We start from the raw sequence: 144,179 nt of genomic DNA on the forward strand, positions 1-144,179 counted from the left end.
GCCGTTCTGAGAGATTTTATCTCTTCATGGTTATGCTTGCCGGATGGTACGAATGGAGCATTCGCATTTTTAGGTCCTTGCAAGAAACGGTTAGGTTTAAGTGCTGTCAAATATTCTGCGTTGTCACTTACTGCTGTCAGGTGTCCTGCGTTGTGAGTTTGCTCTACAAGACACATTATTGTACTGAGTACCTCGTCAGTGAGGCTTTGCTCTTCCAAAATTGCAATCATGACTTTTTTGCAACTTTGAACAAGCCTTTCATTGATTCCACCGAAGAGTAGGGCTCCTGGAGGATTATACTTCCAAACGCTCCTTTTCTGATTTAAGTCACTTTCAGTGTTAGCTTTGTCTCATTCTTCCAGGAGTTCCTTCAGTACCTTGGCTCCTCCATTGAATTTTGTGCCGTTTTCGCTTAATGTGGTGCTTGGATAGCCACGTCTTGAAAAGAATATTGTAAGTGCAGCTAGATCTGACTCGGTGTCCAATGACTGTGCAACTTCGATGTGCACTGATCTTGTTGTTAGACAAGTGAGAAGGCAGCACCGTCTCATCAAACTGCGTCGTAGGTACTTCACTTCGCTGGGTCCGAAGTTGTCGACTCCAGTATGATTGAATGGGAAAATATATTTATCAAGTCGTTCTCGTGGTAAGTCTGCTATCGTGTGTGGTTTGGGCTGGCGTTCATGTGTCTGCATTTGATATATCACGTCTTCATTTTTCGTAATGCATTACGCAATCGAACAATCCAGAATTTCTATCGTTGAATGTTTCTCAAATAATCTGTGCTTTCACTTAGTTTGTAGCGATGTGCTCTCTCCGACAGAAGTTGTACAACTGGATGCTTCGTTGTTAACAATATTGGGTGGTCGGCGTTGTAATCAAAGTTCGAAGGCTTCAGTCGAGTTTTCACTAAATTTGTTCCTTATTCCGCAATGAAGAAGAACAATTTGGCAATGTTCAATTTTTTGTTGAAAAGTTTAAGGACATAACGAAATGGTTCTGACAGTTCTTTTATCCCAAATTTAAAACTCTTTTCAGTAAATTTGCATTTGTTTTAAAATTTGTAATAGCCATCGTCAACCTATCGGCGGCTATTAGTCAGTCGCTCTCGTTTTTAAAATTTGATTTACTTTCTGATCAAGTTTTTCGTTTCACATAAGTCAATTTTGAGTTGTGACTTACTTTACTCACTTTTTACTTTACGCTTAGTTAAAGATTCTTCTTTCATTCATTGGATTACGCAATGTTTTGGATACGGTTAATGTTCGAAGAACGAAAACAAAAAGAAAATGGGGCAAACTTATAAAGCCCAGTCATTATTCATAGTGCATTAGGTTATCAAATTATTTAGAAACCCGCTGGCTAAGATAAGTGTTAAGCTTGATAATTTTCCGTTTCAAAGCTGAATTCAGGACAGTTCTATCTAAATCAAACGCCAAACAAATCAAAATTTTTTGACACTAAGAAAAATTTAAGCCAAATTATTGCGTTTTCCAACCCCAATGTGATGTTTAGGTCTTGCATTTGAGCTACTTGAGAAGTTCTTGAGAATATTGAAAAAGTTGGATGATTGAAATTTTATTTTTATTCTATAATGTAAACAGAAACGACAATCCGTTTTGCTTATGAAATCATGATGACTACTTCCAGAATTTTTAGGTGTAAATTAATTGTAAATTAAGTGTAATTTAACATTCTAACCAAAAATGCAAAACTTCGGCACCAAATAAGAATGTTTTGACACTTTGAAAAATACTGCAGTACAAATCAGAACTTTTTGACAACTTCTGTCAATTTTTGTCTCTTTTTTTTTCTGTCCCAATCCTAATGCGCTTTTTAGGTCTTGCAGATGATTTTCTCGACGGGTTCTTGAGAATGCTCAAAATGATTAATAAATATTTTTTCCTAAATGCAATAAGAAACGACAATCCGTTTCCCTACCGACATCAATATGATTACCTTCATAATTTTTAAATGTAAACTAATTGTAAATTAAGTGCAATTAGAAAATCTAACCAAATAAGCAAAACTTGCACACCAAATGAGAACATTTTCACAATTACAAAAATACTGTAGTACAAATCAGAAGTTGTTTTCACTCAGAAAAATTTTCGGTCAATTTTTATCTCTTTTTTAATTTTGTGTTCCAATCCCAATGTGCTTTTTAGGTATGGCAGATGAGTTACTCGACAGGTTCTTGTGAATGGTGAGAGTTTTGAATGATTATTATTTTGTTTTTTTTTCTTCTAAATATGCATACAGAAGAGATGATCCTGTTTGCTAACGACATCAGTTTGAATATTTTCATACTTTTTAATGAAACAGACGTCATCAATTTAACTTTACAGACCAGGCTTATTGAGTCGACTGCTCAAAAATCTCAGCAGAACCGTAATGTCACAGAGCATGGTTCTCAAGCATTACGCCAGACTGGTTCTTCTCTCGGATCCAGTCTCGTGCTGAAATTTATCAGGCTTCAAGCAATAGCTAGTTTGGTTTTTAATTTTTTCAAGAAAGCTCAACTAAATTAGAACACTAAAAATCTTAAGATCTAGAAAAATTTAGCATTAAAATCTAGAGGTGATGAATAATCAAATTATAGTTTATCCTGAGTGCGAAATATTCTTTGCAACATTCTCTAAGTAAAAAACGGTTCCTCTATTCAATCCTTTTTATTAAAGTAAATATTCAGCTAAATATCATATACAACATCATTGCTACTCGTTTATGATTGCTTTATCAAGTGATATAGGTCAATATTTACATGGTAAATGTCAAACGTTTGCAATTTTTTCCTTTGCGGACATAAGCAAGGTTGATACGTACGTAACTCTAAATGCCTAAAATATATGACTTGCGATGGTATATAAATAACTAGAGGTTCATAAAAATAACAACTTAAAAATTTTAACAATAAATAAAAAATTTCAAAAAGCTTTTTTTTCGCACCATATAACTGCCAATAGCCACTCTTGTGGGTATAACGTTCGTTGGGTCCATGGATAAATTAGAAGTTTTTCTAACCGTGTGCTATAACCTCGGATTGCTCAGAGTTTCCCCTCCCAAATCAGGAAGGGGTTTTACAAATTTTCAGTCCTCTTGTAAAATTTTCCAGCTTTTACATTTTTTTGTATTTTGACAAAATTTCAAATTTTAGAGTTTTCTTTTTTATCTCTGTTGGTCTGAAGGCTCATGTTTTTGTCCAATAGTTTTATTCCAACATTGCCAGCTTTGTTTTCAATCTCGAAAACTTCATCATAGAATATTCCAGCCAATTTCACTGCCGGTCTTTTGATTTTGTCATGTGTAATTTTGTCTTTGGTGCGAGGCCATTGTTGTCTTTGAACACTTGGTTGACTCAGCCCTATTTGTATTCACACCGTTTCAATGAGTTGTCGAAACGAATTCTCCGTCTTTCAGTTTTTCCTTACGTTCTTTTGACCTCTTTGGTTCCATTGGGAAAGATTTTCTTGAGTGCATTTTTCCAGATCAAGTCGGCATTTGCTTGAGCCGTTCTGAGAGATTTTATCTCTTCATGGTTATGCTTGCTGGATGGTACGAATGGAGCATTCGCATTTTCAGGTCCTTGCAAGAACTGGTTAGGTTTGAGTGCTGTCAAATATACCGCGTCGTCACTTACTGCTGTCAGGGGTCCTACGTTGAGAGTTTGCCCTACAAGACAAATTGTTGTACTGAGTACCTTTTCAATGAGGCTTTGCTCATCCAAGATTGCAATCATGATTTTTTGCAAATGTGAACAAGCCTTTCCTTGATTCCACCAAAATGTGGGGCTCCTGGAGGATTATACTTCCAAACGTTCTTTTTCTGTGTTAAGTCACTTTCAATCTTAGCTTTGTCCCATTCTTCCAGGAGTTCCTTCGGTACCTTGGCTGCTCTACGGAAGTTAGTGCCGTTGTCGCTTAATGTGCTGCGTGGATAGCCACTCCTTGAAAAGAATCTTGTAAGTGCAGCTAGACCTGACGCGGTGTCCAATGACTGTGCAAAAATGATGTGCACTGGTCTTGTTGTTAGACAAGTGACGAGGCAGCACCGTCTCATCAAACTGCGTCGTAGGAACTTCACTTCGCTGGGTCCAAAGTTGTCGACTCCAGTATGGGTGAATGGGAAAATATATTCATCAAGTCGTTCTCGTGGTAAGTCTGCCATCGTGCGTTGTTTGGGCTGGCGTTCATGTGTCTGCATTTGATATATCACGTCTTCATTTTTCGTAATGCATTACGCAATCCATTAATCCAGAATTTCTATCGATGACTGTTACTCAAATAATCTGTGCTTTCATTTAGTTTGTAGCGATGTGCTCTGTCCGACAGAAGTTGTACAACAGGATGCTTCGTTGTTAACAATATTGGGTGGTCGGCGTTGTAATCAAGGTTCGAATGCTTCAGTCGAGTTTTCACTAAAATTGTTTTATCGTCCTCAATGATGAGTGATAATTTGGTATCGTTCAATTTTTTCCAAATTTCTTCGCTGCTTGCTGTCGACTTTGAAAATCAAAACAATATTTGCTCTGCTTTATGGATCTTGTCGGCATTGAGAGGTCCCTTCTACCTCGTTTTGATTATCATGCAGTAGGCAACAACGTTTCTGTTTCTGCTGAAACTGCTGCAGCGGTTCCAGTCAAATGGTTGCTTAGCTTGTTTTTATTCTGCTACATCACTGATAACTTGCTCTGATGCAACTTCATTCTCTTGACACCAAGGCTTCTGCCACGTATCTTTGTGCTTTCTAGCCATTAATTAACCCAGCCCAATTAACCACACGGATTCCCGGATTCCTGCAATATACTTTTCTTGGGTTCCGATGTTGGCAGCAATTTTGACATCTTGACCTGTCTTCATTGGTCCATCGATAGGTTTTCCAGTATCTCCACTGCTCTATTTTTAACGAGCACTTGTTGTTTCCTGTGTGCTGCTCATAGCCTCTGTAAGTCCGTTAATGAGATGGTCCAATTATAGATTTTCTCAATTTTGGCATCATGTTAGCTGTGTATCTGCTTTCTGAGACGAACTCTTTAAACTGCTTCCTGGAATTCTAAATTCGGTTTTGTCATGTGTCTGATTGTTGCTACACAACATTTTTCTATTGAAAAGTCAATCTTAACGTTGTTTACTCTTGAAAATATGCCACAATGCATATTGATTCTTCTGATACATCTGTAAAGATATGAAGTCACAACTTTGTGAATCCGTGCTGCACAAATGCTTCTAATTGAAATGGCATTCGTATGTTGAAGGGCGAATATATCCCAAGCTGGTCGAACACTGCTGAGACAAACGATAGAACAATTCTCTGAGTTATTCTTGCTGGAACTTCTGGCTCATTTCTTACGACAGACACTGACACTATCTCTTTCGACGTTCCAGTTTAGTCTAAAGATTGAATATGGTTGTGTTTCAGCTTTAAAGTTTTTACAATTTTCTTTTACCTATCTCTCTGTGAAAGTTGTGATTTGACTTCAGCGTCACTTGTTATCCACTTTGATCAATTTAAATCCACCTTTGTTGAGAACGTCTCTGTTTTTCTGGTCCTTTTCGATTGCTTCTTGATGGGTTCTGACTGACATAGGGAAGTTGTTCATGTAGAAATTTCGTTGTACCGTTTTGACGGGACTTTTGTTGCTGACTGCACTATCTTTCCCCACTTGGTGCAAAGCGTAAATGACACAAGTCAGTGAGATTTTGCCAATAAAACCTGTCGTGGGTACACGTATACTTCCATCTTCTGCTCAAATTCGGCTTGCCAGAGAAATTGTTAACATTGGTTGTCATCGCTTGGGACATCAATTTGAAGAAACATTGCTTCTATCTCGGCTGATTAACCTATTTGCTTTTCTGGGAAGCGAAAAATAATTCCAATTAGGTTCTGCTGCAAATGTGGTCCTGATAGAAGTTTGTCATTGAGGGCTATATTTTTGATATAGCACTCTTCTGAATTTCTCGGGCTTATGTCGGTTGATGAATGGATGACGTGGCCAATACCATTGTAGATTGTATCGGGTTTTATTCAATTCCGTTTGATCAACTATCTGACGCTGACATTCAAGTCAATTGTTTCCTGATAGTTCTCAATTAGCATTTTGTCTTTCAGCAGGCGCCGTTCATGAGACTTGAGTTTCCCATTGCAAAAAAGAAGTTTCTCGGCAACTTCACTTCGTCCTCTTGCGACAGAAGTACAATTTCGTATGTTTTAATGTTGAATCGAATAGTTTGCTCCAAAGTCTTGAATGCTCGTTGTTCCTCTTTTGAATGACCACTGACATTGCAGTTTGGGACGTAGGACTCGGTATCCCACAATTTACTCAACTGTTTTGCTAGTTTATTTTCTGCGATTAATGTTGCTGTTGTGACAAGTGTTGCTGCTTGCATCGCTGGCAACGGACTAATTAAAGCTAGCAATTCTTTGATTTCACGGCCCATGGTGCTGTTTTGTTTTGTGGCTTCTTGAATTCTTCCTCAATTGTAGTTCAAGGTCTCTCAACTCATGCAGCTCCACAATCTGGTCACCCAGCTTCAGTTTCTCTTGTACATAATGTTGCACTGTTGTCAATGGTCTAGACTTCTCATGGGCTGAAAGATTTATCTGCACTATTTCAGTCTTCACATCCTGTGAGCAATAGATATCTGCTACTGATAAAGACGCATTGCGGCCTTGAATTTGGACATTGGACACCCCTGACTTGTCTACAAATGAAGTTGAGGATCCGATTCACACATTGCTATCACATTCAGGCCTAAATCTCTGTTCGTGAGTTTGTTTCGGATAATTGGGAGTCGTCCTTGGGTGATGTTATTTTCTACTGCCACTGTAGCATCTGAGACACTTGCTGTGGCTTCCTTCCTTGAGATGTCACAATGCAATTTTATTTCTGTCAAACGACGAGTCTAAAATTTGTCTGTCCGGTTGAAATAGCGGGTTGGTTTTCAGATAGGCGCTGAAACATTTGTCATGTATGGCTTGTGTGATGATATTGGGAGCGTTGGTAAAACAGTCTTGATACAGTGGTCGTCTAGGGCTAGACTATTGAGTGAATGATTTAGCCTACCCTGCTGTTGTTTTTTGGTTGCGCCTTGATCCAGAACTTTCTATCTCATCTGCCACTGATCCAGTTGCTCTTGAGCGTCTTTTGATCAGTTTAAGTTTTAGAAGTCTTGGTTCTTCGTCTGTCTCTGCTTTTTTGCATTTTCGAGCTCTCGCTCATTCACTTGTAGAATTTTTTTATCCTCTTGTTGTTGCAGCTGAAATTTTTCCGTTCGTCGGCGCAGGTTAATTTTTTCACGTTCATTTTCCATTTGAAATTGCCAGTCTTGGAGCTGTTGCTCTGCTTTTTGTTGAGCCATCAAGTTTTCAAGTTCAATTGCTTGACTTCACGACGTCTTGACGAGCGGGACTTCGCTGCACTGAGTTCTTTACTAGTCCTGTTGGTAGGAGACTTCTGAGGAAAAAATATCAAAAATATCTTTTGAGATTGAAGCGTCTTTGTTGTTGTCAATTACCGTCTGGTTTGAATCACTCTTGCTATTTGTTTTCGTATCCTTTGTTGTTGAAATGTTGTTGTTGCAGTCGCAATTCTTCCGTTCGTCCGCGTAATTTAATTTTTTCACGTTTATTTTTCATATGAGTTTGCCGGTCTCGCAGCTGTTGCTCCGCTTCTTGCTGAACCATCAAGTGTTCAAGTTCATTTGGTCGACTTCACGACGTCTTGATGAGCGGGACTTCGCTGCACTGAGTTGTTTTCTCTTTTTGTTGGTAGCAAACTACTGGAAAAAAACATCAAAACAATGTCTTTTTGAGATTGAGGCGTCTTTATTGTATTCACTCAACGTCCGGATTGCATCATTCTCGCTACATTTTGTGCATGCCACTATGGATGTTTGATTTCCACAATCCTTGCTGTTGCCGTACTGCTTGATCAGTTCTCGGAGGTAACTCTTACTATCATTGAGATCCACTAATCTTTAAGTGCAGCCTACTGAATGTATTATTCGAATCCATTCGGTGTAAATTTTATCTAGCTTTCCTTCTAGCTCCTGTACTATGTCGGCTTCTCGAGTCGCTTATATTTCCTTCTTTAAACATTTTCAAATGTTGACAAATTGTTCATATTTTGAAAAGCAATTTCCTCTAATTTTTAGGCTTGCAATGTGTCCTTCCAACAATCGACGACTTATTTGACATTCAATGTCTCGGCGCAATGGCACTTTATCAACTACCCATTGCAAAACCACTTTTTTCCTCTAACAATGACTTGGCGTCATTATCGAAATTTTCAAAATACTTCTGTTTTAGCAGTAACCTCTGGTGCTGTCTGTTGTCTTCTAAATTGTCGTATGTCTCGAAGAAGCATCAAAAAGCTTTTTCTGCTGTCATAGACCTGTTTTGTGTCAGGTAGCCTTCTACCTCGCTGAGGTGTCTGGGGGATAACTTGAGTGAGTCAGCTTGCCCTTTCTCTAATGTGTTAAGTTGACCACTCGCTTTCCCCTCAACTGTTTTCCAGTGCCTGTTGGGACTTTTGCTGCCCTCGTGGCTGGTGATGTTTTGGTCCACCTAATTGAATTGAAATCTCAATGCTGTTTGTGTCACTGTTGTTAATGTCCGGGTCAGCTGATAAAACGTTGCGGCTCCTCAGGAACCTCAGTGGAACTGAAATATCACAATCTAGCTCTCGAGCTTGAAGCCGGCTTGGTTCTTCATTTGGTTCCAACTGACTAACAATCTGGTCAAAACTATTAATCGCTCAGTTGTGTTAAGGGACTGTAATTTCATTTTTGACTGAAGTTATGAATATGCTTAGCGATGAACTATGTTCATTCCGCGTGCTGAACTTTGTAATGCTTCATCAAATAACTAGTATTGTTGCGAACTTCTTGTCAAGAAAGCTCAACTAAATTAGAACTCCAAAGATCTCAAGATCTAACAAAAGTTAGCATAAAAGACTAAAGTTGATGAAGAATCAAATTATAGTTCTATATGAGAGCCAACTGCTCTTCGTAACAGATTCTAATGGTTCTAAATACAATCAATAATTAAATAGTAATTGTCAAACTACTGCATTTATTGCTTTTGTTGACACAAGCAAGGTGGATACGTACGTAATGGTACGATGATGCCATAACGTTTGGGGTCCATGGACAGCTTAGAGGTTATCTTGAGCTATAAGCTCGGATTGCTCAGGGTTTCCCTTCCCAAAATCAGGGTGGGTTTGTACAAATTTCCGGTCCCAACTTGTAAAATTTTTCAGTTTAGACCTTTGTTTGAGTTTTGACAACTTTTCAATTTCTGATTCCCTTTCTGCTGGTCTGGTGGTTCATGCATTTGTTCAATAGTGACGCCAACACGAAGTACAACTCATTACCATTCCGATGAACGCGAAATGAAAATATTTTGCTCGTTTTTTCGGCATCAGTAACTTTGAGTATAACGATTCAAGCCTTTTGAGAGTAAGATTCAATTTTTGTTTGATCGTTTTATGACTTGCAAGAAATCATGCAAGTCGTACATGACCGAGTGCGAAACCTAGTACGAAATTAAAGAAATTTGTATTATGGGTCACCATGGTTGTGTTAGGACTGCAAACAAAATTGATTACTTTGAGAATTTTTGTTATACATGAGATGATATCAAAGTTGGGGCCCCAAGAAACTTCAACTCGCTTGCCGGACTGAATTCATCTGTTGACCCAACCAGAGAATTAACCATTCGAAAATTCAAAAGTCTGACAAAAAGGATCTCCACTTATCAAACATCCCAGTCGGTGTGAATTGATGAGTGCAAGTGAGAGCAATTTTTAAACAACGGTTCTCCAGATAAGTTAGAACAAAAATCTTAATTCCCCCTTGGGTGGTTTACCACGCATTTTTGCACCCCAAAACTTATGTACCAAGTCTCGTGGTCGAGCTAGATTTATTTTGTAACACTTATTTAGTTGCTGGTTAGCTGTTGGCGAAAATATTCTTGATGTAACAGCGCCATAATGAATTTTAACTAAATCCAACATCTAGCTATTGTAAAATTTGTTCACCTTGTTCAACTGACAATGATAGCTCTCTTATTTCTCTGTCTTTCTTTCTCTTCCAGTCGAGATTTTTAGAAGTGATTGATGAAGCGCGTGGTAATGGACATAACAGGATAAGTACAGGTGCAAAATTTTCTCTCTCTCGGGAAACAAATCATCAATCAAATTTAAACCCCCCCCCCCCCTATCCTTATTGAATCCTCGCCTTTGTTCTCGCTGATTTCAATCGCTTGACCCCCCTCTTAACCCCTCTCTCTTAAAAGTCCTCAATAACTCGCTTCCTCTGCCAACACCCCCCCCCCCCCCCTCCTGCGACAGGATAGGGTAACAAGCCGTGATGACTGGCTCCCAGCTTGGCTCTCCTCAATCACCCCCATTGTTTGTGTCCTATTGTCCTTTTGTTCACACCGGCTCAGACCCAATTCACTCCCCAATATAATCATCATCACAATCCCCATCATTCCATCCCTCTTTACATCAAACGGGCCTCGTAGCCGATTGGTCGATTGGACTGTTAAGTACTGTTGAACAGATCAAGCTTCTCTTCAGAGGACCTACAGCATAGTTAGTACGTAGAAACTAAAAATATGTTGCTTTCCGAAATTAAAGCTCAAATAGCCTGATCTGCCTGATTGTTCAATCACAAAGCGTTTTGTTTGTCTAAAACATTGAGTTTCAAAAAGATTGTTGACCGATATCCAGCATTTACTATGCTCGTTCAAGTGTCTCGAGCATTCGGAAATAACGCCCTTAGGGTCTATGATTTCGAATATAAAACAACAATAAATAGCAATTTCAAATTCTCACAGTAACTGAAAACTAGATTTTCATATTGTTTGACTTGTGTAGAAATATGTGCCAACTTATTTTCGGCTCTGTATGTATTCGAGCAAATTATTAAGATAATTGAGTTAAATGTTTTTACTTTCACTTCAAATAACGAACCTAAACATCACCCGTCATTGTTCGCTGGAACCAAATTTAATTTTCCGTTCCCTACTGGCCGAAATTGAGATGATATCTACTGTCTACTGATGAACCGGAGCGGGGGGGGGGGGGCGTAGGAGTATGGAGTGCAGTCGATAGTGAAAACTGAAAATTATATGAAGAGAAATTTGGTCCAGTAATCAACATCAGCTGAACAAAACAAACAATTCCCTTGACCTGTGTTACCTGTGAACAAATTGAATTTTGCGCGACCAAGTTTCTCAATTTCACAATTTTTCATTTGAATTTCTAAGTAAATAATGCTTTGGACGCGCGTCTTTTTATTTGCTGTTTGTGAACAAACAAATATTATTTGTCTGGTAGACTAGAGTTTTGTGTATTGCAATTTTACCACTATATCATTCAACGCCTTTCGGTAAAAACTATTCATATTCTCAACATGGTTGCAAAATGGTGACGTTAGTTACTTCTTCTAGTTATGCCACATTTTTATTGTTATTAAATTAATCATTATCCCAGTTTTGAGCTGGATAAAACCGCGCTTTCTCCTGTCATAATACCTGGTTACATAAATTTGATTTGTGCACGCTTTATTAGCCTACCAAATGATACCAAATAAAAACACCCACAGAAAACAACCTTTGGTGTCACATTCTTTTGTTCTTTTGGAAAACCGGTGAAAAAGTGAGAGTATTGAAATTTTGTCACTTATTTATTCGTCAAGCGCGGCAGTTTTTGGCCGGAAAATAATTGTGGCCTTTTGCATTTTGTCCTCGACGAGTATTGAGTTATTTTTCCGACGTAAACAACAAAAACATTTCAATAAAATAATAATTTTCCCTTTCCATTACGAGTGACATATTGGCCATACCTGGTAATCAGTTCATAAAAATTGAATCTTCGGTTTATTAAAAAAAAAATTGCTGAAGACATGGCTTCTTACAAACCGCATAAAATCAACGAATACTTGTAAGTAAATAATTTCTGCGTTTTTACTTCAAAATTTGTTAGATGCCCTACTTCTGCATATCAAAAAGTCTAGTCTTATCTGGATTAAATATAAAACCAACAAAGGTTTGCTTAATTTAATCCCAATTTTCTTCGAAGTATCTGCTAACTTCACTGAAATGCACATTTGACATAGAGCCTTTTCTTTTGGAAAAACAAGTTGTATTTCTAAAACCCCCTGGATATCTGAATCCTTGATAGAAGAGACGTTTTTATTTTTTTTCGATTTAACTAAACCCGTTTCAAAGTTCTCATCACAAAATTTATTTCCATTAATCAAAAGAAAACTTATAGTTCTATAATAATTCTTGAATAAGATGAGTGAGATAGTAAATCAATGTGGACATTTTGATGTCTCTGTACACAAGATAGGAATGATGCCTTCAACAGCAATGTAAGCTCTCCTAAAAGACAGCCTTATTTCATTAAAAACTATTAAAATTTGTAGATGTTTCTAATGAGTCGACTACCAAAATTTCACAAACGATATTGAAATAGCATCTACAAAATCTGAGTATGCTGGCGCTAAAATAGCCCGGGTCGACATCAAATGGTTATCATGCAAGATTCTGGCAGAATCTTGCAAGATAACCATCCGGTCTCACCTGGGAAGGTCATTTTTGTTCCTTGCCATTTTTAAGTCATTATCAGTTAATTGTTCAGCAGGTAAAAACCGTTTTCTTTACCATGTCTTGAGAACCTTTGCACTACCAGCAAAACCACTCCAACCTTCTGATCAAATATTAAAAAACATATGAAACAATGAAAAGATTTTTTCCGTTTTCGTGCAATTTTTTCTATCTGCTAAATCATCGAATGTTTTTCAATGCTTCATTTAGATTTTAATCGGTTCACAGGGTTCGCAATATTTACATTTTAAAGTCAAGTTGCATAAGAAATTATGAAATTTAAAAAATTCAAATGGCTTCAGAACAACAAGATGCTGTTTTTCATATAAAGTCTGTGATACGGTACTACGACGCTATCTGTTACTTTGTTCCAGTAATTGACAAGCCTAGCGAATCGGTGTTTTGTGACTAGGTTCAGTTGTGCAATTCACTCTAAAATTGTTTAGTTGTAGTCTAAACGGTGTCCTGTTTTTTCACCCCTATTCTTTTAACCCTCTATATTTTAACCCCGATTTTTTAACCCCTATATCATTTAACCCCTCAATTATTTAACCCCTATATTGTTTCACCCCGATTTTAAGCTTCCTATAATTGAGGATAATTAAGCCTCAATTAATTCTTCTTTAATTAATGGAGATTAAAATCGGGGTGAAATGACTGATGTGTGAACATACTTTTCACACCTCAATCATTTCACCCCAATTTTAATCTGTAAATTCATGGATCATTATTGTCAGGGACATAGAGCTAACGACACAATAGTTTAATGTAAAACTATAGCAATTAGCGAATTAGTTATCTCATCTAATCCTTAATGGGGCAATTAAAAGCAATTGAAAAGTGCATGTAAATCAAGAACATTTCTTGTTTTATTGCATTTTGAATTCAGCATGATAACTGTCGACTTTGAGTTTACTATTTCTTCAAAAACAAAGAAATATTGGTTGTAGAAGGCCATGAGTTTTATGTTAAAAGATTAAATAAGTTTAGAACTGCCTGGAAATGCTCAAAATATCAAAGTTACAAGTGCCGCGTTTCCTCTTTAACACAAGATGGCCAACTTATTTGCGTGAACGGTGAACACAATCATAATGCTTCGATTGGGAAGCCCTGAGTGAAAACCTAACGCCCGCAGCAGCCGTAGGTTCCGCAATTTTACCAGTAACTGACGTTCTTTTGACCCAGTATGCGTTGCCGTCAAAACCAAATTTAGTACAAACCTCGCAGCACTTGAGAAAGGTTTTACAAACAGCGTCTATTCATGAGCCATCGACCGGCATTTTGATATACCTGATAATTTTCAAGAGTTTTTGCGGTATGACAGCGGAAAAGATGACCACGAGCGTATTTTAATTTTTGGTGCTCCCTATATGACATCGGTTCTCGAAAGCTCCAAGTTTTGGCTTGGAGATGGAACGTTTAAACTATCGAACCAAAAACTTCTATCAAATATACACCCTTCATGTATATGTTCTCGGCATTGCCCCTGTTTGTTTATATGCCCTCCTTCCCAACAAAACGGAAAAACCGTACAGCCGATTACTTGATACCTTAGAAGCCTTTGCCCCAGATTTTATGCCGGATAAGGTTCTGTTGGATTTTGAAATTGCCCTTATTAACGCCTTTCAAAAGCATCATTCAGGTTCAATGTTGTCGGGCGCCCTCCTTGCGTCCTCACGGAGTTACGTCGAAGCCTCATATCGTTACTCTTTAGGGAATTTGATCCCGGGCGTTAACCCTATGATGTGACCCCTAATTGGGAACACAGTTTTGCAACATTTAGATATGAAGCTTGCACAGCGTAGCTGCTAGCAAAAATATCAATCTGGATTTCATTGGAAATTCTTTTAAATGCACGGTTGAATTTAGTTTTGATTTGCTATTTTATGCCTGCTCGGAAAGTAGGTTTTAAACTTTAGCTTACATCCTTCGATTTGAAAAGTACCGGTTCTTCCGTCTTCTAGACTAGGACAATTTTTGAACTTTTTTGATTCAAATCAAAGTGCAACATAAAAGAGCTCAGAATTGTCAAGTGTTCTTTTTCGATCAAAGTCATTGTTCTAAAAAGCAGTTTCATCATTATTCTTTGGTTTTTAACAAACGCAAGCTGTTCAATGCCGCAATCTTGAAGGTCAGTTGTTTCGTGTTATTTAAGTTCTTTGAACTTTAGCTTTGCTAATTGTTCTTTTGGATGCCGAAATAGATAAAAGGTTTCGGTGTTAAACCGATTTCGAGGTGAATAAATTGCGGGGTTAAGTGATTGAGGGGTGATTATATACGGGGTTAAATTATAGGGGGTTAAAAGGGGGTGAAAAGAAGTAGAACCAGTCTAAACAATCAGTTGAGTTACCAGTGATCTCATCTCAGTCAAAGTAGCGAAACAAAGAAAACGCAACGTGCATCGAATTAACAAAGAAATACACCTGAAAAAAATGTTATTTGTCGCATTTTGTTCAAAACTATGGTAACCAACTCACAGAAAAATTTGTCCTGCAGAAAGAAAAATTCAACAATTAAAAAAAATCAGAATCGTTTCAAGAATGCTTGCCGAAATGCAGAGAACCAACGTTCAACCAACGTTCTGATCTTTAAAAATTGTCAGCAACGTTGATAATGAAGAATATAAACAGTTCGGAAGAAATTAAAAATATCAATGTATTAGTAGCCTTAGTTGTCGTTTGAGCCATTGAATATTTCAAGTGTTATCTAAAACAATCACTGTCGCAACCCGTCATTGAACTCTGCCCTAATTTGTGAAAGGGCTTCACACTAATAAACAATCAAACAGTCGCTTCCTAGAAATGATTGGTCAATTTGTACATTGTGCTTTTTCAATAGAACACCTTCCAAGATCAAAGATTGGTCTAGTCGAATGTTTATCTCAAATTCCGTATCAAAAAGTATCAAAAAGCAGAGCAGTCTTCTTCGTATAAGGAAAATGTTTTCATAGCAACCTTCTTTACTAAAGGCACCTCAATTTACTCAAAAGCAAAAATGATTTTTCCCGCCATGATTTTTACAATCCTTAACTGCAAGTCAGTTCGCAGCTCAAATTCATACATCTGTTAACAGCATTTTACAGCCTAATTCAAATCAGACCCATTTTCCCCTTGAAAGCTATGTTTAACGTAAGTCATTAACTCCAACCGCATTCACAGCTCGATGAATTCGATGCACTGCCAGTAACATTCGCCTCCCAAATACAAAAATCGAAGCAATGTAGTTCCACTCGTAAATTTTTGCCAATTCGCAGAGCAAAACTCGAACTCAAAATTAGTAATCAATTTCAGCGGTCCCACAATCCGCAAATAGTTGCCTTTCCCGAAAAACAAAATTGAGCAATAGCTCGCTTGTCCCTCAATTTCAACTTCAAAATCAGAGAGTCAGCTCAAATTATAAGTCACACTCAAATCTGAAACTATTCAAATCAATAAAAAGGTCTCGGTGCTCTAAGACCAAATGTAGTGTAACCTTTTCAACATCCTCGACTAGCGAAGCACCAACTACTCCATCTACGTTTTACACCTTATGGGAATCCCCACACTCAACATCAAGACCAGATTACGCATCAGGGGGCCCCTCATTGACAATTTGAACGTTAGTCTTCAAAAGAAAATTTGTAGCTCCAATGACCAGCAGAAACGCCGTGTTTAAAGAATCACGTAGTTTCATTCATCTTGACAGGAAAAGAGTCCCTTTCAGGATAAATCAAATCATATATACACTCACATCGGCAGAACTTAAATTTTAAAAGTGGATATGTATGTGTTTGGATGAGCGAATCGATCTACCTGACGAAGGATCTCTCGAATATATACCTGGTCAATATACCCCAACAGTTTGAGAATGCACTGTAGTGCCCACAATGCTTTGTGGCCTTACATGTTTAGCAAAATTTTTATTCACTCATTCGAATGTACTCAATTAACAAGATTGGCGTTGGTTTCAAACCGATCATATCGCATCGCATAAAAACTTCATTCCATTGGAAAAATGAGCTTCTGGAATGTGATATATCGAGAAGTAGCGAACTTAGCAACTTAAGTTAAAACTTCGATATATAAAGGAAACTTTCTTACCTGATGTTTGGTGAAGTGAAATTGAATAATGGCTTCTAATTTGAACCGAATCGTCGATTCAAATATGTTCATACCCCAAGTTTATCAATGTACATAAACCATAAATTTGTGAGATAGATTTGACCTTCCCACCACCAAACACGATCAGTAACCAACTCTCCGACCCTCCCAGTAGATAGCAATGACATGTTCTCAGGTAGGGAGAACAATGTGTTAAGTGCAAAAACTGCACCAGTACTTGCCATATACGGCAAGGGGAAAAACTTGTTCACAATTAAAGTGTAAATTAACACATATCAGTTTATCGATATCTAGACGGATCTGTAAGTTTTCATACTGATACGGATTATAAATACCTGTGAAATTTTGTACATTTAGGCCATTTTGAATTCAATTATTAAAATAATGAAATTCTTGTTATTCGTGCTCGAGACCAAGACAATGGTGTCCAGACCACCAAACGACCGACAAACCTTGGATCTGCAGAATACTGAATCGTGTACTGCGTGGATCATGTCTTTTGTGGCGAAATGTCGCGCAGAGAAGAAAGAAGATAAAGTCAACAACGACGGCACGATCGTGGACCTACAGGTAACAAATCATTTTCTTATAATATGCGGCCAGGACGCACTTCTTAAACTTAGGAGCCTTATGAGCCCTAAAAAATTGTTAGACACTCCTTTTAAAGAGATCAGACTAGCTATTCAAAACTATATTTCACCTAAGGAGAGAGTAGTAACGGCAGAAAGGGCTAAATTTCTGTCCGTTGTCCAAGGCGTTGGAGAATCTGACGACGATTTTCTAGCGCGCCTCAGAGAAGAAGCACGTTATTGTTACTTCGAAAAACTTAAAACAGTAACCAACCCTGAGGAAGAGTTGGTGAAAATAAAATTTATCTCAGGTTTGAGAGACCCTGAGGCCAAATTAAGACTATTAGACGGCATTAAAACTAAGCCAACGATGTCTCTGTCTGAAATGACAGAAAGCTTACAGTTCAGAAGTCAAGCAATGGCTTTTGCGAGTTCCTCAGCAGGTAATAGACCATTTGTAATAGAAGAAGAAGTGGGCTACAATTTCAAAAAGACCTTCAGAAAACCTAGTGAAAGGTTCACTGGTAATAAAGGCAATGGTAACTTGTGTAATAGATGTGGAGGTAAGCCACACAGCAGCAAGCCGTGTCCGGCCTTGAACAAGAAATGTAACACCTGTGAAAAGGTGGGGCACTTTTCAAAAATGTGCAGAAGTAAATCCCAGCATAAGTCAGGTAAGTCTGACCAGCACAACTTCTGCGAGGAAGAGGGTTAGTTGCCTGATCAAACACCATCCGAAATGGGATGGGAACTTACTATACACGGGAAAACGTGTTTGACATGTCGGTGACATGGGAGTACATTACAGTAAAAGACCATAAAATAAAAATGCAAGTTGATACCGGTGCTGATAGCACCGTGATATCATCCTTAATCTGAACTGAGTTTGGTAAACCTCAGTTAAATGGGAAAGTCAGACATCTTGAGGCCTATTATGGTCATCAACTGACGCTTCTGGGATCAATAACATGTGATGTTGAGTGGAACGGAAGCAAGTATAGGCAACAACAACTAGCAGTTGTGCAATGCGACAAAAAATTTGGTCTACTTGGGAGAGACATACTACCCCAAGAAGGCATCGATGCAGTTAGTGATGAAAGACTACCTGCAGTCAAAGGATACAAAGCGCATGTGAAACTCATACCGGGATCACAGCCAATGCTCTGCAAAGTCAGAAAGATACCTCTACCTCTCCAAGACAGGGTCAAAGAGAAGCTTGAGACAATGGTACGACAGGGCATCCTGGAGCCAGTACAACCTGGTGGGGTCACAAATGCATCACCAGTAGTGTGGCAGCGGAAGAAAAATGGAGCTCTGAGACTATGCGTGGACCTCAAAGTTCACATCAATGGCCAAGTTATGGACAAGGACTATCCAATCCCAGACATGGAGACCATTTTCCATAATCTCCATGGGGCCTCTTACTTTGGAAAAATTGACTTATCAGATGCATATTATCAAATTGAGCTGGACGAGGATGCAAAAGAAACATGCACAATCAACACATCGCAAGGATTGTTCAAGATATGCAGGCTTCCTCAGGGCCTAAAGAACTCTTCATCAATCTTCCAGAATTGCATTGAGTCAACTCTCAAAGGAATCAAGGGAGTGGTCATATTCCAAGACGACGTTCTGGTATATGGAACAACAAAGGATCAATACGAGAAACGAATGCTTGCGGTCAAGAGTCGGCTACGTGAAAAAATTTTCACCATCAATGAGAAGAAATCCAACTCAAAACCAGTTTCAAGCGTAAGTTTTCTTGGTTACACTGTTTCCAAAGAAGGAATAGCACCCAATCCTAAACATGTTGCGAAAATCAAAAATGCAATACCGCCATCAAATATCAAACAACTCGAGTCTTTTGTCGGCTTAGCAAATTTTATGGTCGAATGGTACCGGATTTTGCAACCAAAATGCTACCCCTAAACAAAATTCGAAAAGAAGAATTCAGATTGGACAAGGAAGAGCAAAATGCTTTTGAAAACATCAAAAACGAGTTATGTGCTAACCCTCTTGTACAGCCTTACAGCTTGACGAAGGAAGCAACCGTGACAACAGACGCCTCAGAGAAAGCTATAGGCGGGTCACTCTCACAAGAAGGTCATCCTGTGATCTACGTATCGAGGAAGTTGTCACAAGCCGAACAAAATTACTCCAATATTGAGCGAGAGGCGCTTGCAATCGTCTTTGTGGTGACAAGATTGAAACAATTCCTACTCGGAAGAAGGTTCACTCTACAGACTGACCACAAACATCTCAAATATCTCTTCGACCAGACAAAGAAATTCCGAAAACAGCATCAGCAAGAATTACAAGATGGGCGATAGCGCTGATGGGATTTGACTTCGAATTGAAGTGTACATCCGGAGAACAGATCCCCCACGCTGATGCTCTGAGCAGACTAGACTTTGATGATGACGATGACAATGATTGAGTCTGCTTTGCTCTTGACAATATCTACTTCGTCCAATCCGACCCGGTGACCCAGTCAAACATCAAAACTGAGCTGGGATCGAATGGACTCTTTCAAGATGTCATCAAACGAATAAAAAGCGGCATCTGGAAACAGTGCTCAGAAGCAGAGAAAGGATTTGAACAACAGAAAGACGCCTTGACCATTCAAAATGGAATCATCTTTCGAGGAGTTGTGCCTTTCATTCCATCTAAGATGAGACCTATGTTGATGGCCAAAGTTCATGAGACTCACCCAGACAAAAGTGCAACTGAAACATCAGTTCGAATGATGGCTTGGTGGCCCGGCATCAGTCATGATGTTCTTCGATATGTTAGTAAATGTAAGGAATGCCAAGAAAACAGGCCTAGCCTGGGGAAAACAGTATCTACCTGGCCGGAAGTTGAAGTTTGAGAAAGACTCCACATGGACTGGGGCTAGGTTAAGGATCAAGGTAATATCTTAGTGATAGTAGACGCGGGATCAGGTTGGATAGAAGCCCTCCCTGCGGGAAATAGAACCTCACAAACAGTGAAGGTGTACTTGAGTAAAATTTTTGCAAGATTTGGGATACCAAGAACATTAGTATCAGACAATGGTCCTGAGTTTGTGAACAGTGACCTAAAGCAATGGTGTGAATCACTTTGGATTAAAAGATGGAATCTCCCATCTACCATCCAGGAGCAAATGGGATTGCTGAACGAGCCGTCCAAACAGTGAAACGGGCTATTCAAGCCTGGAGTCCAAATCTGAATGTGTCATTTGGCGCTTTCCTACAGCGGGCTTTGATGACACATCGGAACACTTCCAAGACGCGGGGCAAAACTCCTGTAGAACTGCTACTGGGATGCAAAGTAAGACTTCCAGCAGTCACTGATTTTGATCTGTGTGAACGAGTCCTCTTCAAACCGACGAACAGTTCACCAACGGTTGCAGCTACTTTCATTATCCGTAAAGGAATGAACACTTCGTTCATCCAGCCGGAGAATTCAAACAAGACAGTTCTTGTTAGTGACAACCAAATTGCACGGTTGGAACCTGACGACATCAAGACTGAATCTACTGACTCACAGTCTGAGAGCAGTAGGGACGACATGGACGTGGCATCACCCAACTCTACTGAAGAAACCTCAATAGTTGAAGGGGAACAACCTTCAGTGGCCACGAGAACTTCAAGCAGAAATAAAAAACAACCAGAAAGATTTGGAGAAGCTATTCCTACAAACTTGCTTAAAAAAGGAGGGAGGATGTGATATATCGAGAAGTAGCGAACTCAGCAACTTAAGTTAAAACTTCGATATAGAAAAAAAAACTTTCTTACCTGATGTTTGTTGAAGTGAAATTGAATAATGGCTTCTAATTTGAACCGAATCGTCGATTCAAATTTGATCATACCACAAGTTTATCAATGTACATAAACCATAAATTTGTGAGATAGATTTGACCTTCCCACCACCAGACACGATCAGTAACCAACTCTCCGACCCTCCCAGTAGATAGCAATGACATGTTCTCAGGTAGGGAGAACAATGTGTTAAGTGCAAAAACTGCACCAGTACTTGCCATATACGGCAAGGGGAAAAACTTGTTCACAATTAAGGTGTAAATTAACACATATCAGTTTATCTATATCTAGACGGATCTGTAAGTTTTCATACTGATACGGATTATAAATACCTGTGAAATTTTGTATATTTAGGCCATTTTGAATTCAATTATTAAAATAATGAAATTCTTGTTATTCGTGCTCGAGACCACGACATGGAAATCAAAAAGTTCAGACTGCCTTTGGAGGACCGTTATATAAAAATTAGTGATTCCTGGCCTGCATCAATAGATTTTCTAATTATCTATCAGATTTTTGTGACAAAACACATGGCAAAAATATGTTTAAGTTCTAGAAAACTATTCAAATACCCATCGAGTACCTAGACCAGTTCCCCTATATCTATTAATGAGCCTAATTGAAAAAAAGCAACTGTATTCTGTAATAAAAAACATAGATGACTTTTGAAGCTCCTGCAGATGACCATAGATGAATTAGTCTAATTGGAAGATTACTTCAAACAATCAAAGGACGATGAGTTTGCACGAGTGAAGGAAGCAAATTTCAACTGAAGCATAGCTTATCTGCTGTTGTATATGAACTATGAATTCCTAATGGAGGAATCTTTAGAGTTTCGCCCTTCGAAGCACAATTTGTTTCAAAACCTTCAATAAGTTTTTCTTATCAAGTATACAGTTGAACCACATATCGCTCTCAGCGAGAGAGCCATTCTAGTCACAATTACCGGCAAAACATAGGAAAGCGGCGAAATTGATTATAGAAGAACATGACTCCGTACGTCTCCCAGTTTCATTAATTTATCAACTATCGCCTTCAACATCTGTCATTCGGGATCCAGGAAAACAAAGCGTCCGTGTTAGAAATTCTGACATTGGCGAATGCGGCACATGTCGAGAATGTAAAACTCCCATACGACTCACGAAGATAAAAAAGAATCACAGAACGTTCCATCGAATCCATGTTCTGCTATCAAAAACGTGATGACGAAAAAGAGGTTAATTTTGGAAAAAAGAACCACACTGGTGCTGTTTCAGTAACATATTCAACCACCCGGGTTGAGGTTTTTGGGTAAATTATTGTTAGAAATCCGGTGAATGCGATGAATTTTTGTAAGAAATGCGGTGAAAATAAATATTTTACCTCATTTCACCGCATTTCTTACAAAAATTCACTGCATCTACTTTTCTGGCAAATTAATGTAAGAAATGCGGTAAAAGTGGCGAATGCGTTGAAAAAAAATTCACCACATTTCACCGCATTTCTTACAAAATTCACCGCTAAATTCACCGCATTTCATATCATTAGAATATCGATCAAACTATAGTCTTAAACTTAGTGAGAATTAGAAAGAAAGTTTAACTTACCAGATTAGAAAGACAAAGCAAATTGATTTTGATCCGAGAATTTATATAAATGAATCGTCAAGAAATAGTGCTTAGAATCAATATTCGGTTCAAATTGGTGAATCTAGATAACTAATATTAGAGTGAGATTATTTGATGTAAAATCTTCGCAGCATGTATTGAATGATTATGATACCACCGGAAATGTGAACGAATTCTTAGAAAAGTGTAAATGCATACCATCTATGGTATCCCCAGCGACTGATTTCTGGGAAATTTGCAGAAGCAAACCATATTGGGTAACCCTAGCGACCCCCACTGTAAATCATGGTGCTAAGATTAGTTTTGTATCTTGACTTTCTCGCACTGATAATGGGTAAATATACAGCTAATATTTGAGTCTTTTTTCATCCCCAAAATCAAATCACCATCTTGATCTAAAAATCAGATCTCTCTTGTAGATCTCTAATTTCTACTGTAAAATATCATTCTTGTTATTCTCTCATTTTGAGAATTTATTTTTTCTACTTAGTTAAAAACGCTTGTTCTTCCGCTTGCGAAAACCCATAAACAATCTTTTATAAAAAAAATACTGCATTTGCTTTCCAACGTTTACTCAATTTGGTTTAAATTCACAATAAAATATAAAGGACGTAAGTGACAGTTAGCGAAGTGGAATAAGAAGTTGAGTGCATTCATGAGGTGCAGTTTTCTAAGTCATAAAACTAATTTCTAAAACAAAAATAATTTCTTGTTGACAGTCATAGCCGTTTTATGCTCAGTAACTTTTCTTTTCACAACTGTTTAGCGTGCTCAAACTACGATGCATGAACAGACAGTGAAGCTGCTGACCTACACAGGAAAGGCACAGGACATTCCAATCTGGAAAACAAGATTTTTGGCAACGATGCAGACGAAGGGACTCTGCAAATCACTACTTGGGACAGAGGAACAACCCAATGAGCCTGCACCACTAGCCAATGGGGCGAGCAATGATGACAAGAAGAACCACAAGGCGCTGAAGGATGCATATGAGAAGGAAGTAGTTGCAGACATCAAGGAGAAACGGAACAATGTGTGGTGCCTTCTGGCACTGACTCTAGATGCAACAACCCTTATGCTGATGAGACATGACTGTGTGGGAGAGAACGGCATCGGAGATGGAGCAAAGGCTTGGAAGCTTTTGCAAGAGATTTCAGAGTATGGAGACGCCGACAGTGGTTACTTTGGTGGCAGAGCTTGCTCGACTGCAGCTCGAGGATTCCGAGGATCTGGATAGCTTCCTCATCAGAGGACAGGAGTTGCTCACAAGGCTACAAGAAGGAGGGGAAGCAATCTCAGAGACCCTCTTCAACGCCTTGGTCCTCAATGGGCTGCCAATGAGGTGTGAAAGTTTTGTTATACAGGAAAGCTTTAACCTGGCAACGAACTTCACAGAGTTGAGGAAAAGGTTGCTGAACTTCTATGAGAGCACAGCACAGAGGTGCAAAGGACCAAGTGGTTCAGTGGCAGTGAAGCGTGACTTCAAGAAGGGAAGGACTTCAACAAAGGACCTTGTTTTGTGTGTGGGATCCCTGGACACTTTGCCAAGGACTGCAGGAGGAAGGAGACAGCACAATGCAGCAAGTGTGGTGAGAAGGGTCACCTAGACAGGGCATGCAAGAGACAAAGAGATGGAGGCAAACATGAGTCAGTGGCAATGGGTCCAACATTGGCTTCACCAGACTAGGAATAATAGGCAGCTCTCACCCAGTGGAAGACAGCAGGCATGTTGGTGGACAGTGGCTGTACAGATCACATAGTGACGAACATCGATGCGTTTCTGGACTCTGTGCCCATTCAATCAGTAGTCAGAAATCCCTATGGAGAGGCTTCCGGAGTGGTGGGCAGAGGCTGTGTGAGGATCAGCATACACTCAAATAAAGGGGAATTCCAATGCGAACTCACAAATTTTTTGTGTGTGCCGGACTATTCTTCAAACCTCTTATCAGTCTCAAGATGCACGGAGTGGGGACATAGCTTCACTTTCGAGAAAACAAATAGCTGCATGAAACTCCAGAAAGGAGCTCGGATAAAACTAACACAAGAAAATAATTTGTTTCACTTACCCTACAGCATTCTAGAATTCAAGATGAGTTCCAACAGCGTGGAACTTGACAGTGCAAGGAAGTGGCACAGACGATTGGGTCAATTGAAACAAGCGGATGTGGCCAGGAATGCACCAGAGACAGTGGGGGAACTCGATGATGTATGCAATGCGTGCGCATTGGCCAAGATCACAAAGACTCCAGTACCAATAGTGGCAGAAACCCAAGCAGAAGAGAAGCTGGAAAGGGTGTTCACAGACGTGATGGGACCTTTCAGATTAGAGTCACTCTGGGGGTTCCGGTTCTGCATTGTGTTTGGAGACCAGTACACGAAGTTTGTGTTTGTGGACTTGCTTAAGGCAAAGAGTGAAGCACTGGCCAGCCTGAAGAAGTTTGTTTTCAGTGTGGGGAGGCCCAAGAAGCTGAGACAAGAGAATGCGAAGGAGTACAGCAATTCAGAAATGATGTGGGGAGCAGCAATTCTCCATGTAACAAGGATCAGGAACTTGGTTGTCATACGAGGAGAAGAAAAATGCCCAGCGAGCTAATGCGAGTTATAAAACCTAAGCTTTCAATTAGTAAACTATTTATTTTTGGTTGCACAGTTTTCATGAGGAAGCGGGACAGAGAAGTCAGCAAACTTGAACCCAAGGCACTGGAAGGAAAGTTTATGGATTATACTGAAGGAGACAACGGATACCTGGTGTACGTACCCAACACACGCCAAGGAGTCCGAAGTGATCACCAAGGAGTAAATGCATACCGTCTATGGTATCCCTTGCGACTGATTTCTGGGAAATTTGCAGAAGCAAACCATATTGTGTAACCCTAGCGACCCCCACTGTAAATCATGGTGCTAAGATTAGTTTTGTATCTTGATTTTCTCGCACTGATAATGGGTATATATACAGCTGATTTTTGAGCTTTTTGTTCATCCCCAAAATCAAATCACCATCTTGATCTAATAATCAGATCTCTCCTGTAGATCTCTAAATTGTACTGTATAATATCATTCTTGTTATTCTCTCATTTTGAGAAATTATTTTTTCTACTTTGTTAAAAACGCTTTTTATTCCGCTTGCGAAAACCCTTTACAAACAAACTTTTGTAATAAATTCACCGCATTTGCTTTCCAACGTTTACTCAGTCTGGTTTAAATTCACAGTAAAATATCAAAGACGTAAGTGACAGTTGGCGAAGTGGAATAAGAAGTTGAGGACATGCATGAGGTCATAGTTTCGCACCCGTGGGGAGAATTCTTTTTTGTAAGAATACTGAGAACGCGGTGAAAATAAATAATTCGCCGAGATTCACCCCATTCACTGCAAAAAGATGTAAGGAATAAGCGATGAAAATTATTTTTTTCCACTGCATTTCACCGCAATTCTCACGAAATTTCACCGTCAAACCTCGACCCGGGCAGTCATTCACTCATCCGTTTATCGCCCGGGCTATAAGAGTAAAAATTCCCTTAAGGACCAGAGAATTACCCTCAAGTAAAAGCTTCATTCATTGTCTCTAATTCTTGCCAGGATTCAGCTCCTCGAGCAGAAATACCAGGTCGTTCTCAAGCAAAAGGTTCTCAACAAGCGGCAACAAATATCAAGACCCGAGAAATTTGAAAAATGGACCCGGCTAAAGCGCAATCACCTTCTACTTCAGAAAAACAAACGGTCTTATAAATCCCCTAAGATTTGTTTGCGCTTTTGAACGAATTTCATCAGATGAATATACAGTATCTGCACCACATGGACCCTTTGCATGGCTTGATCTGTAAATGCAACCTCAAAAAATATTTTAACACTAGGATTGGAACTAACAACAGTTTTTGCATTATAGAAACATCAAAATCGGCGATATTTTAATAACAATTAGCACCTATGTGCACCAAATTACATCTCCAACTGAATAAATTGTTCTAGTAGTGGAAATTGGAGTCCTGGAAGATCGAATTGCTTAAAAACTACGTAGTTTTTGAGACAATAAAGTAACAAAACAGTAAAATTTGTTTTCGAAACTCAATATAAACGATTAATTATGTCTACTTATGATAACCAGCTAATATATTTATTATTTAACTGTTGAAGACTAACTGCTTTTTTTATAAATAACTTTTTAACTAATTTTATGGCACAGAAAAGTTCATCTCGTGGGAGAATTACACGGCAAAACGATCAACATATTTGATTATCAATTTAGTTTATTTTGCCCTTCCGCAAGCCAATTTTTTGTTCAATATGTAAATTGCCTCGCAAACCACTGTTTCACCGATATTCGAATTATCGCAGTGTCATTTTTTATTTCACTTTTTCTTATCATAACAAATTCAATCTCTGAAGTTTTTGTACAGTCATGCAATTAACGCTTGGTATGTTTAGTGTGAGTCTAGTTTATCAAAAGAATGACCAGTAAACTCATACAGTCTAAGTAGCGATACGCCTGGCGAATGAAGACAGTAAAATGAAATTCAGTATTTAATTAGGCAAAAAACTAGGAGAGTCTTTCTTGGAGAGTGTTACAAGTTGTACGCCTGCTATAGAATGATCATTCAAATAAAGTGTCTTGGGTGCACTGTCCATTGGTTAAAGGCGAACACAAGATTCTTTTCGTTAGCAGAGATATCACCCCAATTTGTGAATTAAACAAACACCTTAAACCTAAAAACAAATTAAAATTTTTGGGATTAATTCTTGACGGAATATGCAAACAAACTATTCGAAACTGGACATTAAAAACTTGAACTGTTACCAACCCAAAAGAGAGCGTTGACTAGAAAAGTTACATTTAGCTTATAAATTTTGTACGTACAATTATCTTAATACAGTTTTAGCGGCGGCTGAGTATCTGAAATTGTTTTTTTTTGCCTGATCAAAAACAGTACCCAAATAAATTTTTATTATACACTTAGCACATAAAGTGTTGTGGCAGGAAACCATCAGGCTTAGGTTTCGACAATCTAAATTACTGGACCTGACTTTTCAGACTAATCTATTTACATTTTAAAGGGATTCCAGTTGGTGTCGCATGAGCCCATCTTCAGATCGTAGTGATGAGCTTTTTTTGATGTAAGGAAAAGTTCTGGAAGAAATTTCCTTGCAAAGTTTAAGTGCTTTTGTTTTTGAAGAGACCTTCCACCACAGACTAGTGTTTTTTTGTTTGGTCAAACAGAGAAAATGCGAGAAACTAAAGAGCTTTTGCTTTCTATTTGGGCGCGTGTGGTACTTTACTGTTCATAACAATAGGACCAATGAATTTCGCAACAAACTTGGTATAACAGAGACTGCACAATTATGGCAAGCTTGCTGAAACGCCAACTATGAGAACAGTAACGGTTTAAAAAAACTCAGATAAAAAAATATAACAAAAAGAATAAAGAAATAAACAATACGATTTCCTAAACATTATTGCGTATTAGATATTAACATTGGGGGCATGTTTTGACTAGCTATATTTTTTGACGAATAATTTTATAATAACGAAAATAAATTGGCTGAGGATCCGCATATTTAAAAGATTACTCAAATTGTTTATAATATTTTTAGTATGACTTTTTAGTCATTCAAAAGCCTTCCGAAAGGACATCAATCAGCCCTACAGATTGGTCTCAGATACATGTTTGGGAAGCTATATAATCCTGGAATTCGTTTTCCGGCTGGGAAACGATAATAGAGCTTATCGTACTGAAACTATGAAGCTCATTTATCTACAAATGAACCTTTATAACTGACAAACCATTAATTTAACTTTTCCGAAAATCCTGGGCAACTTTTTTTTCTTCTTTGGTGCTTCTGTTGTTACATTTGTAAATTAAATGCTATTCAAAGCCATGAAGCAGTTGAACAAATCCCTCGACCTAACTGTGATTGTGGCTTCATTGAGCTCAAGGAAGCAATTACTGAGATGATTTTTGCCTTGTGCATCCTTGTACAGACACTTCAAAGTAGTTTTCCAGTAATTTCGTAAGCTTATATGTAGATTCTTTGAGTAATATAGAATTCATTGTTAGTGTAAGTTTGAAAATGAGTAAATTGTTTAGTATTATATTTCCTAGAAATCTTTTTAATTTGTAACCAATGGCTTTGTAGATATTTTTTTGTCACTCTAAAAACTGAGAGGCCAAATTGACTTACTGGCTGCTCATACGTCATAGAGATTCTAAACATCTGAGCATTTCTGTGAAACTTTCTTGAGCGGCAAACCAAACCAGTAGATTGATTTGATTATTTGCACATAAAAGCACTGTTCTCTGAAGTTTAGCTGATGAAACAACGGCAACGTTATTTGAATTCAATTTCTTTCACTGCTTCAAATTTTTCAAGAAGCTGCTGTAACTCGTGCCTTAACCACGTTGTACCCTTATAAAAGCCCGTTATCGGTTGCTATCTGTTTTTTTTGTGCCTTTGGCTGCCATAATTGTATCATCAGCAGAAAAATATCCATATAGGTTTTTTTGTTGTTGCCAAAATTGTTATGGTTAGAGGAGAAGTTATATGGTTATGGTTTGTAATATTAATTGTTGTGTATGATTCGCTCGTCAAATAATGGTTTATTAACAATTTTGTTGCGTTTGAAAAATTCCGTGCTCAAAGCAACTGTTGAAAAGCCAGGGCGAAATGGTATAATGTTTTTGATAATGATTTAAAGAAGACGCTATTTAATTTGAGGCAATCTCTTTGGCATTTTTCCTCTGCAATTCTGATTAGTTCAACAGCATTTTCCTCCCTCAAACTCTTTGAAATACGTTGCATAGACTGAGTACTAAGAATGTCTGTCTTCTACTCAGGAAATTAATTTTCCATTGTTTTTTCGATCGACACTTCAAAGCATTTTCGCCAGTAAATTCTTTAAGTGATCATCCCCCGTAATCTGTTTTAAAATAATCTCCAGTAATCTGCCCAATTTGTCACTAGTAAACCTGTAAAAACTTTTCTTCTTCATTCTGTAATTTGAGAGGCCATTTTGACTCACTGGATGCTCATACGTGTTAGTGACCTTGACCATCTGCGCCTTTCTTAGAAACCTTTTGGAGCAAAAAATCAAATCAGTACTCTGATTTAGTTGCTTGTATATGAGAGCACTGTTCAGCGAAGTTTAGCTGGCGATTAGCCCTGGCAACTATATATTTGGATTCAATTTATTTTCACTGCTTCAGTTTTCATCAGCAAACTCCTGTAACTCAAGCCTCATTTTTCGCCGCTTTTACTTTTGCGAAAAAAAGCATTGTCATTTGACTTTTGATTTATAACATCAGTGACAAACTCTTCTGTTCTTATGAGTTTTTCTGTTCTGATGGTTTTTTAAATTGTTTTCTGATTCACCTTTACAATTTTGATCGTCTTTTTCCTGTCTGATGGGGTTTTACAGATGAAAAATCTCAAAACTTTTCAATCTGGCACAGAGTTTTCAAACGTGTGTGTCCATCCGGTCATTTTTTTGTTCTTCTGTTTGATAATTTCAATGGGAGAAAACTTATGATTAACTCAGTTAGTACTTCGGGCAGCATCCCAATTAGTTTGTTAGCTTTATGAGTGTCAACACTTCAGCTGAGGCACTTCATTCTCTTAGGAACAGAGTTGTTCTTTTCTCTACAAAAATGCTCAACTCTTTTTTGTCCAGGTTCAATAAAAAATGGGATGTTTATTTATTGAGATGTTTCTTTCTGACATCAACATTTTCCTACACTGATTGCAGTTTGTTTCACAAAACTGCTAGATTTGAAACTTGTGACAAAAACTTTCTGCTTTACACGTTGCCGTTTTCTGTTTTCACTTCCTAACAAAACTTTTCACCTCTATAGTATTATTTATTGTACCTGACTTTGTTGATGGACTTGAGATACCTGTACATTCATCATTAATTATTCATTTTTTTAGTGCAGTACAAGTTAATACGATGTTATAAATTGGCTCATATTTCAGTTTACATTTTTGGGGAAGCTGTTTAATCTTGGAATTCGTTTTCCGGCTAGGACAGGATAATAGAGTTTATCGAGCTGAAACTATGAGGCTCATTTATCTACGAATGAACCTTTATAACTGATAAACCATTAATTGAACTTTTCCAAAAATCCCGGGCAATTTTGTTTTTGCTTTTTGGTTGTTTTTTTTGTTCAATAAAAAATTAAAAGCTATTCAACGCCTTGTTATCAAGCAGTTGATCAAATCCTTCAACCTAACTGTAATTGTGGCTTCACTGAGCTCATGGAAGCAATTACTGAGAAGATTTGTGCCTTGTGCATCCTTGCGCAGACACTTCGAAGTAGTTTTCCAGTAATTTCGTAAGCTTTTATGTACATTCCTTGAGTAATATAGGATTCATTTTTAGTGTAAGTTAGAAAATAAGTAAATTGTTTAGTATTATATTTCCTAGAAATCTTTTTAATTTGTAACCAATGGCTTTGTAGATAGTTTTTTGTCACTCTAAAAACTGAGAGGCCAAATTGACTTACTGGCTGCTCATACGTCATAGAGATTCTAAACATCTGAGCATTTCTGTGAAACTTTCTTGAGCGGCAAACCAAACCAGTAGATTGATTTGATTATTTGCACATAAAAGCACTGTTCTCTGAAGTTTAGCTGATGAAACAAAGACAACTAGTTAGTTGAAGTCAGTTTCATTCACTGTTTCAATTTTCATCAAGAAGCTGCCCTAACTTATGCCATGCTTTTTTAGTCTACATGGTCTCTGTTACTTTAACATGCAGTGTAACATTTTCCGGCCTAACCACGTTGTAACCTTATAAAAGCCAGTTATCGGTCGCTATTTGGTTTTTTTTGTGCCTTTGGCTTTCATAATTGTATCATCAGCAAAAATATAACCAGATAGGTTTTTATGTTGTTGCCCAAATTGATATGGTTACAGTAGAAGTTACATTGGTGTGTAATATTTAGGGTTGTCTATGATTTTCCCGTTAAATATTGGTTTATTGGCAACATTTTTAATGCGTTCGAGTGTTTTCGTGCTCAAAGCAATTGTTGAAAAGCGAGGGCGAAATGGTTTTTTGGTTTTTGACAAGGATTTAAAGAAGACTCTATTTAAATTGAGGCGGCCTCTGCTGCATTTTTTCTCTGCGTTTCTGATTACTTCAACACCATCGTCTTCCCCCAAACTCTTTGAAATACGCTGCAAAGACTAAGTACTGGAACTATCTGTCTTCTACTCAGGAAATTAGTTCTCGGCTGTTTTTTCGTTTGACACTTCAGAGCGTTTTTTCAGTATTTTTTTTTGAAAAGTAATCCCCAGTAATCTGTTTAACAAAAATCTCCAGTAATCTGCCTAATTTGTCACTAACAAATCTGTAAAGTATTTTTTGTCATTCTATAAGTTGAGAGGCCTTTTTAACACACTGGATGCTCATGCGTGTTGGTGACTTTGACGATCTGCGCTTTTCTTAGATACCTTTTGGAGCAAAAAATCAAATCAGTACTCTGATTTAGTTGCTTCTATATGAGAAAACTGCTCAGCGAAGATTAGCTGGCGATTAACATTGGCAACTATATATTTGACTTCAATTTATTTTCACTGCTTCAGTTTTCATCAGAGAACTGCTGTAACTCAAGCCTCATTTTTTTTCAGTTTTTAGGATCGGGAAAAAAGCATTGTCATTTGACTTTTGATAAACAACATCAGTGTCAAACTCTAAAGATTTTCCGTTCTGATGGTTTTTTAATTTGTTTTCTGATTCACCCTATACAATTTTGATTGCCTTTTTCCGGTCTGATGTGGTTTCACAGATGAGAATGTCTCAAAACTTTTCAAATTAGTAAAAATTTACAAAAGTCTATGTCCATTCGGTTCTTCTTTGTTCTTTTGTTTGATGATTTCAGTGGGAGAAAACTTATGAATAACTCAGTTAGTACTTTGGGCAGCATCCCAACCAGTTTGTTAGCATTATGAGTGTCAACACATTAGCTGAAAGACTCGGTTTTCTCCGCAACAGAGTTGTTCTTTTCCCCACAAAATTGTTCAACTCTTTTTTGTCTGGTTCAAGGAAAATTGGGATATTTTATTGTTGAGATGTTTCCTTCTGACATCAACTTTTCCCAACACTTTTTGGATCACTAACTGCGGTTTGTTTCACAAAACGGTTAGATTTGAAATTTGCGACGAAACCGTTAATGCTTTACACGTTGACGTTTTCTGTGTTCACTTCCTGACGAAACCATTCACCTCCATATAATTAATGATTGTACTTGATTTTGTTCATCGACTTGAGATGCTTATACTTTTATCAAAAATTACTCTTTTTAATTAGTACAGTAAAATTTAATACGATGTTAAAATTTAGATCTTACTTCATTTTACTGGTCATTCTTATTTCACCTCCAGGCAGTATTTTTACGTTTCCTGCTTCAAGTTACTTTTATTTAGTTGATTGTTATTTCCCGCCTCGTAATTAGACACGTATGTTCACCTGATTTCAGTTGTTCGAAACCAATTCACTATTATTCCTCTTATTTCCTTATTCAAATCAGTATAATCTCTTCAATCTCTTTGATACTGCGCCGCAAAATCAAGTATAGAAATTTGTACTTATTTTGCCTTGCGGAATCCAACTACACTTAAATGTGTGTTTTCGCGTGGCAAAGCCGAAGATAATTAGGTAAAGTACAACATGGCGCAGTCAGCCAACAAAAGAACCCCACGAAAAATCAACGCCTTCTGGGACAAGCCTACACCCGACCCACCTCTACGATGGGAAAAGAGGAGGGTACAGTATAAAATAGCCTGACCAGCAAAGGAGAACGTAATCCTTGATACACTTCTTGGCCCAAAACCCGAAATGGTGGAGCTTCCACTGAACCGATATAAAAAGAAACGATCGTTGGATCTTCAGTGCAATCCGAACGGGAACGCAATGCTCGAAGTGCACAACAGAAGATGAATTGGCAGAGCAAATGCCAAAGACTCAGCGAAATCGGAATAATTTGTGGAGATAAACCTTGGCCATTTGCTGACCGAATGACGGTATCCATTCTATATCAGAGCATTGTTGTAGAGGGACCCAGAATTCTCAACGGCAAAAATCCTCACATAATGATCGGCACATAATGATCCTCACATAAAGCACACACGTTTTTCTCATCACAAAGCAACTCCAGGGAGAAACTGTTGAGCATTTTTATGGAAAATTAAAGGAACTCGCCGAAAATTGCGATTTCGAGAACAAAGAAGAAACCTTGGTCACAGACGTTTTCATACTAATTTAATATATCTCGAAACACAAAAGCCACTTCTCAAATATACAGTACAGCCAAGGAAAGCGCTAGAGCTAGCAATAAACTTGGAACTAGGGGTGCGAAATCAGCACCATATTCAAGCACACAACAGGACTCTCATTCCGGCCACCGTAAATGCAATTAATTATTCACCCGGTACCCGCTCTTCAAATTGGTCCCTCTCGAACAGTTTTCATAAGCAAGGCAACCGTCCACGCAAAAGATAAAACCTGCAATTAGTGTAGTTTGTTACACCATTTTGCTAAAGTATTTTGTAAACAAAAGAATCAGAAACCTGAGAACCCAAAGAAAAGATCGGTCAACATCGTAGATGAATAACCTCAGTCCGCGGACTCTGTAAACTTTTTAAAATCATCAACAAACTTTACGAATCTGATTACAGTAGCGGTGATTACAACTTGATGGCTACAATTCATATCGATCTCAAGAAAATAGAACCCCTGAAAATGCCTGTCAAAATTGGTAATTTTTCGACGACTCGTTGATTTCGGAAGTTGTTGTAGCATTTTAAATCAGCCACTCGCAAAGCGAGTGGTCAACAGTAACCCAGATGCAATTTGAGTACGTGAAACTACCAAACCACAAATGCGGACATTCTCAAATGAACCGATCCAAATTGAGGGTAAAATACAAACAACCGTAACTAGCAACGGCTGGCATACTTCAGCTGCCACTTTCATAGTTGTAGCCGATGGCCTCAAAGGACTCATCGGTTTTGACCTCTCTGATCAGTTAAGAGTTGCAGTTACACAATCATCTTCACAAAAATGTAACAAAATAAACAATAACGACTTTATAAGCTAACTTAATAACTCGAATTGGACGATCAAAAAATAACGAAGCAAAATTTAAATTTTACAAAAAATTTTAACCTCGACATCAAAAAAGAGAGACGCATACCCGGTAATTTTCAAGATAAAATAAAAAGAACTTAAAAAATTGCTTGATGAAAAACACATGAGGAAACTAACAAATTGTCCCGCAAATAATTCATTTCACCAATTGTAGCCACTGTTAGAAAAGACCAGTCTATAAAGCTTGCATTGGATTCTAAACAAACTCAATAAAGCGATTCAAAAAAACAAGTACCAAGTGCCGAACATCGATACGCTAATAAAATCAATATCTCAACAAATTAGTGGTCCCACGTCGCAAATCAACACATATGTTACAACATTAGATCTTAAATACGCGTACAGTCAGTTATATTAGACAATGATGCAGCTAATCATTGTAATAATAATCATTCAAAATAATAAATGGTGATATGACCGACACGTATAGATTCCAAACTGGATTTTATGGTCTCACAGATATGCCAGCGGAGTTTTGAAACGCCATGGATTACACCTTAATAGGACTAAAAAATACATATTGCTTTCTCAACGATTCTCTAATTGTTAGCAAAAGATCAGAGGAAGACCATAAACAACACGTATTAAACCGTCTCAAAAGACTGGATGAAGAAGACCTTAGAATTAATCTTCCGAAATTTTATTTCGCTAAACTAGAAATTGACTGGCTTGGTTATCATATTCCACAATCGGTTATTTTTAGTCTATTGAATAGTTTAAAAACTGTTTGTACGGTAAGCACTTTAAAGTTATCACAGATCACAGAGCTGTTCACTCAATCTTAAAAAAAATGTTGGAATTAGTCATAAAATAGCTGCCTCACTAGTTGTGTAGATAGACTTCTACCTTATCAACTTGAAATTGAACATATACCAGGTGCCAAAATTGGGCCTGGTCCATTACAAATCTCGACACCCCCGAAACAAAAAGCTAAAAATTTTCCGATTATAATGAGAAATTTTTTTATTACAAAGCTTGAATTAGTTTCCCGCTTCCTCAAACTCCCTAAAATAAACGGCTAGTCAATCTTCACCTCACTTACACAATTTGCTCATAACATATAATCCCGCACCGAGAATAACAACTGATAGTGAATCTATCACGAATTCAATAAACACAACTAGCACACTTGACACTCAATTAAACACACGTATGAATTTCACTCATCACTCGCAAATCGAAATCTATTAGTAAATGCCAGCTACAATGCAAACAATTTCTAAAAATGTTATCGCTAAGCGAATCCCGTCTCATTTTATGCATTCTTTCCGAATTCAGAATTTAAAATATTCCGCGGCGCGAGAAACGCAATTTTTTAAGCCTAATTTCTTGCTAATTAATAGTTATTCCAAGCATTTTTTCAAAAGTCAATCACCAAGAATAAAGTTTTCTCGCCCAAACCCACTCTTGAAACTGGTCGACTAAATTTATCTGAAGATCACATTGCAACTCTCATCCAAATATTGATCAAATTAGTTTAAATTCAATAAACAGAATCGATACTCCCCCCAAGAAGCGAATTACTAGATTTCGATTCAGTGACTCCTCCCGCACAGCGAATCCACCCTCTACATCTATCACGTCAACATCACCAGCAGCGTCCTGAAACATCAACACACCACTGAAATCCGTCCGCAAATACCCACCTTCCACAATATAATAAAGAAAGTATTTAGCAAATCTCCGATAGCGTCTCTAACAAGCAGAGATGTGGTCCTCAAAGAGATGCGTGACTGCATCTTTTCTAATATTGAGGCAGACTGAAAGAACTAAACCTGTATGTTCATTCCTATTGGCGGGACCTTCATGTTTGTTCTGGTTGCGTCTAACTGAACAAAAAGATAGCAAACCTAATTTCCTGCTGGAAGCGCTTATTGATGATCTACACGCGAGCCACTCAGGTACCTGGGGAACGATTTGTATGGCTACACAATGCTGGTGGCCATACATGAATAGGGAACAGATCGTCAACTGAATGTAAACCCTGCACAGCAATCGCTCAGAATCCTAAATCAGTAATTCTCGCTAAGCATTTCCAGCTTATATACCGTGTGCTGAACCAGACCAGGAAACACAAAATGATTTTGTTTGACCAGTTTTTAACAAAAAAGGGAACGAAATTTCTATTCTTGGAGCCATAGATCGTTTTTCTAATTTTCCTACTTAATGTATATTTGATAAAGCTAATGACTCTAATTTACTAAAATTTTTGGACGTTAATATTAAAAATCATGGAATACCACCTTCAATTCGTTTTGATCAAGCAAAATGTCTTGTGAGACGTCAAGTAAAATTTTCTCTAGTAAGAATATTATTGAAAATTTTGAAGCCCTTGTCAACAATTAGCGAGCTATTGGACTGGTAGAAAGTCTAATACACACAATTCAGAATGAACTTGCATGCATCAAAGAAGATATATCGGCTACTAGTTGGTTCTACAAAAAGCATGGACTAAAGACCATTATCCATCAACTGGAAAAATGTAAACAGAAACCAACAAAGATTTCGTCCTACGAAGCAAGCTTTGGTAGAAAACCTAATGCCCCACTGAGCGTAATCTTTACCAAACCAAAATTGTCTAATCTTTCTTACGAGAGTATTATGAATCATTATTTAGATAAGACACAGTCTTCCCTGAAGACATCCTACCTGATGACAATTGGGAAAATGGCTACAGAAGCGATAACGAAATTGAAAATGGGATGGCAAGAACGACCAAAGACGCAAATGATTGGGAGAGGAACAGTACCGATGGTGAACCACTTCTCCTAAGCACCTCGTTCTGCAGATCCATACCGTTATCAAAACGCGCCGTGCAAGTGAACATAGCCCGTAAAGTGCATGGGCAACAAGGATCAAAGGAGAATTTTGAAGGATTGTACGAGTTTCTCGCACCTGGATCTCATATTCTGAAAGTCAGTCCGGCAATGTCCACAAACTAAAAAGAACCGGGGAAGGCAATTATGACTGTCCTTAACAGTGGTATTACAAAATTTTGGACACAACAAAAACGCCAGATACCTTTAAAAGTGTATGTTGACCGACGTGGACCGCGTAGCAGCAAAAAGCTAATCAAAGAATGCATTCAAAGTCATATTATTTAACAAACACAAAAACTGAAGGGGATAATAAGATGAAAACAACCGACGAGACCCAAGGCAGGGGACTATCCTCCTCAAGATCCAACATCGCAAACGCAATGCAGGGTCGCGTCCCCAAGCTCCCAGAATTCCCTGCACCACATAACCAACAAGAATTGGCCAACTCTCATTCGCCAAGCGAACTCGTCATCCCCTCTCCAACCTCAGCGCTGCAACAAGTTCCGACGTCCACTTCAAAGTCAATTACCAAAGATAAGCGCTCTTCCGTTTAAAACCGTCGAAGTTCGTCAAACTATGGTTTCAAGGACTCCTTGCCAGACTCGGAAAATTTGGCACCACCAAAGATACCACGTAGAGCAGGTGATGTGGAAAATGTTCAGCCAACAGACGTTTCCGTGGTGGAAACCGTTCAATCAACTGCTGAGCAAGTTCCAGTTGAAACAAGCATCTCTCCAGTCGCCGGAAATATCTCGCCACCTGATCCGCGAGTACGTGCTTTAGCAGACCATTGAACCCTGATCCTCGAAGAAGAGGTCATCCCAATGACTGTTCATGAGGTTGAGAATCAGATCTCTGAGTAATTAAATCCTAACTCATTGAAACTCGAATTAAATTATAATGCTAATTACTAGCTATGATAACCAGCAATTATATTGTTGCTACCTATTTAACCGGGGACAAAGTACTAATTCTGTAATTTTTATTAATATTATTATTATTATTATTATTATTATTATTATTAATATTGTTATTTTTACTATTATTTATTATTAATATTTTTTTTCTTATTATTATTATTATTATTTTTACTTTTTATTATTATTATTATTGTTATTATTGTTATTATTATTATTATTATTATTATTTCCGTATTTCACCACCAAAGATACCACGTAGAGCAGGTGATGTGGAAAATGTTCAGCCAACAGACGTTTCCGTGGTGGAAACCGTTCAATCAACTGCTGAGCAAGTTCCAGTTGAAACAAGCATCTCTCCAGTCGCCGGAAATATCTCGCCACCTGATCCGCGAGTACGTGCTTTAGCAGACCATTGAACCCTGATCCTCGAAGAAGAGGTCATCCCAATGACTGTTCATGAGGTTGAGAATCAGATATCTGAGTAATTAAATCCTAACTCATTGAAACTCGAATTAAATTATAATGCTAATTACTAGCTATGATAACCAGCAATTATATTGTTGCTACCTATTTAACCGGGGACAAAGTACTAATTCTGTAATTTTTATTAATATTATTATTATTATTATTATTATTATTATTTTTATTATTATTATTAATTAATATTGTTATTATTACTATTATTTATTATTAATATTTTTTTTCTTATTATTATTATTATTATTTTTACTTTTTATTATTATTATTATTGTTATTATTGTTATTATTATTATTATTATTATTATTATTATTATTTTTACTTTTTATTATTATTATTATTATTGTTATTATTGTTATTATTATTATTATCATTATTATTTTCATTGTTATTATTATTTTAATTATTATCATTATTATTATTTTACTTATTATTTTTTTATTGTTATTATTTTTTTTATTGTTAAAAATTGTCCTAATCGTACAATTTTTTCTCACTCAAGGGGGTATGTGGTACCTGTACATTCATAATTATTTGTTCTTTTTACTTAGTGAAAAAAAATAAATTCACTTCATATTTGGGTTTACCTGTGACTCTTATTTCACCTCTAGTCAGTATTTCACGTTTCCCGCTTCAAGTTGCTCTTGATCAGTTGATTGTTATATCCCGCCACGTGATCAGACACGTCTGTTCACCTGATTTCAATTGTTGACAACCACTTCACTTTTATTGCTCTTATTTCTTTATTCAAAGTCAGTTGCTTCATTCTCATTGATTCCGCGCCGCAAAATCAAGTATAGAATTTGGTACGAATTTCGCTTCGCGAAATCCAACTGTAGTTGAAAGTGTGTCTTCTTGCGGCAAAGCCGATGGTAATTAAGTAAAGTACGACAGATCTCATAATGTTGACGTTGCAATCACAACAAACTTTATGTAAGGTGTCAAGGATTACGGATAGTTCGACCATGTACAGAAAGCTTCTGAAATGTTTCCGTATTTGCGGAATTTGTAGGAACATAATCGCACGTATTTAGGCCGTTTTTAGCATCAAAAGAGTTTTAAACTAATGGCTTACAAATATTTTGATCCAATTCAAGCAATTTCTTTCTTCGCTACACTTTTGTGAACAACAATTACAACTCCACGTACATTTTTTTATTCGGTGTCCTGTTTTCAAAGTAGTTTTCTAAGCCAGAATATTATTGTTCAGCTTTTCTTCCTCCTGCTTGGTGCATTACGCTTTATTTCTACGACCAGTTGTGCTTTTTGTTCTCCAGGTTAATTATAAAACACTGCAGGTTAGCTGGAAATAGTTTACGTGAGAAATCTGACAACTTTTAACTGTAGTTCTGTCTCTGTTTTTCCTACTGTATCACATCATTTCACTTGATTGGGACCCGCAGTTGCGTGATATATAACTTAACATTGAATCAGTTGAGTTTTATTTCTATTACCCACTTCTACGCCTCTGCAATGCCATGCTGTTTGTGGTTCTCCTAATCTTTTCTCTTTAAGTATTGATTGTCAAGCCCGAAGAGCCATATGAGAGCAACATGGAGAAGACATGGTTCAGGGATCTTTTCAACAATCGCCTCCCTCTTTCGCAAAAGTGGAGGTCTTCTTGAATAGAGTTGAAGCGAGCAATTATTGACTAATCAGAACTTATCTGAGCCGTAGGCTTATGAGCAAATCTTGAATGTTAAAAAACAGTATGCACTAAAAGGGAGGCGATTGTTGAAAAGATCCCGATTTAGTTCCTCCATCCGTATCCGGTCTCTGAATTCGAGTTTCAACTTAATTTGATACCAATTTTTTTTATTTCTTTAGTCATATTGCACCAGGGAAACAATTTACTTTACAGATCATAACTTTATGATGTTGACAACTTAATATTGTTTAAATATTTTGATGTGGAGGCGCTCTTTCCGTAACTGTCATAGTTTTGATAAACAAATCGTTTTTATGACGTTTGGCAGAAATTTTGAAGCAGTTCATGTTTAGATGTAATTTCCAGGTTTGCTACAAACATTAAGAATTACTATCGAAAGTTATTTATAAATCCAGTCTGTATTTAAGTGGTAGTTTGTGCATAAATCAGTCCGGTAGATTTTTTTGATGATCACCTTGAAGTTCAGTACTTTTGAGGACTTGATGGAAATCCAAAAATCGTGAGAGTTCTAAAGATGTTCTCGAGCTAGCCTGGCATCGCTCATTGAATCAGCTGCTATATAAAAGTACTTCATTTCTTTCTGCTGAGACATGTTTTTGCCGCATAATAGATGCGTCATATCGTGTTAGTTTTAAAGATTTTCTTAAAAATATAGAATGATTTACAGTTTTTTTATTGAGGCCTGAGAAATGTTCAGTAAAATTATGTCACGAGAGAGTACCAAACTAATATTTTGTACTGAGCATCGCTGTATTGTAAGCAAATAAAATCATTTAATTGCTGGTCGTATACTGTCAATTTTAGATATCATATCTTGACGATTAGAATGTCTCACGAAAGGTTGTTTGAAACTAAGGTATCACTGCAACTATCCAATTTAGGCAAGAAAGTAATTTTTTAATTCACGCAATTTAATTATTTGTCGCGGAACAGTTTACTTAGGGTACGAAACAAAAATGCAACTTTGTTTAGTCGAATTTTCTTTCAGTGAGAAATTTGGTCAAAATTTATATTCGTTAATATGTATCGCAGTTGACCGGATATGAAATGGCTTTGTACAACTTACACCTGTTGGGTAAAACATTTAATGCCAAAAAAACTCAATGTAACGGAAAACTCAATAATCTACAATTTTGTTTAATTTCTAGGAAGGAATACTCTGTTTAACTGATATTCATTCTTAAAATTACATCATTCTAGTCATAGAGGAGCATTCAATTAACAATTTTTTGATAGCATTTCCAGAATCGATTCACCATATGCCGCACATTTTCCCAAGAAGTGAAGATTGTGGATTTTAAGTTTCCTGGAGGTGGGGGCCCATATATCTAAAGGTGTTTCGGTGTAAGCGGGATCTCAGTGTCTGAAGGGTATTTAACCATTGCGAGCGGTCTCAAGTTCAAAACGGCTTCAATTTCAACCATGATTGCCAGGTGGATATCTAGTCACATTCGATTGTAGCCTAGAATTATCAACAAAGGCGACATTTTGCGGTCTGTGTCATGCACTGCCAAGTACCACAAATACTAGGGTCAAAAAGTTTTTTTAACTTCAATGTGGTATTTATGGCCAGATAGGTGATAATTAACTTACAGTGTTTTTCATTGTATCGTTGTTTCTTCGATTTCTAAGGCTTCAAAAATTTAGCACCACTGGAACTTACTTCGCGTCTGTCGTAAAATTTTTCAGAGTAATATTCTTTTAAATTACGATCTGTGATGCCTGATTAATTTAAATTGTTTATTATCGTAAGTGTTCATCACTTTCATGCCTTATGGAATGTCATCAATGAAATAACAGCTAAGCCTTAGGCCAAAAACTCTATAGTCCATAGCTTTTTGAAAATCCGTAGGCATAATTGATGGTTCACAGATGACAGTTTTTGTGACGGTATTTGACTTTCATATTACCACGAACAAACTTCAAATTATAATCTCAGTGTGAAGATTAAGTTGCCTATACGCATTTGTCAGAACAATTGTGGCAAAAAGTGCTTGATTTTGAGTGGAGAGTTCATTTATCGATTTCCAATTTGAATCTACTATTTATTTCATCTTAAAAATTTGTTATTTGTTTCCATGAATTGGTTTCTGTAAGATTTTTGGATCTATTTTTCGTTCCTAAGAATTAATTTTTTCTCATCGTTTTTGTGATTAAAAAAGAATCGAGGAAGCTCGTTAATGTGCGTTTGAACATGATGTTCCGACCCGAGCTTATCAACATTCTTTACTTAATTCTCAACCAAATGATGATAAAACAAAAATAGATAATTGAGATTAAACCAATCGTTACACAATCTAACCACTAATTGAATTCCATAATGCCAAGCCTCATTAAAGGGCCAACTAGATCTGCCGTTAAGGAGACTACGAGAAAAAAAAACAAACAACAAAATTAGCAAAAACATAAATTTCACGGAAAAAACTAAATATCAAAATTTAAAAGCACCTATTAACATCGTGAAAATGCAGTCATATAAAACCTGAACTACACAATATTACTTTTTCCTAAATATACAGCAGATGAAAATTTTTGTTAATGAGACTAGATAACAAGTCGACAAAGAGAACAAATAACGAGGCGAAATTCAAAAATTAATGAAAATTTTTTAAACCGATAAAATTCAAAAGACTTAAAAAGCATTGGTTTTTAACTATAAAAACCTTGACAAATTACAAAAAAGACCAAATGACCTGTGTTTGTTTGGATGAAGCCATAGAAACGTACTAAAGATGCAGAAAAACTAAAAAAAACTGCAAACGATTTGAGAAAACACAAAATATTGATGCCATTAAAAATCATTAGCTATTATCTGAATATTATGTACTTTTAATTCAATTGTTATTTCTACTATTTCAGCTGAAGGATTTATGGTGAGATGATAACTAAGTTTACCTGGGCCACATTTGAAAACCATTGGGATCTGTTATTACGCGATTGTGTTGAAAGAAGAGAAAAAGAAGCACAAAATTGACCACTCAAAAAGCGTTTATAAAAACGCATATTGTCCAACAAACAGAACGTTGGTGACAAATCAAACGTAGATATGTTAGTTTTTGAATTACAAGAAATTGGACGGGACCACTCAATGATGAAAATAAGTTACAAGTTGACGAAAAGAACAACAAAAACTGAAAAGTTTGAAATAAAAGAATTAAAGATGTTTATCATAAACTTTAAGACTATTCACTATGAACTGAGTGCTTCGGGTAACATCATTCATTCAATTGTCAATTACAAGCTTATGCGACCAGTCAGCAATTTACGGCTACCTAAAGAACTGGAAAAAAGGCAATTTCAAGAAAAAAAATTGAGCGAGAAAAGTGTCGAAGGCATTAAAAAATAAATGTTTCAAAAATAACTTTTCTAGTTTTAAATAATTTTTTGAGAAGCAATGGAATTCTTCTTTCTTATCAACATAACGTCAAAAAATATCATCAAATATGAACAAATACATAAGAAACACGAAATTTTTGAGAAAACTCGTAGTATCAACGCCATAAAATTCAACAACTTTCAGCGGAAGCCAGTAAATACGCTAAATTGATGAGACGACAAGGTTTTTTATCATTCATATTTCACCAATGAACCATTGCAACACGTAACTGACTAGGAAAACAACAAAAAATACAGGCAAAAACAAAAAATTCAGTAGAAGATTTCCTGAAGAAAGCGTCGAAGCAATTCAAATCATGAGCTCTACTCCGAAAACTTTTTCTATGATCCATTGAACGTCTTCCCTAAACCAATGGGAACTACCAATAGTAGGATAATGCGATATGATTTCAAAAGGAAACAAAAATAGGAAAAAAGAATCCAAAAATTTAAAATTTATGGAAACCCGTCGCATTGAAGTCTTAAAACTATTAGGTAGAAGATAAAACCGGAAACCAAATTATTTTGTATGCAGTAGGAAAAATAGGGTCCTCCCAAAACTGAGACTGACTAACAGTTCACGAAAAAAAATTGGGATTGGTTATTGTTTAAAAGAAATTTCGAAAAAATATTTTTAAGGACTTAACAGCCACTAATTTCAATTGTTTTCAACGGAAGTCAATAAATACACTCCGTTATGCCCCGATGGGAAGAAAATGATATTTGTCATGCATCAAAATGCGTCGTCAGTCAATACATGCTTCGTCAGTCAATAAAGCATCACAAAAATCTTATGACTACGAAAATAACAACAAAAACAGGCGAAAACAAAAAATTCAGTAGGAAAATGCGAGAAGAAAGTGTCGGAGCCATTTGAAACATAGGTTTTTCTCTGAAGTCTTCATCTGTGATCCACTGAACTTGTTCTTAAGCCAATCGGAGCTATCAATATTTGGATAATGTGATAAGAGTTCAAAAGTAAACAATAATACGAAAAAATACAAAATCTAAAAAAAAAATTGAAATCTTGTTGTCATTGAAGTCATACAACCAATATCTAGAAGATAAAACCACTAATCAAAAACATTTTGGTTGCAGTAGAAAAGAAGGGGGTCCTGTCATTACTGAGACTGACTAACAGTTCACGAAAAAGTTTAAGATCGGTTAATCTTCAGAAAATTTTTTCAAAAAAAGTCTTAACAGCCATTAAAATCACTAACTTTCAACGGAAGTCAACAAATACGCTGACGTATAACCCAATGTGAGGACAATGACGTTTGTCATTCATAGTTAATCAATAAGACATCACAATAAGTCTTATGACTATGAAAACAACAACAAAAACAGACAAAAATCAGAAACTCAGTAGAAAAGTGCGAGAAGAAACTGTCGAAGTCATTTACACCATAAGTTTTTCTCTCAAAACTTTATCAGTGATCCACTGAGCGTATTTTCTAAGCCAATGGGATCTATCAATTTTTGGATAATGTGATATGAGTTCAAAGTAACCAATAATACAAAAATAACCACAAAGATAAAAAAAATTGAGAGCTTGAGTCATTGAAATCATATATCTAATAGTTATTAGATAAAACCGCTAACCACATAAAAGTTGGCAGCAGTAGGAAGGAGGAGAGAGGGTCCTGTCATTACTGAGACAGACTTACAGTTCACGAAAATAGGTTTATGATTGGTTAAAGTTCAAAATATATTTTCGAAAAATTATTCTTAAAGGCTTAACAGCCAATAGCTGGCCACTAAAAGCACTAGATATGAATATAGGACTAGAGAACTAGTACATCTTTAAAAGAAAAATCAAATTTTTGTTTATCATTAAAATTGCGAAAACTCAGTATCGAAGCCAAAAAAAGAATCAGCTATTCCTTGAAAACGATTTTTTTTGTTCATTGGGCTTCATTTGACCGTAAATGAAGTTTTTTGTTAACGGAGCCTCAATATGAAAATTGACTAGTCTCTAGGTGACTTAAAAAAACAAAAAAAAATCTCAAAAGTTTTCTAAAAAAAGAGCTCTCGAACAGAATTCGATTTTTTTATTGTGAACTTCCACCAGAACTAGTCTCTTTTATCGCTTTCAGTCTCTTAGGAACACACAATTGGTTCATTTTGTGGCATGAAATGCAAACTTTAAAAACTATTTTTATAGATAGTATCTTAATTTGAAGAAAAGTTACACTAAAAGTGAACAAAACCATGCCAAATATCCCGAGTTCACACAAAACTTCAATGCTCCATAACTCGAGAAAAACGAAATTCAAAAAAACCTTTTTAATTTTGAATTCTACGCTGGAACAGCTTTTTAATGATACCACTCACATTTCTCTACGATGAATATATCGATTGGCCACAATTGACTGAACAAAAAAAACCCATTTGAGTATATAGTTCCTCCCCCCACAAGTGAGTCGGAACAAAAAATGTTTTAATTGAGCTTTATGCGTTTGTTGAGTTTATGGGATTACCTTAAGATGAGGAATCCAATAGGACGACTAATACCGCAAGTTGAGAGACTTTTTTACATCAATACCCAGTTGGTTGAACAAAACGCGGTCTTTGAGAGGCTTGTCCCATCAGGAGGACTTACAAATCTTTCGTCCCTGATGCTCCAATCATTGCAAATAACAAATGCTTGCATCCTTCCTCCGGTTTATATTGGTTCATAAGTTCAAAGTTTTTTTAACTCGACCGATAGCTGGTAACTTAGAACGTCGATGAGTAGTCTAACAAGTACTTTTTTAATTTAAGGAGTAGTGTTTTTCCGTCATTTTTTTTTAAAAAAATATTTGGAATCGCATTCAGGTTTGTATTTATTTGCATAAACTGCATTGGCCGCTTCTTGATTTGATTGTGTAGTATGCACGGAGTATAACGGAAGACTAGTAATTCGTTGACGATTGTGGCTTTCGAGGTTTTGTCAGAAACGTGCCAAATGTTTCCATAATCCAAAATTGTTACATGCTTTGTCTTTCGCAAGACATCAGTCTTGATTGTCAAAAGTCCAAATTAGACGGCAATTTCTTGAGTAGAAATCCAGTCCACGTCAGTATTAGTGAAATTCTGTTTAGGTATCTTATCGCAGAACGAGCGTTAATGTGATATTGATGAGATGTAATCCGATCTGAGAAGACGTATTAGTAGTATGCATTTGTTTCCAAGAACCAAATTCCATGTCCATTTCCAAGTTTAAATCTTCTGTTTTGCCAATTGATCTTGCGTTGTGTGCTCTGATCTGTTTTCTCGGGTTCCTATTGTGCACATGATTCTCTAGCGATTGTATCTTCATATATAAGTTTTAGGAGCAACCGAACAACAAGAGATTTAGTATTATGAAAGCATCAATTCATTTTTGTTTCGCGAATGAACCAAATTTCATTTATTCTTCTTTTCCCATTACAAAGATGATTCAGTTATAGGTTTTCACAAAAAACCGCAATGCCTATAGGAGTTTTTTATGAGTTTCTGGCTGCGCCATGACGTATATATTGCTATAGAAGTGTACCAAATTTGTTCTGCGGGTGCGCTCTGCAGTTGTGCAACACAGACTTCACTGTGCAAGAGCGCGTTAAAAATTTTTTGTAGTTTGCGGAGCAAATACTGAATTGAAACTCAAAGCTTGAGAAAGACAACTAAGATTTTTACAGAATTTTATTGAACATTATAAGGTTTGGAGATCATTTTTTTTGTATTTCATGTCGTTAAATTGTGAAGTAACAAGGACGCTCGGTAATATGCATTCGCACATCAAGTTCCGACCCCGCTCATCCACATTTTTGGCATGAATGTCTACCAAATAAGAACAGATAGAAAACCCCAAAAATTCAAATATATATTTTTAAAAATGTGTGGGATTAAAGATAGCCTCAAATGCAATTAACTCAATGGAGTAAAAATGCCGCATAACATTGATGAGATCAGCCAATATTAAGAAAGCAAGTCAAGACGAACAACAAAATCAATCAACAATAACAACAAACATTAATTACATCCAAAACTTTAAAAACTATTTTTATAGATAGTATCTTAATTTGAAGAAAAGTTACACTAAAAGTGAACAAAACCATGCCAAATATCCCGAGTTCACACAAAACTTCAATGCTCCATAACTCGAGAAAAACGAAATTCAAAAAACCTTTTTAATTTTGAATTCTACGCTGGAACAGCTTTTTAATGATACCACTCACATTTCTCTACGATGAATATATCGATTGGCCACAATTGACTGAACAAAAAAAACCCATTTGAGTATATAGTTCCTCACCCACAAGTGAGTCGGAACAAAAAATGTTTTAATTGAGCTTTATGCGTTTGTTGAGTTTATGGGATTACCTTAAGATGAGGAATCCAATAGGACGACTAATAGCGCAAGTTGAGAGACTTTTTTACATCAATACCCAGTTGGTTGAACAAAACGCGGTCTTTGAGAGGCTTGTCCCATCAGGAGGACTTACAAATCTTTCGTCCCTGATGCTCCAATCATTGCAAATAACAAATGCTTGCATCCTTCCTCCGGTTTATATTGGTTCATAAGTTCAAAGTTTTTTAACTCGACCGATAGCTGGTAACTTAGAACGTCGATGAGTAGTCTAACAAGTACTTTTTTAATTTAAGGAGTAGTGTTTTTCCGTCATTTTTTTTTAAAAAAATATTTGGAATCGCATTCAGGTTTGTATTTATTTGCATAAACTGCATTGGCCGCTTCTTTATTTGATTGTGTAGTATGCACGGAGTATAACGGAAGACTAGTAATTCGTTGACGATTGTGGCTTTCGAGGTTTTGTCAGACACGTGCCAAATGTTTCCATAATCCAAAATTGTTACATGCTTTGTCTTTCGCAAGACATCAGTCTTGATTGTCAAAAGTCCAAATTAGACGGCAATTTCTTGAGTAGAAATCCAGTCCACGTCAGTATTAGTGAAATTCTGTTTAGGTATCTTATCGCAGAACGAGCGTTAATGTGATATTGATGAGATGTAATCCGATCTGAGAAGACGTATTAGTAATATGCATTTGTTTCCAAGAACCAAATTCCATGTCCATTTCCAAGTTTAAATCTTCTGTTTTGCCAATTGATCTTGCGTTGTGTGCTCTGATCTGTTTTCTCGGGTTCCTATTGTGCACATGATTCTCTAGCGATTGTATCTTCATATATAAGTTTTAGGAGCAACCGAACAACAAGAGATTTAGTATTATGAAAGCATCAATTCATTTTTGTTTCGCGAATGAACCAAATTTCATTTATTCTTCTTTTCCCATTACAAAGATGATTCAGTTATAGGTTTTCACAAAAAACCGCAATGCCTATAGGAGTTTTTTATGAGTTTCTGGCTGCGCCATGACGTATATATTGCTATAGAAGTGTACCAAATTTGTTCTGCGGGTGCGCTCTGCAGTTGTGCAACACAGACTTCACTGTGCAAGAGCGCGTTAAAAATTTTTTGTAGTTTGCGGAGCAAATACTGAATTGAAACTCAAAGCTTGAGAAAGACAACTAAGATTTTTACAGAATTTTATTGAACATTATAAGGTTTGGAGATCATTTTTTTTGTATTTCATGTCGTTAAATTGTGAAGTAACAAGGACGCTCGGTAATATGCATTCGCACATCAAGTTCCGACCCCGCTCATCCACATTTTTGGCATGAATGTCTACCAAATAAGAACAGATAGAAAACCCCAAAAATTCAAATATATATTTTTAAAAATGTGTGGGATTAAAGATAGCCTCAAATGCAATTAACTCAATGGAGTAAAAATGCCGCATAACATTGATGAGATCAGCCAATATTAAGAAAGCAAGTCAAGACGAACAACAAAATCAATCAACAATAACAACAAACATTAATTACATCCAAAACTTTAAAAACTATTTTTATAGATAGTATCTTAATTTGAAGAAAAGTTACACTAAAAGTGAACAAAACCATGCCAAATATCCCGAGTTCACACAAAACTTCAATGCTCCATAACTCGAGAAAAACGAAATTCAAAAAAACCTTTTTAATTTTGAATTCTACGCTGGAACAGCTTTTTAATGATACCACTCACATTTCTCTACGATGAATATATCGATTGGCCACAATTGACTGAACAAAAAAAACCCATTTGAGTATATAGTTCCTCCCCCCACAAGTGAGTCGGAACAAAAAATGTTTTAATTGAGCTTTATGCGTTTGTTGAGTTTATGGGATTACCTTAAGATGAGGAATCCAATAGGACGACTAATACCGCAAGTTGAGAGACTTTTTTACATCAATACCCAGTTGGTTGAACAAAACGCGGTCTTTGAGAGGCTTGTCCCATCAGGAGGACTTACAAATCTTTCGTCCCTGATGCTCCAATCATTGCAAATAACAAATGCTTGCATCCTTCCTCCGGTTTATATTGGTTCATAAGTTCAAAGTTTTTTAACTCGACCGATAGCTGGTAACTTAGAACGTCGATGAGTAGTCTAACAAGTACTTTTTTAATTTAAGGAGTAGTGTTTTTCCGTCATTTTTTTTAAAAAAAATATTTGGAATCGCATTCAGGTTTGTATTTATTTGCATAAACTGCATTGGCCGCTTCTTTATTTGATTGTGTAGTATGCACGGAGTATAACGGAAGACTAGTAATTCGTTGACGATTGTGGCTTTCGAGGTTTTGTCAGACACGTGCCAAATGTTTCCATAATCCAAAATTGTTACATGCTTTGTCTTTCGCAAGACATCAGTCTTGATTGTCAAAAGTCCAAATTAGACGGCAATTTCTTGAGTAGAAATCCAGTCCACGTCAGTATTAGTGAAATTCTGTTTAGGTATCTTATCGCAGAACGAGCGTTAATGTGATATTGATGAGATGTAATCCGATCTGAGAAGACGTATTAGTAATATGCATTTGTTTCCAAGAACCAAATTCCATGTCCATTTCCAAGTTTAAATCTTCTGTTTTGCCAATTGATCTTGCGTTGTGTGCTCTGATCTGTTTTCTCGGGTTCCTATTGTGCACATGATTCTCTAGCGATTGTATCTTCATATATAAGTTTTAGGAGCAACCGAACAACAAGAGATTTAGTATTATGAAAGCATCAATTCATTTTTGTTTCGCGAATGAACCAAATTTAATTTATTCTTCTTTTCCCATTACAAAGATGATTCAGTTATAGGTTTTCACAAAAAACCGCAATGCCTATAGGAGTTTTTTATGAGTTTCTGGCTGCGCCATGACGTATATATTGCTATAGAAGTGTACCGAATTTGTTCTGCGGGTGCGCTCTGCAGTTGTGCAACACAGACTTCACTGTGCAAGAGCGCGTTAAAAATTTTTTGTAGTTTGCGGAGCAAATACTGAATTGAAACTCAAAGCTTGAGAAAGACAACTAAGATTTTTACAGAAATTTATTGAACATTATAAGGTTTGGAGATCATTTTTTTTGTATTTCATGTCGTTAAATTGTGAAGTAACAAGGACGCTCGGTAATATGCATTCGCACATCAAGTTCCGACCCCGCTCATCCACATTTTTGGCATGAATGTCTACCAAATAAGAACAGATAGAAAACCCCAAAAATTCAAATATATATTTTTAAAAATGTGTGGGATTAAAGATAGCCTCAAATGCAATTAACTCAATGGAGTAAAAATGCCGCATAACATTGATGAGATCAGCCAATATTAAGAAAGCAAGTCAAGACGATCAACAAAATCAATCAACAATAACAACAAACATTAATTACATCCAAAACTTTAAAAACTATTTTTATAGATAGTATCTTAATTTGAAGAAAAGTTACACTAAAAGTGAACAAAACCATGCCAAATATCCCGAGTTCACACAAAACTTCAATGCTCCATAACTCGAGAAAAACGAAATTCAAAAAAACCTTTTTAATTTTGAATTCTACGCTGGAACAGCTTTTTAATGATACCACTCACATTTCTCTACGATGAATATATCGATTGGCCACAATTGACTGAACAAAAAAAACCCATTTGAGTATATAGTTCCTCCCCCCACAAGTGAGTCGGAACAAAAAATGTTTTAATTGAGCTTTATGCGTTTGTTGAGTTTATGGGATTACCTTAAGATGAGGAATCCAATAGGACGACTAATACCGCAAGTTGAGAGACTTTTTTACATCAATACCCAGTTGGTTGAACAAAACGCGGTCTTTGAGAGGCTTGTCCCATCAGGAGGACTTACAAATCTTTCGTCCCTGATGCTCCAATCATTGCAAATAACAAATGCTTGCATCCTTCCTCCGGTTTATATTGGTTCATAAGTTCAAAGTTTTTTAACTCGACCGATAGCTGGTAACTTAGAACGTCGATGAGTAGTCTAACAAGTACTTTTTTAATTTAAGGAGTAGTGTTTTTCCGTCATTTTTTTTAAAAAAAATATTTGGAATCGCATTCAGGTTTGTATTTATTTGCATAAACTGCATTGGCCGCTTCTTTATTTGATTGTGTAGTATGCACGGAGTATAACGGAAGACTAGTAATTCGTTGACGATTGTGGCTTTCGAGGTTTTGTCAGACACGTGCCAAATGTTTCCATAATCCAAAATTGTTACATGCTTTGTCTTTCGCAAGACATCAGTCTTGATTGTCAAAAGTCCAAATTAGACGGCAATTTCTTGAGTAGAAATCCAGTCCACGTCAGTATTAGTGAAATTCTGTTTAGGTATCTTATCGCAGAACGAGCGTTAATGTGATATTGATGAGATGTAATCCGATCTGAGAAGACGTATTAGTAATATGCATTTGTTTCCAAGAACCAAATTCCATGTCCATTTCCAAGTTTAAATCTTCTGTTTTGCCAATTGATCTTGCGTTGTGTGCTCTGATCTGTTTTCTCGGGTTCCTATTGTGCACATGATTCTCTAGCGATTGTATCTTCATATATAAGTTTTAGGAGCAACCGAACAACAAGAGATTTAGTATTATGAAAGCATCAATTCATTTTTGTTTCGCGAATGAACCAAATTTAATTTATTCTTCTTTTCCCATTACAAAGATGATTCAGTTATAGGTTTTCACAAAAAACCGCAATGCCTATAGGAGTTTTTTATGAGTTTCTGGCTGCGCCATGACGTATATATTGCTATAGAAGTGTACCGAATTTGTTCTGCGGGTGCGCTCTGCAGTTGTGCAACACAGACTTCACTGTGCAAGAGCGCGTTAAAAATTTTTTGTAGTTTGCGGAGCAAATACTGAATTGAAACTCAAAGCTTGAGAAAGACAACTAAGATTTTTACAGAATTTTATTGAACATTATAAGGTTTGGAGATCATTTTTTTTGTATTTCATGTCGTTAAATTGTGAAGTAACAAGGACGCTCGGTAATATGCATTCGCACATCAAGTTCCGACCCCGCTCATCCACATTTTTGGCATGAATGTCTACCAAATAAGAACAGATAGAAAACCCCAAAAATTCAAATATATATTTTTAAAAATGTGTGGGATTAAAGATAGCCTCAAATGCAATTAACTCAATGGAGTAAAAATGCCGCATAACATTGATGAGATCAGCCAATATTAAGAAAGCAAGTCAAGACGAACAACAAAATCAATCAACAATAACAACAAACATTAATTACATCCAAAACTTTAAAAACTATTTTTATAGATAGTATCTTAATTTGAAGAAAAGTTACACTAAAAGTGAACAAAACCATGCCAAATATCCCGAGTTCACACAAAACTTCAATGCTCCATAACTCGAGAAAAACGAAATTCAAAAAAACCTTTTTAATTTTGAATTCTACGCTGGAACAGCTTTTTAATGATACCACTCACATTTCTCTACGATGAATATATCGATTGGCCACAATTGACTGAACAAAAAAAACCCATTTGAGTATATAGTTCCTCCCCCCACAAGTGAGTCGGAACAAAAAAAGTTTTAATTGAGCTTTATGCGTTTGTTGAGTTTATGGGATTACCTTAAGATGAGGAATCCAATAGGACGACTAATACCGCAAGTTGAGAGACTTTTTTACATCAATACCCAGTTGGTTGAACAAAACGCGGTCTTTGAGAGGCTTGTCCCATCAGGAGGACTTACAAATCTTTCGTCCCTGATGCTCCAATCATTGCAAATAACAAATGCTTGCATCCTTCCTCCGGTTTATATTGGTTCATAAGTTCAAAGTTTTTTAACTCGACCGATAGCTGGTAACTTAGAACGTCGATGAGTAGTCTAACAAGTACTTTTTTAATTTAAGGAGTAGTGTTTTTCCGTCATTTTTTTTAAAAAAAATATTTGGAATCGCATTCAGGTTTGTATTTATTTGCATAAACTGCATTGGCCGCTTCTTTATTTGATTGTGTAGTATGCACGGAGTATAACGGAAGACTAGTAATTCGTTGACGATTGTGGCTTTCGAGGTTTTGTCAGACACGTGCCAAATGTTTCCATAATCCAAAATTGTTACATGCTTTGTCTTTCGCAAGACATCAGTCTTGATTGTCAAAAGTCCAAATTAGACGGCAATTTCTTGAGTAGAAATCCAGTCCACGTCAGTATTAGTGAAATTCTGTTTAGGTATCTTATCGCAGAACGAGCGTTAATGTGATATTGATGAGATGTAATCCGATCTGAGAAGACGTATTAGTAATATGCATTTGTTTCCAAGAACCAAATTCCATGTCCATTTCCAAGTTTAAATCTTCTGTTTTGCCAATTGATCTTGCGTTGTGTGCTCTGATCTGTTTTCTCGGGTTCCTATTGTGCACATGATTCTCTAGCGATTGTATCTTCATATATAAGTTTTAGGAGCAACCGAACAACAAGAGATTTAGTATTATGAAAGCATCAATTCATTTTTGTTTCGCGAATGAACCAAATTTAATTTATTCTTCTTTTCCCATTACAAAGATGATTCAGTTATAGGTTTTCACAAAAAACCGCAATGCCTATAGGAGTTTTTTATGAGTTTCTGGCTGCGCCATGACGTATATATTGCTATAGAAGTGTACCGAATTTGTTCTGCGGGTGCGCTCTGCAGTTGTGCAACACAGACTTCACTGTGCAAGAGCGCGTTAAAAATTTTTTGTAGTTTGCGGAGCAAATACTGAATTGAAACTCAAAGCTTGAGAAAGACAACTAAGATTTTTACAGAATTTTATTGAACATTATAAGGTTTGGAGATCATTTTTTTTGTATTTCATGTCGTTAAATTGTGAAGTAACAAGGACGCTCGGTAATATGCATTCGCACATCAAGTTCCGACCCCGCTCATCCACATTTTTGGCATGAATGTCTACCAAATAAGAACAGATAGAAAACCCCAAAAATTCAAATATATATTTTTAAAAATGTGTGGGATTAAAGATAGCCTCAAATGCAATTAACTCAATGGAGTAAAAATGCCGCATAACATTGATGAGATCAGCCAATATTAAGAAAGCAAGTCAAGACGATCAACAAAATCAATCAACAATAACAACAAACATTAATTACATCCAAAACTTTAAAAACTATTTTTATAGATAGTATCTTAATTTGAAGAAAAGTTACACTAAAAGTGAACAAAACCATGCCAAATATACCGAGTTCACACAAAACTTCAATGCTCCATAACTCGAGAAAAACGAAATTCAAAAAAACCTTTTTAATTTTGAATTCTACGCTGGAACAGCTTTTTAATGATACCACTCACATTTCTCTACGATGAATATATCGATTGGCCACAATTGACTGAACAAAAAAAACCCATTTGAGTATATAGTTCCTCCCCCCACAAGTGAGTCGGAACAAAAAATGTTTTAATTGAGCTTTATGCGTTTGTTGAGTTTATGGGATTACCTTAAGATGAGGAATCCAATAGGACGACTAATACCGCAAGTTGAGAGACTTTTTTACATCAATACCCAGTTGGTTGAACAAAACGCGGTCTTTGAGAGGCTTGTCCCATCAGGAGGACTTACAAATCTTTCGTCCCTGATGTTCCAATCATTGCAAATAACAAATGCTTGCATCCTTCCTCCGGTTTATATTGGTTCATAAGTTCAAAGTTTTTTAACTCGACCGATAGCTGGTAACTTAGAACGTCGATGAGTAGTCTAACAAGTACTTTTTTAATTTAAGGAGTAGTGTTTTTCCGTCATTTTTTTTAAAAAAAATATTTGGAATCGCATTCAGGTTTGTATTTATTTGCATAAACTGCATTGGCCGCTTCTTTATTTGATTGTGTAGTATGCACGGAGTATAACGGAAGACTAGTAATTCGTTGACGATTGTGGCTTTCGAGGTTTTGTCAGACACGTGCCAAATGTTTCCATAATCCAAAATTGTTACATGCTTTGTCTTTCGCAAGACATCAGTCTTGATTGTCAAAAGTCCAAATTAGACGGCAATTTCTTGAGTAGAAATCCAGTCCACGTCAGTATTAGTGAAATTCTGTTTAGGTATCTTATCGCCGAACGAGCGTTAATGTGATATTGATGAGATGTAATCCGATCTGAGAAGACGTATTAGTAATATGCATTTGTTTCCAAGAACCAAATTCCATGTCCATTTCCAAGTTTAAATCTTCTGTTTTGCCAATTGATCTTGCGTTGTGTGCTCTGATCTGTTTTCTCGGGTTCCTATTGTGCACATGATTCTCTAGCGATTGTATCTTCATATATAAGTTTTAGGAGCAACCGAACAACAAGAGATTTAGTATTATGAAAGCATCAATTCATTTTTGTTTCGCGAATGAACCAAATTTAATTTATTCTTCTTTTCCCATTACAAAGATGATTCAGTTATAGGTTTTCACAAAAAACCGCAATGCCTATAGGAGTTTTTTATGAGTTTCTGGCTGCGCCATGACGTATATATTGCTATAGAAGTGTACCGAATTTGTTCTGCGGGTGCGCTCTGCAGTTGTGCAACACAGACTTCACTGTGCAAGAGCGCGTTAAAAATTTTTTGTAGTTTGCGGAGCAAATACTGAATTGAAACTCAAAGCTTGAGAAAGACAACTAAGATTTTTACAGAATTTTATTGAACATTATAAGGTTTGGAGATCATTTTTTTTGTATTTCATGTCGTTAAATTGTGAAGTAACAAGGACGCTCGGTAATATGCATTCGCACATCAAGTTCCGACCCCGCTCATCCACATTTTTGGCATGAATGTCTACCAAATAAGAACAGATAGAAAACCCCAAAAATTCAAATATATATTTTTAAAAATGTGTGGGATTAAAGATAGCCTCAAATGCAATTAACTCAATGGAGTAAAAATGCCGCATAACATTGATGAGATCAGCCAATATTAAGAAAGCAAGTCAAGACGAACAACAAAATCAATCAACAATAACAACAAACATTAATTACATCCAAAACTTTATGTCCATTTTAAAAAAACTTATAGACGCTCAAAATAGCTTCCGATAAAACTGAAACAAAGCAAAATAACTTGTACTTTAACAGAAAAGATATGGTACCACTCTACAAAAAGGCTCGGAAACCTTTAGACAAAAAAGAAAAAAAAACAGCAAATATAAAAAAATTTGCTTTTTTTTCTAAAAACAATTGTTTTCGATGTAAGGAAAACCATTATATGGCAATTGGAAACATCCAATATATTTATGATCACAATTGATTCTAATTCAGGACCATAAGACCTGAAAAGAACAACAAACAGAGAAAAAAATTTCAATTGAAACTTGCAATAAAACGCTGTCGAAACCTAAAAGTCATATTTTGCCCCCCAAAATATATTCAATCGAGCATATTCAATGTTACTGAATGTTATTGTCAGATTGGCAGTGATTTTTATCTCCAGGACAGAAAGAATATTAATTATGGTACAAATATTTATAATGAGGCTTTTAAAGAGCTTTTTATTTTTCATAAAGATTATAATGTCTTACCTCATAATATTAAACCATATATAAATCATAGAACACTCAAAAGTAATTATAGAATACATGTGTTTGGTACTAGATATCAATATGATCATATAGGTTCACAACCCATTAGGCTGAATTTTAAATTTGCTGTTGCTCGTGCAGATGTTATATGTGATGCATTGTTTTTAACTATAAAGATTATTAATGTAAAAAGTGATGGTAATAAGATGGTTGATATAGTCTCGTAGTTAGATGTTTCTGTTACTGTAGTTAATGTAAATACTCTAGCTATAGCTCTAGTTATAACTATACTTATTACTCATACTATAGCAATAGCTATAGTTAATACTCTAGTTATAATTATAATTACGTCTAATACTAAAGCTAAAGCTAATACTCTATTTAATATACTTATAGTCTAGGCCAGACTTAGTTAATTTAACAAATTCTCTAGCTTAAACAATATCTACTTTCCTTTCAGTTGCTTTAGTCAGACCATTACCTTCAACCCTAGTCATAGTCGTAGGCCTTAGCTAAGGCCCTGGTTTATTTACAACAACAAAAGGATTGTACTTTTTAACTTCCATTTTTTATATATAGAAACAGTCTTTCAAAGAAGTTCAAAGCATTTTTTTTATTGTGTTGTTGTTAGACATTATAGTTGTACTAATAACATTAAGGTTTTTCCAATAACATTGCCAGATATAGTAATAACATTAAGCTAGCAGTAAATATTAAGACTAAAATTACTAATACTAAGTACATTATTAGTACTGAACACTATTAATTTTAATTTAAAAAATACTCATTTTCATTTTCTTTTTCTTCTTATAATCTTCATATACCTAAACCAATTCATTATATTCATCATTATCTGTTTTGTTATCAATCATTTTCTCAAAAATCTGTTTATTATCAAACAATTCCTCAATAATTTATTATCAAACAATTTCTCAATAATCTGTTTACATAAAATTACATTTGAAAGTACTTTATAATTTTTTTTTCATTTTTTAGTAATAATTGTTTTTAACAATGAATCACAAACAGTGGCTGAGCACAAGCTGTTGGTATAATATATGGTAATCCTCTACCTGTTAAATCAACTTATGTTGTTGTTCATGTTGCTATTGATAATAATGGTATTTCTCTTATCTCAGCCGTGTTAAAAAATGTTTTATGTTTATTAACTTTTTTAAATATAGTTATTAGCTTCAGCTTCATAATAATTTCTAATATCTTTTATAATATTAATATTATTATTAAATTTTTATTAGATTTTTCTCATTTATAATTTGTTCTGATGAAGAACTATTATTAGGGTAAAGTAAAGGTGCACTAGGTTTAGTTTCTTCAATTTTAATTAACAAAATATTTTGCTTTAGTCATAGTCATTGCCAGCCATATTCATAGATATTGTCATGGTCATAGTCATAAACGTAGTCATACTCATAGTCATATTCATAGTCTAGACAATATAGTAAATTAACTATCAATTTCTTTCAATATATCTTCCTGAATAAAATCATAATGCATCTCAAGTCTCGCTTGTTCTTTGTTGTCTTCTAGCTAACTTTTTATTAATATTGCTATTATATTTTGCACTATTATTTTTTTGTTCTTTATACGAGCAAAAGTAGTCTTTTCATTAACTTCTTTAAATTCCTTTAGACCATTGGTTAATATATCATCTAACTGTATGTTACCATGAGAAAGTATCAGAGGCAACCTTTTTATAACAGTTAAGTGTATTTGTAACTTCATTTGCTGAGTAAATAAACCCATTAAGAAATTCATCATTAACTTGTGTTTCATTTAGTTTTAGTGTTTTAGTCGTGAATTTATCAAACTCAGCTTTTCTTAATTCAGTTATGTTTTTACTCTAAATATCTTTTTTTTATTAGAAGAGGATAGAAAGTTTTTATCGCAATACTCTCTATTGACAACGTTTTTTTCATCTAGGGGAGTGTGTACATTTGTAATTTTATAGTTATGTTTTGTGTCTTTGTTATCATTGTCTTCTATGAAAAATTGGCGAGCCTTAGTTAGTGTTGATGTTGATGTTGATGCTGATTGTTGTTTAGCCAGATTGAATCTGTTTCCTGTCGTCCTTGTATTTGTTTATAGTACGATTTAAATCTACTTTATAGCTGACTGTTGGTCTATTCAGCTTGCTGGCTTATCAGGGAACCTGCTTCGCAGATGGTGAAGTGGTTTCACAGATGAACCCCCGGTCATGCTTCGCCATCAGGGAACCTGCTTGTAGAAACAAGGACCAAGCCCCTTCGCAGATAACCAGAGGTCTATCGTGGAACCCGCAAATATGTTGATCTACTTGGTAGCTGACCGGTGGTCTATCTGCGATGTAGGTTCTCTGTTATTTAATGATTCCAAAACCTATTATTAGATTCAAAATCAAAATCAAATTTTAATAGTTCCTGTTCATAGTATTCACCTTATATTGTTTCACTATCGATATCTTCTATTCTATATGTTGTTGGTTGAGTTTTTAGTATTTAAATAATTTTAAACAATTCTCTATTCCAATTAGACGTATATCCTTCAGAGAAAATGTTACTTTATCAGCAGTCCTAACCTAATCACCGACTTTGAGTTCGGGGTTAATATTCTTAAAACTGAAAGTGTAGCTTAATTTATCAGGATTGTTTGATGCATCAATTGGTGTCGTATTTATAGTTTTATGAATGTTATTATTATATGTTACAACAGCATCATTTAATGGATCTAACCAATAACCATCACCATTGATGATCATCGGTTTATTAATTATGTGTAACAATGTTCTATTGAATCTCTCTGTAAATACAGCTTTTAAATCCTTTTATGCTGAATATATCTCAGTTCCCTATACCTTAAGCAAAGTCTCAAATGTTTTATTATAAAACTCACTACCTCTATCAACCCATATTTTTTCTGGTTTCCTGCTTTCTGAGAAGATTAATTTAAGACCATTGGTAATAGATATACCTGATTTATTCTTTAACGGAGTGGCCCATGCATATTTTGTTAATGTATCTGTAATATAAACTTATAATTATTGTTGTGTTTACTTAAAGATGACTTATCAAATAAATCGGCTTACCTTGTTTCATGTTTTCATTATGGAATTATTCTTTCTCTTCTAAACCTTGTTATTTCGAGGACTGTATACTTCTTTAGCTAGTAGTTGGTGTTTAGCTTTACTTGTAGTTGAGGGATTGATTCTCTGCTTCACAGAAACTTCATTCACTCTCTTAGTTGAGGGCATGTTGATTTACAATAACTGCAAACAAAGTAATCTAGCTGCTCTTGGCTAATAGTATTCATAGATAAAAGTTGTTTAGATATATTTATCATTAAATCATACCATCCATCATGTCAAGCTTTTGTTTCTGTTATAAGTAGTTGTAGTCTTTTTGTTAAATTGTCAGGGCTTGCCTTGCTAAGAACACTAGCTTTCAATTCTTCGCCACTCTTGTTAGGAGTTTCTTCTTCTGCTTCTTATTCCTCTTCTTCTTCTTCTTCTTCTTCTTCTTCTTCTTCTACTGCCCGTTGTTCATTTTCACTAGTAACGCGTTGGTATATTTTGTCTTCACTAGTGGAGTTTTTTCTTGGTGATGCATTACTAGCTAAAATTTTTCTTGTATAATTTGATCTATTACTTTTAGCATCTACCCTTTGTTTGTAACCGATATCCCTTAGAAATTATTTTATTTCGTTTTCATCGTTTTTTATGTCTGTTTTGGTTACATCTTTATTGGAAATAGACAGAGCAAACCCGTTAGAAAACTCATAGACTTTACCTTTTATTTTTATACCGTCAGGTAATAGAGATATATCTATATTATTTATTTCAAATTTGTTTGAATTCGAATCAGCTGATTTTAGTTCGAAATGTTTGTGTGTTTGTTTACCCATTAGTAATAAAATGTCAATCATTTAATTATCTAAAGCTTATGTTTGACCTTTGTCATCTTTTAATGTTACAGTGGAATGGTGTGGGTGATAAGAGATTAGCTCGTTCATCAAGAAAGCTGCTTGGTCGTTGGTACCCCACGCTCTATGAGGTGTCGTCGGCTAGTGCTGCCAAGGATTGGTTTGGAAGAGCTTGCATTGTTTCACTATGGGTCCGCCATGCTTCACCATTAGAATTTAAAGCTTTAGTTAATCGATCAAATAAATCTTCTTTGTCACCATAATATTCTTGTTCTTTTAATTTATCTTGTAGTCTAATTCCTCTGTTTTCTTTTTCTAGTTTAGTTATTTCTATAAGTGTTTCTAGCTTAAACATTTTTTATTATAAAAATTATAATAAAACATTTATTATGTAATATCATTTAGGATTAATTCACGCTTATCACGCTTAACAGTTAACTCTTTAAAATTATTCATTATTAGATCAACAGGTTTATCGGCGAAGCTGCTTCATATGTCTCGGACGGAGTCCGTTCGCGGATTAACGGAGTTTCCATTTCGTGGATCTTCGTCTAACCCCAGTTTCCCAGTTTCATTAATAGCTCTATTGGAGCAGTAATAATTTCATATATTGAATATCTTTTAAGTAGATATAGATGTTCATCTTGAGGATAACTTTTAATACTATTTACATGAAATCTTTTACAATCGAAAAAATTTAGACTAATTTTGTTTGTTTTTGTTGTTGTTGTCAGATTATCTCCTACTTTTTGTATTCTACGCTCCTCTACAGTTCTCTCTGCGTCGTGGATTAGTGCATTATGATAGTCTTCTCTTTTTAGAATTTTTACATTTTTTATTGCCTTTTCTTTGGCTTTTTTTAACCAGAATATTTAAAGCTATATGTCTTAGGTGATAGAGGTACAAACTTTTCTATGGTTTTACTTCCAAATTTATGTTTGAGTTTACCTGGTACTTTTTGTTGCTTTTGTCTGGTCTGTCTAGATTGGTTAGGTCCATGTGTTCATCTGGGATAATGCCCCTAGTAAACCTAACTACAAAACCAAAATTATCAGTATTCATGTATTGTAGTTTTAAATCTCTTTTGTGAGGGTTGTTGACTATTATAGAATACATCGTACAAGTGTAGTTTATTTAATTCTAATATAGTAACACCTACATATATTGGTGAATCATATTCCTTTTTTTCTTTGGTTATTCAAGTTGGCTATAATCTTTATATCTAGTTATATTCCTAATTAGTTGAATTACTTATAATTTTCATAATTACACTTTTCAACTTGCTTTGAAGGAAGTGTAGATGATCCATACACATTCTTTCATATAATGATTTGTTAATTTGCTTACAACCTTCTTTGCATCAGTTTCAGCGGTTATTCTTTTTTTTGTATGGATTTCAAAAAAATCTTACACATAGAAACTTGTGTAAATTTAATTACTCTATGTATTTTAGTTACTTTTGCACCCATGTTCACACAAAATTTATGAAATTATTATGAAATTTATTAAAAAATATTATGAACCGTATATTCATATTAATTTTTTTGGTCTAAGATTATCTTCTCTGTTCTTGCTCTACCTCTCTCTCTCTTTCTCAATAGCCTAAGTCATTATCATTCATCTTTTTGTTATAGAGCATTAGAGATATTTGTTCTCTTATATCTTTATAATCATATAATCAATATCACAAACTCTATAATAACCGTGATAACTATTTTCTGGAGTATTTAATACATCATCTTGAGATCTGGTTGTGTACTTGAAATAGTCATAAGTTAACTTATGCTTCATTGACCAGCCATACCCGTTGTTTGCGTCTGTGTGCCATATAGTCTGATTATTACTTTTATTACTATTGTTAAAACTATTACAATACTCTTGTTAAAACGTTTACTTTTAACATATCTATCACCCTTTATGCCACATATACCACCTCCCCATGCTTCAATAAATTCATCTAACATTTTGAAATCCTGTAATGTATTTAAAATAGTACCACTTGACATTAACCAGCAATCAAAACTATAACCGGGCGGTCTTACAAAGTGAAGAGGATTGAGCTTAAACACATTCATACTTAGTTTAACATATTAATTCATGCAATAGTCTAATATTTCCACATTATTCTGCAAATACTCTATAATTAGATCTCTGCCAATTTTATGTCTGTTTTCATTATTAAAGATCTCTACTTTTTCTTGTGTTGGTAATTTATTAGAGGGAGAGGATTTGACGTCTTCTATTTTTAGATTACCGATAACTTCTCGGTAATTAATTTTGCTACCTTTGGCAGCTTTGCTGCCATAGGAGTCTAAACCAAAATTTTCATATGGATATAGAGTCTTAGTTTTACATTCGTACGTCTCTGCCATTACATCTAGAGGCATGGCTGAAAGTTATAGCTGTCTAAGAGTTTAAGGTAACCAATACTAAACATCTTAGACTTACCATTAGCTAGTGATGGTTTGTCTACTTTTCTTTTGTCATTATTCTGTTTAAGCAGTTCGCTATATAGTAGATTGAAATCAAGGCCAGTCATTGTGCAATATAACGGGAATGAAGTTTTCTTGTCTATATATCATAGATTACATAATTTACATGCTGGTCCTCTATATTCACCAGTTTTTTATATTGATCTCTTACTTTTTGAATACATTATTTGCTACATATATGATAGATGTTATTAGCTTCTTGATATAGTTTATCTTCTTTATTAAATATCATCTTTTTGTTATACTTGCAATTAATCTCACTTTCCAAATCTAATCGATCTCTAGCAAATCTTTTGATACAGTAAAGACCAAAGTAGTATTCGAAGTTTCTTACTTCGTTCGCGCTTTGCCACTTGTAACCCACATTTATTCGTTTGTGTTCGGCGTTTGTGTTCATTTATAAAAGTAGCATGTTTCTTCTTAAGGAAAACAATCTCTTGTTCCAAATGAGTGGCTTCATATGTGTTTGTCATATTTAATTTCAGAACAAAACAAATATGTACATCCATTACAATAATAATATTTAATAGGGCTGCTATAGGGTTTATCTATTAAGGTTTTTGTTGTTTTAATTAGAGCACAGTGTTCTACCTCATCATTTTCCCAAACTAATATTCTAACATCTTTTCTGTCTTTATCAAAATCTTCAACTGGTTTAATTGTTTCTACTTTACCCTCAGCGCAAGGATTATATACCCATATGTTTATATTATTTAATTTCTGTTTTCTTAGTATATAAACAAAGCCGTCTTCATCTTGTTGTCTTGTTTCAATTAGATTATTTACATAATTACTCTCACGAGTTGCATGGTTTTTTGCTGCATGTAGCCAAGCGGTAATAGATAGTGTATTTAATAATGAATTGAAAATTTTTAGAACTGGTTGTAAAACAATATAGCTACCAAAAGATGCTTTAGTTGGTTCAATATTTAACCTAACACTTCTTACTCCAAAAAGCTCAAAGTCATTGCCATAGCCCTCAAATGTTTCTTTTTCGGAATCTAACCATTGTTGTAAGTTACTCTATTAATATATAGCTTTATGAATAATATAGATTGTGTTGAAAAATATTTTTCTTGATTTTAACGTCTTCTTTACTTCTCTTATGGTACTCACACTCTACTGTAACCTTATATTTAAAACTCCCATCTTTTCTGAACTGGTAACAGTTTTTAGTTTCTTCTACTGAGTAATTAATTGCTTCTTCTATTTCTTCAATGTAATTTTCAGCTTTATCAGTAATATAAAATTCTTTCATATTCAAACTAGATTTTATATCCTAGTCTTCAGTATCCTCTAGATAAATTCTATTATCACTATATGTGTGGGTAGTAAGGGCTACTTCAATTCTAAATAATTGATTACGTTCTTTACATACTTACTTTATTTTAGTGTAGATATTATCATCAGTCACAGTTTTAGCCTCAGTTTCAGCTTGAGTTTCAGTTTTAGCCCTAGTCTCAGTTTTAGCTTTAGTCACAGCTTTAGCTTTAGTCTCAGTTTTAGTCTCAGCATCTTCATCATCAATGAATTCTCTGGTTCTGTCTAAGTGTTAACTTGTTAAAATGTGTTTGAGAAAGTCTTTCTTTAAATTGAAGGATAAACTGCAGATAATAAACTCATTGCTTCTGTTGATATCCATTCCTTGAGGGAAATAATGAATTTTCAAAAATTAAAAATTTCCTTCAAAATGTCCTAATTGTAGAGATAAACAATGGAAGAAATGTTGTTATAAATGTAGAGGACAACCCTATGAATGTTTTATATGTAAAGTGGTCATTAAAGAGAAAGATAGAATTGATCATATGATTAAACATTATAATGAAGCAGAGTTATATTCAACTTGTAGTATGTGTAAGCGTAATAAACATATTTTTTATTTTAGATTTAAAATAAATAAATGCAGACCATGTGTTTATTTATATAGAAATAAATTTAGCCGTACTAAGGATTGATTTAAAGAGCATGTATATAGATATACAAATTGAGGTGAAAAATATTATATTCGGGTTTAAATTTTCTGTTATTTTGAAAAACGGAAAAAGGTCTGTGTTTTGTGATGAATAAATTTGTGTGTACAGTAGTGGATGAAACAGGGGTACAGATAAGACGCGCGATTTGGACCCGTTTCCTTATACGCGGAAAGCGTGTAGGGAAATAGAAAAAATCGGGTGGCTGTTCGGTACCCCTGTTTTATCCACTACTTTCTGTCTCTACCAAAGCAGTAATTTATGTTTTTTATTCTTCGGTTCAACTTTACTCCTTCTTTCATTTGAGGTTGTCTCTTATTGTGAAGCCTATCAAAATATTTAATTTAGAATTGTTTGTAGTTTATCCAGCAACATATAATATATTTGCAACAAAATAGTTTTGAAAGAAGATCAGATCATGTTGTTATTTAATTCCCAAATTCTTTTTTCTTTCAGCAATGCAGTTGAAGACACAGTGAAGGAGTTCTTCGGGGAATGGGAGTGGATATTCAGTGCGAAGAATAGACTGCCCTACTGTGCTGGCATGTTCAAGATAGGCCACCAGCTGGGAGGGGGAGGCGGCTCTGTTGGGGAGGTGGAGGTAGTGTACATTGGGCATACAACACAAGATAGGACCCTCCGAGAAGTCATATCATCGGTTAGAATCAGGCATCTCTTTTGTGTTGGTAAAAGAAAACTAAATAAATTACTTATAGTGGTTTAATTGATGACTTGGCGCCACTTCAAATTAATAGTCTATTACTAAATTATTTAGTAAATTAGTAAACAATAGAAATATTTGTCAGTTAAGTTTAACTCCCTTCATTGGGTGACAAATAATAATAATAATAATAATAATAATAATAATAATAATAATAATAATAATAATAATAATAATAATAATAATAATAATAATAATAATAATAATAATAATAATAATAATAATAATAATAATAATAATAATAATAATAATAATAATAATAATAATAATAATAATAATAATAATAATAATAATAATAATAATAATAATAATAATAATAATAATAATAATAATAATAATAATAATAATAATAATAATAATAATAATAATAATAATAATAATAATAATAATAATAATAATAATAATAATAATAATAATAATAATAATAATAATAATAATAATAATAATAATAATAATAATAATAATAATAATAATAATAATAATAATAATAATAATAATAATAATAATAATAATAATAATAATAATAATAATAATAATAAAAATAATAATAATAATAATAATAATAATAATAATAATAAAAAAAATAATAATAATAATAATAGTAATAATAATATAATAATAATAATAATAATAATAATAATAATAATAATAATAATAATAATAATAATAATAATAATAATAATAATAATAATAATAATAATAATAATAATAATAATAATAATAATAATAATAATAATAATAATAATAATAATAATAATAATAATAATAATAATAATAATAATAATAATAATAATAATAATAATAATAATAATAATAATAATAATAATAATAACAATAATAAATTGTTCTCGAGTAGGATGTACCCTTGTTTGCAACACATATGGTATAAAATATGCACCATAATAACAAATCTACTCGACAGGTCATCAAGGCCAAAGAGGTCCTAGTCTAGTGATGGCAAGTACCATTGCTATGATCAATGGTGTGAATGCGTGGCGTATCATGGTAGGAGAAAATAGAGTGAAACCTCAAAACCTTATTCTGAATTTTATGAGATCTATTGAGCTTTTGTTAAAAAAAACAAAGCAAAAAGTTCCAAGTTGTCTACAAAAAAATTGTCCCTGAAACTAGATAAGAATCGCTTAAGTTCTCTTGCCTTCATATGTTGCACTTCTAAAAAAGTTAGGATAGAATTTTAAAATGAAATTAAGCAATTTTTGTATTCTTACTCCTAATTCTTTAGGACTCAGGCCGCTGCTTTTGTTTGCGGTTTTAAGTTGCTTTGATTGGACTCTTTTTGCTTGCAGTGTATCAATTTCCTTTCTAGTAAGCACATTTTTGAGACAACCAATTTGGCATTCTGCTATCAAAGTTTCAGCTAATTTTTTCAGCAGTTCAAAAAGGTGCATGAATCTAATGGAGTAAATGTTATTTGATTCTCGTTCCAGGCAAGTGGAGGTTGATTTAGACTGATTAAAAATAATTCTTGTAATCTGTTTTTATTTGACTCAAGTGGCAAAATTGGGGTTTGGTTACCTGTTCCATAGACTAGTAAGCCATAGCTCAGAACAGGCAGGACATACACTTTGTATGTTAATAACAGTTGTTGAACAGTTGAAATTTATCTGAGCCGGTGAAAAAGTCCTGAGGATTTGTTTAGTTTTGAGCAAAGGGTTTTAATATGGTCGCCGAAATTCAGATTGTCATCCTATTCTATGCCTATGTATTTCAATTATGATCGCTGTGCTAGGTTTATCTCTTCTCACTTTCTTTGTTGCTGTAATTTTCTCCGTCTGGCTTTCATGTTCATAAAACAAGTTTTTTTGTAGTTCATATTCAGTTTGTTTTTTCTGAGGTAAACACTAACCAGGTCCAAAGATTGACTGAAAACTTCAGCTGTTGGTTTCCGTTTTTGTTTAACAACAGTATCGTCAGCGTATAAGGTCAAACAATTCTGACTACAGTAACCAATTATGTCGTTTATATAAAGAAGAAGAAGAAGTGTTCCAAGTACTGATCTTTGTGGTACCCCATAACTGACTTCTGCAAAATTGGAGTATACGTTTCTTGAATTTACACATTGCTGCCTATTGCTTAGATAAGATTTCAAAAAATTTTACATGTGACCCCTCAATACCAAGTTGTTTAGTTTGTCCAAGAGAATACCTGTCTAACTGTATCAAACGCTTTTTTGAGATCAATGAACACTACTTTAGCTTCTGCAAATTCCATCCTCCCAATCTTGCCTGACGCTCTCAATAAAAAATACCAAGGCTTCAACAGTTCACTTTTTTGGCCTAAATCCAAATTGATTTTTGCTTAGTAGTTTGAATTTTTCCAGAAAATTTAGCATTGTTTTTTGAAATAATTTCTCAACCAATTTTCCTATTGTTGGCATCAAACTGTTTGGTCTGTAATTTTCAGCAACTTTAGGATCTCCTTTTTATACAGCGGAATAATTACGGTTTTCCTTAAGCAGTTCGGGAAAACGCTGTTTTCAAAACATTTGTTGATCAAATAGGTAAGAGTCGGGACAAAAACAAACTGTATTTTCTTGAATATAAAATCGTTGAGTCCATCTTTATCTGAGCTGTATTTATTTTTTATGATTTTGATTACCACGGATAGTTCCTTTTCGCTGATTTTTTGTAGAAACATGCTATTGCCGCTTTTGTTTTTTGTTTTGTTTTTTTTCTTCTGGACCAAGTTTATTAGCTATTTTTTTCCAATGGTGGTGTAAAAATTGTTGAAAATTTCAGTCTCCTCCTGTGTTAAAGTAGCTTGTTGTTTTTTTTGTGTCTCCTCCTAATCTTTCGATAGTATAGAAGAATGCTTTGGTAGTACGCTTGGCGTTCCTAACTAAATACGTTTGATAAAATTTCTCCCTTTTTGAGCACTCTTTTCTGTAGCAAATTCCTAATTCTATTCAATCTTTTTTATTGTCATTTGTTTTCTGTTGCATCTATCTGTGATAAACTTTTCGATTTATTGCTGCAGGGTTTTTAATTGAGTTATCGATCCTTGTCTTATGTCTGAGAGTCTTTGATTCTTCTCTGGCACGTAATGTTTTGTTTCATCAATGATAGTTTGCTGAAGTTTTTCAAATGCTGAGTCGCAGTCCAAGAGACAAAAATTATCTTAGAAAAATTGTATTTTGTGTTTGAGTTTAAACACTAGCTTTTCTAACTCAGATTTGTTTTCTAGAACAGCCCAATTTCTGAAGTACTCTTGCATTTTTAACCTTGTTTCTTTCGTTTCCTCATCTAGTTCAGTTTGAACAGTGTAGTGATCAGATATTGTAGATTTTAGAACATATTATTTCAGCTCAATATTTAAGCAATAATTCGTTTTCGTTCCAAGTTCGCAATTATTTTTTTTTAAAAAAAGATTCCATTTTTTGTTTCTTTGCTTTTGAGTTCACTCCTCAAATGCAAAATTTATTGAAATCTTTCCGATTCATTGATCAGAGAGGCAACAACAATGTCATGAGATAAGGGCTTTGCATGTTTCGTTACTCTACTACAACCAAGCTCCGACCATTGTCCGGGCTATCGTGCGACCGTAACCCTTTCCCGACTCTTAATTTGTGTCAAGTCGGTCTGATCAGAGGTGGCTTGGCTCTGGGACCTTTATCAGGGAATGACAACCAAGTTCCCTGCCAAAAATTTACTACAACTTATTGAAAGATTGCCTTGATGAGCAGGTCCATAACGGCCGAAGAACTACAAGGTAATATAGCGTGATATAAAGAGACAAAGGAGGTTTCACCGCGCTTATAGTTCATTTGTGGCTTGTGAGCAAACAGAGAATTGGTTTACCCGACGTGAACATTCTCCTTTTTGTTTTTTTTTGGATTTTGTGTCATCCAACAGCCTACGACATGACCTTAATTTCTTCTGTTCAAGCTATAGTGTCATATCATATTATAGTTTTTGAAGTCAAATTAACACCTATACTTGCAATTTTAGCCATTTTTTAATGTAATTTTTTTTATATTAAAAGAAGTTGTCGTATTGCAATTTTTTATCTTCACTAAATGCAGAATGTTTATATATTATAGCAGCCCAACTGTTGTATTATAGCCAACTCCATATACTGCTAAAGAATTAGAGCTTAGAGGACTCTAACTTACTATCTGCATAACCCCGGCCAGGCAACCCGCATCCCACACCCCAGCCCAGTGGGCACATGAATTTTACGTTCCCAGGCGCACGTGCTGATATTTTACATCAGTAACGTGCCATTTAACAACACAACATTTGTAACTGGGCGCCATAAAAACCCTGGGAGCCGAAACGGAATAGATCCAAAAACCCGTCATAGCAACCACGAGATCCTACCTGCACTTTAAATGATTTTTCTGTGTCACCACAACGATCCTGCTGCAAACTGAACAGTAGATAATTGTACTCTCTCATATATAATTGTCATACTTAATTTGTAATCGCTATACAAAACCATTATGAAAGTGAACACAGGCCATGGGCTTGTGGGAAAAATATTTGTTCAGGGGGAGGGATGACAGTTTCCCGTTTTCCCCTCTTTCAATTGAAGGAGTTGTGATTTGTGTGGAAACTCATATGTTCTATGTAAGACGTGACAATCCAGCCATGACTGGTATGTTCACAGATGCTTCATGGGTTCGAGGGTGGGGAGCGTCTATCGATGTTCCTGGTGGACCCTGTGTTCAAAAAGGACATTATGTTGCAGTGGGTGTGCAGTGTGTACCCCGAAGAACTAATCGAAGATGAATTGGAGGAATACTTGGCCACTCATCACAAGGTATCTCCCCTCTCCTCTCTGTCAACGAACAGTCAAATTGCTCAACAATTGCGGCTACAAAACATGCTGCTTTTGGGATTGTCCCATTATAACCCCCCTCCCCCGCCGAGTTTAATGGTCATTCAATGTATACCCCCGATTCCAATTACAGTAATTATACCATAATTGATCTATCATAGGAAAGACTCATGTTTCCGTCACGGCTTGAATTTTTTTTTATTTTATACAGGGAATCATATATGATTTTATATTGTCCATACTCGATTTCTTAGTACGATGCTTCTTAGTACGACCAAAGAAATCATACATTATCCCTGGCTGAAATCCAAGTTTTCACATATGACCAATCCTTGCTTGACTACCAAGAATTCATATAAATCATAAATCACCTAGTATGATTTCAAAGAATTTTCATTTTTTAAATTCCTTTTTATACCAACGGAAGTGCCAATTATGACATTAATTGTTTCTCCTGATACTCACTAATTGTTTTTTTATTGCATCATTTAATTTTTTTGTATGATCCCTTTATGAGTACTAAGAAATCATACAAATCTTATATGATCTAGTATGATTGCAAAGAAAAAAAAAGTGTTTTTTTTTCAAAACATTTGCATCTTTGGTTGATTTTCTCCTGATCAGTATCATAGAGCATAACGAGTGCAGCTTTTTGAGAGTAGGTTTTAATTTTTGTATGCTCCTTGTATGACTACCAAGAAATCATACAAATCATATATGACTTAGTACGAAATCAAAGAAAGTTGTATGATGGGTGACCCGGGGTTTGTTAAGGTTCAATTTGTTGGTTCATTTTAATTTTCCCAGGCTGCACTTTGTATCATTCCCAGGTTTGTTAAAATACCCTGCAAATAAAATTCCAGGAACTTAAATTCGTTCAAATGAAGCTTCTTGTGGTTTAAACTTAACACTTATAACCAATTGTTTGTAATAAAAGGAACATTTTTTATTCCAAAACAACTTTAGGTGAACAGTGATCAAAGGTTATCTTTTGATATTGATCTTGACAAAATTGGCGAAAAACAATTTCAAACGCCTCAAGTTCAAACAATCAATCAAAGGCAAGATTCGTAGAGATTCGATTTTAGAAGATTTATCAAGGTTCAAAAATTCTGAATTTATCAAAAACTGTTCCAATATTATCAGCAACGAATTACTGTTAGGGCATGTCGTGAATGATAATTAAGGCAAAAAACAATATAAAATTGGTTTTAGCACTTGAAATCTAACTAAAATTTTGATTTTTTAAGGTGAATAAAAGCTTTTGCTTCTGGCAAAATATGAACCAATTCGCCTTTATTTTGAGTGCAACTTAAGCCGATTTATATGCTACACTAAATTTATGTTGATTAAAATGAACAGAAATGATTTTTTATCTTCTGTGACGTTTGTCGATCAATAACTAGTTGTATGAAGCTCAGCCATTTTCGTTCTATATGCAACAACGGACATAACAACTTATGTAATGAACTCATAAAGAACTTGACTTTTGAGCAGTCAGAACCATAATTTGAATATAGAACGTGCAAAATGAGTAACACCAAGATAACACATCAAGACAATATGAATTGATGATTAACAACTTTAAGCAGAGTTATAGATGTAGTTGATGACAACTTACATCGGAGATTATATCGATTCTAAGCCCCGGTGAAAGTCTCCAGACCAAAGTGACTTCTGATCAGACCAAATTCCAGCTCGCACCTGCTCATCATGTGCTTGAAACATATAGTCATGAAAAGTCTTCAAGTGGTCTGAAGTCTGGACACTGGTCTGTAGCTTTTCCATCAGAGGTCACTTTTGGTCTAGGATGACGTGGTCAGAGGTGACTTCGAGCGCACCCTAGTCTGATCAGGGGACGTTTCGAACGGCGCACAATAGTCTGATAAGTGGTGGGGTTTGAAGCACACGATCGTCTGAGAGGAGTTGGTGTTGGAGTTCACTCCAGGCTGATCAGAAGCGGCTTTAAACGCGTGAAAATCTAATCAGAGGACATTTCACACCAACGGACATTTGGAGCGCATTATGGTCTAATCAGAAGCGCATTTGAATGCCAAGATATGAAAAAAATGGTTAAAACACTGCTGGAAAAATATCAAATTAAACTAACCATCAAACTTTTTGACTTTTAATATGGATTGGTACTTTTTCCCTCCTCACCTTTCAACCGGGTACCAACAAACAAGACGGGGTTAAAAACCATTAACTTATTTAGAAAACAGTGCTAATTAAACTAAAAACAAAATATTCAAAACCTTTTTGGAAATCTTAGGTGTTCTTAATTTTAGTCTCGGTCTCGTGTTCTATGAAATCTTTGTTATAGGGTTATCTAATATGCATATTTATGGTTTGTTGATATGTCGACAATTTCATGCGGTCTAAAATCAGTGCAAATTTTTTGGGGGGTCATAAATAAGTGTAAAGATAGAATTATATAAGATTAGGGTTTATTAGTCAGTGTAGTGATCATATTTTGGGGTCTCAAATATGGATAGATATTACTTTTCTTTTAAACAGACATCTAATACTAATACATCTAGTCTGTGTGAGAGTGACACGTATGTATACCCAGTCTTAAACACGTAAGTACCAATGCCAAAACCCGAGCAAAAAAGCACAACGCTGCTGTACTTGGTGGAAATTGTATTCACATGAGGCAGCCGGATGAAATTAAAGGTGAAGTCAGGGCACAAAAACCGTATATTTATTTTATAAACCTTATTTTGCGAAATGATAACGGTTATTACATTGTACAAATCAGTAAAAGCGAAAAAAGCGAAGAGAAAACAATAAAAGACAAAGAACAAGCGTAGATAGAAGCAGGTTTCGGATTTTGAACAATTTTTTGGAATGAAAAGACAATTTATTCAAGCAGTTATGCCTAATTGACTGGATTATTGTTTGGATTGTTGTTGCAAACGCCTCTGTGAAGGTCCCTGAATAGTGCGTACCTTATCAATAGGATCAAGTTTTCTATAATTCTGAATTTTTTTTGTAATTCATCGTACGGAACTAAGTTTAAAATCAGAACAGATTATTATTTATTTTTGTTTGATGCATACTAAAATATGCGCCCTAAGTAAACACTTACCAGATAAACCTTCAGTCAGTATTACTTAGGTAGTATTTAGATGAAACAAATAAAAAAATGTTTGCCCTTGATATAAATAGAGCTATCGAATGGTATGGTTCAAACAAACTAAACTTTAATTTCGACAAATTCAGCATTCTCGAGTTCTCATACGAAAATACATATAATTCGTCTACAGAGTTATTTGCAAAAGGAATTGCCATCAAAAACGAAAAACAAATTATGGATCTCGGATTAATTTTTACGGCCAGCATGACTTGGAATTGTCACCTCCAAATGGCGGTAAAGAAAGGTTTTCAAAAACTGAATCATTTAAGAAGAGTTATACCCCGCACCACAAAAGAAACTGTCAAATGCACGTTGGTGAAACCGTATATATTCTCTGCGGTCTTTTATGCGTCAAATGTCTGGAACCCAGGACCACAGTATCTTCAACGCTTGGAAAGACTGCAGAGATCATCTTTAAAATGGATAACTTGCCGTTCTGTTCTGGGTGACAAAGAATACGTTGAGAGCCTAATTCGAAATCGCTTATTGCCAGTCAGTTATTTTCTAGTTCCTAACGACCTAATTCTGCTTAACACGATTTTAGTAAGCTTAACTTCTATGAATGCGTCAGACCACTGGTCAATAACTTTTGGTTGTCCAAAGACCAGATCAAATGAAAGGATTTTTATTGAAGCAAGAAAATTATCTCGGAAACGTTCTGAAGATATTTACTTTAATAGAGTAGCCCGATTCAATAATTCTTTGTCTCAACTTAACAGTTTTGCTAACAATTCATTACACAAAAATCCATGTCAAATTCGAAGAGAAGTGAAGAACTTTATGGAAGGGGAGGTATTGAAAAGAATCAAATCTAAAAGTTACCCTTCAGGATGGAAAGTTTTCGAGAAATTTTAATTATTGAAACTTGATTTCTCCCCTAATCTAGGGACTACCAAGCTGGTTGTAACCGTGTTTGGTTGAATTCAATTTTATTATGATTATTATTATTATTATTATTATTAATATTATTATTATTATTATTATTATTATTTTTTTTTTTTAATATTTTTATTAGTATTATTATTGCTCATTGCATTTTCGATAACTTTATACTACTAAAAAAAGCCTAAAATGGCTTGTTATGATCAGGTCTGGCAGCACTTAATTTTATGAACAGCATAAAAATGTGTGATCAAAGTTAACACAGTAAAAAACGGTTTTGAAGAAGCATTCAAATTAATGACGTCTTAATAAAAATTAACAAATTTTAAATTGCACTGGTTTCACAAAGACCCTGTGGAGTGTTTGTATGCAGGATAGTTTTGAACAGTCACTAAGTTTTGAATAGTCAACGAATGACAAATTGAGTTGTGAGTTTTTTATCTTGAAAGAATTTTTAGTTGTGTAAAAAAGAAGGCCGATGCAAAACATCTGCTCGATATTAGAAACTATTTGGATTTTCAAGAAATTATTCGGCAGAACAGGGTAAAAAGATTTAGTGGTATTAAGAGAAGCCAGAAATGTACTCATTATAATCGTATAATAGTAACAAGGAGGCTCGGTAATGTGCATTCGCACATAAAGTTCAGACCCCGCTCATCATCCACGTTTTTGCCATAAATTTCTACCAAATGAGGAACAGATTGAACACCCAAAAGTTCAAAAATATTGCATCTGGACAAAAATATCGCCTCTGATCGCAAATAGCTCAGTGGAGTATAAAATGCCGCATCAAATTCACGTGATCAACCATTATTAGGAAAGCAAGTTAGGACGAACAACAGAATCAAACAACAATAACAACAAACATTAATTACATCCAAGACTTTATGTCCATTTAACAAAAAACCTATTAACAACGTCAAAAAAGCGTCGGATAAGACTGAAACCAGACAAAATAACTAGTACTTTGCTAGAAAAGATATGGGACCACATAAAAGGGATCGGTAACAATTAGACAAAAAAGATCGAAAACAGCAAAGTTAAAAAATTCCCTTATAATATTAAAAACAATTTACTTCAATGTAATGAAAACCATTAGATATCAACTGAGAACATCCGACAGTTTTATGATTAACTATGATCCTATAGGAGGGCATTAATACCTGTCGTTTTTCACTTTTCAAGCCGCTACAAAAAGAACAACAAATAGAGACAACAAACAAAAATTCAAACAAAGCTTGCGAGAAAACGCTGTCGAAGCAGTAAAGCCATATTTTACGCCTTCTTCGGACGCTAATAATGTGGTATGTGACCTGAACTCTCATTAATGAGACTAGGTAACAAGTAATCAAAACGGAAAAAAGTGGCAAAGTTAAGTAGTATTTTTGTAATTTTCGAAAAAAAATTATTTTAAGTCATGAAAGCCGTTAGCTACAAAATGAGAATGTAAATGTGTTCTTTTATTCGGCCAAACAAAACCTTTGAGTCCTCAAATTATTTGGAATATGTCTTACGTCTAAAAAAAGAACGTAAAATGTAGACAACAATCAAAACTAATTTACTTTTTGGCGAAAAAAACCGTGTCAATGCTAGTAAAATCATAGCGAATTGTTTATAAAAACATTAGACTTTGTACACTTGCACTCTTCTTCGACAACAATAATATCATATGTGACTCTTAGTATTAGGACTAGGTATCAAAAAGACAAAACAAAACAAAAACGCGAATTTGAAAAGTGTTTTTTTTGTTTTTGAGAACAATTGTTTTCAAAGTCATAATCCTCCATAAAAACTAATGACACCTGCATTATCCAAGAAAATTCAAACAACCAAAAAGAGAAAGTAAAAACGACAGATGGAGACAAATGTAAAAAATACAATTAAGTTCTTTGAGAAAAGGGTGTCGAAGCAGTTGAAAACATAATCTATGCCTTTCTAGATTTCATATTTCAATCGTGCTTTCTTTTGCTCGCCAATAATGTAACTCGTGATTTGCCAATATTGTGATAATGTGACAAAACAAGAAAAAAAACGTAAAATATGTGCCAATGCCTAAAAATAAAAAAGTTGTGAAATTCAGTAGTATTAAAACCGGAAAACCATAACTTAACGCATAAAAGCACCAGAAAGATTAAAATTTTATTCAAAAGAAAAAAAGAAAAGAAATTTTTCGTCGCAAATACTAAGCTACAAGTTGACAAAAATAAGAGAAATATAATAGCAAAATTCAATAAGCCATTGTTCAATTGAAAACCAAACATTTTTAAAAGTCCAAACGACCATAATCTTTCGAGAAAAGAAACTAGATACATTACTTTGGAAATGCTTAGGAAGCCATTTGGACCTATCAACAGTGAGCTCTGATTTGAATTTTTCTGCTCCTTATTTAACAAAAAGAAGATGGAAATTTTAAAAGAGACCGACTGATTACAATTCGAAATATTTCTGGTATGTAACAGCCAAACAGTGGACCAAAACCAGCCTTGCTATTGCTGTTTGTCCATTTAGAACACACATTTGTTTCCAGTGGTACAGATTTAGATAATTTGTTAGTTAAAGATTCAAGAAAAATGCAGCGTTCTGGATAATCATAGAGTTAAGTTAGCAAAAATGGCAAAATTTTAATTTCAGAATACTCTCAATGGAAGTGGAAGTAGGACTAGCTCCCTTTGCTTTTACAGAGAATTTGTTAGTTTTTTGGGGTCTGTACTTCCGGCAAACTCAATCAAAGTGAACTAAAGTTGCTTATTTCGGACAGTTTTTGACAAAATAGTCTGATTTTTGAAATATATAGCCAAAATTTTAGCCAAAAAATTAAATCAAAATAATCACCAAAAGTTTTTTGTCTCTAAAAATAAAGTCAACAGTACTATTGATAACACTTTTTACATGTTTTAGCGATATTTACGAAATTTTAGGCAAAAAAATCCGGACAAGGTGAGTAAAAATAACGCAAATCAGTATAGTATTCACAAAAATTTAAACAAGGATAACTCGCTGTAGAAAACTAAATTAAAAGAAATCTTTTTAACTCCGTATTCTACTCTCTATGGGTTTTTTAATGATACCACTCACAACTCTCTGTACGATGAATTTATCGATCGGTCAAAAATTGTCTCGAGCAAAATTCGTTTGACAAAAAAACCAGTTGAGTATATACTTCCTCCCCCCTCAAGAAGCGTCCGATCAATTATCTTCATAGTCTGAATTGCCTTTACAATGGCATCGATTGATCAGTATGATTTCACATTTGAGGCTGATTTCCACTTACGTGATTTCCACTCACTATTAATTTTGTTAAAGTCCTGAAAATATCCATCGTAAAGTGCAGTTTAGATGCCTGATTAAGAACACTTGTATAAGATGCATGATTCGCCAATTTATCTAGTGCCCTCAAAACGACAGCGTAATTATATTAGAATATAATATTTTAAGTGTAAAAAAAACGGGCACTATGTTCATGGAACATTAGTTTGCCAATAGCACATTTGCTCGCGGATACACAATCGGCAAACCGCTGTTTTATGCATGTATTTTCCGCACATGCGTTAACTAAGAAATTAAGCGAGCGCAAAAAAGTGCAATAAGCGTATAGGTTGTTACTTTTCTTATTTGACAGTGTGCGAATACTAGAGACAATCCTAATTGACTCTAATCCTTTGATCTCGTCACTCTTTTCCGGACGACTGATGTCGGCGGCTACCGCTTTTAAGATCTTTTTTCAGAAAAAGAGTTGCTTTAACTGAGAGATTTTTATGAAATTATAGAGTCGGATTAAGTAATAAAGAAAATGAAACAATTTAAAAATTGAATAACTAGTAGCCAGAACGTATCCACTGAGCTGACAAAAGAATAGTACAAATTAGTGCAAAAAATAGCGATGCGATTATTGATTCGAAAAAAAAAGAAAATGAAGATGTATGAATTTAGTCTCGTATTTTTAAAAATGATATAGTTGACCTGGTTGCAATAAACTCTCAAAAATTGTGAATAAGAGCTCGGGGAAAAACAGTGAACATTTATACCCGGCCTTTTTGTGCCAAAAGTGTTTTTCATGCGGTTCAAGCAAAGGATTTTTTTTACCACCATCTAACCTAGACATATAAAAATTTACAATGAATACGTAGCTAAAAGAGGTTTTTCTCAGGCATCCAAAAATTTGTTAAGAATTGTTTGAAGTTGCATCTCGTATAATGAAATATCAAAAATTTGGATCTATTCTGCTCCCCCCGCTTAGTGAGCATTAATCTTTTATGGCCTCCAGTCGCACGTGCTAATTATGTACATAGCAACGTGCTATATAAAGATTTAAAATTTGTAACTGGGAGTCATAAAAAACACTGGGGGGAACAGATTACATTCAAAAACTTTTGAAATAAACAGAGACTCATTTCTGAATCAGGTCAGCTAAATATACTTCAGAATAGTTACTAATTACCCGTGTTCACTACAGTGCACTGCTATCTAAATTTTGGAAAGAAAGATTAGTGAGCAAAATCCTTTATTAATCTTATTATATGGGGGATAGCATTGATATGCAAATTTACTTTACTCTTCATCTTTTGGGGGCTTAGAGCAATGATTACTATATAAAGAAAAGAAAAAAATGCTTTTGTGTATTATAAAAGTACAGACAGTGTTACAGGGAAACAGATATATAGATCACCCGACTCAGGACATCGCGTATTCATTAAATAAAGAAAAAACTTTAAAATGGTGTTTCATAATGACTACCAGAATTTACAAAATTTTGACAATCGGAAACTGCATAAATCCTCCGTTTAAATCACAATACAGTCTCTCTAGGATCAGGCTGCTGCAAAATAACAGAAATTTATCAAGATTAAAACAAATTAATGTAGTTAAATTATGTTCTGTTACAATCATCTCTATAACTAAAAAAAACTGTTTAATGCATTGAGAACAATTTGTTTGTATTGACAGTTTAATAGCATAAACGGAAGCCTTCTGATCAATGCCTTCGAAATTTTTGAAAAGAAGAATGAAAAATATGGCCTCGAGGATAAAACTAAGAATCTTTTTACCCATGTCTGTCTAACAGGAGAGAGTGTGCTGAAAGTGAATTGATGGCGTTGAAATGAGTTGTCATAAGTCTGCAGTTCCTCATTGAACTGATCTCGATTGTCCAATTTTTGCAGTTTTTGTTGGTTTCAGCAGAAAAATGCAAAAACGCTGCATTGCTTTACTCTTACCTTGTCGGATATCAGTCGTAAAACAATAAGCAATTGCAAACGATTCCTAAAAACATGACAAAGAAAACTGATTCAAGTATGAATCTCAATATAAAACCAATCAACATCAAATAACGGAAAAGTGGCAATGATGATGACCCGAAGTTAAAAATGTGCGAATGTATTTTCCGCACATGTGTTAACTAAGAAATTAAGCGAGCACAAAAAGTGCGATAAGCATATAGGTCGCTACTTTTCTTATTTTATAGTGTGCGAATACTATAGACAATCCTAATTGACTCTAATCCTTTGATCTCTTCACTCTTTTCCGGACGATTGATGTCGGCGGCTACCACTTTAAGGATCTTTTTTTCAGAAAAAGAGTTGCTTTAACTGGGAGATTTTTGTGAAGTCATAGAGTCGGATTAAGTAATAAAGAATATGAAACAATTTAAGAACTGAATAACTAGTAACCAGAACGTATCCACTGAGCTGACAAAAGAATAGTACAAATTGGTGCAAAAAATAGCGATGCAATCATTGATTCGAAAAAACAAGAAAATGATGATGTATGAATTTAGTCTCGTATTTTTAAAACTGATATAGTTGACCTGGTTGCAATAAACTCTCAAAAAATTTTGAATAAGAGCCCGGGGAAAAGTAGTGAACATTTATACCCGGCCTTTTTGTGCCAAAAGTGTGTTTCATGTGGTTCAAACAAAAGATTTTTTTATCACCACCTAACCTAGACATATAAAAACTTACAATGAATACGTAGCTAAAAGAGGTTTTTCTCAGGCATCCAAAAATTTGTTAAGAATTGTTTGAAGCTGCATCTCGTATATTGAAATATCAAAAATTTGGATCTATTCTGCTCCCCCCAGCTTAGTGAGCAAAAAATTTTTATGGCCTCCAGCCGAACGTGCTAATTATTTAAATAGCAATGTGCTATATAAAAATATAAAATTGGTAACCGGGGGTCATAAAAAACACTGGGGGGAAACAGATTACATTCAAAAACTTTTGAAATAGACAAAGACTCATTTCTGAATCAGTTCAGTTAAATATGCTTCAGAATAACTACTAATTACCCGTGTTCACTGCAGTGCACTGCTATCTAAATATTGGAAAGAAAGATTAGTGAGCAAAATCCTTTATTAGGAGATAACATTGATATGCAAATTTATTTTACTTATCAACTTTTGGGGGCTTAGAGCAATTATCACTATATAAAGAAACGATTTGTGTATTATAAAAGTACAGTGTTATAGGGAAACAGATATATAGATAATCCGACTCAGGACATCGCGTATTCATTAAATGAACAAAAAAAATCTAAAGTGGTGTTTCATAATGACTACAAGAATTTACAATATTTTGTCAATAAGCAACTGCATAAAGTCGGCGTTGAATTCACAATACAGTCTCTCTAGTTTCCGGCTGCTACAATTTAACAGAAATTTATCAAGAGTAAAACAAATTGATGTGGTTAAATTATGTCTTGTTACATTCATCTCTATAACTGAAAAAAAAACTGTTTAATGCATTGAGAACTATTTTTTTTGTATTGACAGTTTAACAGCATAAACGGAAGCCTTCTGATCAATGCCTTCAAAATTCTTGAAAAAAATGAAAACTCTGGCCTCGAGGAAAAAGCTAAGAATCTTTTCACCTAGGTTTGTCTAACAGGAGAGAGTGTGCTGAAAATGAATTGATGACGTTCAAATGAGTTGTCATAAGTCTGCAGTTTCTCATTGAACTGACCTCGATTGTCGAATTTTTGCACTTTTTATTGGCTAAAGCAGAAAAATGCGGAAGTGCTGCATTGCTTTACTCTTTGCATGTCGCATATCAGTCGTAAAACAATACACAATTGCAAACGGCTCCTAAAATCATGCTAAAGAAATCTGATTCAAGTATGTGACTCAATGCAAAATCAGTTGACATTAAATAATCAAAAAGTGGTAATGGTGGTGATCCGAAAAGAAAATTGATCAAATGCTAGTTGCATCTTACTTACTGGCGACTTTCATGAAGCAACCGAATTTTTCAGAAAGTTATGAAATGACTTACCAAAAACAGCTATGAAAAATTGTTGGCAAGTTGCGATTGGCAATCAAGTACTAATTTTGGTGCGTCAGCGAATATTTTGAAAAATAGGTTAAATCTTTGTAAATAGTTTTTTAGTAACACTTGGCTTTTAGTGTCTTTTTGCGGAAAACTCCTATTGCAATAAGTTTTTGCGAAAAACTCGTTTCAAAAACTTGTTTATAAAACTCGAAAACATAAGTCTTTTTGTAAAAAGCTCCCATTAGGACAAGGAGGCTCGTAAATATATTTCAGAGTCACTTCTATTTACCTGTGTTCACTACAGTGCACTGCTAAATATTGGAAAAAAAGATTAGTGAGCGAAATCCTTTACTAATCTTATTATATGGGGGAAAGCATTGAAAAGCACATTTACTTTACTCTTCTACTTTTGGTGGCTTAGAGCAATTTTTACTACACATGGAAACGAAAAAATTCTTTTGTGTATTATGAAGGTACAGTGCTATAGGGAAACAGACACATAGTTCACCAGACTAAAGACATTGCGTATTTATTAAATAAAGAAAAATAACCTAAGACTGTGTTTCATAATGACTACAAGAAGGTACAACAATTTGTCAATCGGCTACTGCATAAAGTCCCCGTTGAATTAACAATACAGTCTCTCTAGGACTTTGCTAATACAATACAGCAGGATTTCTGTTGGAAACTTTAGGAAATGTTTTTTCGTTAAAACACGTCTTGATACATTGATCTCTAAAACTGAAAAGAAAAGCTGTTTACTGAAATCAGAAAACTTTTTTGTATTGAGAATTTTATAGCATCAACGAAAACCTTTTGTTCAATGCCGTTGAAAGTTTCAAAAAGAAAAACGAAAAAACTGGCCTCGAGAAAAAGCTAAGAATCTTTTTACCCATGTCTGTCTAACAGGAGAGAGTGTGCCATAAATGAATTGATGACGTTGAAATGAGTTGTCATAAGTCTGTTATTCCTCAACGAACTGTTGTCGATTGTCAAGATTTTGCACTTTTTATTGGCTTCAGCAGAAAATTGTGAAAGCGCTGCATTGTTTTGCTATTTGCAGGTCGGATATCAGTCGTTAAACAATACGCAATTGCAAAAGGTTCCTAAAAACATGCTAAAGAAAGCTGATTCAAGTATGAAACTCAATACAAGATCAATTGACATTGAATAACGGAACCCTGGTAAGGATGATGATCCGAAGTGAAAAATGAGCAAATGTTAGTTGCAGCTAAGTTACGGGTGACTTTCATGAAGCAACCAACTTTTTCAGAAAGTTATGAATTGACTTACCAAAAACAAATATGATAAATTGTTGCCAAGTTGCCATTGGCAATCAAGTACTAATTTTGGTGCGTCAACGAATATTTTGAAAAATAGGTTAAATATTTATAAATAGTTTTTTAGTAACACTTGGCTTTTAGTGTCTTTTTTGAGGAAAACTCCTATTGCAATAAGTTTTTGCAAAAAACTCGTTTCAAAAATTTGTTTATAAAACTCGAAAAAATAAGTTTTTTTGTAAAAAGCTCCTATTGCGACAAGGAGGCTCGTAAATATATTTCAGAGTCACTTCTATTTACCTGTGTTCACTACAGTGCACTGCTAAATATTGGAAAAATAGATTAGTGAGCGAAATCCTTTACTAATTTAATTTTATGGGGGAAAGCATTGAAAAGCACATTTACTTTACTCTTCTACTTTTGGTGGCTTAGAGCAATTATTACTACACATGGAAACGAAAAAATTCTTTGTGTATTATGAAGGTACAGTGCTATAGGGAAACAGACACATAGTTCACCAGACTAAAGACATCGCGTATTTATTAAATAAAGAAAAATAACCTAAAACTGTGTTTCATAATGACTACAAGAAGGTACAACAATTTGTCAATCGGCAACTGCATAAAGTCCCCGTTGAGTTAACAATACAGTCTCTCTAGGACTTTGCTAATACAATAAAGCAGGATTTCTGTTGGAAACTTTAGGAAATGTTTTTTGTTAAAACACGTCTTGATACATTGATCTCTAAAACTGAAAAGAAAAGCTGTTTACTGAAATCAGAAAACTGTTTTGTATTGAGAATTTTATAGCATAAACGAAAGCCTTCTGTTCAATGCCCTTGAAATTTTCAAAAAGAAAAATGAAAAAAAAGGCCTCGAGAGAAAACTAAGAATCTTTTTACCCATGTCTGTCTAACAGGAGAGAGTGTGCCAAAAATGAATTGATGACGTTGAAATGAATTGTCATAAGTCTGCTGTTCCTCAACGAACTGTTGTCGATTGTCAAGATTTTGCAATTTTTATTGGCTTCAGCAGAAAATTGTGAAAGCGCTTCATTGTTTTGCTATTTGCAGGTCGGATATCAGTCGTTAAACAATACGCAAGTGCAAAAGGTTCCTAAATACATGCTAAAGAAAGCTGATTCAAGTATGAAACTCAATACAAGATCAATTGACATTGAATAACGGAACCCTGTTAATGATGATGATCCGAAGTGAAAAATGAGCAAATGTTAGTTGCAGCTAAGTTACTGGTGACTTTCATGAAGCAACCAACTTTTTCAGAAAGTTATGAATTGACTTACCAAAAACAGATATGATAAATTGTTGGCAAGTTGCCATTTGCAATCAAGTACTAATTTTGGTGCGTCAAGGAATATTTTGAAAAATAGGTTAAATCTTTGTAAATAGTTTTTTAGTAACACTTGGTTTTTAGTGTCTTTTTTGCGGAAAACTCCTATTGCAATAAGTTTTTGCGAAAAACTCGTTTCAAAAATTTGTTTGTAAAACTCGAAAAAATAAGTCTTTTTGTAAAAAGCTCCTATTGCGACAAGGAGGCTCGTAAATATATTTCAGAGTCACTTCTATTTACCTGGGTTCACTACAGTGCACTGCTAAATATTGGAAAAATAGATTAGTGAGCGAAATCCTTTACTAATTTTATTTTATGGGGGAAAGCATTGAAAAGCACATTTACTTTACTCTTCTACTTTTGGCGGCTTAGAGCAATTATTACTATGCATTGAAACGAAAAATTCTTTTGTGTATTATGAAGGTATTGTGCCATAGGGAAACAGACACATATTTCACCAGACTAAAGACATCGCGCATTTATTAAATAAAGAAAAATAACCTAAAACTGTGTTTCATAATGACTACAAGAAGGTACAACAATTTGTCAATCGGCAACTGCATAAAGTCCCCGTTGAATTAACAATACAGTCTCTCTAGGACTTTGCTAATACAATACAGCAGGATTTCTGTTGGAAATTTTAGGAAATGTTTTTTGTTAAAACGCGTCTTGATACATTGATCTCTAAAACTGAAAAGAAAAGCTGTTTACTGAAATCAGAAAACTGTTTTGTATTGAGAATTTTATATCATAAGCGAAAGCCTTCTGTTCAATGCCCTTGAAATTTTCAAAAAGAAAAATGAAAAAAAAATGGCCTCGAGAGAAAGCTAAGAATCTTTTTACCCATGTCTGTCTAACAGGAGAGAGTGTGCCAAAAATGAATTGATGACGTTGAAATGAGTTGTCATAAGTCTGCTGTTCCTCAACGAACTGTTGTCGATTGTCAAGATTTTGCAATTTTTATTGGCTTCAGCAGAAAATTGTGAAAGCGCTGCATTGTTTTGCTATTTGCAGGTCGGATATCAGTCGTTAAAAAATACGCAACTGCAAAAGATTCCTAAAAACATGCTAAAGAAAGCTGATTCAAGTATGAAACTCAATACAAGATCAATTGACATTGAATAACGGAACCCTGGTAATGATGATGATGATCCGAAGTGAAAAATGAGCAAATGTTAGTTGCAGCTAAGTTACTGGTGACTTTAATGAAGCAACCGACTTTTTCAGAAACTTATGAATTGACTTACCAGAAAGAGATATGAAAAATTGTTGGCAAGTTGCCATTGGCAATCAAGTACTAATTTGTGTGCGTCATCGAATATTTTGAAAAATAGGTTAATTCTTTGTAAATAGTTTTTTAGTAACACTTGGCTTTTAGTGTCTTTTTTGCGGAAAACTCCTATTGCAATAAGTTTTTGCGAAAAACTCGTTTCAAAAACTTGTTTATAAAACTTGAAAACATAAGTCTTTTTGTAAAAAGCTCCTATTGCGACAAGGAGGCTCGTAAATATATTTCAGAGTCACTTCTATTTACCTGTGTTCACTGCAGTGCACTGCTAAATATTGGAAAAATAGATAAGTGAGCGAAATCATTTACTAATCTTATTATATGGGGGAAAGCATTGAAAAGCACATTTACTTTACTCTTCTACTTTTGGCGGGTTAGAGCAATTATTACTATACATGGAAACGAAAAAATTCTTTTGTGTATTATGAAGGTACAGTGCTATAGGGAAACAGACACATAGTTCACCAGACTAAAGACATCGCGTATTTATTAAATAAAGAAAAATAACCTAAAACTGTGTTTCATAATGACTACAAGAAGGTACAACAATTTGTCAATCGGCAACTACATAAAGTCCCCGTTGAGTTAACAATACAGTCTCTTTAGGACTTTGCTAATACAATACAGCAGGATTTCTGTTGGAAACTTTAGGAAATGTTTTTTGTTAAAACACGTCTTGATACATTGATCTCTAAAACTGAAAAGAAAAGCTGTTTACTGAAATCAGAAAACTTTTTTGTATTGAGATTTTTATAGCATAAACGAAAGCCTTCTGTTCAATGCTGTTGAAATTTTCAAAAAGAAAAATGAAAAAAAATAGCCTCGAGAGAAAGCTAAGAATCTTTTTACCAATGTCTGTCTAACAGGAGAGAGTGAGCCAAAAATGAATTGATGACGTTGAATTGAGTTGTCATAAGTCTGCTGTTCCTCAACGAACTGTTGTCGATTGTCAAGATTTTGCAGTTTCTATTGGCTTCAGCAGAAAATTGTGAAAGCACAGCATTGTTTTGCTATTTGCAGGTCGGATATCAGTCGTTAAAAAATACGCAATTGCAAAAAGTTCCTAAAAACATGCTAAAGAAAGCTGATTCAAGTATGAAACTCAATACAAGATCAATTGACATTGAATAACGGAACCCTGGTAATGATGATGATCCGAAGTGAAAAATGAGCAAATGTTAGTTGCAGCTAAGTTACTGGTGACTTTCATGAAGCAACCAACTTTTTCAGAAAGTTATGAATTGACTTACCAAAAACAGATATGAAAAATTGTTGGCAAGTTGTCATTGGCAATCAGGTACTAATTTTAGTGCGTCAACGAACATTTTGAAAAATGGGTGAAATCTTTGTAAATAGTTTTTTAGTAACACTTGGCTTTTAGTGTCTTTTTTGCGGAAAACTCCTATTGCAATAAGTTTTTGCGAAAAACTCGTTTCAAAAACTTGTTTATAAAACTCGAAAACATAAGTCTTTTTTGTAAAAAGCTCCTATTTCGACAAGGAGGCTCGTAAATATATTTCAGAGTCACTTCTATTTACCTGTGTTCACTACAGTGCACTGCTAAATATTGGAAAAATAGATTAGTGAGCGAAATCATTTACTAATTTTATTTTATGGGGGAAAGCATTGAAAAGCACATTTACTTTACTCTTCTACTTTTGGCGGCTTGGAGCAATTATTACTATGCATTGAAACAAAAAAATCTTTTGTGTATTATGAAGGTACAGTGCCATAGGGAAACAGGCACATAGTTCACCAGACTAAAGGCATCGCGTATTTATTAAATAAAGAAAAATAACCTAAAACTGTGTTTCATAATGACTACAAGAAGGTACAACAATTTGTCAATCGGCAACTGCATAAAGTCCCCGTTGAATTAACAATACAATCTCTCTAGGACTTTGCTAATACAATACAGCAGGATTTCTGTTGGAAACTTTAGGAAATGTTTTTTGTTAAAACACGTCTTGATACATTGATCTCTAAAACTGAAAAGAAAAGCTGTTTACTGAAATCAGAAAACTGTTTTGTATTGAGAATTTTATAGCATAAACGAAAGCCTTCTGTTCAATGCTGTTGAAATTTTCAAAAAGAAAAATGAAAAAAAAATAGCCTCGAGAGAAAGCTAAGAATCTTTTTACCAATGTCTGTCTAACAGGAGAGAGTGAGCCAAAAATGAATTGATGACGTTGAATTGAGTTGTCATAAGTCTGCTGTTCCTCAACGAACTGTTGTCGATTGTCAAGATTTTGCAGTTTCTATTGGCTTCAGCAGAAAATTGTGAAAGCACAGCATTGTTTTGCTATTTGCAGGTCGGATATCAGTCGTTAAAAAATACGCAATTGCAAAAAGTTCCTAAAAACATGCTAAAGAAAGCTGATTCAAGTATGAAACTCAATACAAAATGAGAAAGTAAATGTGTTCTTTTATTCGGCCAAACAAAACCTTTGAGTCCTCAAATTATTTGGAATATGTCTTACGTCTAAAAAAAGAACGTAAAATGTAGACAACAATCAAAACTAATTTACTTTTTGGCGAAAAAAACCGTGTCAATGCTAGTAAAATCATAGCGAATTGTTTATAAAAACATTAGACTTTGTACACTTGCACTCTTCTTCGACAACAATAATATCATATGTGACTCTTAGTATTAGGACTAGGTATCAAAAAGACAAAACAAAACAAAAACGCGAATTTGAAAAGTGTTTTTTTTGTTTTTGAGAACAATTGTTTTCAAAGTCATAATCCTCCATAAAAACTAATGACACCTGCATTATCCAAGAAAATTCAAACAACCAAAAAGAGAAAGTAAAAACGACAGATGGAGACAAATGTAAAAAATACAATTAAGTTCTTTGAGAAAAGGGTGTCGAAGCAGTTGAAAACATAATCTATGCCTTTCTAGATTTCATATTTCAATCGTGCTTTCTTTTGCTCGCCAATAATGTAACTCGTGATTTGCCAATATTGTGATAATGTGACAAAACAAGAAAAAAAACGTAAAATATGTGCCAATGCCTAAAAATAAAAAAGTTGTGAAATTCAGTAGTATTAAAACCGGAAAACCATAACTTAACGCATAAAAGCACCAGAAAGATTAAAATTTTATTCAAAAGAAAAAAAGAAAAGAAATTTTTCGTCGCAAATACTAAGCTACAAGTTGACAAAAATAAGAGAAATATAATAGCAAAATTCAATAAGCCATTGTTCAATTGAAAACCAAACATTTTTAAAAGTCCAAACGACCATAATCTTTCGAGAAAAGAAACTAGATACATTACTTTGGAAATGCTTAGGAAGCCATTTGGACCTATCAACAGTGAGCTCTGATTTGAATTTTTCTGCTCCTTATTTAACAAAAAGAAGATGGAAATTTTAAAAGAGACCGACTGATTACAATTCGAAATATTTCTGGTATGTAACAGCCAAACAGTGGACCAAAACCAGCCTTGCTAATGCTGTTTGTCCATTTAGAACACACATTTGTTTCCAGTGGTACAGATTTAGATAATTTGTTAGTTAAAGATTCAAGAAAAATGCAGCGTTCTGGATAATCATAGAGTTAAGTTAGCAAAAATGGCAAAATTTTAATTTCAGAATACTCTCAATGGAAGTGGAAGTAGGACTAGCTCCCTTTGCTTTTACAGAGAATTTGTTAGTTTTTTGGGGTCTGTACTTCCGGCAAACTCAATCAAAGTGAACTAAAGTTGCTTATTTCGGACAGTTTTTGACAAAATAGTCTGATTTTTGAAATATATAGCCAAAATTTTAGCCAAAAAATTAAATCAAAATAATCACCAAAAGTTTTTTGTCTCTAAAAATAAAGTCAACAGTACTATTGATAACACTTTTTACATGTTTTAGCGATATTTACGAAATTTTAGGCAAAAAAATCCGGACAAGGTGAGTAAAAATAACGCAAATCAGTATAGTATTCACAAAAATTTAAACAAGGATAACTCGCTGTAGAAAACTAAATTAAAAGAAATCTTTTTAACTCCGTATTCTACTCTCTATGGGTTTTTTAATGATACCACTCACAACTCTCTGTACGATGAATTTATCGATCGGTCAAAAATTGTCTCGAGCAAAATTCGTTTGACAAAAAAACCAGTTGAGTATATACTTCCTCCCCCCTCAAGAAGCGTCCGATCAATTATCTTCATAGTCTGAATTGCCTTTACAATGGCATCGATTGATCAGTATGATTTCACATTTGAGGCTGATTTCCACTTACGTGATTTCCACTCACTATTAATTTTGTTAAAGTCCTGAAAATATCCATCGTAAAGTGCAGTTTAGATGCCTGATTAAGAACACTTGTATAAGATGCATGATTCGCCAATTTATCTAGTGCCCTCAAAACGACAGCGTAATTATATTAGAATATAATATTTTAAGTGTAAAAAAAACGGGCACTATGTTCATGGAACATTAGTTTGCCAATAGCACATTTGCTCGCGGATACACAATCGGCAAACCGCTGTTTTATGCATGTATTTTCCGCACATGCGTTAACTAAGAAATTAAGCGAGCGCAAAAAAGTGCAATAAGCGTATAGGTCGTTACTTTTCTTATTTGACAGTGTGCGAATACTAGAGACAATCCTAATTGACTCTAATCCTTTGATCTCGTCACTCTTTTCCGGACGACTGATGTCGGCGGCTACCGCTTTTAAGATCTTTTTTCAGAAAAAGAGTTGCTTTAACTGAGAGATTTTTATGAAATTATAGAGTCGGATTAAGTAATAAAGAAAATGAAACAATTTAAAAATTGAATAACTAGTAGCCAGAACGTATCCACTGAGCTGACAAAAGAATAGTACAAATTAGTGCAAAAAATAGCGATGCGATTATTGATTCGAAAAAAAAAGAAAATGAAGATGTATGAATTTAGTCTCGTATTTTTAAAAATGATATAGTTGACCTGGTTGCAATAAACTCTCAAAAATTGTGAATAAGAGCTCGGGGAAAAACAGTGAACATTTATACCCGGCCTTTTTGTGCCAAAAGTGTTTTTCATGCGGTTCAAGCAAAGGATTTTTTTTACCACCATCTAACCTAGACATATAAAAATTTACAATGAATACGTAGCTAAAAGAGGTTTTTCTCAGGCATCCAAAAATTTGTTAAGAATTGTTTGAAGTTGCATCTCGTATAATGAAATATCAAAAATTTGGATCTATTCTGCTCCCCCCGCTTAGTGAGCATTAATCTTTTATGGCCTCCAGTCGCACGTGCTAATTATGTACATAGCAACGTGCTATATAAAGATTTAAAATTTGTAACTGGGAGTCATAAAAAACACTGGGGGGAACAGATTACATTCAAAAACTTTTGAAATAAACAGAGACTCATTTCTGAATCAGGTCAGCTAAATATACTTCAGAATAGTTACTAATTACCCGTGTTCACTACAGTGCACTGCTATCTAAATTTTGGAAAGAAAGATTAGTGAGCAAAATCCTTTATTAATCTTATTATATGGGGGATAGCATTGATATGCAAATTTACTTTACTCTTCATCTTTTGGGGGCTTAGAGCAATGATTACTATATAAAGAAAAGAAAAAAATGCTTTTGTGTATTATAAAAGTACAGACAGTGTTACAGGGAAACAGATATATAGATCACCCGACTCAGGACATCGCGTATTCATTAAATAAAGAAAAAACTTTAAAATGGTGTTTCATAATGACTACCAGAATTTACAAAATTTTGACAATCGGAAACTGCATAAATCCTCCGTTTAAATCACAATACAGTCTCTCTAGGATCAGGCTGCTGCAAAATAACAGAAATTTATCAAGATTAAAACAAATTAATGTAGTTAAATTATGTTCTGTTACAATCATCTCTATAACTAAAAAAAACTGTTTAATGCATTGAGAACAATTTGTTTGTATTGACAGTTTAATAGCATAAACGGAAGCCTTCTGATCAATGCCTTCGAAATTTTTGAAAAGAAGAATGAAAAATATGGCCTCGAGGATAAAGCTAAGAATCTTTTTACCCATGTCTGTCTAACAGGAGAGAGTGTGCTGAAAGTGAATTGATGGCGTTGAAATGAGTTGTCATAAGTCTGCAGTTCCTCATTGAACTGATCTCGATTGTCCAATTTTTGCAGTTTTTGTTGGTTTCAGCAGAAAAATGCAAAAACGCTGCATTGCTTTACTCTTACCTTGTCGGATATCAGTCGTAAAACAATAAGCAATTGCAAACGATTCCTAAAAACATGACAAAGAAAACTGATTCAAGTACGAATCTCAATATAAAACCAATCAACATCAAATAACGGAAAAGTGGCAATGATGATGACCCGAAGTGAAAAATGTGCGAATGTATTTTCCGCACATGTGTTAACTAAGAAATTAAGCGAGCACAAAAAGTGCAATAAGCGTATAGGTCGTTACTTTTCTTATTTGACAGTGTGCGAATACTATAGACAATCCTAATTGACTCTAATCCTTTGATCTCTTCACTCTTTTCCGGACGATTGATGTCGGCGGCTACCACTTTAAGGATCTTTTTTTCAGAAAAAGAGTTGCTTTAACTGGGAGATTTTTGTGAAGTCATAGAGTCGGATTAAGTAATAAAGAATATGAAACAATTTAAGAACTGAATAACTAGTAACCAGAACGTATCCACTGAGCTGACAAAAGAATAGTACAAATTGGTGCAAAAAATAGCGATGCAATCATTGATTCGAAAAAACAAGAAAATGATGATGTATGAATTTAGTCTCGTATTTTTAAAACTGATATAGTTGACCTGGTTGCAATAAACTCTCAAAAAATTTTGAATAAGAGCCCGGGGAAAAGTAGTGAACATTTATACCCGGCCTTTTTGTGCCAAAAGTGTGTTTCATGTGGTTCAAACAAAAGATTTTTTTATCACCACCTAACCTAGACATATAAAAACTTACAATGAATACGTAGCTAAAAGAGGTTTTTCTCAGGCATCCAAAAATTTGTTAAGAATTGTTTGAAGCTGCATCTCGTATATTGAAATATCAAAAATTTGGATCTATTCTGCTCCCCCCAGCTTAGTGAGCAAAAAATTTTTATGGCCTCCAGCCGAACGTGCTAATTATTTAAATAGCAATGTGCTATATAAAAATATAAAATTGGTAACCGGGGGTCATAAAAAACACTGGGGGGAAACAGATTACATTCAAAAACTTTTGAAATAGACAAAGACTCATTTCTGAATCAGTTCAGTTAAATATGCTTCAGAATAACTACTAATTACCCGTGTTCACTGCAGTGCACTGCTATCTAAATATTGGAAAGAAAGATTAGTGAGCAAAATCCTTTATTAGGAGATAACATTGATATGCAAATTTATTTTACTTATCAACTTTTGGGGGCTTAGAGCAATTATCACTATATAAAGAAACGAAAAAACTGCTTTTGTGTATTATAAAAGTACAGTGTTATAGGGAAACAGATATATAGATAATCCGACTCAGGACATCGCGTATTCATTAAATGAACAAAAAAAATCTAAAGTGGTGTTTCATAATGACTACAAGAATTTACAATATTTTGTCAATAAGCAACTGCATAAAGTCGGCGTTGAATTCACAATACAGTCTCTCTAGTTTCCGGCTGCTACAATTTAACAGAAATTTATCAAGAGTAAAACAAATTGATGTGGTTAAATTATGTCTTGTTACATTCATCTCTATAACTGAAAAAAAAACTGTTTAATGCATTGAGAACTATTTTTTTTGTATTGACAGTTTAACAGCATAAACGGAAGCCTTCTGATCAATGCCTTCAAATTTCTTGAAAAAAATGAAAACTCTGGCCTCGAGGAAAAAGCTAAGAATCTTTTCACCTAGGTTTGTCTAACAGGAGAGAGTGTGCTGAAAATGAATTGATGACGTTCAAATGAGTTGTCATAAGTCTGCAGTTTCTCATTGAACTGACCTCGATTGTCGAATTTTTGCACTTTTTATTGGCTAAAGCAGAAAAATGCGGAAGTGCTGCATTGCTTTACTCTTTGCATGTCGCATATCAGTCGTAAAACAATACACAATTGCAAACGGCTCCTAAAATCATGCTAAAGAAATCTGATTCAAGTATGTGACTCAATGCAAAATCAGTTGACATTAAATAATCAAAAAGTGGTAATGGTGGTGATCCGAAAAGAAAATTGATCAAATGCTAGTTGCATCTTACTTACTGGCGACTTTCATGAAGCAACCGAATTTTTCAGAAAGTTATGAAATGACTTACCAAAAACAGATATGAAAAATTGTTGGCAAGTTGCGATTGGCAATCAAGTACTAATTTTGGTGCGTCAGCGAATATTTTGAAAAATAGGTTAAATCTTTGTAAATAGTTTTTTAGTAACACTTGGCTTTTAGTGTCTTTTTGCGGAAAACTCCTATTGCAATAAGTTTTTGCGAAAAACTCGTTTCAAAAACTTGTTTATAAAACTCGAAAACATAAGTCTTTTTGTAAAAAGCTCCCATTAGGACAAGGAGGCTCGTAAATATATTTCAGAGTCACTTCTATTTACCTGTGTTCACTACAGTGCACTGCTAAATATTGGAAAAAAAGATTAGTGAGCGAAATCCTTTACTAATCTTATTATATGGGGGAAAGCATTGAAAAGCACATTTACTTTACTCTTCTACTTTTGGTGGCTTAGAGCAATTTTTACTACACATGGAAACGAAAAAATTCTTTTGTGTATTATGAAGGTACAGTGCTATAGGGAAACAGACACATAGTTCACCAGACTAAAGACATTGCGTATTTATTAAATAAAGAAAAATAACCTAAGACTGTGTTTCATAATGACTACAAGAAGGTACAACAATTTGTCAATCGGCTACTGCATAAAGTCCCCGTTGAATTAACAATACAGTCTCTCTAGGACTTTGCTAATACAATACAGCAGGATTTCTGTTGGAAACTTTAGGAAATGTTTTTTCGTTAAAACACGTCTTGATACATTGATCTCTAAAACTGAAAAGAAAAGCTGTTTACTGAAATCAGAAAACTTTTTTGTATTGAGAATTTTATAGCATCAACGAAAACCTTTTGTTCAATGCCGTTGAAATTTTCAAAAAGAAAAACGAAAAAACTGGCCTCGAGAAAAAGCTAAGAATCTTTTTACCCATGTCTGTCTAACAGGAGAGAGTGTGCCATAAATGAATTGATGACGTTGAAATGAGTTGTCATAAGTCTGTTATTCCTCAACGAACTGTTGTCGATTGTCAAGATTTTGCACTTTTTATTGGCTTCAGCAGAAAATTGTGAAAGCGCTGCATTGTTTTGCTATTTGCAGGTCGGATATCAGTCGTTAAACAATACGCAATTGCAAAAGGTTCCTAAAAACATGCTAAAGAAAGCTGATTCAAGTATGAAACTCAATACAAGATCAATTGACATTGAATAACGGAACCCTGGTAAGGATGATGATCCGAAGTGAAAAATGAGCAAATGTTAGTTGCAGCTAAGTTACGGGTGACTTTCATGAAGCAACCAACTTTTTCAGAAAGTTATGAATTGACTTACCAAAAACAAATATGATAAATTGTTGCCAAGTTGCCATTGGCAATCAAGTACTAATTTTGGTGCGTCAACGAATATTTTGAAAAATAGGTTAAATATTTATAAATAGTTTTTTAGTAACACTTGGCTTTTAGTGTCTTTTTTGAGGAAAACTCCTATTGCAATAAGTTTTTGCAAAAAACTCGTTTCAAAAATTTGTTTATAAAACTCGAAAAAATAAGTTTTTTTGTAAAAAGCTCCTATTGCGACAAGGAGGCTCGTAAATATATTTCAGAGTCACTTCTATTTACCTGTGTTCACTACAGTGCACTGCTAAATATTGGAAAAATAGATTAGTGAGCGAAATCCTTTACTAATTTAATTTTATGGGGGAAAGCATTGAAAAGCACATTTACTTTACTCTTCTACTTTTGGTGGCTTAGAGCAATTATTACTACACATGGAAACGAAAAAATTCTTTGTGTATTATGAAGGTACAGTGCTATAGGGAAACAGACACATAGTTCACCAGACTAAAGACATCGCGTATTTATTAAATAAAGAAAAATAACCTAAAACTGTGTTTCATAATGACTAAAAGAAGGTACAACAATTTGTCAATCGGCAACTGCATAAAGTCCCCGTTGAGTTAACAATACAGTCTCTCTAGGACTTTGCTAATACAATAAAGCAGGATTTCTGTTGGAAACTTTAGGAAATGTTTTTTGTTAAAACACGTCTTGATACATTGATCTCTAAAACTGAAAAGAAAAGCTGTTTACTGAAATCAGAAAACTGTTTTGTATTGAGAATTTTATAGCATAAACGAAAGCCTTCTGTTCAATGCCCTTGAAATTTTCAAAAAGAAAAATGAAAAAAAAGGCCTCGAGAGAAAACTAAGAATCTTTTTACCCATGTCTGTCTAACAGGAGAGAGTGTGCCAAAAATGAATTGATGACGTTGAAATGAATTGTCATAAGTCTGCTGTTCCTCAACGAACTGTTGTCGATTGTCAAGATTTTGCAATTTTTATTGGCTTCAGCAGAAAATTGTGAAAACGCTTCATTGTTTTGCAATTTGCAGGTCGGATATCAGTCGTTAAACAATACGCAAGTGCAAAAGGTTCCTAAAAACATGCTAAAGAAAGCTGATTCAAGTATGAAACTCAATACAAGATCAATTGACATTGAATAACGGAACCCTGTTAATGATGATGATCCGAAGTGAAAAATGAGCAAATGTTAGTTGCAGCTAAGTTACTGGTGACTTTCATGAAGCAACCAACTTTTTCAGAAAGTTATGAATTGACTTACCAAAAACAGATATGATAAATTGTTGGCAAGTTGCCATTTGCAATCAAGTACTAATTTTGGTGCGTCAAGGAATATTTTGAAAAATAGGTTAAATCTTTGTAAATAGTTTTTTAGTAACACTTGGTTTTTAGTGTCTTTTTTGCGGAAAACTCCTATTGCAATAAGTTTTTGCGAAAAACTCGTTTCAAAAATTTGTTTGTAAAACTCGAAAAAAAAGTCTTTTTGTAAAAAGCTCCTATTGCGACAAGGAGGCTCGTAAATATATTTCAGAGTCACTTCTATTTACCTGGGTTCACTACAGTGCACTGCTAAATATTGGAAAAATAGATTAGTGAGCGAAATCCTTTACTAATTTTATTTTATGGGGGAAAGCATTGAAAAGCACATTTACTTTACTCTTCTACTTTTGGCGGCTTAGAGCAATTATTACTATGCATTGAAACGAAAAACTCTTTTGTGTATTATGAAGGTATTGTGCCATAGGGAAACAGACACATATTTCACCAGACTAAAGACATCGCGCATTTATTAAATAAAGAAAAATAACCTAAAACTGTGTTTCATAATGACTACAAGAAGGTACAACAATTTGTCAATCGGCAACTGCATAAAGTCCCCGTTGAATTAACAATACAGTCTCTCTAGGACTTTGCTAATACAATACAGCAGGATTTCTGTTGGAAATTTTAGGAAATGTTTTTTGTTAAAACGCGTCTTGATACATTGATCTCTAAAACTGAAAAGAAAAGCTGTTTACTGAAATCAGAAAACTGTTTTGTATTGAGAATTTTATATCATAAGCGAAAGCCTTCTGTTCAATGCCCTTGAAATTTTCAAAAAGAAAAATGAAAAAAAAAATGGCCTCGAGAGAAAGCTAAGAATCTTTTTACCCATGTCTGTCTAACAGGAGAGAGTGTGCCAAAAATGAATTGATGACGTTGAAATGAGTTGTCATAAGTCTGCTGTTCCTCAACGAACTGTTGTCGATTGTCAAGATTTTGCAATTTTTATTGGCTTCAGCAGAAAATTGTGAAAGCGCTGCATTGTTTTGCTATTTGCAGGTCGGATATCAGTCGTTAAAAAATACGCAATTGCAAAAGATTCCTAAAAACATGCTAAAGAAAGCTGATTCAAGTATGAAACTCAATACAAGATCAATTGACATTGAATAACGGAACCCTGGTAATGATGATGATGATCCGAAGTGAAAAATGAGCAAATGTTAGTTGCAGCTAAGTTACTGGTGACTTTAATGAAGCAACCGACTTTTTCAGAAACTTATGAATTGACTTACCAGAAAGAGATATGAAAAATTGTTGGCAAGTTGCCATTGGCAATCAAGTACTAATTTGTGTGCGTCATCGAATATTTTGAAAAATAGGTTAATTCTTTGTAAATAGTTTTTTAGTAACACTTGGCTTTTAGTGTCTTTTTTGCGGAAAACTCCTATTGCAATAAGTTTTTGCGAAAAACTCGTTTCAAAAACTTCTTTATAAAACTTGAAAACATAAGTCTTTTTGTAAAAAGCTCCTATTGCGACAAGGAGGCTCGTAAATATATTTCAGAGTCACTTCTATTTACCTGTGTTCACTGCAGTGCACTGCTAAATATTGGAAAAATAGATAAGTGAGCGAAATCATTTACTAATCTTATTATATGGGGGAAAGCATTGAAAAGCACATTTACTTTACTCTTCTACTTTTGGCGGGTTAGAGCAATTATTACTATACATGGAAACGAAAAAATTCTTTTGTGTATTATGAAGGTACAGTGCTATAGGGAAACAGACACATAGTTCACCAGACTAAAGACATCGCGTATTTATTAAATAAAGAAAAATAACCTAAAACTGTGTTTCATAATGACTACAAGAAGGTACAACAATTTGTCAATCGGCAACTACATAAAGTCCCCGTTGAGTTAACAATACAGTCTCTTTAGGACTTTGCTAATACAATACAGCAGGATTTCTGTTGGAAACTTTAGGAAATGTTTTTTGTTAAAACACGTCTTGATACATTGATCTCTAAAACTGAAAAGAAAAGCTGTTTACTGAAATCAGAAAACTTTTTTGTATTGAGATTTTTATAGCATAAACGAAAGCCTTCTGTTCAATGCTGTTGAAATTTTCAAAAAGAAAAATGAAAAAAAATAGCCTCGAGAGAAAGCTAAGAATCTTTTTACCAATGTCTGTCTAACAGGAGAGAGTGAGCCAAAAATGAATTGATGACGTTGAATTGAGTTGTCATAAGTCTGCTGTTCCTCAACGAACTGTTGTCGATTGTCAAGATTTTGCAGTTTCTATTGGCTTCAGCAGAAAATTGTGAAAGCACAGCATTGTTTTGCTATTTGCAGGTCGGATATCAGTCGTTAAAAAATACGCAATTGCAAAAAGTTCCTAAAAACATGCTAAAGAAAGCTGATTCAAGTATGAAACTCAATACAAGATCAATTGACATTGAATAACGGAACCCTGGTAATGATGATGATCCGAAGTGAAAAATGAGCAAATGTTAGTTGCAGCTAAGTTACTGGTGACTTTCATGAAGCAACCAACTTTTTCAGAAAGTTATGAATTGACTTACCAAAAACAGATATGAAAAATTGTTGGCAAGTTGTCATTGGCAATCAGGTACTAATTTTAGTGCGTCAACGAACATTTTGAAAAATGGGTTAAATCTTTGTAAATAGTTTTTTAGTAACACTTGGCTTTTAGTGTCTTTTTTGCGGAAAACTCCTATTGCAATAAGTTTTTGCGAAAAACTCGTTTCAAAAACTTGTTTATAAAACTCGAAAACATAAGTCTTTTTTGTAAAAAGCACCTATTTCGACAAGGAGGCTCGTAAATATATTTCAGAGTCACTTCTATTTACCTGTGTTCACTACAGTGCACTGCTAAATATTGGAAAAATAGATTAGTGAGCGAAATCATTTACTAATTTTATTTTATGGGGGAAAGCATTGAAAAGCACATTTACTTTACTCTTCTACTTTTGGCGGCTTGGAGCAATTATTACTATGCATTGAAACAAAAAAATCTTTTGTGTATTATGAAGGTACAGTGCCATAGGGAAACAGGCACATAGTTCACCAGACTAAAGGCATCGCGTATTTATTAAATAAAGAAAAATAACCTAAAACTGTGTTTCATAATGACTACAAGAAGGTACAACAATTTGTCAATCGGCAACTGCATAAAGTCCCCGTTGAATTAACAATACAATCTCTCTAGGACTTTGCTAATACAATACAGCAGGATTTCTGTTGGAAACTTTAGGAAATGTTTTTTGTTAAAACACGTCTTGATACATTGATCTCTAAAACTGAAAAGAAAAGCTGTTTACTGAAATCAGAAAACTGTTTTGTATTGAGAATTTTATAGCATAAACGAAAGCCTTCTGTTCAATGCCCTTGAAATTTTCAAAAAGAAAAATGAAAAGAAATGGCCTCGAGAGAAAGCTAAGAATCTTTTTACCCATGTCTGTCTAACAGGAGAGAGTGTGCCAAAAATGAATTGATGACGTTGAAATGAGTTGTCATAAGTCTGCTGTTCCTCAACGAACTGTTGTCGATTGTCAAGATTTTGCAATTTTTATTGGCTTCAGCAGAAAATTGTGAAAGCGCTGCATTGTTTTGCTATTTGCAGGTCGGATATCAGTCGTTAAACAATACGCAAGTGCAAAAGGTTCCTAAAAACATGCTAAAGAAAGCTGTTTCAAGTATGAAACTCAATACAAGATCAATTGACATTGAATAACGGAACCCTGGTAATGATAATGATCCGAAGTGAAAAATGAGCAAATGTTAGTTGCAGCTAAGTTAGTGGTGACTTTCATGAAGCAACCGACTTTTTCAGAAAGTTATGAATTGACTTAGCAAAAACAGATATGAAAAATTGTTGGCAAGTTGCCATTGGCAATCAAGTACTAATTTTGGTGCGTCATCGAATATTTTGAAAAATAGGTTAAATCTTTGTAAATAGTTTTTTAGTAACACTTGGCTTTTAGTGTCTTTTTTGCGGAAAACTCCTATTGCAATAAGTTTTGCAAAAAACTCGTTTCAAAAACTTGTTAATAAAACTCGAAAACATAAGTCTTTTTTGTAAAAAGCACCTATTAGGACAAGGAGGCTCGTAAATATATTTCAGAGTCACTTCTATTTACCTGTGTTCACTACAGTGCACTGCTAAATATTGGAAAAATAGATTAGTGAGCGAAATCCTTTACTAATCTTATTATATGGGGGAAAGCCTTGAAAAGCCCATTTACTTTACTCTTCTACTTTTGGCGGCTTAGAGCAATTATTACTATACATGGAAACGAAAGTTCTTTTGTGTATTATGAAGGTACAGTGCTATAGGGAAACAGACACATAGTTCACCAGACTAAAGACATCGCGTATTTATTAAATAAAGAAAAATAACCTAAAAACTGTGTTTCATAATGACTACAAGAAGGTACAACAATTTGTCAATCGGCAACTGCATAAAGTCCCCGTTGAATTAACAATACAATCTCTCTAGGACTTTGCTAATACAATACAGCAGGATTTCTGTTGGAAACTTTAGGAAATGTTTTTTGTTAAAACACGACTTGATACATTGATCTCTAAAACTGAAAAGGAAAGCTGTTTACTGAAATCAGAAAACTTTTTTGTTTTGAGAATTTTATAGCATAAGCGAAAGCCTTCTGTTCAATGCCGTTGAAATTTTCAAAAAGAAAAATGAAAAAAATGGCCTCGAGAGAAAGCTAAGAATCTTTTTACCAATGTCTGTCTAACAGGAAAGAGTGTGCCAAAAATAAATTGATGACGTTGAAATGAGTTGTCATAAGTCTACTGTTCCTCAACGAACTGTTGTCGATTTTCAAGATTTTGCACTTTTTATTGGCTTCAGCAGAAAATTGTGAAAGCACAGCATTGTTTTGCTATTTGCAGGTCGGATATCAGTCGTTAAAAAATACGCAATTGCAAAAAGTTCCTAAAAACATGCTAAAGAAAGCTGATTCAAGTATGAAACTCAATACAAGATCAATTGACATTGAATAACGGAACCCTGGTAATGATGATGATCCGAAGTGAAAAATGAGCAAATGTTAGTTGCAGCTAAGTTACTGGTGACTTTCATGAAGCAACCAACTTTTTCAGAAAGTTATGAATTGACTTACCAAAAACAGATATGAAAAATTGTTGGCAAGTTGCCTTTGGCAATCAGGTACTAATTTTAGTGCGTCAACGAATATTTTGAAAAATGGGTTAAATCTTTGTAAATAATTTTTTAGTAACACTTGGCTTTTAGTGTCTTTTTTGCGGAAAACTCCTATTGCAATAAGTTTTTGCGAAAAACTCGTTTCAAACACTTGTTTATAAAACTCGAAAAAATAAGTTTTTTTGTAAAAAGCTCCTATTGCGACAAGGAGGCTCCTAAATATATTTCAGAGTCACTTCTATTTACCTGTGTTCACTACAGTGCACTGCTAAATATTGCAAAAAGCTATTTACTGAAATCAGAAAACTTTTTTGTATTGAGAATTTTATAGCATAAACGAAAGCCTTCTGTTCGATGCCGTTGAAATTTTCAAAAAAAAAATGAAAAAAAAATGGCCTCGAGAGAAAGCTAAGAATCTTTTTACCCATGTCTGTCTAACAGGAGAGAGTGTGCCAAAAATGAATTGATGACGTTGAAATGAGTTGTCATAAGTCTACTGTTCCTCAACGAACTGTTGTCGATTTTCAAGATTTTGCACTTTTTATTGGCTTCAGCAGAAAATTGTGAAAGCGCTGCATTGTTTTGCTATTTGCAGGTCGGATATCAGTCGTTAAACAAAACGCAATTGCAAAAAGTTCCTAAAAACATGCTAAAAAAACTGATTCAAGTATGAAACTCAGTACAAGATCAACTGACATTGAATAACGGACCCTGGTAATGATGATGATCCGAAGTGAAAAATGAGCAAATGTTAGTTGCAGCTAAGTTACTGGTGACTTTCATGAAGCAACCGACTTTTTCAGAAAATTATGAATTGACTTACCAAAAACAGATATGAAAAATTGTTGGCAAGTTGCCATTGGCAATCAAGTACTAATTTTGGTGCGTCATCGAATATTTTGAAAAATAGGTTAAATCTTTGTAAATAGTTTTTTAGTAACACTTGAACAATTGGCTTTTATTGTCTTTTTTGTGGAAAACTCCTATTGCAATAAGTTTATGCGAAAAACTCGTTTCAAAAACTTGTTTATAAAACTTGAAAAAATAAGTCTTTTTGTAAAAAGCTCCTATTGCGACAAGGAGGCTCGTAAATATAATTCAGAGTCACTTCTATTTACCTGTGTTCACTGCAGTGCACTGCTAAATATTGGAAAAATAGATTAGTGAGCGAAATCCTTTACTAATCTTATTATATGGGGGAAAGCATTGAAAAGCGCATTTACTTTACTCTTCTACTTTTGGCGGCTTAGCGAAATTATTACTATGCATGGAAACTAAAAAATTCTTTTGTGTATTATGAAGGTACAGTGCTATAGGGAAACAGACACATAGTTCACCAGACTAAAGACATCGCGTATTTATTAAATAAAGAAAAATAACCTAAAACTGTGTTTCATAATGACTATAAGAAGGTACAACATTTTGCCAATCGGGAACTGCATAAAGTCCCCGTTGAAATAACAATACAGTCTCTCTAGGACCTCGCTAATACAATACAGCAGAAATTTATCAAGAGTAAAACAAATTGAGGTAGTCAAACGGAAATAATGAACAATTTGAGGAAACACGAAAAATAACTGAAAATAAAAAATATTTGTTGAAATATTTATTGTTAAAACATGTCTTAAGACATTAATCCCTATAACTGAAAAAAAAATCTATTTAATGCATTGAGAACAATTTTTTGTATTGACAATTTTATAGCATAAACGAAAACTTTCTGTTCAATGCCGTTGAAATTTTTGAGAAGAAAAATGAAAAATATGGCCTAGAGGAAAAAGCTAAGAATCTTTTTACCCATGTCTGTCTAACAGGAGAGAGTGTGCCAAAAATGAATTCATGACGTTGAAATGAGTTGTCATAAGTCTGCTGTTCCTCAACGAACTGTTGTCGATTGTCAAGATTTTGCACCTTTTATTGGCTTAAACTGAAAAATGCGGAAGCGCTGCATTGCTTTACTCTTTGCAGGTCGGATACCAGTCGTAAAACAATACACAATTGCAAACGGTTCCTAAAAACATGCTAAAGAAATCTGTTTCAAGTATGAGACTCAATACAAAATCAGTTGACATTAAATAATCAAAAATGGTAATGATGAAGATCCAAAATGAAAATTGATCATATGTTAGTTGCATCTAACTTACTGGCGACTTTCATGAAGCAACCGACTTTTTTAGAAAATTATGTATTGACTGACCAAAAATAGGTTTGAAAATTTGTTGGCAACATGGCATTGGCAATTAAGTCTTTGAGTTTGTTGCATCATCAAATACTTTTAAAAATAGGTTAAAATTTTGTAAATAACTTTTTATTCCCACTTGGCTTTTAGTGCCTTTTTTGCGGAAAACTCCTATTGCAATAAGTTTTTTGTTAATAATTTCGTTAAAAAACCCAAAAAAAAGTCTTTTTGTAAAAAATTCCTATTGCAGAAGGAGGCTTGTTAGTGTGCATTCGCATATGATGTTCTGACCCGAGCTCATCTACAATTTTGACTTAATTGTCAATCAAATGAAAAAATAACAAAAATAAATGCTTGAGTTTTTAAAAAATCTAACTATTAATTGAATTACATAATGACTTGCCTCATTACAGCGCCCATAAGATCTGTTCTTAAACAGACTACGAGAAAAAACAAAAAAACGAGCAAAAACTTAATGTCTAAAATTAAAAGCATCTGGTAACAACGTCAAGACGCAGTCAGAGAAAAAGCATTGACTAAAGATGCAGAAAAATTAAAAAAAATTACAAACAGTTTGCGAAAACACAAATTATTGAAGCCATCAATATCATTAGCTATTATCTGAATGTTAAGTAGGTTTCTCTCAAGTTTTGTTTATACTACTTCAGCTAAAATTATATTGAAAGATTAAATAAGTTCATTTGGGCCACATTTAAAAATCATTGTGATATGTTATTAAGAGAATGTGATAAAAGAAGAGAAAAAGAAACACAAATACACCACTCATAAATTTTTTTATGAAAAAGCGTATTGTCCAGCAAACAAAACATTACTTACAACATAATATCAGTAGACATGTATTTGAAACGCAAGGAATTGGATGGGACCTCTCAATGAGAAAAAGTAGCAAGTTGACGAAAGAACAACAAAAAAACTTAAAAGTTTAAAAAATCAAGAAGTTGAATAATATCATAAACTTTAAGGCTATTCGCTATAAGCTTCCTAAAGAAAATAAAAAACAGTCGAAAACTTAAAAATCAAGAAAAAATGAGCGAGAAAAGTGTCGCAGCCATTAAAAAATGAACTTTTCAGTAAAACCTTGTCTGTTTCCAATTGATTTTTTTCTGCAATGAGACTCTTCTTTTTTAACAGTGTAGTTTTAAAAAACAACAAATATGAACAAGTTCAGATATTTGAAGAAATCCTCAGTGTCAACGCCAATTTAAATCAATAGCTCTCAACGGAAGCCAATAAAATCGCTAAAATAAGCAACAATTGGACAAAAAAGATTTTTGTCAGTCATAAGTCATCACAAAGACATTACAATAAATCATTGACTAAGAAAACAGCAACAAATACGGGCAATGACCAAAAATTAAGAAGAAATGTGCGTGAAGAAAATGTTGAAGCCATTTAAAACATAAGTTTTTCTGAGATTTCTATCTACATTGAACGTGTTCTCTAGCCAATGGGAACTTTCAACATTAGGATAATGTGATATGATATCGGAAGGAACCAAAATTACGAATAAAGTTATCCAAAAAATAAAAATTTTAGAAAACTTGTCATCGCAGTCATAAGACTGATAGTTAGAGGATAAAACGAATGAACAGATTAATTGGTTGATGCTCAAAAGAAGGGGGTCCGATTGAGAGCTTCTTAAAGAGTTTCTAAGAGTTTCTTACAATTTCTTACAAGTCACTAAGAGTTTCTTAAAATTTTTTACAAGTATTACAATACTGAGAGTTTCCAACAAGTCACAAAAATAAATTTATGATTGGTAATTTTAAAAAACATTTCTGCGAATTTTTTTTAAAATTTCTAACAGGCATTAATGTCAACAGTTTTCACGGGAAGTCAAAAAATACGCTCAGTTATGCCTCGATCGGAGACGAAGGATGTTTTTGATGCATATATAAATGATAAGATAATCGATAAAACATTACAATAAGTTTTATGGCTATGAAAACAACAAATACAAGCAGAAATCAAAATTCAGTAGAAAAACGCGAGAATTAAGTGTCGAAGCCATCGAAACCATAAACTTTTATCTGAAATCTTTATCTAAGATCCACTGAACGTCTTCTCTATACTTAAGGGAGCTATCGAAATTAGGGTAATGTGATAAGATTTCAACAGAACCAAAATGCAAAATTATCTAAATTTTCAAATTTTTTTTCAAATCTTGTAGCATCGAAGACATAAAACTAATTGTTTGGAAGAAAAGACCGCTAACCAGTTTAATTTTGATTGACGAAGAAAAAATTGGGTCACATCAATACTGAGACTGACTTACAGTTCTCTAAAATAAGTTTAAGATTGGTTAAAATACAAAATAAAATCTCGAAAAATTATTTTTTATGATTTAAAGTTCCTTTAATTAAGTCGCTTTCAACGGAAGTCAATAAAAACAATCAGATACTCTTCAATGGACGGGAAAAAATGTTTGTCATGCATAGGTTAGCAATAAGAGAGCTCAATAAGTCTAATGACTATAAAAACAACAAAAAATACCGGAAAAAAACAAAAAATTCTAAAGAAAGGTGCGAGAAGAAAGAGTCGGAGCCATTCAAACCACAAGTTTTTCTCTAGAAACTTTATCTATTATACATTGAGCTACTTCTCTAAGCCAAAGAGAGATATCAATGACGAGAATAGGTAACAAGTTGACGAAAAGAACAACAAATCTTAAAAGTTTAAAAAATCAAGAAAATGAACAATATCATAAACTTAAGGCGATTCGCTTTAAACTGACTGCTTTGGGAACACCATCCATTCAATATTCGGCTCCAAGCTTCCGAGACCAGTCAGCAATTACGGCTACGTAAAGAATATAAAAAACAGGCAAAAACTAAAGTTAAAAAAAAGAGCGCGAAAAGTGTCGCAGTCATTAAATGAACTTCTCAGTGAAACCTTGTCTATTTCCAATTAATTTTTTTACAGCAAGGAGATTCTTCTTTTTTAGCAATGTAATTTAAAAAACAAGAAATAAGAACAAGTACGGAAAATAAGTACAGAATATTTGAGAAAATCCTCAGTGTCAACGCAATTAAAATCAATAGCTTTCAAGAGAAGCCAATAAAAACGCTAAAATAAGGCTCAATGGGACAAAAAAGATCTTTGGCACTCATAAGTCAGCAAACGGACATAACAATAAGTCATTGACTATGAAAACAGCAACAAATACGGGCAAAAACCAAAAATTCATAAAAAAACGCGAGAAGAAAGTGTTGATGCCATTTAGAACATAAGTTTTTCTCTGAGATTTTTATCTACATTGAACGTGTTCTCTAAGCCAATGGGAACTTTCAACATTAGAATAATGTGATATGATATTGAAAGGAACCAAAATTACAAAAAAAATTATCCAAAAAAAAAGTTTAAAAAAACTCTTCTTCGCATTCATAGGACCGATAGTTAGACGATAAAAACAGACTAAATAGATTAATTTTGGTTGATGCTGAAAAGAAGGGGTCCAACTGAGAGCTTCTTACTGAGAGTTTCTTAGAGTTTCCTAGAGTTTCTTACAAGTTATGAGTTTTTTACAAGTAGCTAAGAGTTTCTTAAAGATTTTTACCAGTCATAAATTACTGAGAGTTTCTAAAAGTCACGACAAAAAAATTCTTGATTGGTACATGTTCAAAAAATTTCTGCGGATTTTTTTTAAAAATTCTTACCAGGCCTTAACTTCAACACCTTTCGCGGGAAGTCAAAAAATACGCTCAGTTATGCCTCGATCGGAGACGAAGGATGTTTTTCATGCATATATAAATGATAAGATAATCGATAAAACATTACAAAGGGTATTATGGCTATGAAAACAACAAATACAAGCAGAAATCAAAATTCAGTAGAAAAATGCGATAATTAAGTGTCCAAGCCATCTAAACCATAAACTTATCTAAAATTTTTATCTAAGATCCACTGAACGTCTTCTCTAAACTTTCGGGAGCTATCAAAATTAGGATAATGTGATAAGATTTCAACAGAACCGAAATGCAAAATTATCCAAATTATCAAAAAAATTTTTCAAATCTGGTTGCATCGAAGTCACAAAACCAATATTTAGAAGAAAAGACCGCTAACCAGTTTAATTTTGATTGAAGAAGAACAAAATTGGGTCTCATCAATACTGAGACTGACTTTCAGCTCTCTAAAATAAATTTAAGATTGGTTAAAATACAAAAAAAAATCTCGAAAAATTATTTTTAATGACTTAAAGTTCCTTTAATTAAATCGCTTTCAACGGAAGTCAATAAAAACAATCAGATTCTCCTCAATGGGCGGAAAAGAATGTTTGTTATGCATAGGCTAGCAATAAGAAATCAAAATAAGCCTCATGACTATGAAAACAACAAAAAATACCGGAAAAAACCAAAAATTTTGTAGAAAGGTGCGGGAAGAGTCGACGCCATTCAGACCACAAGCTTTTCTCTTAAAAATTTTATCTACAATACATTGAGCGTCTTCTCTAAGCCAAAGAGAGCTGTCAATTTTCAGGATAGTGTGATAAGATTTTAACAGGAACCAAATATACAAAAATAGCCAATTTTATTAAAAGTTTTTTTTTAATCTTGTAGCATCGAAGTCATAAAACCAATAGTTACATCAGATTAATTTTGGTTGCAAAGCCGCTAACAGATTGATTTCGGTTGCAGTAGAAAGGAAGGAGGTCCTGTCAATACTGAAACTGACTTACAGTTCAGGAAAACAAATTTAAGATTGGTTAATGTTCAAAAATAAAGTTGGGAAAATTATATTTCAAGTCTTAACAGCCATTAGCTGTCCTTTCAGAGCTTTAGGTCGGTTGACATAATGGTCATTACGAGGCCTTTTGCACTTTTAACCATCAAATTTATGGCATAGGACTCCAAAACTTTAATTAAACCTCAAACAAAAAATCAAATTTCTTTAAAAATTATGAAAACTGAGAGTCGAAGCCAAAAAAACCATGACCGATTCCTTGAAAACGAATTTTTTGTTCATTGGGCTTAATTTTGACTGCAAAGGAGGTTTGTCATTAACAGAACGAATCTCGATATGAGAAGTGAGTAATCACTAGGCGATACAAAAAAATATGAAAAGTTCTCTAAAAAAAACAGCTCTCAAATAGAATTCGAATTTTTTTATAGTAAACATCCCAATGGTCTTTTTATTGCCTTTCGTCTATTAGAAACAAAAAATCCTTTTGTTTTGTGGCGTGAAATGTAACTTTGAGTTAATATTTTTGTAAAAAATATCGCAATTTGAAGAAAAATTATACTAAAAGTGAACAAAATCATGCCAAATATTCCATGTTCACACATAACTTCAATCCTCGATAACTCCTTGAAAAAACCGAAATTCAGAAAAATCGTTTTAATTTTGAATTCAAAGCTGGACGAGCTTTTTAAAGATACCACTCACATTTCCCTATGATGAATATATCGATCGGCCGAAATTGTCTGAACGAAAAAACCCATTTGAGCATATAGTTCCTCCCCCCACAAGTGGGGTCGGAACAATAAGCGTACAATCAAAAAGCATAATAATTGGAGCATAAAATTCATTTTTTTTCTGAGAAACAAATACAAAATTGCACGAGGTATGTTTGTTCAAATTAAAATTCTCCTAGCGGTTTTTCAAATATTAAACGTTTTCCAAATCAACATCCAAAACAATTCAAACAGGAAAATGTTTAAAGTTGTTGAAACGTTGTTGTTAGCATAAATGAGCGTACAGATAAAATTCCATTCACTTAATGCCACGGCTTAAATTAGAAATTGCCTTTGTAGGTGGAATAAATCTCCAAGGGTAAGAAGGAAATTCTCTAAAAACAAATTTAAGGAAAAATATAAGAGACGAAATGCTTGAAATTCACAAGTTCTAACAGAAAAGAAGTTAAAGGAATTAATTATTTTTTTCGTAGCGCACTTTTTCACATTAAACCAAATCTTGGAGTTTTTATTCGAGAAAAATTCGAGCTCTGTTTGAATTATAATTTGACAGCATGTAATATTAATCAACCGATTGTTTTAAATTACATGTTTGAGATTGGGAAAAACGAAAAGGGCATAGCGTCTGGGACAGTTAAGAGTTATCTAAAATTTAAAAGCCCGGGTCAGGGTAAAATAGCAAATGCCGAATTATCCAACGTCCCTAAATAGACAAAAGAAACCCAATAGTTTAAACTTTCCTAAAAATGATCAGAAACGCTTTTCAGGATAATAATACTCAAGTGAGATAATTTATAGTACAGTAATAGATAATTTATATAGCTTCACGAGTGCGTTACATAGCAACAGAATGTATTATTAATGTTTGTTACTGCAGGTACCAGAGTACAATGACCCTCTGGAAGAGAATAAAGGCATCTGGGTTGTGACAGACGAAGATGGTCATCCCAGTAACACGATTGCAGGCGACTACGACTAATTGAAACACAAAACGATTTCTACGAGGCAAAGTTTGACATGGCAGCTGTCAGATGTACAAAACATAAACCTAATTAATTAAGCAAATAGTTAAATATTAATTAAAACTTTTCTTATTTTGCAATTATTTTTTTATCTTGTTTTTATTTTACGAAACTGGTTTCTCGATGAGCTGATTGAAACATACATAATTCATAATATGTGATTTTTCAGAATAGTTCTTACGGTTGCTTTGTAATAGTAATCTGAAATTATAATATATATTGATAGCATACCTGAGTGTGAGTCAAGGTATCGCTTTCAGTGGATAAAGCAGAGCGGTTGAGAGCTGCAAAAATACCTGTATCTGGATGTCAGCGTAATAATGTGTGTTGATGAGTTTTCAGTTGGCATTAGAAATCCACTGAAAATGAGCCGAATACTGACAAAATTCAGCTCAAAACCCTTAACTACTTTCGACTGAACGAGCTGAATGAACAGAAAAAACAACAACTGTTAAATGAATGGGCGTTAATAAAAAACAAGTTTTTCGGCGATTAATCAAAAACAACGATTAAGTGGAATGTGCTAAAAACAATTTATTAAATGAAACGAGAAGTAACCGGTGAAAACTTGGGTGAAAAAAGTTCAATTGCTTGAAAGAAAAAGAATAAATTCTTCGTTTAGCTTGGTTGAATGTGTCCTAGAGATTTTCAAAGGAGCTGTTTTTGAGGTAAGAAATTCGGATGATAATCTTGCAAGACTATTATTCATGGCAAGAAAATTAACATCCAGTCTCTACCAGGGTACCAATTCTTCTGGCTATTACTAGAGGACAAAAACACATAAAAAGACAAGAACGAGTCAACAAGACGGGTTCCTGCGAGACTGTGCTTAGCACAGAATGTTCCAACATACTTTTCAAGTGGTAAAAAAATTTCTCTGCTCTGAGACAAAATGATCTTTTTATTACCAGTTTTGCGAAACTGAAATTGAAGCAATTTCTTTAAGAGCAACTCTGTTTACATTTTACAAAATGAAACAGTTTAACAGGAAGCAAATAAAAAAGTTCAAAAAGAGCAACCAGTCTTAAGGAAATTTTATCTGAAGCAAACACAGACAGTAATTTGAATGAACAAATTACAGCAGTCAGTTTTTTAGTTTTTAGGCTCTAAGCAAACAAAGAAGTGATGGTTTTCGCTGATCTATTATTTTATATTTAAAACTCAAAATGTGACTCAGGATCCAATTTAAGGTTTTCCAAAAATTTTTACGCAATAACAAGCAATCATCAAAAATTAGATGGGTCCAGTTTTTCAATTGTCACCCGAAATCTGCTTATAGCTGCAAAGCTGTGAACTGAGCTTAGCGTTGTTGTGATGATCTTGGAGTTTCTTCTTGGTGTTTCATCGGACGGTCATTTCTTGTTCTATATTTCTTCCAGGCCATTCTCTACCATGATTTTTTGAGAGCCTTTTTCACACTTCTTTTTTGCTTTTTTGTGTTTTAAATCCGATTTGCAAAGGCATTATCGTTAAGACAAGTTGCCACTGGCTGTTATCACGAAAAACGCGGGTTCGAACATCTCCCCTATCAAAACTTTTGACACCAAAAAATTTTCTAAGATACAGCCGCTATGAATTAATTTCCTCAGCCACTCCTGAGTAGATTTTGATCATGCACAGCTTTTCTCTCAGCAACGAGTTTTTACACTTTAAAAACTAATGTTTATCTCTAAAAGCTTAATTATATAGTTTTTTTAAAAGGCGCCGATAACTTTTTCAAATCAATTATATGTCTGTTTTTTTTTCCGAATTCTTCTGCACCAAGGTTTATTTCGTAGCAAATTTGGCAATCTGAGATATTTTGAGATATTTGTAACTGAACTAGTAACTTGTTCTATGTATGAATTATTGCACGCTGGTAGACTTCTAATTTGGTGTTTCGTTCCAACTGATTCAATCAGAGAGGAAAGTTTTTGAAGGCAACCAAAGATAACGTCGTTTTGTTGAAATTTTTTTTCCTGTTTTTTTTTACTAAGGACTGTTTTTTGTTACTATATTTAAAGGATATCAAATGTAAATACGCGGACAAAACCAAGAGGTAATTTAAGGATTGGTTTTTCGGGCATTTGACTAGTACCTCGCAGCAATGTAAAAGTCTTTTTCCACCTTACTCTTTGAATCGGAAACATATAAAAGGAATCCTATAAAATTTGGTAGCTAACAGACGCTATAAAAAAGGTTGCTGACAAACATAGGACCAGTTTGACCCCCCAGACGTCGAAATTAATATAAATCGCAGGTGATACACAGAAATTGCTCATCTGGTTCTTATCTCAAGTGGTTGCCTTGTTTTATTGCTTAACGGTCCCTAAAAGCACCAAATCTTTTATGTCACTGTCTTTTTAGACATTTAAACGCAATGTGAAGAATTACAATGGATAACACAAAACTCTGCAAAATTGTGCCTCAAAGATGCAAATTCTATAATTCTAAGAAAAATTCATAATTTGAGATTTCTCTCAAAGGAAAAACTTGCTGGAGACTTCTTTACTTTTTGTTTTCCTTGAAATTGATGTTCAATTGGAGGCCATTGGAGAGCTTGAAGATGAAAGTTATCTGAAGCAACAGATACAATGGACAAATTATAGAATTAAATAAAGATTCTATATTTTTCTCATAGAAGTTCGTTTCCTATTGATCGGGCCTCAAGTAACTCATAATCGGTCAATTCTGAAAAAAATTTACTGAAAACTATTTCAGTGTTTGCATAAGGCTGTCTTGCTTTGAGTTTCAGGTTTGGCTTAGGTGCTTACCGAACCGTTAGACGTCATTTAGCAAAACCCACAAACTAAGCATTGTATCGGTAAATTTAACTAAATAGTGTGCAGGTAAAGCCATGTGCAGCTTGAGTTTGCTTGCAAAATTTTCACCAAAACTTTTAACCTGCACAAAATTCAGGTAAATTACTGAAAGATCTTCATTAATTTTACTGCATTAATTTGAAGCAAAAAGGTTTCAGGGAAACTCCACTTAAAAATAAAATGTTTAAGTCGATTTTTGTATAGGAAAAACGATTTATTGAAGCCTCTAAATGATTTCACCTCGGCTAGAAAACAAGAGGCGTAGCTTTTAAATTTTGGTTGTTAAACTACATCTATAACCCTTCAAAAGTTTCAACTTTAGATCCGGGATTTTCGTATTGGATGGGTATTTTTTAGTAAAAAATAAAAATGTACTGGTGAACGACAGTACAAAATTCCCACTGCTCGAACTTTGTTGGGCATATAAAAAGGTTCAAAAAATAATAAAACTAAACAAATTCTGCTTACTGATGTCAATCTGGCCGACAAGTTAACACTGATTATAATTAATCAAAGGAAATATGCGCCTTTTTCAGCGTGAGTACAACTTTAGAGTTATTATAACTGATTTATGTTTTTGGGTAAAATTCTGAAGTTTTTTGATTGCAGGGAGAAATAAAAGAATATTATGTAGGGAAGTGTTATTTAATAACAGACATTTTCCTCTTTATTGGCAATGGCTATTGAAAACTTGGTTCTCTAATGGTCGCAAACATTGTAATTTTTCACAAATTTAAAGGACTCCCAAATATTTTGTAATTAAGTAGCATTAATTGAGACGGCATATTAATTGAAATATGATCCGGTTTTTTGCTGATAGATCATACACTAAACTACATGATCCTTCGCAGAAACTTGACCTAAAAGCAATGCAAACTGTCCTCTCCAGCAAGTTGAATACAGAAAACCCAGATGTTGTCACGAACTTTTGATTAGCTCAGAAGGCAAAAATTTGGATTGTTAAGACTTTTAAGAAAGCTCGGGAACGTTCACAGGGTAGTGTAAAGGTAAATTACCTGAAAATTTAGGTTAAAAGATGCAGGTTAGTTTATTTTTTTTTCCTGTGCAGGTAAATTGCAGCTAGTTTGTTCAGTACTTCTTGAAGTTCTCAGTTAGTTTTACTTGAAATTGCTGGAAATTTGAGGTACCGTGCATGCAGCGTGCAGGAACGCAAGAATACATTTTAGGTAATTTTTTTACCTGAAGTATATTACCCATACGGGGAAAAATTCAACTTACTGTGTTCTACCTCGTCGTCAAATGATTTCGATTTGTTTTTACGACAACAGTGTCGCTCTCCATTCAAAATTAAAATTCAAAATTCGGCAAAAACAAAAAGGCAGGGAGAATGATCTGCTATTTTTTAGTCGTCAGTTTAATTTTGCTGACAAACCCGACAGCTGACCATTCATGCATCTGATACCCTCTAACGGATACCCTACAACAATGTTCATTCAGGTTTCAGTTTAAAAAGCGAAGACTGCAAGGAAGTTTCCAGGGTCTGCATTTTTCTGTCATCAATTGGTGCCTTGATCAGTTTCTGTTCAAACTTAACGATAAATCCGAAAATGTATGTCGGACAACATAAGAAAAAAGATGATTCAGCTATAAAATTCGTTTCAAAGGTGTCATACGGAATGGATATTATCATCAGAATATCCATTACCGTGTTTTAGTTCAATTCCATTTGATCATCCCATTTCAAGGGCAGATGCTTTCATTTAGTTCTTCATAAGCTTTCATTCAGTTCTTCATACTTGTTTTAGCTAATTTTGATTTCTGTTCAGATTCCAGACAGGAAACTGTCTATTCATGCATGTACACAAATTTCAAGTACTTCCTTATGTGTGATTAACCTGTGATCTAGTGTAACTTCCTTTTAATCTTAATTTTGTCTTAATCTTGTTTCATTCTTCCCATTTGCACTGCTGCTATACAGTTGGAATTTAAAGTTAGTTATTGCTCTTCAAATTAGCTAGTTCAATTCAAGTTGAGCCATTCGCATCGCGAATACTAACATTCACAATCTAATATTAAAATATTAGATAATAAGTAGGCAAGTGCGGTGCAACTGAACAATTCAGTTCGGCCTGAACAAATTCGCTACTCAATCGATTTGTCAAGAAACAATTGAGTACACCATGGCGCAGTCAGCTGCTGACTTTAGAAAGACTCCTCTCAACATCAACGCTTTCTGGGAGAAGCCAACCGTCACAACCCCACTTTCGTGGGACAAGTGGACACAACAATGGAAGTTAGCATTGTTGGCGACAGAAAGGATCCAACTAGAAACTTTAATAAATGGACCACCCTCAGCAGTAACTTATCCACCAGAACCAATATGTGAAAAGCTCGTAGAGGACAAGACACAGGCAACCGAGAGAGACCGAAAAGTCCGCAATCAGCAATTAAAGGTAAATTGGCAAAACAGATGCAAAAAGATAGACTAAATTGTTATTTTATGTAGGGACAAAGTCTGGGAACTTTGCGAACAAAATGCCGTATCACTACTCTACCTGTGCATCGGAACAGAGGACCGTCGCATTTTTAAGAGCAAATACCTTCATTTCCAAATCTAGAAACAACCCTTCTTCAGGGACCTTTGGCAAGCGATGGACGATTCATTCACCAAAATTCGGAATACTACTTACGATTGTTTCGTTTTCTTTTCTTCCAAACAAAAAAAGGTGAATCGGTAGAGAGCTTCTATGGACGTTTAATTGAACAAGCGGAAAACTGTAGCCTGGGGGACGCGGAAACTACGCTGATTAGAGATGCATTCATACTCAATATGCAAGATCATGACACCCAAAGAGAATTGTTGAAAGAAACCGTCTCAGCAACGAAAGCTCTCGAGCCGGCAATACACATGGAAATGGGGGCACAAAACCAACAAAAAATAATTCAGAACTCGAACATTACTGTGCAATCGGTTAATGCTATTTTCAGGGACGCAATCGCAACGCGAATTACCAACAATCTCCTAAAGATTTTAGTCGTTACCCAACCATCCCCCAAAACTACCAGTAAACTAGCATTTGCACTAATTGTGGACAACCACCGTCACATTTTCAGTGCAAATAGAAAAAACTGTAATAAGTGTGGTATTACCGGACATTTTGCAAAGAAGTGTAGAAAGTGGAAACATTCACAGAGTCACTGAGATATTAAAACCTCCTCAAACGAATGTGAATCAGATTGATACAACTGTTGAAAAAAGTGATGATGAAGAATCTGTCAACTATATTACAAGCTACCAACAACTCTATGATCAAGTCTACGACTCTAATTACGATAGTGATTCAGATGACTATGTGGCATCCATCTCCTATGACTCAGAAAATCAACTTGAAACTCTCAATGCACAAATCAATTTTGGAAGTGTCCAGGCAAAGGCAAGGATTGATTCACGTAGTGTAGTCAGTCTCTTCACAAAGACTCTAGCAAATAGAATCCTTAAAACTTCGCCATCTGCAAAATGGACCACTACAAAGCAGGAAAAATATTTGAAATTTTTTTCAAACGAACCGATCAAAGTACTTGGGAAATTCACAACCACGGTGAAATACTATGATTGGACATGCAAAGAGGCTTCCCTAACAGTTGTAGAGGATGGACATAAAATAATCATCTTCAACCGCCTTGGTATAGCAGTGGTTCAACCACAAGCAAGAAGTAGTAAATGTGTTAACAGTATTGATAATTCTAAATTTAAAATTAAGGGAAGAATTTCATCGCAATTTCCATATCTAGTGTCGAGAATTGGACTCTCGAGTTTCATCAAAAATTTACTGCAAAGCATCAAAAAGGTCGACGCGTTCCGATTAATTTACAACCTAGAGTTACAGTTGAATTACATCGATTAGAAAGAAGGACATATTGAAAAGCTATCTAGCTGTTCTGATGAACACTTCATATTTCCGAGAGTAAAGAAAGATCAACCTATAAAATTAGCATTTGACTCTAAATTATTAAATAAATAAATCCACACAAACAAATATCAAATGCCTAACATCGAAATGCTAATTGACAACACTTTTACAACACTTTACAAAAATTTTACAACACTTTACAAAAATCAAAACGGTCAACAAGCATACTTTTCAACAATAGACCTTAAATACAACACTTTACAACACTTTTACAACACTTTACAAAAATCAAAACGGTCAACAAGCATACTTTTCAACAATAGACCTTAAATATGCTTATAATCAGTTACAATTGCACAAAGACACTGCAAAACACTGCAATTTCAACATTATTTGTGGAGAATCAAATGGTACTTATAGATATGAAACTGGATTCTACGGTCTCACTGACATGCCGGCAGAATTTCATAAAGCTATGGATTATACACTTGTAGGTCTTTAAAACATTTGTTGCTTTCTTGATGACAGTATCAATGTTAGCACAGGATCTGAATCCGATCACCTTAGTCATGTCACCAAATGTCTCAAAAAATTAGACGAAGAAAATTTAATAATTAATCTTCAGAAATACCACTTCGCAAAAACAGATATCAAACGGCTTGGGTACAATTTTACTCAGACCGGTATATCACCAATTGAAATAAAACCGCAGCTATATTAGCAATACCACCGCCATCGACATTAAAAGCCTAAGATCCTTTCTTGGGTCAGTACACTATAATAAAAAACTCATACCAATTTGAGCACAGCTTTGTCACCCCCCTAGACCACTTCTCAAGAAATCTGCTAAATTCGTCTGGACTGAGGAACACACTTAACATTTCAATGTCATAAAAGACAAAATTGCCGCAAGTACTGAAAATGGCCATTATAATCCTAAACTAGAAGTTCTTGTTAAATGCGATGCTTCTCCTTCTGGATTGGGAGCTGCACTTGAAGACAATACCACTGACGGATGGAAACCCATAGCATTTGCGTCACTTCAATTACTCTCTGTACGAAAAGATTTGCACAGTAATAACAGATCATTGTACATTATTATCAATACTAAAAGAACAAAGATCAAATAAACCCTATAATAGCCGCCTTTCTAGATGGATCAACCGTCTACTTCCCTATATTTTCACAATTGAACATATGCCTGGAGCAAAAATGGGCCTTGTAGGTTATATATCTGGAAATCCTTTTGCCAAAGCTAAAAAAGTTTCAGCATATGACGAGCATTTCGTAGGTGCAGCAATAGCTAAAATTAGGGACTCATTTAAACATTTAATTCGAAAAAAAACGCACACTGTACGGAAAATCAATAGAATCTTAAAGTTACATTCACCCTCATATCCTGCAAATTAGTTAATCGAGCCGCAAATACCTAGTTCAATATGAAACAATTAAAAATTTCGCTTTAAACAAGTTGCATTACAATCGTCATACTATTACGCACTATTACCACTTGCATCGCAATTGACATCTAAAAACAAAATTTTTTAATCCTCATCTAAACATGTCAATCGCACCGAGAATGCCTTCTCAAAATTTAAAAACACAATTTGCAATAAATAATTTACCATTGCATAAATCACATTCCAATAACAAATTTGCTTCGAATGCGCTGCCTGCGAAAGTCAGACAATAAAGAATGTAAACAATCTGAACAATTAGAAACAATAAAGCCCATATTTGACACCAACTCAAGTAATCAACACAAATCCTTAAATTAAGCGCGAAACTGCGAAATTTTGAGTATAAATACAATCAACCCAAAAATACTTCGCTTTTTTGCCCAAAACAAACTCAGAATTCATTCTTCAAATAATCATTCGATAAACTTAATCCCCAAGATGCCATGAACTAGAGCAGAGATATCCACACCAACGAAGGCCCGAGTCACCTTCTCGGACAACTCCCCTTCTAATATAACACCTGCAACAAATACATCGTCAGACACAGAGACGACTCCGTCTATCATTGCCGTGGATACAGCAGAAAACATGAGATTTACAGATACCCTAAACGAATTTTCAGCAAGAAATTGTTGCCAATCTAATTGGAAAGGATGCTGTATTGATAGAGGTGCGCGATTGTGTCATCCGAAATGACGAGGACACACTAAAAGAGATTAACCACTTCATCTATTCCTCCTGGCGGGACTTAAGCGTAAAACATGGCTCTCTATGCATAGACGAAAGGATTGCAATTTCTAAAGCAATCAAAGAGCTGTGCTAGAGGACATTCATTCCACGCATCCTGGGAGCTTTGCAATGTTCTCACTAGCACAAATTATTTGGTGGCCATATATCCACCGAGGTATATTGGCAAAAGCAAGCGAGTGCAAAGCCTGCACGGAAATCGGTGAGAATTTAAAACCAGTGATTCCGCACAGCAAATGGTCACCTTTACCAAAGTGTATGGAACCGAATGACGAAATCCAAATAAATTTTGGTGGACCTATTATTTATGAAAAGGGCATAGAACAATATTTCATTACATGCGTAGATCGATACTCAAAATACCCTACCGCAGAAATAGTAAATAACGCATCTGGCCCAAATGTTATTAAATTCCTTAATAAGTTTATATAAAATCACGGAGTACCCAGAACAATTAAATTAGAACAAGCTAGATGCTTTACAGGAAAAAAGTGTGAAACATTTTGTACTGAAAATAAAATTACACCAATATATGCACCTGCAGATGACCACAGAGAAATGGGACTATTAGAACGCTTTATTCAATCTATTAAACGTCAATTGTCATGCATGAAAGCACACTCAAACAAAAATTTTAATCTCGAACATTCAATACATGTAATTATACACCCATTAAGAATATCCAAACAAAAAACAATTGAAATTACACCATTTGAGTGCCATTTTGGTAGACGATGTAACACACCAACTTCAAATATCACCACAAAGCCAAGCAATAAAAATTTAAATTATAATAACACAATTTATCATTAATTAGATGAAGATACAATCCCTGGCAGGTCATACCTAACAGACACGCAACAAGCGGATACGGGCATGTGTTTGGACGTTGAAATCGAAAAGGTGATATGTGCAGCAAACGCCCGGGCCCATGAAGAGCAGGAAAAAATGAAAGATGGTGAATCGCGCCTCAAGTGGTCAGAAGGTATCTTAAGACCGATAACACGAAGCAAACCAAGCGTGCAATTAAAAATAGCACGCAAGATACATGCAACACAAAGACAAAAAAGGAACTTGAATGGGCTATATATTACATACATTTGTAATTTAAATTTAGTTAACGCTCTTCAAATTAGCTAGTTCAATTCAAGCTGAGCCATTCGCATCATTCACAATCTAATATATAAATATTAGATAATAAGTAGGCAAGTGCGGTGCAACTGACCAATTCAGTTGAGCCTAAACGAATTCGCTACTCAATTGATTTGTCAAGAAACAATTGAGTACAACAAAAGGCTCTTACGCTTTTAATAAATTTGATTGTTCTCCTTTTTTGCTGAAGCCGGTTGCGTAGCTTGCGTAAGAAGAAAAGTCACGAACTCTAACGACACGAACTCAGTTGTTTTAGTTGTTCATTTTTCAACTTTCTGGTGCCATAGCATTTATTTATTCATAGCAATATCTATACTTATAGTTCTAGTTCCAGCTACATTGACAGTCCTTGTCACGAGAGAAAAGAATCACTAGAAGACGAAAAAAAGCAACTCAAAAAGCACCCAATAACAACGGCCGCAGAAAACGGTTTTCCTCCTACAACTTAGGAAAAGTATTGAAATTTGCTCTGTATCTACAACTTACTTGAGCTGCAACTCATTTGTTGCAAACACAACTTCTGGTGTTTCAACTCCTGAAACAAAAGGCAGGAAATAACAAAGAGCAAAAATCAACTTAAATGTAATTAAAATCACTTTTGCAAAAACAATTCTCATACATTTATCCTTGTCTTCCATTTGTTTCTATACAGGAGTGAACCGCTACAAAGAGATCAGTCCACTTTCAGTCCACTTTTCATGCAATTTCAGGCAGTTTCAGTCCATTTTGATATTGAAAAGCAAATTTCTTAGCAATTATTCATAAACAGTACTTGTGATGCAGCGGTTAAAATATGGCTGATATACGATTACGAACAACAAAAATAAGCTTTCCGGACCAAAACATACTTTTCGGACAAATTTGGAAACACCAAGACAGACTATTTGGTGTAAAATTTCCCTTGCCGTAAGTAGGAATGCATTCGTTAGATATAGTCGACCAAAAGTGACATTGGAATACGATCTGATGTCCGTGTTTTCGCTCAAAGTACAAAGCTAACCTGGTTCGCACTCAAGTTTGTTGATAAAGATTCAGGCTACTGCCTAAATTACAGAATAAAGTGACTTAATCACCGAGTTTCATCAAACTGGATTGGCAGATTAGGACTTGCTCAGCCTAGCTTTAAAGAACCCTAGAAGTTTACAATTTGATTTATGGCCCAATTTAAACGCCGAGGCATCTGCTGCCAATAAAAGAGATTGACAATTGACTCCAACCACTGCCAGAAAATTGGAGTGGCTCGAAATCGTCCCTCACAGAACAGGATCATTCAAATTCTTAAACACCTCATCTGCTGAACAAATAACCACGGAGAAAAAAGTCTTTCAAATTAGTAAAATCAATTAATTATTCAGGAAAAAAAGAGAACCACGTGCAACTTTTTCAGAGCCGATAGAGAACTCTTTATCAGTCAGCGGAGAGTGGTGAAAAACTAAGACAACGGATCAAAATTTTGCAGTAAATTTTTGAGGAGTTCACTGCCTTGCAGAATTGTTTTTTATCAAATCGATGCGTGAAGAAGATGGAAATTGAATTCCAAGGAAAACTTGTTTGTTGCTATCATGCAGCGAAGTAGTATTCCTGCTGAAAGAAAATGAGCTATTTAAAAACGCTTTTAAGTAAAAAACAAAGTAAGATATATCGGGTATGGGTTATTGGGAGAATTTCTACACTCAAGCTTCGTCACTACTACACCAGATATCTGAACAGAAAATTGCCCACATCTTAAAGTTGACATTTAACTTGAGACATTGCGCAGACAATAGCCACTAAAATGTCACGATTCAGCCGGCTTAGTTAATTAATCAAAAACTGTAAGCAAATAGTTTTTATTTGCAAGCAATTCAAACGTTACAGCAATTCGAATCCCGGCTCAACAAATCACCTTGCAAAACTGAAGTTGGCTCCAAATCTCAAAAATGGAGTTTAATAGGGTTTCATGATTACGAATGCCCAAAAGAATGGACAGACGTGTATTTTACTGTTTGAATTCACAGAGTCGGAACTGAATTGATGCTTATGCTTTCCTCTATAGTAGATCAACGGTGACTCTTATTGGACGACGCTTAAAAAGTTGCAGACCCAAAGCGCCGATGTTACGTACAAAACAGTTGGCATACATCGACAAAAGCACTTGACGATAGAAAAATTGCTGAAGATCATGCCAAGTAACTAAAGCTCAGTTTTAAGTCAGTTTTACTCAGTGGGGCAATATTCCAAAGCGACCCTAACCTTAGCTTATTGCGTCAACAGTCGATTGATACAGACATCGAGAACCGATTCGTTAAAGTCCTGAACGAACAAGAATTCAAAAGCAGTTTTACGAACAAAAGCATTTTGGCCGAAAATCCAGTGTTTAATCGGTACAAGCCCGGCAAAATCCGGCGTAATTTCAACGTTGCATAAAAATGTAAAGAAGTAAGCCTAAACAACAAGCTATCGGCTGATTTACTGCATGAGTTGACTGAAAGAACTTTTAGAATCTGAGGACGTCAAAATATCATGACGGGCGATATCGATTAAAAACTTTTGCGAAAGAAAAATCCGGAGTGAGATAGGAGTTGCTTGAATTTCCCCGTTGTCCAAAAAATATCGAAACTACTGAAATTTTTTATTCTCAGCGACAAGTAATTGGTGTTGAGTGTTATGCTATCAAATAGGTGAGACCTGATCAAGAAAAATAAATCACTAGCAGCCATTAAAACAAATTGGGGGAACTAACAGAAAACGCAATCGAAGTAATTTTTGAGCTACAAGCTTTTCCGAAATAAGGATTTTCACCAACGGTGATGTAGTCACAGCAGTATGGGAAGACCTAAAGTCAATTTGTAAAACCAAGGAGGTTTAAATTAAGCAAAATACAAGTAAGAAATGGGTAACTGAGCTCCAGTAGAGTAATACTGACGATAGTCTTCAAGTGCGCAGAAGTACCAACACAGAAAATCAGACTCCCATAAAGAGAAGATTTAGTTATTAGTCTCATTCGGTATTCAACGCAATTGGACAATTTTTTCATTCAGTTTTCACATTAGAAGCTTTTCGAAAAACGAAGGGACTGGTAATGGTCAAAATCAATTTGAACTCCGCGGAGAAGGAGAAATTATAAATTGGAAGTAAGAACTTCCATTTGTAGCCAAAAGCAGCAATGATAGAAGAAGCTCCAAAACAGTGACAGACAGTTGTTTGCTGACGCGTTTCGACACTCGATGAGTGCAGTGGCTTATCTGCGTCCTCAAATAGCAGAACACTTAGTAAATTTGGCTCTTATAATAGGAAAAAGCAAATTGGTGCCAACGAGACATCTTCAAATACGTAGCTCGGAATTGCAGGCATTGGCCAGGGCAGTGAAATTATAAGAAGACATTGCCAATGATCGAAAGATCAAGAAACGCAGTTTCAGTTTGTTGTCCGATTCAGCTACGGTATTGCAATGATTACACAGTTTCAACGCAAGCAAAAACTGTTTTTAGACACTTTTGGATCCGATACTGAATACAACTGATGTTTCACAGTGGAAACATGTGAGCGGCATCAACAAGCCAACGAATATTAGCACCAGAGAAGTTCATGTTGAGGAACTCATGACAAGCAAATGGGTTACTGGGCCGGTTTGTTTGAGGTGAACCTGAAGTGAACGGCCTGAGCAGTGCAACTTGGTTTTTAGCTAAGGTGAAGTAAACATGACCTCATCAGTCTTTCTAACGCAGGCTGAAGGAAAAAACTGATTCATCAGTGGCGGTGGTTTATCTATTTCAACTGTTTGGTAAAAGAAAAAAGCATATATGCAGCAAGTTTTGTATAAAATAGGGCTAAACAAAAACAATTGTATAGACAAAAAAGAGAATGCAATAATAAGCTTTGTCAAGCTATTGCAGCAGGAACGGTTTGCTGAAGAGTTGAAATTGCTAAAAGTTGAAGTGGAAGTTACAAAAGCAGCAAGATCTGGCAGTTTACACACGTCATTGCCAAAAGGGGCTTTTTCGTGTTAACAAAAGGATACGCAAAAATCAATTGGACTTCAGTGCAAAACGCAGAGGATTCTTGCTTTGGAAACATCATGTTGTCGAATTATTCTTGCGCAACTAGGTCAAAAACAATTCCTTTAAGATACTGAACAAGTCAAAAACATTGTTGCTTTATTTAGAATTATATTGTATTCCAGTGCTCCAATAAAACAAAGAACGTCATTTTTAAGGCATCCAGTCAGTGGTTGCGAGACCTCAAGCAGACTGCTGTCCATGGCCATGTTTCTCGTTCACTGTGAGATTTGATTTGCAGGCCGGTTATCACGGCGAAGCACTCACCGGCCCGCTAAATTTTGTCTTACTTGATTATCGGCTTGCTTGAGCGCCGCATCCAATTTTTTGCAGTTGATTCCGCTACTTCGCTGTTACGTGGGGGAGGAACTATATGCTCAGCTGGTCTGTTTTTTGTTCGGTCAATTTTGGGCAATCAATATGTTCGTCGCAGAAATTCGTTAGCGGCTTCATTCGAAAATCCGTCCAGCATAGAATATAGAACGAATTTTTTTCCCGAATTTCTTTGTCGATGTTTTAAATTTTGAACAATTGATTGACTCCGGTTGTTTTTGTTTACTTTTTCCCTATTATTGTTCATTTTTTGTCAATTTGGCTGAAAAATATCAGATTGTCACAATTAGTGATATTGATTTCCACTTTAGAAACAGAGGAGTGTTGCCAAACCTTTTGACCCGAATTTGGGGCTGAAATTTTGGTTAGGTTTTTCTTAAAATTTCAGACATTTTTTTATCAGAAAGGCATCAATTATGCTTCTATAACAGGCATTGTTTAAACTTGTTGAAAAGGCAAGGCTGAAACTTGCTGACAAAATTTTTTCACAGAGGGCTGCTTTTAATGGGTGTCTCGTGAAATTACTTGTTTTTTTGCTCAATTAACTCGATAATTATCAAAAACTCATAAAATAATTTTAATTTTTTAAAATTTTTTTTGTAAAATTATATATTTTGCTAACAGTTAGAATATTTACCTTTTCTATAGCTGCAGCATCAATATTAAGGCTAGTTTCGGCCTAATCGTTGGGTTTTAGAAAGAGTTCGAATTTTATAGGGCAATTCATTTTAGAATTTTTTGCGTTTTGTGTTATTTATGTTAATTAATAGGAACGTTATAAGACTGAAACCTTTTCAAATCATTTTTGAGTTAGCAACAACTTCCATTTACGGTCAATGAACACATATTATATTTTCATTTAAAAACTCAAGCTTTTTTGGCGTCGGCACTTTTTGCGTAAAATTGGTCTTGATATTCTGTGTTCGTTTTTGTAGTTATTTTGCAGTATTTCGAATAAGTATCACCAATGGCGGGTCTAATCAGCGTCAAAGAAGCTACAAATTAATCTATTTAGTGTTTTAATTTGAAAATTTTTTGTTTTATGGCTCTTAAAGTTTTTCTTTTTCAAAAATAACAGTGGGTGGATTTTTGACTTTCGCATTTTTTTATTTCCTTAAACCTCAGTGCATAGGTTGCATTTAATTCTAGTGAATCAAAATTTTGTTTTCAAGGCCTTTTTTGTTTTTTGAAATAGCTGTGAGACGATAAGTAATCCTTTTTAGTTTTGGGGCATTTTTGAGGTTCGATTTATGTCACATTATTACGTTAAAGATATGTCACATATCAGACAATGGAGTTTAAAAAGACGCAATCGAAGATATCTAATACCTCTTAGTGAATAGAATTATACTTTTGACGGCATCGACGCCGTTTGACCGCAAAGTTTGATTGAGTTTTTAAATTTGCTTATAATTTTATTATTTTTTGTATTCTGAATACTGAGCAGTAGCAATGGCCTCTTATTGGGTTACACAAGTCCCTTTTTAAAGATTGCAGTCCGTTGTTAATCATTTTCATGACTTTGAAAAATTTTGGTTATAGTGGTTTTATGCTTAAACTATTGTTTCGTGGCTTTTATTCTCTGAGCTTTTTATAAAAGTTTCGTGATCTTGGATTTTTTGCCCTATTTGAGTTCTTTTTTTTGGTTCTTGTCACATAAGACAGGTACCGTTTTTGTCGAGGGATGACCCAATTTAAAATCTTTAAATTTTGGTTTGTATTAGGCTTTGGATTTCTTAATCTTGGGTACCAATTTTCAGCATTTTATGAATATTTTGATGTTGACAATATTTGTCATTTTTTTTGTTATTTGTAGGACAAAATCTGGATAAATAAAAGTATCAATTGCATTTTATGGATTTGTAGATGAATCTAATTAGTGTTTTCAGTTGATACCTAATGGTTTTCTTGAAATAATTTGTTTATTACAAAAAATGGAAAGGTATTTGTCATCTTTGCCCTTTACTTTATTTTTTGTCTAGTTGTTAACCTATTCTCATCAAGAACAGACCACATGTCTCTAACAATAAAGTATAAGTCAACTTTTATATTTTAGGTTTTGTGTGATGCTACTTTGACTCCGCTAAGCATTCATCAAAGAAATCAGACATTGAGTTTTGTTCCTAATTAACGTTCGTTTTTGTTATTTGATGTTGTTGTCTGTCTTGTCTCATAATTTTGTTAATGGCGTATATCATCGGCGCTTTAAAACGACATTATTGTATTTGTTTAATGTTTTGAGTTTAAAGCAATTTTTGTTCATACATGGTTTGTTCTCAAAAAAATTGTAGATTTTTGAAATTTTTCTAAACTAAATTATTTCATTTCTTGATTTAATGCATTTCAGAGTTTTATTCAACAAATACAATTTAACCCGAAAATTAACAGAAGTAGGCTCGGAAATGTTCCCATGTTCCAATGTTCACATAAAGTTCCGACCCTGCTTGTCCACATTTTTGGCGTAAATATCTACCGTGAGGAAGAGATAGAAAACCCCAAAAATTTCCAGTAATTTAAAAAAAATTGTAAGAACAAAAAGAATGCCGCCTCCAACGCAAATAGTGGAGAAAAAAAATGCCGCGTTAGATTACTGAGATTAATCATTATTAAGAAAGCAAGTAAAGAGGAACAACAAAATCAAACAACAATAACAAACATTAAATACATCCAAAACGTTTTGTCCATTTTTTTTTAAAAAAACTTATTGACAAGGCCAAAATAGCGTCAAAAAGGACAGAAACTAAACAAACGAACTTGTATTGCACTAGAAAAGACACGGCACCACTCCATAATAAGTCTCGGTAACAATTAGACAAAACGAAAAAAAACCGCAAAGTTTAAAAATTGTCTTATTTTTTTTTAAAATAATTAATTTTAAAGTAAGGAAAACCATTAAATAACAATTGGAAACGTCCAAAATGCATATGATCACATACGCCTCTATAGGGGGCTCTAAGACCTGTCATTGGTATTTTTTTTTACAAACAAGAACCACAGATAGAAATAACAAACAAAAATTCAATCAAAACTTGAGTTATTTGCCCCCGAAATATGTTCAATTGAGTCCTCATTGAACGCTAATTTTGTGCTATGCGACCTCTTACTAATGAATGAGATTATGTAAAAAGAAGACAAAACAACAGACAGAAAGGGCAAACTTAACTAATACTTTTGTATTTCTTGAAAGCAATTATTTTCCAAGTCATGAAAGCCGCTAGCTACATAATTAAATAATTAAATAGGTTCGTTTATTCATCCAAAGGAAGCGTCAAGAGCTGTAATAACTGAGAATATCTCTTGCGTTTACAAAAAGAACGTCAAATGTAGACGTTTAAATAAATCAAAAATTAATTCACTTTTTCTACGAAAAACTTGTATCGAAGCCAATAAATTCATAACAAATTCTATAATAACATTAGATTCTGTGCACTTGCATCTTCCCCTGACCCCTGACAACAATACTATAAAATATGCGACCTGTAATTCAGGAGACTAGGTAACAAATGGACAAAAATTACAAAAATGCGCAGTTAAATTTTTTTTTAATTTTTGAAAACAATTGTTTTCAAATTCACTAAAGCCACCAGCTATCCACACAAATCAGAAAATAGGCTCATTTATTTCCACATAAAAAACCAATCAGAACTTTCATTATCCATAAAACTTCATACGACTAAAAAAGACAAAGAAAAAAATATTTAAAGACAAATGGAAAAAAGAAAACTCTTCGATGAAACCATAATCTATGCCTCCTAAGTATTAATTTGTTCAATTGCTTCTTATGCTGAAGGCCAATAATGAAACAAGTGAACTGTCAATAATGTGATAAAGTAATAAAATGAGAAAAAAATTAGAAAAATTGGCCGGTGCCCAAAAATAAAAAATTGAAATCTAATAGTAACAATGCCAATTATATCTTAACGCGTAAAACCGAACAAAAAATAAAATTCTGAATTAGTAGAAAAAAAAGAATAAGAGCATTTTTTTGCGGGGACTAATTACATGTTGACCAAATTAGGAGAAAAATAGTGGCAAAATTCATTAGGCCATTGTTTTTTTTATAATCAAACATTTTAAAAGTCAAAACTACCATAATTTTTCGATACAGAAGTTCCGAACAATAATTTGGAACTGCTAAGGAATAAGTTTGAGCCAATCAACAGTGAGCTATAACTTGAATTGTTCAGTTCTTTAATTAACAAGGGAAGATTGATTTTTCCTTTTGAAAAAAGACCGACTGATTACAATCCGAATTGTTTTTGGATTTTAACAGTCCAAAACTGGACCCAAACCAGCCTTGCTTTTGATCTTCGCCCCTTAAAAACTAGCTCCCTTTGTTGTTTAAAGGTTGTGATGGTTGTTTTAGAGTGTGTACAACCTGCAAACTTAATCAAAGTGGACTAAAGAAGCTTATTTCGGCAATTTTCTATGAGAAGGCTGAATTTTGAAATTTTTAGCCAAAATTTTTAGCCAAAAAATTAAATCAAAAAAGTCAACAATAGTTTTTTTTCTTCTAAAATAAAATCAACAGTACTATTGATAACAATTTTAACATATTTTAACAAAATTGACGAAAATTTAGGCGAAACTTCCATAAAACGTGAATAAAATTAACGCAAATCGGTCGATTATTCGCAAAAATTTAAACCACGATAATTGGCTCTATGAACAAAAATTCATAAAAATTTTTTTAACTCCATATTTTACGCTAAACGGGCTTTTTATTGATACCACTCACCGCTCTCTACGATGAAAATATCGATCGGTCAAAATTGTCTGAACAAAAAAACTATTTGAGTATATAGTTCCTCCCCCCTCAAGAGGGGTCGGAACAATTATTGTTCAGCTGATTAAATATTTATTGTTGAGCTGAGAAAGTGTTGAAAGTTTGACCGATGGCTTTAGAAATTCAGCTAGAGGATTAAAAGCTTAATGATAGTTGCTGATGTATTTACTCCTGAAAGTTAAAAATTAAACGGCTGGTCGAAAACCATTTTGTACTTCTGAAAACCCTTGAAACTATAGCCAAATTATGTATCCGTTCATTTCATTTCGTCGTGTGTTTTTGATTTGCATCGCAGGTGCTCTTGACTAAGATATAACGAATTGTAACATAATGAAACGATTTTTTGAGAATTGGCGCATAAACAGCGGAGCTGTGCTATTAATAAATTACTAGGAGGTTCAACAATAAGATCGTAATTTTTCTCATCCCTTGGTAATAGAGTTCCCGAACGGAACCACCTTCCCTAATGGGCATGCTACTGAGCAGCAGCTTTTTATATCAGTGAAACTTATATCAGATAAATAAAGGCATAGGTTGCTGCCGCAAAATAGATGAAAAGTCAAAACTACCATAATTTTTCGATACAGAAGTTAGAAACAATAATTTGGAACTGCTAAGGAAGACATTTCGACCAATGGACAGTGATCTTCGACTTGAATTGTTCTGTTCTTTAATTAAAAAGGGAAGATTGATTTTTTCTTTTGAAAAAAGACCGACTGATTACAATCCGAATTGTTTTTGGATTGTAAAAGTCCAAAACTGGACACAAACCGGCCTTGCTATTGACTTTCGCCCCCTAAAGACTAGCTCCCTTTGTTGTTTAAAATATTGTGTTAGTTATTTTTTGAGTGTGTACATCCTGCAAATTTAATCAAAGTGGCCTAAAGAAAATAATTGAGGCAATTTTTGATGAGAAGGCTGAATTTTGAAATTTTTAGCCAAAAAATTTAATCAAAATAGTCAACAATAGTTTTCTTTCTTCTAAAATAAACTCAACAGTACTATTGTTGACAATTTTAACATATTTTAACAAAATTGACGAAATTTTAGGCGAAACTTCCATAAAATGTGAAAAAAACTAACGCAAATCTGTCGATTATTCGCAAAAATTTAAACCACGATAATTGGCTCAAGGAAACGAAATTCAAAAAAATTTTTTTAATTCCATATTTTACGCTGAACGGGCTTTTTATTGATACCACTCACCACTCTCTACGATGAAAATATCGATCGGTCAAAATTGTCTGAACAAAAAAAACTATTTGAGTATATAGTTCCTCCCCCCTCAAGAGGGGTCGGAACAATTATTGTTCAGCTGATTAAATATTTATTGTTGAGCTGAGAATGTGTTGAAAGTTTGACCGATGGCTTTAGAATTCAGCTAGAGGATTAAAAGCTTAATGATAGTTGCTTATATATTTACTCCTGAAAGTTAAAAATTAAACGGCTGGTCGAAAACCATTTCGTACTTCTGAAAACCCTTGAAACTATAGCAAAATTATGTATCCGTTCATTTCATTTCGTCGGGTGTTTTTGATTTGCAACGCAGGTGCTCTTGACTAAGAGATAACGACTTGCAACATAATGAAACGATTTTTTGAGAATGGGCGCATAAACAGCGGAGCTGTGCTATTATTAAATTACTGGGAGGTTCAACAATAAGATCGTAATTTTTCTCATCTCTTGGAAATGGAGTTTCCGAACGAAACCACCTTCCCTAATGGGCATGCTATTGAGCAGCAGCTTTTTATATTAGTGAAACTTTGATAAATAAAGCCATAGGTTGCTGCCGCAAAATAGATGAAACTTCATGAGATATTTCCTCAAATATCAGCGTTTGATAAGTTTCCAAACGTTTCTAGATGGCACTTTATTGATGTAAAAAACATGCGAACATCGCTTCCTTTGAAACTTTGACTATTCCGCCCGGTATTCTGCGATTAACTTTTATACCGTTTTGAAAGTTTTTCACCAGATGCCATTAATTCTGTCATGACACCTTCAAACCAGAACCTCTCATTTTTATTATTGGCGGCGTTGCTGATTACTAAAAAAAACTATAATATTACAAACAAAAAAAGAATATTGAATTCAGAGATCAAGATGGTATTTCTCGAAGTTCAGGATGCAATTGATTGAATCCAAGTTTAGTGGCGTTCAAAAACTTGACCTAAGAAGTTTGTCTCCAAATTGTCGATAATTCGTGAAAAAAGACTGGATAATTGAATTTTTTTTTGCCCAGATGGCTTTACTTACAATTGAGATCAAATTCCATGTTTTTGAAGCTGCAACTTTTACGAATTAGGCTGTCTTTCATTTGAAAATTTCTCAAATAGCTATCTTTTCTATTTAAAAAATTCTCATTTTTTGTTTTTTATCAAATACAGACGAGAAAGATTTCATATCAAAGCCCAATCATCGACATATCAATTTAGCGTGCAAATGAAGGCCAATGAACACACATTTTGATTTCAGTGTAGGCTTATGGTTTTTGGCTTCAATGCCGTGTTCGCGTAAAAGTGTTTGTGAAATTTTGAGTTTTGCCTGTAATTGATGTTATTTGCTAGTTTTTGTTTTGCTCAGATTCAAAAACACCAGGTCCAATTGACAGATTTAAAAGAAGGCGCAATTGAATCCTCGCAAAATTTAATCAACTTTTTGATTTTTTTATCTACATTTTTTTAGTCATATGATTTTCTGGATCATGGTCTCAATGGCTTCGTACGGAGGTGCAAAGGAAGATATTTAATGTTTTCGTTCGTGGCTAGTGGTTTTCATGACATTGTAAGTTATTTTTTCAAAAAGAATAAACGTATTTTTTAACTTTGCCTTTTTTGATTTTTGTCTACTTGATAATTATTCTCATTTAAGACAGATACCATATCTTTTCTGTGGAAATACAAGTTAATTTGTTTAGTTCAGTTTTTTTCTGATGGTATTTTGTCTTTGATGTTAAGTTTTTGTGGAAAAAATGGATAGACATTGAGTTATGGTTGTTATTAATGCTTGTTGTTTCTATTAGATTTTGTTGTTTGTCTTGTCTTTTATTCTCGTTAAAGGCAGGTATCATCGGCCTTCTAATGGTGCATTGTTTTTTTTGTTTAGTTGTTTCAGTTTAAAGCAATTTTTAAATGGATACACCCATTTTTTGAACAATAGATGAACTTTTGAGAGCTATCTATCTCTTCCTCGTTTAGTAGATAATTAAGTCAAAACTATGTTTCAGCGGGGTCGGAAAATAATGTATGAATGCACACTACCGATCCACTTTGTGAGTTTCTGTAAAAAGTTTTGGTAGTTATTCGCTCCATTAGAAACTTTTGGTTGCACGCCCGTAAAACGTCTAGCCCTTTTAGCGGGAAAAATAGATATTACTAATAGTGCGGTATTGCATATTGTTTCATTTTTCCTTAGGATTAGGAATCGCTACCATACTAAGAATGAGTAAAATTAATAATTTACTGATTAACTAGACGAGATTACACCTGGAACGATTTTATGAATATTTTAAACTGTTATAAATAGCGTTTGGTCCGATTTTTTCCATTTCTGCATTATTTATAAGCTTACTTCCAGTGCCAGATTAAATTATTTCAACTTCGCCCCTGTTTTTTCCTTTAAAATATGCGACAAAGTCGGCTTAATACATTGGCCGTTCCATTTTTAATGCCTTTTGCTGTTTTATGTTTCCTACTGAAGGACAAAATAAAGGCACAATTTTGTATGTTACGTAAAATGTGTTCAAAACGCAACTTTTTACACTAATTCGTCTCAAATAGCAATTATCCGAACAGACAATATTTGTTTTCAAAGGATTCTTATCAACATTTTCATCCATGTACTTCCTAACTGAATACAAAAATATGGCCATATTTTTACACTTCTTGTTAATTGTCATTTTCATATTAATTATTTAATCATAACTTTCTATGGCAACAACGGTTTTCAAATTTTTCATTTAAAAATACAATTTTTTGTAAAATTGTATGCTTAAATTATGCCGAGACATATGATAGGTACAGAAATACTGATTAATTGAACTTTTAAAAAATAAGTAAACATTTCTTACTTATTTGCTATTTTTCTGCTCTTATTTGCTATTTTTCTGCTTAGCGGGAGGTCGGCTAAAAGCTTTTTTCGCCTTTTGAGGTGGCGTGTGGTCTAAAACACGGGCTTGTAGCACATACAAATTTTTAGAGCGTCAAACAACGGATAAAGGTAGGGCAGTTACAACAAAACGCCGCTTTCCCTTCAACCATTGTGTTCAACGACAGGGCAAAAAATTGCAGCGGGAAACAATTGGCAGTTAGCATAAGTGAAAATAAGCCAAAATTAAGCGACATCTGAAACTCGTATATTTTTTGAGATAACTGGGCTACTATATCGTGGTAGTCTTTGATCTGACTAATTATAATTGTCTCTTGTTTAGTTTGTTTGATTGTAAGCCAACACACCCCCCCCCCCCCCCAAAAAAAAAAACTTGTCTATAACATACTATAAACAAATAATTTTGGCATTTTGAGGGGGGGGGGGGGGGGGGGAGAAAACCGCGTTTGCGAAAACCCGACTTATTTCAAATTGACTTTTCAATGGATGTGATTCAACACGTGACTTTGAATTGAAAAACATTGAAAAATTTGTCTCAGAGAACGACCGTTTTTCATGTCACAATGATTCACATTAGAATGGTTTGATAAAATAAGGTAAAAATCGGACAATTATCACATCGGCTAATTTTGGCTTCGGCTTTCGTTGTGCATAATTGCGTGAAAAAAATGGAGCGCGAATTTAAAGCGGAATGAAAAACTATAGCTTTCTCTTTTCCCTCATCAAGACGAAAATGCCTTAACCATTTTGCTTGGCAAAAAATTATGTTGCCTCGCGAAATAACTAAAATACACACAAAATTCAAAAAGCAAGGCTGTAAAATGCCCTAAATTTTGCCCTTATCTTTGACACAATTTTAGGCCCTTTTACAACAGTGGCTTTTCATTTTATTTTTCTACTAACTTCCTTCCGAGAACGGCTGGTCAGTGCGAGCACTTAACACTGAAAGAGAACATAACTTACATGCGTGTGGAAGTGGGCCAGTTGTACGTTCCAGTGGCATCACAAAACGGGTAGGATTAATTTAGCCAGAGATCTCATTTGTTTCTAAAAATAACCCATCGTCACTTTTTGATTGATCACTTTCTAATTTTCAAAAATAGGTTATAAATGTGAATACTCGCCAATACTCTTTCGGTATTCTTTCTTGTCTTAGATTGTTTTTTTTTCTTGATAGGTTTGGTTCAAACAATAATTTCGGCAATCATAGGAATTTTTATAGCGTAACAAACTGCACTAGTAGCGTCTATATAAGAAGCGTCAAATTTGTGAAGCAAATTTACTCATTCTCAGATTTTTTTATCTTAACTCAGACAAAAAAAAACTTGAAATAACTTGTTAAGAAGCTTATAAAAATCTAAAAATCTGGTTAAGATCTTGGTAAGACTCTTGGTAAGAACAGGTCAAGGTATGGCGAAAGTATGCAATATCTTTGCGACATTCAAGAAACAAAAAAAATGGCAAAATCGATTCAAAAATTAAATTCATGGGGGTTAATGGTGACCGACAAGTCGCACTAAACATATTTCCAGTAACTCAGGGAAACACACCATTGAAACCACTTTGGTTTTCATATCCCTTTTATAGTGGGCAGGGTTTTGCCTCCTAAATTCAAAAATTTTATTTACTGCATTGAAAAAAAATAGTGTCATGTTTCGTTTCTGTCGTACAATCTTTTGTAGAATAGAACCCCATTATGATAGTTTTGACAATGATATTCGTCCAGGCTTCATCAATAAAAGCCATACTTGGGTGCGCTGAACCGTTGTTTCTCATTTGTATGAGTTCCCCCAACACTGTTATTCAGATTCCTCGTGGAAGTTGAGAGCTACCAGTTAAAATCGAGCTGTTCACACACAAGGCATAATTGTATCTTCAGTTACTAACCAGTCACTGTCAATATAGCTATTACCATTGACAGTGACTCGTTAGTAATAACCATCATAATTAACCTGATGACCATCATTAACTGAGGTGAATTAAGGCTTCAGTTCACCAAGGTACATCAGTTTTTAAATCTAATTTAACAATCTGAGGCCATTTTTTGACTTTTAGTTCTCACCGATGTTATTAGAATTAATAAAAGTATCCGCTACCTCAAAATAGACGCTATGCACGAACGAGTAACATGTCAGCAAAATTTGGGGGCCCTTATTGAAGGGGCACCCTGATAAAGCTGTAAAAAGAGTCTATCGGAAAGTCTGCTAATTCGGAACGTCCTTTTAATATCAACAATAACAGCAGCATATAGATATCAACATTCGGATCTTTTCAACAATTGCCCCGCTTTGGTACCTAGTAGAGAATCACCACCCCTTCTGTGCTATATTTTACCACAATATTATTTGGCCTACAGTTTAGATAGCCGAAAATTAGTTTAAGCGCAATTGCGGACCGCTGTTCATGGCCATGCCTCTCATGCGCTGTGGGATGTCGCGGGTCGGTTATCGCAGCGAAGCCGCGAAGCGCGCCCTGCGATAACCGCGGGTCTGTTATCGCAGCGAAGCCGCGAAGCGCGCCCACCGCCAGTCGGAAATTCTTTTCGCTTTGTATTCCGGTTCGGCTAATTGCCATACCACGGTATATTTTATTCTATTCAATTCAACATAGTTTGTGCATGCGTGGAAAGTTATTAGTCGTCTCTGATTGGTTAATAAATGGCTCGCTTAAATTCTATTCAAGAATAGCCACCCCTTTAGCAAAAGGGGGGGGGGGCGATTGTTGAAAAGATCCCAACATTCATACCAAAACACCGTATTGTCATTATAAGCTACAAGTGGTTTAGACAGCAAGAGAGTTTTTTCCTTTGGCTATGGTCAGTCTATGCTGATACTGATATTTAAGATTAAAACCGATAATCATTCTGTTCAGAACCGTGCAAAACACCGAGCAATTATTTATATAAACGCCTTGTTTTATAGGTTAAATGATCAGGTTTACTCAAATTATATTATTTACATTAATTTTGCGAGCTCTCTGGGTAAATTAGAACGCATTTTATACTCACTTCGGTATATTTGTCGGTGTTGATATATCTCGGAAACAGCGTATGCTAATTTACTTAGCAACAATCGGATTGAATAGACAGAAAAATCAAATCGAAAGCCTTCTGCACTACTCTAAAACAGTCTGGCTAATAATTTTAAAATCGGGTTGAAGTTTCTTTGATTTCATACAAGGATCATATTTGATTTCATACTGTCCATACTTGATTTCTTAGTACGATCCTTGTATAAAACCAAAGAAATCATATATGATCATTGTATGATTACCAAGATATCATATATGATCCTAGTACGAATACCAAGAATCATACATCTATTTTTCGAAAAAGTTTTTACCATTTATTTTTTTTTGTTTTTATTCTGTAGGGCATCACCTATATGATACCCCGGCATCTCTGACTACATTATACAAGAAATTGTGGCACCAGTCAATGTTTTATGTGTCATCTATGACTTTGTATGATTTCCAAGAAGTTTTTCAACTTCAATAGAAAATCAAAATTATACAGCTTTTAGCCATTGAAATTTTTTGTATGATCCTTGTATGATTTCTGGGAAATCATATCTGGTCCTTGTATGACTACCAAGAAATCCTACAAATCATATATGACCTAGCATGATTACTAAGAATCATATATGACCTAGTACGAAATCAAAGAAAGTTGTTTGATCGTTGACCCGGGAATGTTCGAAGGATTTTTTAGACAAAATATATACTCCCTCTTGTCCTTTAGCTACAATAAAAGCTAGAAACGTGGTAACTAAGTAGAAATGGTTGAAAAACGAATTAGTGACTAATTCCATAAAGGTCATTTGGATTGCTGATTGCGGCTTAAAAGACTAACTACCGATTGAAACTTGGTAATACCTTGGCAGGTTAACTATGAAGTTTGCAGTTTTAAATCTCAGAAAAATTGCACTTGTGTAAGCGGAAAACAGTAGGCAAGCATTGATTCCAATTTGAATTTAAAATAGCCATTTTGGATAACGAGTCATACTTGCATTCTATTTAGATAGACAGATATAAACAGTCGAAACATGTGTCGAATTTCTACAGCAGTAGCATAGTATTTAAGTAAGAAGTAAACTTATTTGAACGTTATTGAAATGAATATCAATTATATCGCAAAATTTTTGCCTCATTTTCGAATGAGGGCAAATCTTTACGTTTTTTTCCGTAAATGTCAATAACTATCTTAGGTAGCAATATAATATTTCTTAGCGTTAAGGGACACGATCAGACAAAACTAATGATTTAAATTTAATAGCATTTATTTAAACAAATTGTATGCTTCAGCCAATAATTTTACATCGGAAAAATTGAAAATTAACTATTTTTCAGGAAATATGGCCTCAGGTTTACCAATCAAGAAACTGAGATCTAAACAGAAATGTGGAAAAAGAGTAAAAAGAAGAGAACAATTTCCGATTTGAGAGACCAATTGAACTGATTTGAACGTTATTGGAATTACTATAAATTACATAGAAACATTTGTCCTGAAGGTCATACTTGACGAACGGCAACTCTTTATGGTTTTTCAGGAAAACTCAAAAACTATTTCAGGTAATAAAATAAATTTTTTTAGCGCTATGGGAGATGATTAGAGAAAACTAATGATTTAAATTTTAAAAGCATTTTTGTAAACAAATTTTATGCTTCAGCCAATAATTTTACATCGAAAAACGTAAAAATCAACTATTTTTCAGTAAATATAATCTCAGATTTACCAATCAAGAAAATGAGATCTGAACGGAAATGTGGAAAAAGAGTAAAAAGAAAAAATCAATTTCCGATTTGAGAGAACAAACAAACTGATTTGAACGTTATTGGAATGAATATAAACTACATAGGAACATTTGTCCTGAACGTCATACTTGAAAGACGACAACTCATTATGCTTTCTCTGGAAAAGTCAATAACTGTTACAGGTAACAAAATAATCTTTTTTTGGCGCTATGGGGCATGATTAGACAAAACTATTGTTTTAAATTTTAAAAACATTTAAGTAAAGATTTTTTTGAGGCGGACATTTTGGTGGTAAACCCGAAACTTCTTCATGGGGAAAAGGGGAAGCAGTGTTACCAATGGTCATTACTAGGACAAGGTGTTGTTGTTGGTCTTCACTGTTGCCCAACGGACTATCCCATCAGAGTTGGGGAATGATTAAATCACTGGAGACATTTTGTGATCTCTATTTTTTTCAAAGAGTAGTCAACAAGCCAGATATGTTCTCCAACTATAAATTTTTTGTTGCTTTGTGTTGCCCATATATTTCGCTTATTCCTTTCTGTCTGATATTCGGATGCCCAATAAGTCCAAATCTTGTTGGCACAACTCTGTGTAAAGCTATTTGGCGTATCAGCGTAAATTGAGGCGTTTGGAATAAATGGAATAGTAAAACCTGGCCTTCCTAAAAAAAATTGCGTCTCCATTAGATTCTCTAAATCTTATGAGTCGTTACTGGATGTAGTGAGTGGACGAGAGTTTAACATTTGCTCAACTAAGCATATTGTTGTACTTAAAATTTCACTTGATATTGGTTTTCCAACGATAGCAACGATCTTTGCTCTTTTACAGCTCAAGTCATGCTACCATACAGCTTCTCACCTACGAATCTCTCTCATACTCCTCCAAAAATAATTGATCTGGAGATTCATAGTCCACTTGATGAATCTATCTATGTACTGTCTAATCTTTGTTTCTTCTCCGACAAAATTTGAGCCGTTATCGCTTATGGTTTTTGGTGGCCATTAAGAAATAGCAGCATAACAAAACGAAATAAAACGCACTAAAAGTTTTTGAATAGTAAACGCTGAGAAAAAAAGCGGTGAAAAAATTAGCGTTGATATAAAATCAATCTATCGTAACCAAACATTTCTGTGACAATCATCAAAATAATCAGGAAAAATGAGTCTAAGTAGACTCTTCTTATCGGTTAGTTAACATAAGTTTTAACCTCATCTTGAAAATTGCAATTTTGTTGTGAAAACAAAAATTTGTTAGCAAAGGTTTGTATAAAATCATTCAAATAATTATCAATCTTCATTGAAAGAGCAACTTTAATGAATATCATTGAGTCTCCATTTGATTGACCTTTGTGATTCAATATTAGACTCAAAATCATTTTCCGGCCTTTAACTCTTGTTGTTCCTGTTCCAATTTTAAACCAGGAGCTTTAATTGGAAGGAAATATCTTACCTGTCTGCAAATGATCGATATTTGGCGCTAGTTTATATCTTTCTAGTTTTGGATCTACCAAGTATACTTTACTTTGACGCAAATTCTATTATGCCATTTATCCACTATTTTTTATGAAAACAAACATTGTGCACAACATATTTGTTTGTTTCCAGAAACATCTAGCAGTGGTCCTACCACATAGAAGCCGACTTGATTAGTACATTCTCTTCCTTAATTATAAATTTTTAAAATTTTTTGTGTTTCAGATGTTAGCGGCATTCGATGATAAACATACAACAGGTCGCTAGCTAAAAATGACAAGCCATTTAATTGTGTTAATAATTCTAGTAGTGGTTCTTACGGCAAACTTGAATTACAGGTGTGGGTGAAAAAATTAGGTAACAAGAAACCACTAATAGTTCAACATAGTCCTTCTTAGCAGTTTGTGACGGGATTAAAGAACCAGCTTTTCATTTCGTCATGCTCGACTACTTTTTTGAAACCTCCTGATCTAGGAGTCCGTGTGTTATTACCTCCAGTATAACACTTAAATAGAAACGAGTTTTACTAGATCTTTTATTTGAATTAAACGTTTCTTATCCGAGGTAATTTCTGTTTCCATTTAGAGCCACTTTCGTATTTGCGATGTGAATAAACACAACGATCTGCTGCAAATAGTAAATTTGCAAGATGAGATAACTTGTTCTCAGCTGAATCTACTTGTGTGAAATCGAACCTTTGCAGGAACTCCTTTTTTGAAAAAATGCTTGTTTTTTTTAGCTGTGAAAGCTTTTTTCAAAACTATTAGTTGTTTTTTGGTCCAATGTTCGAAAAATCGGGAATAGTTATTTCGTGTTAGTTTGTGTTAGTTATCCGGTGCAGTATCTTCTTTGTTTTTGTCTTTTTTCTACTATCTTCTCCACTGAGAGTTCCATTAATTCAGTGGTGTTTTCATCTGTTTGAAAATTATTTTCAAAACTCTTTAAAGAGCTTAGAAAATGATTCCCTAACAGATAAACACATCACTGGAATAATGGAACCCTCAGCGGAAAAGATAGTAGAAAAGTGATAAAAACAAGGAAGATAATGCGCCTGATTTCTCGAAAGAAGTTGAAAGTACATGCCAAACTAACACAAAATAACTATTTCCATTTTTTTGGAGACTGAATAATAAAAACGACAAGTAGGATCACAAATAATTTTCACAGCTAACAAAAAAATTTCTTTCTCAAAAAAGGAGTTCCTACAAAAAATCGATTTAAAACAATTAGATTTAGCGGAGAACAAGTTCTCCTATTTTGCAATTTACTACTTGCAGATCATAGTGTTTAATCAAATCAAAAATACGAAATTGGTTCCAAACGGAAACTTAATATACCTCGGAGAAAAAGGCCGAGTTCAAATAAAAGACCTAGTAATACTCGTTTTTATATAAGAGTTATACTAGAGGCACTAGCACATGGAATCATAGATCAGGAAGTATCAAAGAACTGGACGAGCGTGACGACATGAATAGCTGGTTCTTTAATTAAGTGAAAAACTGCTAAGAAGGATTATGTTGAACTATTAACAGTTGCTTGTTACTTAAAATTTTTTTACTCACACCAGTAATTCAAGTTTGCCGTAAGAGCAACTACTAGAATTATTATCACCATTAAAAATGGCTCGTCATTTTTAACTAGCGACCTGGCGTTTGTATACCATCGAATGCCGCTAACATCTGAAACACAAAATATTAAAAATTTTATAATTAAGGAAGAGAATGTACTAATCGAGTCGGCTTCTAGGTGGTAAGACCACTGCTAGATGTTTCTAGAAACAAAAAAAATGTTGTGCACAATGTTTCTTTCCATTAAAAATAGTGGATAAATGGCATAACAGAAATCAAAGTTTGCGCCAAAGTAAAGTACACGTTGTAGATCCAAAAACTAGAAAGCTATACACCTAGCGCCAAAGAGCGATCATGTGCACAAAGGCAAGATAGTTCGTTCGAATTGAATAATGAAAACGATAACTCCTGGTTGGAAATTAGAAAAGGAATAACAAGAGTTAAAGGCCCATATTTGTTTTGGAGTCTGCTTCCGATGTATACCTATATTATTTCTCCAGTATTTTAAAAATTGTCTTCTAACAATGCGTCAAATGCCGTCTAGCATAGGTGCCAAGACAAGATTTCGCGAATAGGTAACTTGTAGTAATCTTTCAATATAGGATTATAAAAAATTCTACTATTCTTGAATAAAAAAATAAAAATTACTATTACTCTTGAAAAAACATTGAGCCGTGGCTGAAAAAATTTTCCGGGCCTATGCTTTGTACAAATATTTTACAAAGTTATTTGTCAGTTTTTGACAGTGCCTTATTATGGAAACTGTAAATTCTTTATCTGATACAGTTTCTGAAATTGTGTGCACTATAGTCCTTTTGACTTCCCTTGTCGGAAGCTTGTTAGATTATTAAATCTGATACTCACTTTCTTCATGTCGGTGGATTCGTTTATGGAATTTATTTTTAAAATCAGCATAAGGCAACTATCAAGCACCTCGTATCTGGCGATAAACGAATAGGAGAACTCGTGTTTATCATGGACACCACATTTGTGTTTACTGCGTAAATTGACACAACAAAAATCTCGTTGTTTCTTTTTATACGGTTTTTTGACAGATTTTGCGGTTTTCAATAAGTTCGGGAATCTGTTTTCGGAAAAAAAGATTTTTTATGCTTATTGGGGATTTGATTGTAATTTTATATGGAACAAAAGAGGTTCCTTTTGGGAAGGCAAGTACATAAATAACTTATCCCTAGAGAGGTATGTAGCTTTAGGTAGAATATATAAGTTTGATGTATAATAACTGAGTTTTTTGGGAACTGATTATTTTCCATTTTCATTAGGCCATAGCTTAGCATTTCATTATCACTAGTTTTAGTTATCACGATAGAATATCGCAATACAACGTTGGCAGAATTGTATGACAAAAATTC

At 34.5% G+C, this 144,179-nt stretch overlaps 2 protein-coding genes across 3 annotated transcripts in view; both read left to right on the forward strand.

The window, feature by feature from the left end:
* Nucleotides 1-11,139: 11,139 nt before the first annotated feature.
* LOC142337051 (uncharacterized) lies at nt 11,140-111,796 on the forward strand. The gene is made up of 4 exons (XM_075386111.1): nt 11,140-11,950; nt 66,790-66,991; nt 71,684-71,836; nt 111,572-111,796. Exons 1-4 carry the CDS (start codon nt 11,913-11,915, stop codon nt 111,671-111,673), a joined length of 495 nt encoding a protein of 164 aa, XP_075242226.1. The 5' UTR covers nt 11,140-11,912; the 3' UTR covers nt 111,674-111,796.
* A 23,308-nt stretch (nt 111,797-135,104) lies between these two features.
* LOC142336183 (rho GTPase-activating protein 45-like) overlaps nt 135,105-144,179 on the forward strand; it is an 89,858-nt gene continuing 80,783 nt past the window's right edge. Inside the window, exon 1 of one of the 2 annotated variants that reach the window (XM_075384816.1) lies at nt 135,105-135,122. The gene's annotated coding sequence lies outside the window, so the exon portion shown is untranslated. Of the gene's footprint in view, nt 135,123-135,716; nt 136,025-144,179 lie in introns of those variants that run through there. The other variant, XM_075384814.1, reaches the window with a different exon arrangement.

The sequence above is a fragment of the Convolutriloba macropyga genome, chromosome 3 (genome assembly GCF_964194025.1).
Source record: "Convolutriloba macropyga chromosome 3, txConMacr16.3, whole genome shotgun sequence".
Classification (NCBI taxonomy): Eukaryota; Metazoa; Xenacoelomorpha; order Acoela; family Convolutidae; genus Convolutriloba; species Convolutriloba macropyga.

What these genes read in the sequence shown, in the direction of transcription:
- LOC142337051 (XM_075386111.1), top strand. Translation starts at nt 11,913, where the DNA reads ATGGCTTCTTACAAACCGCATAAAATCAACGAATACTT. An exon ending in CATAAAATCAACGAATACTT is followed by an intron (nt 11,951 to 66,789) that starts GTAAGTAAATAA and finishes TTTTTCTTTCAG; the next exon opens with CAATGCAGTTGAAGACACAG. An exon ending in TCCGAGAAGTCATATCATCG is followed by an intron (nt 66,992 to 71,683) that starts GTTAGAATCAGG and finishes GTATGTTCACAG; the next exon opens with ATGCTTCATGGGTTCGAGGG.